The sequence below is a fragment of the Leptodactylus fuscus genome, chromosome 5 (genome assembly GCF_031893055.1).
Source record: "Leptodactylus fuscus isolate aLepFus1 chromosome 5, aLepFus1.hap2, whole genome shotgun sequence".
NCBI lineage: Eukaryota > Metazoa > Chordata > Amphibia > Anura > Leptodactylidae > Leptodactylus > Leptodactylus fuscus.
In genome coordinates this window covers 7,775,611-7,919,789 of record NC_134269.1, presented here as the reverse complement: position 1 = coordinate 7,919,789, position 144,179 = coordinate 7,775,611, and the positions used below count along the sequence as shown (strand labels likewise).

The 144,179-nt window shown below is 44.3% G+C and overlaps 6 protein-coding genes and 1 long non-coding RNA gene across 7 annotated transcripts in view; 5 read left to right on the top strand and 2 right to left on the bottom strand.

Moving 5' to 3' along the window:
* Window positions 1-36,458, top strand: part of LOC142204662 (uncharacterized) — a 96,078-nt gene extending 59,620 nt beyond the window's left edge. The window contains exons 2-3 of the long non-coding RNA XR_012716139.1: window positions 35,869-35,909; window positions 36,337-36,458. This is a non-coding gene — a long non-coding RNA (uncharacterized LOC142204662). The remainder of the gene's footprint in view (window positions 1-35,868; window positions 35,910-36,336) is intronic.
* Window positions 36,459-45,165: 8,707 nt separating this feature from the next.
* Window positions 45,166-46,110, bottom strand: LOC142204378 (olfactory receptor 11A1-like). Its single transcript, XM_075275691.1, has one exon. The coding sequence runs from the start codon at window positions 46,108-46,110 to the stop codon at window positions 45,166-45,168; it is 945 nt and encodes a 314-aa protein (XP_075131792.1).
* A 27,691-nt stretch (window positions 46,111-73,801) lies between these two features.
* LOC142204377 (olfactory receptor 11L1-like) lies at window positions 73,802-74,731 on the top strand. The gene has a single exon (XM_075275689.1). It carries the CDS (start codon window positions 73,802-73,804, stop codon window positions 74,729-74,731), a length of 930 nt encoding a protein of 309 aa, XP_075131790.1.
* Window positions 74,732-81,636: 6,905 nt separating this feature from the next.
* On the top strand, window positions 81,637-83,414 carry LOC142204376 (olfactory receptor 6J1-like). Its single transcript, XM_075275688.1, has 3 exons — window positions 81,637-81,657; window positions 81,811-81,829; window positions 82,642-83,414. The coding sequence occupies exons 1-3, from the start codon at window positions 81,637-81,639 to the stop codon at window positions 83,412-83,414; spliced, it is 813 nt and encodes a 270-aa protein (XP_075131789.1).
* Window positions 83,415-87,339: 3,925 nt separating this feature from the next.
* On the bottom strand, window positions 87,340-90,967 carry LOC142204375 (olfactory receptor 11L1-like). The gene is made up of 2 exons (XM_075275687.1): window positions 90,944-90,967; window positions 87,340-88,269 (listed from the first exon to the last, which is right to left on the bottom strand). Exons 1-2 carry the CDS (start codon window positions 90,965-90,967, stop codon window positions 87,340-87,342), a joined length of 954 nt encoding a protein of 317 aa, XP_075131788.1.
* Window positions 90,968-99,470: 8,503 nt separating this feature from the next.
* On the top strand, window positions 99,471-102,302 carry LOC142204373 (olfactory receptor 11L1-like). Its single transcript, XM_075275686.1, has 2 exons — window positions 99,471-99,518; window positions 101,385-102,302. Exons 1-2 carry the CDS (start codon window positions 99,471-99,473, stop codon window positions 102,300-102,302), a joined length of 966 nt encoding a protein of 321 aa, XP_075131787.1.
* Window positions 102,303-106,395: 4,093 nt separating this feature from the next.
* On the top strand, window positions 106,396-109,585 carry LOC142204372 (olfactory receptor 6B2-like). The gene is made up of 2 exons (XM_075275685.1): window positions 106,396-106,473; window positions 108,650-109,585. The coding sequence occupies exons 1-2, from the start codon at window positions 106,396-106,398 to the stop codon at window positions 109,583-109,585; spliced, it is 1,014 nt and encodes a 337-aa protein (XP_075131786.1).
* The last annotated feature ends 34,594 nt before the right edge of the window (window positions 109,586-144,179 follow it).

Genomic DNA, 144,179 nt, shown 5'->3' with positions numbered 1-144,179 from the left:
TTTGTGGTGTTACATAGGACTGCTGGTGACATCTACTACATTACCTGTATATAGAGAGTTATCACTGTGTTATCTGTGGTGTTACATAGGACTGCCGGTGACATCTACTACATTACCTGTATATAGAGAGTTATCACTGTGTTATCTGTGGTGTTACATAGGACTGCCGGTGACATCTACTACATTACCTGTATATAGAGAGTTATCACTGTGTTATCTGTGGTGTTACATAGGACTGCCGGTGACATCTACTACATTACCTGTATATAGAGAGTTATCACTGTGTTATTTGTGGTGTTACATAGGACTGCTGGTGACATCTACTACATTACCTGTATATAGAGAGTTATCACTGTGTTATCTGTGGTGTTACATAGGACTGCCGGTGACATCTACTACATTACCTGTACTCAGAGAGTTATCACTGTGTTATCTGTGGTGTTACATAGGACTGCCGGTGACATCTACTACATTACCTGAATATAGAGAGTTATCACTGTGTTATCTGTGGTGTTACATAGGACTGCCGGTGACATCTACTACATTACCTGAATATAGAGAGTTATCACTGTGTTATCTGTAGTGTTACATAGGACTGCCGGTGACATCTACTACATTACCTGTATATAGAGAGTTATCACTGTGTTATCTGTGGTGTTACATAGGACTGCCGGTGACATCTACTACATTACCTGTATATAGAGAGTTATCACTGTGTTATCTCTGTGTTACATAGGACTGCCGGTGACATCTACTACATTACCTGTATATAGAGAGTTATCACTGTGTTATCTGTGGTGTTACATAGGACTGCCAGTGACATCTACTACATTATCTGTACTCAGAGAGTTATCACTGTGTTATCTGTGGTGTTACATAGGACTGCAGGTGACATCTACTACATTACCTGTACTCAGAGAGTTATCACTGTGTTATCTGTGGTGTTACATAGGACTGCAGGTGACATCTACTACATTACCTGTACTCAGAGAGTTATCACTGTGTTATCTGTAGTGTTACATAGGACTGCCTGTGACATCTACTACATTACCTGTATATAGAGAGTTATCACTGTGTTATCTGTGGTGTTACATAGGACTGCCGGTGACATCTACTACATTACCTGTACTCAGAGAGTTATTACTGTGTTATCTGTGGTGTTACATAGGACTGCCGGTGACATCTACTACATTACCTGTATATAGAGAGTTATCACTGTGTTATCTGTAGTGTTACATAGGACTGCCGGTGACATCTACTACATTACCTGTACTCAGAGAGTTATCACTGTGTTATCTGTGGTGTTACATAGGACTGCAGGTGACATCTACTACATTACCTGTACTCAGAGAGTTATCACTGTGTTATCTGTGGTGTTACATAGGACTGCAGGTGACATCTACTACATTACCTGTACTCAGAGAGTTATCACTGTGTTATCTGTAGTGTTACATAGGACTGCCTGTGACATCTACTACATTACCTGTATATAGAGAGTTATCACTGTGTTATCTGTGGTGTTACATAGGACTGCCGGTGACATCTACTACATTACCTGTACTTAGAGAGTTATCACTGTGTTATCTGTGGTGTTACATAGGACTGCCGGTGACATCTACTACATTACCTGTATATAGAGAGTTATCACTGTGTTATCTGTGGTGTTACATAGGACTGTCGGTGACGTCTACTACATTACCTGTATATAGAGAGTTATCACTGTGTTATCTGTGGTGTTACATAGGACTGCCGGTGACATCTACTACATTACCTGTACTCAGAGAGTTATCACTGTGTTATCTGTAGTGTTACATAGGACTGCCTGTGACATCTACTACATTACCTGTATATAGAGAGTTATCACTGTGTTATCTGTGGTGTTACATAGGACTGCCGGTGACATCTACTACATTACCTGTACTTAGAGAGTTATCACTGTGTTATCTGTGGTGTTACATAGGACTGCCGGTGACATCTACTACATTACCTGTATATAGAGAGTTATCACTGTGTTATCTGTGGTGTTACATAGGACTGTCGGTGACGTCTACTACATTACCTGTATATAGAGAGTTATCACTGTGTTATCTGTGGTGTTACATAGGACTGCCGGTGACATCTACTACATTACCTGAATATAGAGAGTTATCACTGTGTTATCTGTAGTGTTACGTAGGACTGCCAGTGACATCTACTACATTACCAGTACTCAGAGAGTTATCACTGTGTTATCTGTAGTGTTACATAGGACTGCCGGTGACATCTACTACATTACCTGTATATAGAGAGTTATCACTGTGTTATCTGTGGTGTTACATAGGACTGCCGGTGACATCTACTACATTACCTGTACTCAGAGAGTTATCACTGTGTTATCTGTGGTGTTACATAGGACTGCAGGTGACATCTACTACATTACCTGTACTCAGAGAGTTATCACTGTGTTATCTGTGGTGTTACATAGGACTGCAGGTGACATCTACTACATTACCTGTATATAGAGTGTTATCACTGTGTTATCTGTGGTGTTACATAGGACTGCCGGTGACATCTACTACATTACCTGTACTCAGAGAGTTATCACTGTGTTATCTGTGGTGTTACATAGGACTGCCGGTGACATCTACTACATTACCTGTATATAGAGAGTTATCACTGTGTTATCTGTGGTGTTACATAGGACTGTCGGTGACGTCTACTACATTACCTGTATATAGAGAGTTATCACTGTGTTATCTGTGGTGTTACATAGGACTGCCGGTGACATCTACTACATTACCTGTACTCAGAGAGTTATCACTGTGTTATCTGTGGTGTTACATAGGACTGTCGGTGACGTCTACTACATTACCTGTATATAGAGAGTTATCACTGTGTTATCTGTGGTGTTACATAGGACTGCCGGTGACATCTACTACATTACCTGTAATCAGAGAGTTATCACTGTGTTATCTGTGGTGTTACATAGGACTGCCGGTGACATCTACTACATTACCTGTATATAGAGAGTTATCACTGTGTTATCTCTGTGTTACATAGGACTGCCGGTGACATCTACTACATTACCTGTATATAGAGAGATATCACTGTGTTATCTGTAGTGTTACATAGGACTGCCGGTGACATCTACTACATTACCTGTATATAGAGAGATATCACTGTGTTATCTGTGGTGTTACATAGGACTGCCAGTGACATCTACTACATTACCTGTATATAGAGAGTTATCACTGTGTTATCTGTAGTGTTACATAGGACTGCCGGTGACATCTACTACATTACCTGTATATAGAGAGATATCACTGTGTTATCTGTAGTGTTACATAGGACTGCCGGTGACATCTACTACATTACCTGTATATAGAGAGATATCACTGTGTTATCTGTGGTGTTACATAGGACTGCCGGTGACATCTACTACATTACCTGTATATAGAAAGTTATCACTGTGTTATCTGTGGTGTTACATAGGACTGCCGGTGACATCTACTACATTACCTGTATATAGAGAGTTATCACTGTGTTATCTGTAGTGTTACATAGGACTGCCGGTGACATCTACTACATTACCTGTATATAGAGAGATATCACTGTGTTATCTGTGGTGTTACATAGGACTGCCGGTGACATCTACTACATTACCTGTACTCAGGGAGTTATCACTGTGTTATCTGTGGTGTTACATAGGACTGCAGGTGACATCTACTACATTACCTGTACTCAGAGAGTTATCACTGTGTTATCGGTAGTGTTACATAGGACTGCCTGTGACATCTACTACATTACCCGTATATAGAGAGTTAGCACTGTGTTATCTGTGGTGTTACATAGGACTGCCGGTGACATCTACTACATTACCTGTATATAGAGAGATATCACTGTGTTATCTGTGGTGTTACATAGGACTGCCGGTGACATCTACTACATTACCTGTACTCAGAGAGTTATCACTGTGTTATCTGTGGTGTTACATAGGACTGCAGGTGACATCTACTACATTACCTGTACTCAGAGAGTTATCACTGTGTTATCTGTGGTGTTACATAGGACTGCCGGTGACATCTACTACATTACCTGTACTCAGAGAGTTATCACTGTGTTATCTGTGGTGTTACATAGGACTGCAGGTGACATCTACTACATTACCTGTACTCAGAGAGTTATCACTGTGCTATCTGTGGTGTTACATAGGACTGCCTGTGACATCTACTACATTACCTGTATATAGAGAGTTATCACTGTGTTATCTGTGGTGTTACATAGGACTGCCGGTGACATCTACTACATTACCTGTAGTCAGAGATTTATCACTGTGTTATCTGTGGTGTTACATAGGACTGCAGGTGACATCTACTACATTACCTGTATATAGAGAGTTATCACTGTGTTATCTGTGGTGTTACATAGGACTGCCGGTGACATCTACTACATTACCTGTATATAGAGAGTTATCACTGTGTTATCTGTGGTGTTACATAGGACTGCCGGTGACATTTACTACATTACCTGTATATAGAGAGTTATCACTGTGTTATCTGTGGTGTTACATAGGACTGCCGGTGACATCTACTACATTACCTGTATATAGAGAGTTATCACTGTGTTATCTGTGGTGTTACATAGGACTGTCGGTGACGTCTACTACATTACCTGTATATAGAGAGTTATCACTGTGTTATCTGTGGTGTTACATAGGACTGCCAGTGACATCTACTACATTACCTGTATATAGAGAGTTATCACTGTGTTATCTGTGGTGTTACATAGGACTGCCGGTGACATCTACTACATTACCTGTATATAGAGAGTTATCACTTTGTTATCTGTGGTGTTACATAGGACTGCCGGTGACATCTACTACATTACCTGTATATAGAGAGTTATCACTGTGTTATCTGTGGTGTTACATAGGACTGCCGGTGACATCTACTACATTACCTGTACTCAGAGAGTTATCACTGTGTTATCTGTGGTGTTACATAGGACTGCCAGTGACATCTACTACATTACCTGTATATAGAGAGTTATCACTGTGTTATCTGTGGTGTTACATAGGACTGCCGGTGACATCTACTACATTACCTGTATATAGAGAGTTATCACTGTGTTATCTGTGGTGTTACATAGGACTGCCGGTGACATCTACTACATTACCTGTATATAGAGAGTTATCACTGTGTTATCTGTGGTGTTACATAGGACTGCCGGTGACATCTACTACATTACCTGTATATAGAGAGTTATCACTGTGTTATCTGTGGTGTTACATAGGACTGCCGGTGACATCTACTACATTACCTGTATATAGAGAGTTATCACTGTGTTATCTGTGGTGTTACATAGGACTGCCGGTGACATCTACTACATTACCTGTATATAGAGAGTTATCACTGTGTTATTTGTGGTGTTACATAGGACTGCTGGTGACATCTACTACATTACCTGTATATAGAGAGTTATCACTGTGTTATCTGTGGTGTTACATAGGACTGCCGGTGACATCTACTACATTACCTGTATATAGAGAGTTATCACTGTGTTATCTGTGGTGTTACATAGGACTGCCAGTGACATCTACTACATTATCTGTACTCAGAGAGTTATCACTGTGTTATCTGTGGTGTTACATAGGACTGCTGGTGACATCTACTACATTACCTGTATATAGAGAGTTATCACTGTGTTATCTGTAGTGTTACATAGGACTGCCGTTGACATCTACTACATTACCTGTACTCAGAGAGTTATCACTGTGTTATCTGTAGTGTTACATAGGACTGCCGTTGACATCTACTACATTATCTGTACTCAGAGAGTTATCACTGTGTTATCTGTGGTGTTACATAGGACTGCCGGTGACATCTACTACATTACCTGTACTCAGAGAGTTATCACTGTGTTATCTGTGGTGTTACATAGGACTGCCGGTGACATCTACTACATTACCTGAATATAGAGAGTTATCACTGTGTTATCTGTAGTGTTACATAGGACTGCCGGTGACATCTACTACATTACCAGTACTCAGAGAGTTATCACTGTGTTATCTGTGGTGTTACATAGGACTGCCGGTGACATCTACTACATTACCTGTATATAGAGAGTTATCACTGTGTTATCTGTGGTGTTACATAGGACTGCCGGTGACATCTACTACATTACCTGTATATAGAGAGTTATCACTGTGTTATCTGTGGTGTTACATAGGACTGCCGGTGACATCTACTACATTACCTGTATATAGAGAGTTATCACTGTGTTATTTGTGGTGTTACATAGGACTGCTGGTGACATCTACTACATTACCTGTATATAGAGAGTTATCACTGTGTTATCTGTGGTGTTACATAGGACTGCCGGTGACATCTACTACATTACCTGTATATAGAGAGTTATCACTGTGTTATCTGTGGTGTTACATAGGACTGCCGGTGACATCTACTACATTACCTGTATATAGAGAGTTATCACTGTGTTATCTGTGGTGTTACATAGGACTGCCGGTGACATCTACTACATTACCTGTATATAGAGAGTTATCACTGTGTTATTTGTGGTGTTACATAGGACTGCTGGTGACATCTACTACATTACCTGTATATAGAGAGTTATCACTGTGTTATCTGTGGTGTTACATAGGACTGCCGGTGACATCTACTACATTACCTGTACTCAGAGAGTTATCACTGTGTTATCTGTGGTGTTACATAGGACTGCCGGTGACATCTACTACATTACCTGAATATAGAGAGTTATCACTGTGTTATCTGTGGTGTTACATAGGACTGCCGGTGACATCTACTACATTACCTGAATATAGAGAGTTATCACTGTGTTATCTGTAGTGTTACATAGGACTGCCGGTGACATCTACTACATTACCTGTATATAGAGAGTTATCACTGTGTTATCTGTGGTGTTACATAGGACTGCCGGTGACATCTACTACATTACCTGTATATAGAGAGTTATCACTGTGTTATCTCTGTGTTACATAGGACTGCCGGTGACATCTACTACATTACCTGTATATAGAGAGTTATCACTGTGTTATCTGTGGTGTTACATAGGACTGCCAGTGACATCTACTACATTATCTGTACTCAGAGAGTTATCACTGTGTTATCTGTGGTGTTACATAGGACTGCCGGTGACATCTACTACATTACCTGTATATAGAGAGTTATCACTGTGTTATCTGTGGTGTTACATAGGACTGCCGGTGACATCTACTTTATTACCTGTACTCAGAGAGTTATCACTGTGTTATCTGTGGTGTTACATAGGACTGCAGGTGACATCTACTACATTACCTGTACTCAGAGAGTTATCACTGTGTTATCTGTGGTGTTACATAGGACTGCAGGTGACATCTACTACATTACCTGTACTCAGAGAGTTATCACTGTGTTATCTGTAGTGTTACATAGGACTGCCTGTGACATCTACTACATTACCTGTATATAGAGAGTTATCACTGTGTTATCTGTGGTGTTACATAGGACTGCCGGTGACATCTACTACATTACCTGTACTCAGAGAGTTATTACTGTGTTATCTGTGGTGTTACATAGGACTGCCGGTGACATCTACTACATTACCTGTATATAGAGAGTTATCACTGTGTTATCTGTGGTGTTACATAGGACTGCCGGTGACATCTACTACATTACCTGTATATAGAGAGTTATCACTGTGTTATCTGTGGTGTTACATAGGACTGTCGGTGACGTCTACTACATTACCTGTATATAGAGAGTTATCACTGTGTTATCTGTGGTGTTACATAGGACTGCCGGTGACATCTACTACATTACCTGTACTCAGAGAGTTATCACTGTGTTATCTGTGGTGTTACATAGGACTGCCGGTGACATCTACTACATTACCTGAATATAGAGAGTTATCACTGTGTTATCTGTAGTGTTACATAGGACTGCCGGTGACATCTACTACATTACCAGTATTCAGAGAGTTATCACTGTGTTATCTGTAGTGTTACATAGGACTGCCGGTGACATCTACTACATTACCTGTATATAGAGAGTTATCACTGTGTTATCTCTGTGTTACATAGGACTGCCGGTGACATCTACTACATTACCTGTATATAGAGAGTTATCACTGTGTTATCTGTGGTGTTACATAGGACTGCCGGTGACATCTACTACATTACCTGTATATAGAGAGTTATCACTGTGTTATCTGTGGTGTTACATAGGACTGCCGGTGACATCTACTACATTACCTGTATATAGAGAGTTATCACTGTGTTATTTGTGCTGTTACATAGGACTGCTGGTGACATCTACTACATTACCTGTATATAGAGAGTTATCACTGTGTTATCTGTGGTGTTACATAGGACTGCCGGTGACATCTACTACATTACCTGTATATAGAGAGTTATCACTGTGTTATCTGTGGTGTTACATAGGACTGCCAGTGACATCTACTACATTATCTGTACTCAGAGAGTTATCACTGTGTTATCTGTGGTGTTACATAGGACTGCCGGTGACATCTACTACATTACCTGTATATAGAGAGTTATCACTGTGTTATCTGTAGTGTTACATAGGACTGCCGGTGACATCTACTACATTACCTGTACTCAGAGAGTTATCACTGTGTTATCTGTGGTGTTACATAGGACTGCAGGTGACATCTACTACATTACCTGTACTCAGAGAGTTATCACTGTGTTATCTGTGGTGTTACATAGGACTGCAGGTGACATCTACTACATTACCTGTACTCAGAGAGTTATCACTGTGTTATCTGTAGTGTTACATAGGACTGCCTGTGACATCTACTACATTACCTGTATATAGAGAGTTATCACTGTGTTATCTGTGGTGTTACATAGGACTGCCGGTGACATCTACTACATTACCTGTACTTAGAGAGTTATCACTGTGTTATCTGTGGTGTTACATAGGACTGCCGGTGACATCTACTACATTACCTGTATATAGAGAGTTATCACTGTGTTATCTGTGGTGTTACATAGGACTGTCGGTGACGTCTACTACATTACCTGTATATAGAGAGTTATCACTGTGTTATCTGTGGTGTTACATAGGACTGCCGGTGACATCTACTACATTACCTGTACTCAGAGAGTTATCACTGTGTTATCTGTAGTGTTACATAGGACTGCCTGTGACATCTACTACATTACCTGTATATAGAGAGTTATCACTGTGTTATCTGTGGTGTTACATAGGACTGCCGGTGACATCTACTACATTACCTGTACTTAGAGAGTTATCACTGTGTTATCTGTGGTGTTACATAGGACTGCCGGTGACATCTACTACATTACCTGTATATAGAGAGTTATCACTGTGTTATCTGTGGTGTTACATAGGACTGTCGGTGACGTCTACTACATTACCTGTATATAGAGAGTTATCACTGTGTTATCTGTGGTGTTACATAGGACTGCCGGTGACATCTACTACATTACCTGAATATAGAGAGTTATCACTGTGTTATCTGTAGTGTTACGTAGGACTGCCAGTGACATCTACTACATTACCAGTACTCAGAGAGTTATCACTGTGTTATCTGTAGTGTTACATAGGACTGCCGGTGACATCTACTACATTACCTGTATATAGAGAGTTATCACTGTGTTATCTGTGGTGTTACATAGGACTGCCGGTGACATCTACTACATTACCTGTACTCAGAGAGTTATCACTGTGTTATCTGTGGTGTTACATAGGACTGCAGGTGACATCTACTACATTACCTGTACTCAGAGAGTTATCACTGTGTTATCTGTGGTGTTACATAGGACTGCAGGTGACATCTACTACATTACCTGTATATAGAGTGTTATCACTGTGTTATCTGTGGTGTTACATAGGACTGCCGGTGACATCTACTACATTACCTGTACTCAGAGAGTTATCACTGTGTTATCTGTGGTGTTACATAGGACTGCCGGTGACATCTACTACATTACCTGTATATAGAGAGTTATCACTGTGTTATCTGTGGTGTTACATAGGACTGTCGGTGACGTCTACTACATTACCTGTATATAGAGAGTTATCACTGTGTTATCTGTGGTGTTACATAGGACTGCCGGTGACATCTACTACATTACCTGTAATCAGAGAGTTATCACTGTGTTATCTGTGGTGTTACATAGGACTGCCGGTGACATCTACTACATTACCTGTATATAGAGAGTTATCACTGTGTTATCTCTGTGTTACATAGGACTGCCGGTGACATCTACTACATTACCTGAATATAGAGAGTTATCACTGTGTTATCTGTAGTGTTACATAGGACTGCCGGTGACATCTACTACATTACCAGTATTCAGAGAGTTATCACTGTGTTATCTGTAGTGTTACATAGGACTGCCGGTGACATCTACTACATTACCTGTATATAGAGAGTTATCACTGTGTTATCTCTGTGTTACATAGGACTGCCGGTGACAACTACTACATTACCTGTATATAGAGAGTTATCACTGTGTTATCTGTGGTGTTACATAGGACTGCCGGTGACATCTACTACATTACCTGTATATAGAGAGTTATCACTGTGTTATCTGTGGTGTTACATAGGACTGCCAGTGACATCTACTACATTATCTGTACTCAGAGAGTTATCACTGTGTTATCTGTGGTGTTACATAGGACTGCCGGTGACATCTACTACATTACCTGTATATAGAGAGTTATCACTGTGTTATCTGTAGTGTTACATAGGACTGCCGGTGACATCTACTACATTACCTGTACTCAGAGAGTTATCACTGTGTTATCTGTGGTGTTACATAGGACTGCAGGTGACATCTACTACATTACCTGTACTCAGAGAGTTATCACTGTGTTATCTGTGGTGTTACATAGGACTGCAGGTGACATCTACTACATTACCTGTACTCAGAGAGTTATCACTGTGTTATCTGTAGTGTTACATAGGACTGCCTGTGACATCTACTACATTACCTGTATATAGAGAGTTATCACTGTGTTATCTGTGGTGTTACATAGGACTGCCGGTGACATCTACTACATTACCTGTACTCAGAGAGTTATCACTGTGTTATCTGTGGTGTTACATAGGACTGCCGGTGACATCTACTACATTACCTGTATATAGAGAGTTATCACTGTGTTATCTGTGGTGTTACATAGGACTGCCGGTGACATCTACTACATTACCTGTATATAGAGAGTTATCACTGTGTTATCTGTGGTGTTACATAGGACTGCCGGTGACGTCTACTACATTACCTGTATATAGAGAGTTATCACTGTGTTATCTGTGGTGTTACATAGGACTGCCGGTGACATCTACTACATTACCTGTATATAGAGAGTTATCACTGTGTTATCTGTGGTGTTACATAGGACTGCCGGTGACATCTACTACATTACCTTTACTCAGAGAGTTATCACTGTGTTATCTGTGGTGTTACATAGGACTGCCGGTGACATCTACTACATTACCTGTACTCAGAGAGTTATCACTGTGTTATCTGTGGTGTTACATAGGACTGCCAGTGACATCTACTACATTACCTGTATATAGAGAGTTATCACTGTGTTATCTGTGGTGTTACATAGGACTGCCGGTGACGTCTACTACATTACCTGTATATAGAGAGTTATCACTGTGTTATCTGTGGTGTTACATAGGACTGCCGGTGACATCTACTACATTACCTGTACTCAGAGAGTTATCACTGTGTTATCTGTGGTGTTACATAGGACTGCCGGTGACATCTACTACATTACCTGTACTCAGAGAGTTATCACTGTGTTATCTGTGGTGTTACATAGGACTGCCGGTGACATCTACTACATTACCTGTACTCAGAGAGTTATCACTGTGTTATCTGTGGTGTTACATAGGACTGCAGGTGACATCTACTACATTACCTGTACTCAGAGAGTTATCACTGTGTTATCTGTGGTGTTACATAGGACTGCAGGTGACATCTACTACATTACCTGTACTCAGAGAGTTATCACTGTGTTATCTGTAGTGTTACATAGGACTGCCTGTGACATCTACTACATTACCTGTATATAGAGAGTTATCACTGTGTTATCTGTAGTGTTACATAGGACTGCCGGTGACATCTACTACATTACCAGTATTCAGAGAGTTATCACTGTGTTATCTGTAGTGTTACATAGGACTGCCGGTGACATCTACTACATTACCTGTATATAGAGAGTTATCACTGTGTTATCTCTGTGTTACATAGGACTGCCGGTGACATCTACTACATTACCTGTATATAGAGAGTTATCACTGTGTTATTTGTGCTGTTACATAGGACTGCTGGTGACATCTACTACATTACCTGTACTCAGAGAGTTATCACTGTGTTATCTGTGGTGTTACATAGGACTGCCGGTGACGTCTACTACATTATCTGTACTCAGAGAGTTATCACTGTGTTATCTGTGGTGTTACATAGGACTGCCAGTGACATCTACTACATTATCTGTACTCAGAGAGTTATCACTGTGTTATCTGTGGTGTTACATAGGACTGCCGGTGACATCTACTACATTACCTGTATATAGAGAGTTATCACTGTGTTATGTGTAGTGTTACATAGGACTGCCGGTGACATCTACTACATTACCTGTACTCAGAGAGTTATCACTGTGTTATCTGTGGTGTTACATAGGACTGCAGGTGACATCTACTACATTACCTGTACTCAGAGAGTTATCACTGTGTTATCTGTGGTGTTACATAGGACTGCAGGTGACATCTACTACATTACCTGTACTCAGAGAGTTATCACTGTGTTATCTGTAGTGTTACATAGGACTGCCTGTGACATCTACTACATTACCTGTACTCAGAGAGTTATCACTGTGTTATCTGTGGTGTTACATAGGACTGCCGGTGACATCTACTACATTACCTGTATATAGAGAGTTATCACTGTGTTATCTGTGGTGTTACATAGGACTGTCGGTGACGTCTACTACATTACCTGTATATAGAGAGTTATCACTGTGTTATCTGTGGTGTTACATAGGACTGTCGGTGACGTCTACTACATTACCTGTATATAGAGAGTTATCACTGTGTTATCTGTGGTGTTACATAGGACTGCCGGTGACATCTACTACATTACCTGTACTCAGAGAGTTATCACTGTGTTATCTGTGGTGTTACATAGGACTGCCGGTGACATCTACTACATTACCTGTACTCAGAGAGTTATCACTGTGTTATCTGTGGTGTTACATAGGACTGCCGGTGACATCTACTACATTACCTGAATATAGAGAGTTATCACTGTGTTATCTGTAGTGTTACGTAGGACTGCCAGTGACATCTACTACATTACCAGTACTCAGAGAGTTATCACTGTGTTATCTGTAGTGTTACATAGGACTGCCGGTGACATCTACTACATTACCTGTATATAGAGAGTTATCACTGTGTTATCTGTGGTGTTACATAGGACTGCCGGTGACATCTACTACATTACCTGTACTCAGAGAGTTATCACTGTGTTATCTGTGGTGTTACATAGGACTGCAGGTGACATCTACTACATTACCTGTACTCAGAGAGTTATCACTGTGTTATCTGTGGTGTTACATAGGACTGCAGGTGACATCTACTACATTACCTGTACTCAGAGAGTTATCACTGTGTTATCTGTAGTGTTACATAGGACTGCCTGTGACATCTACTACATTACCTGTATATAGAGAGTTATCACTGTGTTATCTGTGGTGTTACATAGGACTGCCGGTGACATCTACTACATTACCTGTACTCAGAGAGTTATCACTGTGTTATCTGTGGTGTTACATAGGACTGCCGGTGACATCTACTACATTACCTGTATATAGAGAGTTATCACTGTGTTATCTGTGGTGTTACATAGGACTGTCGGTGACGTCTACTACATTACCTGTATATAGAGAGTTATCACTGTGTTATCTGTGGTGTTACATAGGACTGCCGGTGACATCTACTACATTACCTGTACTCAGAGAGTTATCACTGTGTTATCTGTGGTGTTACATAGGACTGTCGGTGACGTCTACTACATTACCTGTATATAGAGAGTTATCACTGTGTTATCTGTGGTGTTACATAGGACTGCCGGTGACATCTACTACATTACCTGTACTCAGAGAGTTATCACTGTGTTATCTGTGGTGTTACATAGGACTGCCGGTGACATCTACTACATTACCTGTATATAGAGAGTTATCACTTTGTTATCTGTGGTGTTACATAGGACTGCCGGTGACATCTACTACATTACCTGTAATCAGAGAGTTATCACTGTGTTATCTGTGGTGTTACATAGGACTGCCGGTGACATCTACTACATTACCTGTATATAGAGAGTTATCACTGTGTTATCTCTGTGTTACATAGGACTGCCGGTGACATCTACTACATTACCTGAATATAGAGAGTTATCACTGTGTTATCTGTAGTGTTACATAGGACTGCCGGTGACATCTACTACATTACCAGTATTCAGAGAGTTATCACTGTGTTATCTGTAGTGTTACATAGGACTGCCGGTGACATCTACTACATTACCTGTATATAGAGAGTTATCACTGTGTTATCTCTGTGTTACATAGGACTGCCGGTGACATCTACTACATTACCTGTATATAGAGAGTTATCACTGTGTTATCTTTGGTGTTACATAGGACTGCCGGTGACATCTACTACATTACCTGTATATAGAGAGTTATCACTGTGTTACCTGTGGTGTTACATAGGACTGCCGGTGACATCTACTACATTACCTGTATATAGAGAGTTATCACTGTGTTATCTGTAGTGTTACATAGGACTGCCGGTGACATCTACTACATTACCTGTACTCAGAGAGTTATCACTGTGTTATCTGTGGTGTTACATAGGACTGCAGGTGACATCTACTACATTACCTGTACTCAGAGAGTTATCACTGTGTTATCTGTGGTGTTACATAGGACTGCAGGTGACATCTACTACATTACCTGTACTCAGAGAGTTATCACTGTGTTATCTGTGGTGTTACATAGGACTGCCGGTGACATCTACTACATTACCTGTACTCAGAGAGTTATCACTGTGTTATCTGTGGTGTTACATAGGACTGCCAGTGACATCTACTACATTACCTGTATATAGAGAGTTATCACTGTGTTATCTGTAGTGTTACATAGGACTGCCGGTGACATCTACTACATTACCTGTATATAGAGAGTTATCACTGTGTTATCTGTGGTGTTACATAGGACTGCCGGTGACATCTACTACATTACCTGTATATAGAGAGTTATCACTGTGTTATCTGTGGTGTTACATAGGACTGCCGGTGACGTCTACTACATTACCTGTATATAGAGAGTTATCACTGTGTTATCTGTGGTGTTACATAGGACTGCCGGTGACATCTACTACATTACCTGTACTCAGAGAGTTATCACTTTGTTATCTGTGGTGTTACATAGGACTGCCGGTGACATCTACTACATTACCTGTACTCAGAGAGTTATCACTGTGTTATCTGTGGTGTTACATAGGACTGCCAGTGACATCTACTACATTACCTGTATATAGAGAGTTATCACTGTGTTATCTGTGGTGTTACATAGGACTGCCGGTGACATCTACTACATTACCTGTATATAGAGAGTTATCACTGTGTTATCTGTGGTGTTACATAGGACTGCCGGTGACGTCTACTACATTACCTGTATATAGAGTTATCACTGTGTTATCTGTGTGTTACATAGGACTGCCAGTGACATCTACTACATTACCTGTACTCAGAGAGTTATCACTGTGTTATCTGTGTGTTACATAGGACTGCCGGTGACATCTACTACATTACCTGTATATAGAGAGTTATCGCTGTGTTATCTGTGGTGTTACATAGGACTGCCGGTGACATCTACTACATTACCTGTACTCAGAGAGTTATCACTGTGTTATCTGTGGTGTTACATAGGACTGCCGGTGACATCTACTACATTACCTGTACTCAGAGAGTTATCACTGTGTTATCTGTGGTGTTACATAGGACTGCCGGTGACATCTACTACATTACCTGTACTCAGAGAGTTATCACTGTGTTATCTGTGGTGTTACATAGGACTGCCGGTGACATCTACTACATTACCTGTACTCAGAGAGTTATCACTGTGTTATCTGTGGTGTTACATAGGACTGCCAGTGACATCTACTACATTACCTGTATATAGAGAGTTATCACTGTGTTATCTGTGGTGTTACATAGGACTGCCGGTGACATCTACTACATTACCTGTACTCAGAGAGTTATCACTGTGTTATCTGTGTTGTTACATAGGACTGCCAGTGACATCTACTACATTACCTGTATATAGAGAGTTATCACTGTGTTATCTGTGGTGTTACATAGGACTGCCAGTGACATCTACTACATTACCTGTATATAGAGAGTTATCACTGTGTTATCTGTGGTGTTACATAGGACTGCCGGTGACATCTACTACATTACCTGTACTCAGAGAGTTATCACTGTGTTATCTGTGGTGTTACATAGGACAGCAGGTGACATCTGCTACATTACCTGTATATAGAGAGTTATCACTGTGTTATCTGTGGTGTTACATAGGACTGCAGGTGACATCTACTACATTACCTGTACTCAGAGAGTTATCACTGTGTTATCTGTGGTGTTACATAGGACTGCAGGTGACATCTACTACATTACCTGTACTCAGAGAGTTATCACTGTGTTATCTGTAGTGTTACATAGGACTGCCTGTGACATCTACTACATTACCTGTATATAGAGAGTTATCACTGTGTTATCTGTAGTGTTACATAGGACTGCCGGTGACATCTACTACATTACCAGTATTCAGAGAGTTATCACTGTGTTATCTGTAGTGTTACATAGGACTGCCGGTGACATCTACTACATTACCTGTATATAGAGAGTTATCACTGTGTTATCTCTGTGTTACATAGGACTGCCGGTGACATCTACTACATTACCTTTATATAGAGAGTTATCACTGTGTTATCTGTGGTGTTACATAGGACTGCCGGTGACGTCTACTACATTATCTGTACTCAGAGAGTTATCACTGTGTTATCTGTGGTGTTACATAGGACTGCCAGTGACATCTACTACATTATCTGTACTCAGAGAGTTATCACTGTGTTATCTGTGGTGTTACATAGGACTGCCGGTGACATCTACTACATTACCTGTATATAGAGAGTTATCACTGTGTTATGTGTAGTGTTACATAGGACTGCCGGTGACATCTACTACATTACCTGTACTCAGAGAGTTATCACTGTGTTATCTGTGGTGTTACATAGGACTGCAGGTGACATCTACTACATTACCTGTACTCAGAGAGTTATCACTGTGTTATCTGTGGTGTTACATAGGACTGCAGGTGACATCTACTACATTACCTGTACTCAGAGAGTTATCACTGTGTTATCTGTAGTGTTACATAGGACTGCCTGTGACATCTACTACATTACCTGTACTCAGAGAGTTATCACTGTGTTATCTGTGGTGTTACATAGGACTGCCGGTGACATCTACTACATTACCTGTATATAGAGAGTTATCACTGTGTTATCTGTGGTGTTACATAGGACTGTCGGTGACGTCTACTACATTACCTGTATATAGAGAGTTATCACTGTGTTATCTGTGGTGTTACATAGGACTGCCGGTGACATCTACTACATTACCTGTACTCAGAGAGTTATCACTGTGTTATCTGTGGTGTTACATAGGACTGCCGGTGACATCTACTACATTACCTGTATATAGAGAGTTATCACTGTGTTATCTGTGGTGTTACATAGGACTGCCGGTGACATCTACTACATTACCTGTATATAGAGAGTTATCACTGTGTTATCTGTGGTGTTACATAGGACTGCCAGTGACATCTACTACATTACCAGTACTCAGAGAGTTATCACTGTGTTATCTGTAGTGTTACATAGGACTGCCGGTGACATCTACTACATTACCTGTATATAGAGAGTTATCACTGTGTTATCTGTGGTGTTACATAGGACTGCCGGTGACATCTACTACATTACCTGTACTCAGAGAGTTATCATTGTGTTATCTGTGGTGTTACATAGGACTGCAGGTGACATCTACTACATTACCTGTACTCAGAGAGTTATCACTGTGTTATCTGTGGTGTTACATAGGACTGCAGGTGACATCTACTACATTACCTGTACTCAGAGAGTTATCACTGTGTTATCTGTAGTGTTACATAGGACTGCCTGTGACATCTACTACATTACCTGTATATAGAGAGTTATCACTGTGTTATCTGTGGTGTTACATAGGACTGCCGGTGACATCTACTACATTACCTGTACTCAGAGAGTTATCACTGTGTTATCTGTGGTGTTACATAGGACTGCCGGTGACATCTACTACATTACCTGTATATAGAGAGTTATCACTGTGTTATCTGTGGTGTTACATAGGACTGTCGGTGACGTCTACTACATTACCTGTATATAGAGAGTTATCACTGTGTTATCTGTGGTGTTACATAGGACTGCCGGTGACATCTACTACATTACCTGTACTCAGAGAGTTATCACTGTGTTATCTGTGGTGTTACATAGGACTGTCGGTGACGTCTACTACATTACCTGTATATAGAGAGTTATCACTGTGTTATCTGTGGTGTTACATAGGACTGCCGGTGACATCTACTACATTACCTGTACTCAGAGAGTTATCACTGTGTTATCTGTGGTGTTACATAGGACTGCCGGTGACATCTACTACATTACCTGTATATAGAGAGTTATCACTTTGTTATCTGTGGTGTTACATAGGACTGCCGGTGACATCTACTACATTACCTGTAATCAGAGAGTTATCACTGTGTTATCTGTGGTGTTACATAGGACTGCCGGTGACATCTACTACATTACCTGTATATAGAGAGTTATCACTGTGTTATCTCTGTGTTACATAGGACTGCCGGTGACATCTACTACATTACCTGAATATAGAGAGTTATCACTGTGTTATCTGTAGTGTTACATAGGACTGCCGGTGACATCTACTACATTACCAGTATTCAGAGAGTTATCACTGTGTTATCTGTAGTGTTACATAGGACTGCCGGTGACATCTACTACATTACCTGTATATAGAGAGTTATCACTGTGTTATCTCTGTGTTACATAGGACTGCCGGTGACATCTACTACATTACCTGTATATAGAGAGTTATCACTGTGTTATCTTTGGTGTTACATAGGACTGCCGGTGACATCTACTACATTACCTGTATATAGAGAGTTATCACTGTGTTATCTGTGGTGTTACATAGGACTACCGGTGACATCTACTACATTACCTGTATATAGAGAGTTATCACTGTGTTATCTGTAGTGTTACATAGGACTGCCGGTGACATCTACTACATTACCTGTACTCAGAGAGTTATCACTGTGTTATCTGTGGTGTTACATAGGACTGCAGGTGACATCTACTACATTACCTGTACTCAGAGAGTTATCACTGTGTTATCTGTGGTGTTACATAGGACTGCAGGTGACATCTACTACATTACCTGTACTCAGAGAGTTATCACTGTGTTATCTGTGGTGTTACATAGGACTGCCGGTGACATCTACTACATTACCTGTACTCAGAGAGTTATCACTGTGTTATCTGTGGTGTTACATAGGACTGCCAGTGACATCTACTACATTACCTGTATATAGAGAGTTATCACTGTGTTATCTGTAGTGTTACATAGGACTGCCGGTGACATCTACTACATTACCTGTATATAGAGAGTTATCACTGTGTTATCTGTGGTGTTACATAGGACTGCCGGTGACATCTACTACATTACCTGTATATAGAGAGTTATCACTGTGTTATCTGTGGTGTTACATAGGACTGCCGGTGACGTCTACTACATTACCTGTATATAGAGAGTTATCACTGTGTTATCTGTGGTGTTACATAGGACTGCCGGTGACATCTACTACATTACCTGTACTCAGAGAGTTATCACTTTGTTATCTGTGGTGTTACATAGGACTGCCGGTGACATCTACTACATTACCTGTACTCAGAGAGTTATCACTGTGTTATCTGTGGTGTTACATAGGACTGCCAGTGACATCTACTACATTACCTGTATATAGAGAGTTATCACTGTGTTATCTGTGGTGTTACATAGGACTGCCGGTGACATCTACTACATTACCTGTATATAGAGAGTTATCACTGTGTTATCTGTGGTGTTACATAGGACTGCCGGTGACGTCTACTACATTACCTGTATATAGAGTTATCACTGTGTTATCTGTGTGTTACATAGGACTGCCAGTGACATCTACTACATTACCTGTACTCAGAGAGTTATCACTGTGTTATCTGTGTGTTACATAGGACTGCCGGTGACATCTACTACATTACCTGTATATAGAGAGTTATCGCTGTGTTATCTGTGGTGTTACATAGGACTGCCGGTGACATCTACTACATTACCTGTACTCAGAGAGTTATCACTGTGTTATCTGTGGTGTTACATAGGACTGCCGGTGACATCTACTACATTACCTGTACTCAGAGAGTTATCACTGTGTTATCTGTGTGTTACATAGGACTGCCAGTGACATCTACTACATTACCTGTACTCAGAGAGTTATCACTGTGTTATCTGTGGTGTTACATAGGACTGCCGGTGACATCTACTACATTACCTGTACTCAGAGAGTTATCACTGTGTTATCTGTGGTGTTACATAGGACTGCCGGTGACATCTACTACATTACCTGTACTCAGAGAGTTATCACTGTGTTATCTGTGGTGTTACATAGGACTGCCGGTGACATCTACTACATTACCTGTACTCAGAGAGTTATCACTGTGTTATCTGTGGTGTTACATAGGACTGCCAGTGACATCTACTACATTACCTGTATATAGAGAGTTATCACTGTGTTATCTGTGGTGTTACATAGGACTGCCGGTGACATCTACTACATTACCTGTACTCAGAGAGTTATCACTGTGTTATCTGTGTTGTTACATAGGACTGCCAGTGACATCTACTACATTACCTGTATATAGAGAGTTATCACTGTGTTATCTGTGGTGTTACATAGGACTGCCAGTGACATCTACTACATTACCTGTATATAGAGAGTTATCACTGTGTTATCTGTGGTGTTACATAGGACTGCCGGTGACATCTACTACATTACCTGTACTCAGAGAGTTATCACTGTGTTATCTGTGGTGTTACATAGGACTGCAGGTGACATCTGCTACATTACCTGTATATAGAGAGTTATCACTGTGTTATCTGTGGTGTTACATAGGACTGCCGGTGACATCTACTACATTACCTGTATATAGAGAGTTATCACTGTGTTATCTGTGGTGTTACATAGGACTGCCGGTGACATCTACTACATTATCTGTACTCAGAGAGTTATCACTGTGTTATCTGTGCTGTTACATAGGACTGCCAGTGACATCTACTACATTATCTGTACTCAGAGAGTTATCACTGTGTTATCTGTGGTGTTACATAGGACTGCCGGTGACATCTACTACATTACCTGTATATAGAGAGTTATCACTGTGTTATCTGTAGTGTTACATAGGACCGCCGGTGACATCTACTACATTACCTGTATATAGAGAGTTATCACTGTGTTATCTGTGTGTTACATAGGACTGCCAGTGACATCTACTACATTATCTGTACTCAGAGAGTTATCACTGTGTTATCTGTGGTGTTACATAGGACTGCCGGTGACATCTACTACATTACCTGTATATAGAGAGTTATCACTGTGTTATCTGTGTGTTACATAGGACTGCCAGTGACATCTACTACATTATCTGTACTCAGAGAGTTATCACTGTGTTATCTGTGGTGTTACATAGGACTGCCGGTGACATCTACTACATTACCTGTATATAGAGAGTTATCACTGTGTTATCTGTGGTGTTACATAGGACTGCCGGTGACATCTACTACATTACCTGTACTCAGAGAGTTATCACTGTGTTATCTGTGGTGTTACATAGGACTGCTGGTGACATCTACTACATTACCTGTATACAGAGAGTTATCACTGTGTTATCTGTGGTGTTACATAGGACTGCCGGTGACATCTACTACATTACCTGTATATAGAGAGTTATCACTGTGTTATATGTAGTGTTACATAGGACTGCCAGTGACATCTACTACATTATCTGTACTCAGAGAGTTATCACTGTGTTATCTGTGGTGTTACATAGGACTGCCGGTGACATCTACTACATTACCTGTATATAGAGAGTTATCCCTGTGTTATCTGTCGTGTTACTTAGGACTGCCGGTGACATCTACTACATTACCTGTATATAGAGAGTTATCACTGTGTTATCTGTGGTGTTACATAGGACTGCCGGTGACATCTACTACATTACCTGTATATAGAGAGTTATAACTGTGTTATCTGTGGTGTTACATAGGACTGCCGGTGACATCTACTACATTACCTGTATATAGAGAGTTATCACTGTGTTATCTGTGGTGTTACATAGGACTGCCGGTGACATCTACTACATTACCTGTACTCAGAGAGTTATCACTGTGTTATCTGTGGTGTTACATAGGACTGCCGGTGACATCTACTACATTACCTGTATATAGAGAGTTATCACTGTGATATCTGTAGTGTTACATAGGACTGCCGGTGACCTCTACTACATTACCTGTACTCAGAGAGTTATCACTGTGTTATCTGTGGTGTTACATAGGACTGCCGGTGACCTCTACTACATTACCTGTACTCAGAGAGTTATCACTGTGTTATCTGTGGTGTTACATAGGACTGCCAGTGACATCTACTACATTACCTGTATATAGAGAGTTATCACTGTGTTATCTGTGGTGTTACATAGGACTGCCGGTGACATTTACTACATTTCTTGTACTCAGAGAGTTATCACTGTGTTATCTGTGGTGTTACATAGGACTGCCGGTGACATCTACTACATTACCTGTACTCAGAGAGTTATCACTGTGTTATCTGTGGTGTTACATAGGACTGCCGGTGACATCTACTACATTACCTATACTCAGAGAGTTATCACTGTGTTATCTGTGGTGTTACATAGGACTGCCAGTGACATCTACTACATTACCTGTATATAGAGAGTTATCACTATGTTATCTGTGGTGTTACATAGGACTGCCGGTGACATCTACTACATTACCTGTACTCAGAGAGTTATCACTGTGTTATCTGTGGTGTTACATAGGACTGCCGGTGACATCTACTACATTACCTATACTCAGAGAGTTATCACTGTGTTATCTGTGGTGTTACATAGGACTGCCAGTGACATCTACTACATTACCTGTATATAGAGAGTTATCACTGTGTTATCTGTGGTGTTACATAGGACTGCCAGTGACATCTACTACATTACCTGTACTCAGAGAGTTATCACTGTGTTATCTGTGGTGTTACATAGGACTGCCGGTGACCTCTACTACATTACCTGTATATAGAGAGTTATCACTGTGTTATCTGTGGTGTTACATAGGACTGCCGGTGACATCTACTACATTACCTATACTCAGAGAGTTATCACTGTGTTATCTGTGGTGTTACATAGGACTGCCAGTGACATCTACTACATTACCTGTATATAGAGAGTTATCACTGTGTTATCTGTGGTGTTACATAGGACTGCCGGTGACATCTACTACATTACCTGTACTCAGAGAGTTATCACTGTGTTATCTGTGGTGTTACATAGGACTGCCGGTGACATCTACTACATTACCTGTATATAGAGAGTTATCACTGTGTTATCTGTGGTGTTACATAGGACTGCCAGTGACATCTACTACATTACCTGTATATAGAGAGTTATCACTGTGTTATCTGTGGTGTTACATAGGACTGCCAGTGACATCTACTACATTACCTGTACTCAGAGAGTTATCACTGTGTTATCTGTGGTGTTACATAGGACTGCCGGTGACATCTACTACATTACCTGTATATAGAGAGTTATCACTGTGTTATCTGTGGTGTTACATAGGACTGCTGGTGACATCTACTATATTACCTGTATATAGAGAGTTATCACTGTGTTATTTGTGGTGTTACATAGGACTGCCAGTGACATCTACTACATTACCTGTATATAGAGAGTTATCCCTGTGTTATCTGTGGTGTTACATAGGACTGCTGGTGACATGTACTACATTACCTGTATATAGAGAGTTATCACTGTGTTATCTGTGGTGTTACATAGGACTGCCTGTGACATCTACTACATTACCTGTATATAGAGAGTTATCACTGTGTTATCTGTGGTGTTACATAGGACTGCCGGTGACATCTACTACATTACCTGTATATAGAGAGTTATCACTGTGTTATCTGTGGTGTTACATAGGACTGCCAGTGACATCTACTACATTACCTGTATATAGAGAGTTATCACTGTGTTATCTGTGGTGTTACATAGGACTGCCGGTGACATCTACTACATTACCTGTATATAGAGAGTTATCACTGTGTTATCTGTGGTGTTACATAGGACTGCCAGTGACATCTACTACATTACCTGTATATAGAGAGTTATCACTGTGTTATCTGTGGTGTTACTTAGGACTGCCGGTGACATCTACTACATTACCTGTATATAGAGAGTTATCACTGTGTTATCTGTGGTGTTACATAGGACTGCTGGTGACATCTACTACATTACCTGTATATAGAGAGTTATCACTGTGTTATCTGTGGTGTTACATAGGACTGCCAGTGACATCTACTACATTACCTGTATATAGAGAGTTATCACTGTGTTATCTGTGGTGTTACATAGGACTGCTGGTGACATCTACTACATTACTTGTATATAGAGAGTTATCACTGTGTTATCTGTGGTGTTACATAGGACTGCCGGTGACATCTACTACATTACCTGTATATAGAGAGTTATCACTGTGTTATCTGTGGTGTTACATAGGACTGCCGGTGACATCTACTACATTACCTGTACTCAGAGAGTTATCACTGTGTTATCTGTGGTGTTACATAGGACTGCCGGTGACATCTACTACATTACCTGTATATAGAGAGTTATCACTGTGTTATCTGTAGTGTTACATAGGACTGCCGGTGACATCTACTGCATTACCTGTATATAGAGAGTTATCACTGTGTTATCTGTGGTGTTACATAGGACTGCCGGTGACATCTACTACATTACCTGTATATAGAGAGTTATCACTGTGTTATCTGTGGTGTTACATAGGACTGCAGGTGACATCTACTACATCACCTGTACTCAGAGAGTTATCACTGTGTTATCTGTGGTGTTACATAGGACTGCCGGTGACATCTACTACATTACCTGTATATAGAGAGTTATCCCTGTGTTATCTGTTGTGTTACATAGGACTGCCGGTGACATCTACTACATTACCTGTATATAGAGAGTTATCACTGTGTTATCTGTGGTGTTACATAGGACTGCCGGTGACATCTACTACATTACCTGTATATAGAGAGTTATCACTGTGTTATCTGTGGTGTTACATAGGACTGCCGGTGACCTCTACTACATTACCTGTATATAGAGAGTTATCACTGTGTTATCTGTGGTGTTACATAGGACTGCCGGTGACATCTACTACATTACCTGTATATAGAGAGTTATCACTGTGTTATCTCTGTGTTACATAGGACTGCCGGTGACGTCTACTACATTACCTATACTCAGAGAGTTATCACTGTGTTATCTGTGGTGTTACATAGGACTGCATATACAGCATTATTCATATGTCCCATACACCTCTGTAGATAGGACCAGGGCTCTTCTGCTCCACACCTTGTGTCCTAATGAGTACCTTGCACATAATCCGGTCTCCTTCCTCCCACTTCAGTCTGGATCACACAGGATTCGGAGGCGGTCGGCGCTGATCTTATGCTATTATAAGCAGGGATTGATTGAGTTGCTAGATAACAAGTCTTGTCTTTCCTGACTCTGTGTTTTGGTTGCTCCTCCGGCCTCTCCTTTGGTCCTGTAACTCTTTTAGCACATCTTATCTCTTGTGGTTGTTTTGTTTCTGTTAGTAGGGGTCATTGTACTCCTGCAGATTGTCTGCTGGGATTGAGTCCAGATTATTGATATAGAGACATGTCCGACATTGATGAAGTTTTATTTACAGTACATGGAAAGGTCATCACTACCATCAATGGTCACTGAGATTGTTCTGGAAACATAGAGTACAGCTCTGTATTGTCCATAATACTCCCTGGTCTACACCAGGTGATGATCCCACCTTTAATGTAGGCATGCCCATAGTTGGCTTATGGTGGACATCTGGGACAATGGTGGACAAGACTTCTGGGACAATGGTGGACTTGAGCTCTGGGACAATGGTGGAGAGGAGCTCTGGGACAATGGTGGAGAGGACCTCTAGGACGATTTTGGAAAGGAGCTCTGGGACAATGGTGGACAGAATCTCTGGGACAATGGTGGAGAGGAGCTCTGGGACAATGGTGGAAAGGAGCTCTGGGACAATGGTGGAGAGGAGCTCTGGGAAAATGGTGGAGAAGAGCTCTGGGACAATGGTGGAGAGGAACTCTGGGACAATGGTGGACAGGAGCTCTGGGACAATGGTGGACAGGAGCTCTGGGACAATGGTGGACAGGAGCTCTGGGACAATGGTGGAGAGGAGCTCTGGGACAATGGTGGACAGAAGCTCTGGGACAATGGTGGAGAGGAGCTCTGGGACAATGGTGGACAGGACCTCTAGGACGATTTTGGAAAGGAGCTCTGGGACAATGGTGGACAGAAGTTCTGGGACAATGGTGGAGAGGAGCTCTAGGACAATGGTGGAGAGGAGCTCTGGGACAATGGTGGAGAGGAGCTCTGGAACAATGGTGGAGAGGAGCTCTGGGACAATGGTGGAGAAGAGCTCTGGGACAATGGTGGAGAGGAGCTCTGGGACAATGGTGGAGAAGAGCTCTGGGACAATGGTGGAGAGGAGCTCTGGGACAATGGTGGAGAGGAGCTCTGGGACAATGGTGGAGAAGAGCTCTGGGACAATGGTGGAGAGGAGCTCTGGGACAATGGTGGAGAGGAGCTCTGGGACAATGGTGGAGAGGACGTCTGGGACAATGGTGGACAGGAGCTCTGGGACAATGGTGGACAGGAGCTCTGGGACAATATTGGAAAGGAGCTCTGGGACAATGGTGGAGAGGAGCTCTGGGACAATGGTGGACAGGAGCTCTGGGACAATGGTGGAGAGGAGCCCTGGGACAATGGTGTAGAGGAGCTCTGGGACAATGGTGGAGAGGAGCTCTGGGACAATATTGGAAAGGAGCTCTGAGACAATGGTGGACAGAAGCTCTGGGACAATATTGGAAAGGAGCTCTGGAACAATGGTAGACAACGGGGGGCAATGATGTGAAAACCTTCACAATTCTTTTACCTGATCTTCAGCTTTATCTGTGAATTTACACTTCACCCTACAGCAGATAATAATATAATGTCTGCTCACATGGCTGACGGGAGGTTTAACCCGCACGTCACACATTAAGCAGTCATACATGTTATAAGATTTGCTGTTTTATTGCACAGGTTTTATTTATTTATTTTGTCCTTGGAGGTTTGGGGGTATTTTCATACTTTATGGGGGGATTTATTAACACAGTCATTTTGTACCCCCTTCTTAACCCCTTCCCTCACTGGCACCACATCCCATCATGCGCTATCACAGTGCCAATCACTTCTTTGTCCAGGACTATTTGGCCACTGGCACAGAGGTCGGGATAGACACTTATTTTGTCTTAGGGGGCGTTCACCTTAACGTCAACAGCTACTGCCCGATGCTAATATCCGCACAAGATTTTAGCATCGGACACTTCCTGCATCCGTTACAATTTACAGTATTTTAAATGGGACATCATGTAGTGTCCTTTATTGTCCATGGGTGTCCTTAAGTGTCCGTTTACAAAGATGTCCGATTTTTCAAGTGGACAGCAAAAACCTACATGTAGGACACCCACGGACAATAAAGGACACTACATTTAAAATAATGCAAATTGTAACGGATGCAGCAAGTATCCGTTGCTAAAATCTTGCGCGGATATTAGCATCGGACTCCGTCGCTAGTGTGAACCCTGCTTTACACCTGTTACTATCCTTCTATAGAGCCCCCTACCGTCCTGACCACAGACATCACTCAGTCCACAGTAGTCTGATTTATTCTCGGGAGGGGGCGCTGCTTATTTACGGTCTTATAAAGGCTCATATTGATAGACATCAGTCTCAGCCAATCACAGCTCAGATCTAGTGTCCACCCCATTAACCCCTTGTTTTCCTTGCACTACATTGCTGATATTTTTCAATTATTGGCCCTTTATCACCTATTATTTCTTGCAGCACTCCCCTATTATTATAACAGACCTGTCGGAGCGGTGAATATAACAGATAACGGCGAGTTGCCCTGTAATAGAGAGAGGCGGATGTTGGGTCTGGATTCGCATTGCGAAGGCTAGACTGGTCTATGAGCGCGCACGCAGGGCCGGCGGCAGATCGCCGCTTGGCTTTGCATGTGACCCCGCCCACCAATGACGCTACAAAGCCGGAAGACAGAAGATTTTTCAACAACGAAGACTGGTGAGTATGCGACGTGCAAAACCCCTTTAAAGGTGCAAGTAGGTTAATAAAAAGTTTCCCACCAGGGTCCCGGGTGCGTCTGTAGCGTCCTCCAGTCCCCGACTTCCATTGCATTTAATTTGGGCTTGGTTTACATGATGCTTTTTTTTGCTGAATAACTGCAAACATTTTCATTATTGAGTAACACATGCTGTTATACATCTCACCTGCATGCTACCAACCTGTATTCTCCTTCACTAATATAAGTGAATGGAATCACATGACCCTCAGGGTGCCGCAACCTTTGCAAAAAAAAGTCGAGCAACCAGAAGTTGTGGCCGCGGCTCCTTTAGGGGTTGCAAGTTCACTCCAAACACTTACAGTAGTGAAGGGGGTCACAGGGTGACACGGCCATCTTTGGTCATGTGATGGGAGCCGTAGCCAAAATCGCTGTGTATGCTTAGCCTTAAACTAAAATTCTCTGCTGTACTACTGTTAGTATATCGCAAGGAAAAAGTGCGGCAGGCCCGACTGTTTCAGTTAAAAAAGTAAATAAAAACTAAAACCACTCGACAGGCTCCATTGGTGTCTGCTATATTTGTAGACCATTTTATGCACCTCCAATCCTGGTGCAAATCCGAGATCCCTGTTGATGAAATCCTGGGTCATGTGATCCAACCCGGAGCGCAGTCCCCTCCTCCCCCAATCTCACAGGTAATACCTGGGGTGGGCCTAATACTGCTTCAGATCACATGACTTTGGGGGTCATGACATGGATGGAACACCTGAGTCCATCATCAGCAATCCCAAGGCTTGGTAAGTAAATTTCACCTCCCCGGACAGCCAGAGACTGGAGGCAACTACAGCCATGATCAGGTACATAGAGAGCCCCCACAATATGGCTGCCAATGGGGAGCGGTGGATTGTCCTGTAGTCACCTCGTCGTAGCATAAGGTGACAGAGAAGATAGATAAGTCAGTGAGATCCCCCACTCTAATTTGGTCAGACACATCCGTATGTTGGTGACTTAGAAATAAAATAGTAAAAGGAGATATAGCAATAAAATAACAATGAGTATATATAGGTATATACATGCTGCCACTATCTTAAGAATAATAGTGGTGCACTTGAAGAAACATCATATGATAAAAAGTTAACAAAATGATTTGTGATCAATGAAGGCCCCATTCACATGACCGAGCGGGCTTCCGATGTGTTTGCAACAGAATACGCTTTGATGGCACTCAATGGCTTCTGATCGATTCTGTTCCTAGGGCTTGTAGCAGGATAAGACCTTCTCTATGGGCATCCGTGTCCTCAAAATGGATTCAAAGCACCAAAGAAGTGAATGCATCATGGAATGCACCTGTATGTCATTTTGAGTTGTCACCTGAGTGCATTTCACAGCAAACTTAGCCCCACAACGTTGCAAATTCGGCCATGTATATGAGGCTCCGGATAGCATGTATACTCGGTCATGTACATAAGGCCTAAGTAAACCTCAAAGCATCGGTGGTCTATAAATGGACTATGAACATTTTGGCAACAAAGGGTTGGTAGGGTGGGCACTAGCTCTCCGCTGGGATTGGCTGGGACTGATGTCTGTCAACCTTAGGCTGGGTTCACACGGGGATTTTTAGACCCGATTTTGATGTGGAATCCGCCTCAGAATCCAGTCTAAAAAAAACGCCTCTCATTGACTTCAATGGGAGCCATTCACTTCTTTTTTTCTGCCTGCGCTTTTGTGCCGCTCATCGGAAAAAAGAAGCAACCTGTCCTTTCTTGCTGTGGATTCTGAAACTACACCTCCCTCCCAACTAGGCCCATTCGTTTGGGCCTAATCCGGAGTTGAATGCCGCAAGTGGATGCTGGTGCACTGCACTGGCATCCAGTTGCGGCTAGCCGTTTTTTGGACCGGATTCTGAGGTGGACTCCAGATCAAAATCCAGTCTATAAATCCCCATGTGAACCCAGCCTGAGCCTATGTAAGGCAATAAATCAGTGGTGCCCCCTACCCGGAAGAAACCCAACTAGACTGGGTGATGTCTGGGTGTCTCATTCAAATCAAATCAAATCAAAAAAGCTTTATTGGCATGTCCGAATAGATATTTGGCATTGCCAAAGTTAGTAAAGTGTGTGTGTGGGGGGGGGGGAGTTGGGTTCGGGTGGGTGAGTGGTAGGTATGGGTGGGGGTTTGGGGTATAACAGTCCGTGGAGTCTCATCTTCCTCTTCGTTGGTGACCGCTATATGGGGAGGTTGGGTGTTGTGGGGCGGGTGTATTGGTATAAATATAACAGTCCGTGGAGTCTCATCTTCCTCTTGTTTGGTGACAGCTGGACACGTATTGGGCAGCGATCTCCACAGTGGCCTCTTCTTCTCCCAGTAGGATGTAGAGTTTCCTCTTCTCGTCTGGGATGTGGGCAGAGAGTCTTTGGTAGTAGATGGCCCTCACAGCTGAGTATTTGCTACAGTGTAGCAGGAAGTGGGTCTGGTCTTCTAGGGCCCCCTGGTCACAATGCTGGCACAGTCTGTTCTCCCATGGCTTGTACGTCTGCCTGTATCGCCCCGTCTCTATCTCTAGGTTGTGGGCGCTCAGTCTGTACCGACTCAGGGTCTGTCTGTGCTTGGGGTGGCGTATTCTCTCCAGGTAGGTGGCCATGGTGTAGTCCCTTTGTAGGGATTGGTACACGGTGAGTTTCTTGAAGTAATTTATTTCGTTTCTTCAATGTACCGCTCTCTGTTTGCCTCTGTGGTCGCCTTTATTTTGGCCTTGGTTATCATCTGTTGGTGTTTTTGGTTTGGTGGTTGGCTGCTGTTTGGTTGGTGAGTGTCTGGTTTGCTCAGGTGGCTTAGCCAGGCTTGGTGGTGGTAGAAGTCAGGCTTGCTCCCCTGGATGTGTGCCTGGAAAGCTAGCGCCCTCTTCTGTATGGTGAACCATAGGGGGAGTCTGCCTAGCTCTGCCCTGCAGGCCATGTTGGTGCTGTTGCGATGGACATGGAGCAGAAGAGTAGAGGGAGCCCAATAAAGTAATAGTAACAGGTGTAAAATCCAAAAAAAAAACCTATTCACACAAAAACTATGTCCACGGCTGCATGATTGCATTAAAATCACTGTGTGTGAATGGGGCTATTCACATGACTGTTGTCTTGTTGATTCATTTTAATGCCCCCTATAAAATTATCCAGGTTTTATATCTGACCAATTTAACAAATCTCAGTCTCAAATCTATGAAGGATTCCCAAAAACATGCGCCCCTTGGATGCAAACCAGCTATGACGGTTTCCCTTTTCACGTCCATACTGTCCATAGAGCTTTACTTTGTATCTTGGTGTGCAGCACCGGTGGCCACAACTCTAATAAATGGACTGGCGCTGCGATAGCGTGTGCAGGAAAATGGCGGATGTTACCCCATCAGTGTATCTTCTCATATGTGGGACACTGGACATGGTTTCCTGGCAGAAGAGTCCCCCACTGTGCCGAAAGCTATGACTACGGCTCCGGCACCTCACACAAAAGCCTCGGCAGTAAATCCCCATAGAGTGGGCGTTTGTAACGGAGGCTTCTGTCTGCACCCCCTGAATATCTGGTAATAGAAGCAAAGATGGTGGAAATAAAAGATCACACACACATGCAAATATCTCCAGACTTGAAAACGGTCAAGATTTTTGATCCCATTGGCACAATTTCTGTTTATACATATGTCATAGTATGGGGAACGCTTTCCATTTTAGTCTCTGCTTTCTCATGTGGTTGGGTCCTGATCAGAGGTATGGGGTCCCCCACAGATGTTCACACTGCAGCGGTAATATATGGACTCCTGGGCCTCACAGCGGACTCTGTATCCCATAATAACCACTGTAGACTCATTGCTTCTGCTCTAACTGGACAGTCCGCTCCTTGTATGACACGCTCTCTTCTCCTAGACTTGGGAAGAGACTTCCTTCCGCCATGCTTCTTCTTTCTGGTGATCCTCCTGACTGTGCCAAAAAGAAGTTGTAATGTTCAATCTACCCATTAATGATGTAGCGGGAGGCCAGCTCACACATGACCCACTACTGCTGACATTCAGGAAAAGCCCAAACAGTGTAAGTATCACTCCACAGTGATGGCAACCACTTGGGACACGCCAACATTCTGCACAAGGTTGGGCTGCACTTTGACCTGAATTCCGAACACAAACTGCCAAAAGGTGTGAGAGAATCCATATAATACAGGAACTTTTCTCACCACAGTATGGCAGTAAAGCATTGGGGCACAGGGTGCATTGGTGAACAAAATAGTGCTTTGCCTATTAGAGAACCATCGGGTCACCTCACATCCATACTGTCGAATGTACCAGAAATGGCACAATGACTCAGTAACACGATTAAAGTGACAGTAACATCCATAATATATATCGTAAATCATGCAATACAATACATAGAATATAAATAAATACATATAAACCGTACACGCCCATCTTGAGTGAAGAGTGGCTATCACGTTTCCATCCTTTAGGGTCCGGTTGGGGACCCAAAAGATGGAAATCCTATCTGCTTAAAAAGTGGTTACACGCAGAAATCCTATTAATATTATAAATGTGAAAGTTTGTGGGTTTGTGAGTTTGGATGTTTGGATGTTTGTTCCTCAATCACGGAAAAACCGCTCCACCTATTTGGCTGAAAGTTTCCACAAATATAGTTAATACACCCGATTGCGCAATAGGCTACTTTTCGTCACAATAGCGCACATACGTTTGTGCCAGGAACCCCACAAAACCCAAACTCACACCACCATTTCTGCAATCTCACACACTTTGGACCATAGCAAGCCCCAAAATTCATATTGCCCTCTACAGCCTCGCCCCTAACCCCCACACAATCTCATATACATATACTTTACCACTTTGCCCCTCACCTTACCGATACTCCAGGAGGCGCTCTATAACGCTCCGGAGCAGCCATGTTTGCCGACCCCCACCGCTCTGACAATCCGCGACACCGCCCACCCATGTCAATACCCCTAGGAGGTCTAATAAATGCAATAAAAAAGTGTAAAAAAAAGTAAAAAAAATATAAAAACAAATAAAAAGGATTAAAAATTCAAATCACCCCCCTTTCCCTAGAACACATATAAAAGTAGTTAAAAACTGTGAAACACCTACATGTTAGGTATCCCCGCGTCCAAAATCGCCCGCTCTACAAAGCTATACAAATATTTTTCCTGTTCGGTAAACGCCGTAGCGGGAAAAATGGTCAAAAGTGCCAAACCGCCATTTTTTCACTGTTTTGATTCTGATAAAAATTTGAATAAAAAGTGATCAAAGCAATAACATTTCCCGAAAATGGTAGAACTACAAAGTACACCCAGTCCCGCAAAAAAAGACGCCCTATGCATCCCCGTACACGCAGGTATAAAAAAGTTACGGCTGTCGGAATATGGCGACTTTTCAAAAAAAAAAAAATTTTAACATAGTTTGGTATTTTTTTAAGGGGTCAAAATGTAAATAAAACCATATAAATTTAGTATCCTTGGAATCGTACCGAAACACAGAATACAGGGGACAGGTCATTTTGGTTGCACAGTGAACGCCGTAAAACCAAAGCCTGTAAGAAAGTCGCAGAAATGCATTTTTTTCTTCAAATCCATCCCAGTCTGCATTTTTTCCCTGCTTCCCAGTACATTATATAGAATAAATAATGGCGGCATCATGAAGAAAAATTAGTCCCAGAACAATTAAGACCTCATATGGCTCTGGGAGCGGAGAAATAAAAAAGTTATGGGGTTTAGAAGGAGGGGAGTCAAAAACGAAAATCAAAAAATGCCATCGGCGGGAAAGGGTTAACTTCAAATACCTCTGTCCCAAAGTCACTATGTAAAAGTTTCTCACAACACCGTATATATAGCAGCTCTAATACAAAGTAACTTCAACACAAAAGTCTCACGTATTCTCTGAATTACAGCAAAACAAGATACAAAATTACATTTCATATCCCATACCTTATACACAGTACGAAAACCTTACCCGCGCCTGTATATACCCACTGCTACAATCACCGCAGACGAAGTCACGGGTACCAGCTAGTAGACTATAATGGTGTCCACCAGGTTTCCCCAAAAGCATCTTAGCAGACCTTGTAGACCAGGGGTAGGGAATAGAGATGAGCGAACTCTAAAATGTCCGAGGTTCGAAATCCGATTCGAACAGGCGCACACTGTTCGGGTGTTTGAACGGATTTCGAACCCCATTATAGACTATGGGGGGAAATGCTCGTTTCAGGGGTAGGCAAAATTCGATACAATTATACTTACCAACTCCACGAGTGACGGTTGGGCTGGATCCTCTGAGACGTCTTCTCCCCGGCGCAGGGTCCCCGCGTCGTCTTCCGCCTCGAATTCACTCTGCCTAGGCATCCGGCCTAGGCAGAGCCAACTGCACATGTGCGGGCATGCACGCGCATGCCCGCACATGCGCAGTTGGCTCTGCCTAGGCCGGATGCCTAGGCAGAGTGAATTCCAGGCGGAAGAAGACGCGGTGACGCAGCACGGAGAAGACTTCGGAAAGGTAAGAGAAGAACCAGCGTTGATTGGCAGAATGTTTAGCATTCTGCCAATCAACGCTGGTTCTGCATCGAACCTTAAACTTCGAACAGATAGTAGTGTTCGATCGAGTAGTGTTCGATCGAATACCATAGTATTCAATCGAACACCTACTCGATCGAACACTACTTGCTCATCTCTAGTAGGGAACCTTCGGCTCTCCAGCTGCTGTGAAACTACAATGCCCACCATGCTCCATTCACTTGTATGGGAGTTCCAAGAACAGCGGAGCAAGTATGCATGCTGGGATATGTAGTTTTGCAACAGCTGGAGAGCCGAAGGTTCCCCACCCCTGTTGTAGACGTTATCTTTTTTGCACCAAAGCCACCTTTTTGGTTTTGTGCCCTAATTGCCACAAAAATGAGCAGAACAGATTGGAGACCAAAGTGGATCAGAAAATATAGGCCATTCCATGCCTGCCAGAGACTTACATTCTAGTGCACAGGAGGGGCCATGGAGGAAATTCATCAGGACTGGTGTACAAAAGAACAGTCTTAATAAATTCTCCCCATTATATACCCAGCTCAAAGATACTGTATATACCTGTGATGTTCTGTATAATAGACCTATCCCTCTAAAGCAGGTTTGTTTTACAGGTTGGATCTAACCCAGCACTGACAAGTGGCCATGACATCTAGTAAGTTCTTTTCATCATGTTTTTGTGTTTTTTTCATCATGTTTTTTCTGGTGGACCCTTGTCCAGTACATAGAAGATGATCTATTAGCCCATGTCATAGAGGGCGATATTTGTTTTAGATATTCCAGAAGAAGACTGGACATTCTGAAGAACATTCTTCTACATGTACTTACATTAACGTGAAGTTACTTGGCCCCAGTGCAGAATCTGTAACTGGAACCACAACAACACTGATGTCTTATTATGCGGCAGAAGCTCCTGTTGGCCTTGTAGACCCATTTGTGACTGTTCTCTCTGTCCCTGTAGCTATGTATGACCCTGTTCTTCTAATGATCATCTGGAAATAAATCTAGCTTAGTGGAATGGTGATAGAGCATAAAAAATGTGGCCTTTCTCTGGACTAAGAAACTTTTTGCTGTTTTTGCAGATGATGACGATAGTCCTATCCAAACCCAACCTCAGAGACCAAGGCAACCTGCTAATGGATACCAGGACAGGTTGAGTCCAACCTCGACCACAGCTGTTGTCCCCTGTGAACTGGACAGCCTTATGAAGGTTAGACATGTCTGCTCTTATGGGTCTACCTGTTGTCATACTCGAGAACTCCGTACAAGGAGCCGCTGTTGTGCCCGAACCTCAACCCTTCTTTCTCATTACAGGTAGAAGAGATTATATTTAAAGAAAAAGGTAAAATAATGGTAGAACATTGTAGTTGCTTCTAATAATTAACCATTGTCTAGGGTTGAGCGATGGTGTTTGGAAAAGATCGGATGTCGATCGGCGATCAAGAAAATTTCACGATCGCGATCGGAATTCCGAACACAATCTTTTTAGGTGGGATCGAGATCGGTGATTATTTCCCACAATGCTTTGCTTAGCCTTCACACTGAGTATACGCTCCGCTCATTTTTTATTTTTCATTTTGAGCAGAGTGTATACTCAGTGTGAAGGCTCCGTTGCGGTTCCATAGGAATGAATGGAAGCAGCCGGCACACAGCCTTAACCCCCTACGCGCCGGCTGCCTCCATTCATTCGAATGGGAGACTAAACTAACATCTCTAGTAGCTACTTACCTGCAGAGATGGCTGCTCCGGTGCCCAGTGTTCTCCTTCTTCTTCGCCTCGCTGCCCCCGCCTCCCAGGTTAGTGTTTAAGGAGATAGGAAGGTGGGGATTGTGGCTTAGGAGAGTGTGCACGTGTACAGGGCGGGGAGATGTGACGTCTTCCCTCTCAGTACCCGCCCACACTCTCCTAACCTGGGAGGCAGGGGGCAGCGAGGCGAAGAGGAGCGAGAACACCGGGCACCGGAGCAGCCATCTCTGCAGGTAAGTGGACACCAGGGGGACTAAGTAGCCAGAAGATTAAAACAAAATCCTCTGACTACTTAGTGATTAAAAAAAATTACTATACAGCATGGATTCTAACAATTAAAGCGTTCAATTGCTAGATTCCATGCTGTATAGCGAATAGGATTGTTTTTAAAATCCAATGTCCGATTAATAAAAAAATCTCATTGACTTGCATTGGGATCGGAATTGGGATCGAGATCGGGTTCGAATGAAAAATGATCGGAAATTGGATTTCAAAATCGATCCTGAAAAGTCAAGATCGGCTCAACCCTACCATTGTCCTGTCCAAAACTAGAGGTCACTCATTATAAGTAGTGTGGTCCGCTGTTGATATCTCAACAGGCCTGGGATGTCGGACCTATTCATTTTAGGAGAGTATACCCCGTTGAAGGATGGATGGGTATCTTGCACTTGTTTTTTTTTGCAATTGGAAGCAATGTGAATTCTCGCTGAAATTACTATATATTGGAGCAATTTATATTGTGCTGATAGTGGACGGTTTCAGGCCAAGTAGGAAAACTGGGGCCGTTAGAGGACTTGATACCACAAGATTTGTTGCACCATCCTATGGATGGATGTCCAAACATGGCAAACTAGAAGGCAGGTCCACCAGATATGGAAGGTACGCAACAGCCACGAAAACAGAGAGGTGAAACCATAGGCTAAAAACTATGTAAGCTAGAGGGAACCAAATAGGTTTTTGGGAGAAGTTTTAAGGAGGCCTCCAACCTGCCCTTGCTAATGAATATGCAACACTCCATCCATTAGGTTGTGGTCAGGGAGGTCTCCAAGTCCCATTCACAGGCTGTCGTAGAGTCAAGCTTCATGTCTGAGGGCTGAGCATTCAGCAAACTATAAAAGGAGCCCTATAGAAATCATTGCTTTAATAGTTGGCTCTGTATTCTTTGTCACCTCAAAAAGGGAGAAATGATATTTCTGGTGACATCTAATAGGGGATTAAAAGGTCAGAAAGTAACTCATAACCCAGCCATTGGGTGGTCACACATGTAGATGCATATAGGATATATTGTGCTATCAGATCTTCTGACCATACCGTTACCCATCTTTTAGTCTTTCAGACCCGTGATGGGAGTTTCCTCTTCTCCGTACATCAGGAAATGGAGCAACCGGGATCCACCCTAAACCTCTATCTCCGAGACGGTAACAAGAAGGACGTGGTTCGGCTTCATTTGATCTCAGATGATGGAGGTCGTGGTCAGGACCCTTATGTAAGTTTTATTTTACAAGTGTTCTTAGGTTTCTTTGAAAACCAGATATTAATCTATGGAGAGCTCCTTCCAAAAGGTGGCCCTGAGAGCAAAAATGTCCCTGGTATCTCAGAGGCCCCATAGAAGTCCCCAGTATTATACAGTACATGGTAAGTTGGATCCTTCACCAAAGTCTGCATTAGGTTCCAGGAGTTTCTAAGTTACACCCCTGCTTATACCCTTCCACTGTAGAGTTGGTAGAATCCATTCACTAGGGTGAAAATTCTCAATAAATAAGATCCTCACTACTCATCTCTTTTTTATATATATTTAGTACATAGGACTGTATTTTATAGAACAATTCCACACAGGCCATAGAGATGTATCCATCTGTTAGTTGCCCCAAATTTGAGTAAGGGCTCCAATTTCTCAGGTAACCAATTCAATACAAAATTGCAACATGTTAACGAAAACCTTGACAAGCTGCAAATCACTCCACAGCCACTGGGTGGCCGCAGACATACTGTAGCATATCACTTTGTGATACAATATCATGATACCATATTGCCTTGAAAATCTGGTTATCATGTAACACATACATCTGGGTATACACATCTGTATGCTGAGGAATAATGAACTTCAGCTCCTGGTTATTAGAGAGACAAACTTTGCTCTTGAAATACTGAAGGCTTTTATGAAAGGATCCATCAAAAGCAGATAAGACATTTGTGGGGGCCATTAAAGAGTATGCTGGGGGTATACTGTATATTAGATAGAGGGAAATTAATCACTCCATAAATACTGCCATTGTTGCTAGTTCATGGGTCCATCATATAAAATTATTCTCCATCAACCCCCTATGAAACAGACCATATAACCCTAGGATGTCTTCTGCTGGACTCATATTGGGCTCAGTCATGGGCCAACTTAAGGATTGTGTTATAGGACCGTCATACCTTGCATACTGCCATATTGTGCCCACATTATACTGCCATAAGGTGCTAGAAGTGATGACATGACGTAGCTTCAGTACACCTCGGTCACCTCCTACCTTTCTCTTAGTTGCAGATTGTTGCTCTTCCGATGCATCCTCTGGGTTGTGTCAAAATTGATTCTGTATCTGGAAATCTGACCCTGTGTATTCAGATGGCAAAGAAGACGTCTATGTTTATTGCAAGTCTTCCAATGTTCCTAAACACACAACGGAGCACGTCAATAGAGGTGAGCGGATCCATCAGTATCGGTACAGCACTAAGGTCCATTGGTGAAAGGGTCGAGGGGGTATTTGCCATCTAAACAATATCCATTTAGTAAACTCCTCTTGATAGAGGAGACACTGGGTGTTCTGTGGTGTAAAGGGATGATAATGAGGCTCCTGTTTGGGGAATGGCCCTTTCTTGTGACACAAGCCCCGATCTACCCCTCACTAGCCACATTTTCTATCATGAATTAGAATGGAAGCCTATGCCAGTTCCTGCCTAATGAACATTTCGATCCTGGGTCTGGGCCGTCTGACCGATTGATGACGAAGCCGCAGCCAGTCTTAAAACATGTTCCCCTGTATATTCCAACATTCACCAATACCTTGTATCTCATACTGGTATAGCATACTTGAACTTGACACTTAGCACAGTGAGTGACAGGCTTGAACTTGTTAAGTTAATATTTGCTTAGGATAGACAGTCAATATGAGATTGGTAAGGTTCAATACCCAGCACCGTGCCGATCTTACTTGGATGAGGTCCACTTCCTTTTCTAATGCCAGTGACACAATTTCCACTTGTTACATGGCCATCCTGCAGCTCAGTCTCATACAAATTAATAGGGCTGAGCTGCAATACCAAGAGTATCCTCTATATAATGTATGGCACTTGTCCAAATGTTGCAGCCCATTCAATCAGCTGATCTTTGAGGATTATAGTGATATATTTGCATTACTTATCCTAAGGACACTATGTATTCAGTATCCATCACACTCTCCATCCATGGTACATGTTTGGACAGATTGGGCTCAAGAGAGACTGGCAGAAACGTCACCATTTATTGATACGAAATCTCTTATATTGCGATTTGTCTACTGGTGGATGGATCTACATGCGATCTCTGCCGTTCTGTACATTTGGATGAATAGATATACTGGTGTTTTCGACTATTTCGGATTGAAAAATCCTTCCATAGAGAACCTTGAATTTTAAGAGATTTTTGCACTTTTGCCTACTCAAAATCAGGGTTGTAGCTATAGGGACTGCAGAGGCCCTATCACTACAAGGCCCTGGAGCCTGAGGGGGGCCGAAAGGCCCCAGTCCAATATAAGACAACACCGGTATCATAGGTGGCACTTAGTAAGTGGGGACGTTAAAGTTTGCTACTAGGGTTGAGCGATCGGGATCGGAAAAGATCGGATTCCGATCGGTGATCAAATAAATTTCACAATCGTGATCGGAATTCCGTTCCCAATCTTTTCCGGTGGGATCGAGGTCAGAGGTTATCTCAAGATCAGCTCAACCTAATTCATGTATATATCATTAGTAGGGTTGAGTGATCGGGAAAGATCGGATCCCGATCGGCAATCGAGCAAATTTCGGGATCGGCTGAAAAATGATCGGAAATCGGATTTTAAAATTGATTCTGAAATCTCAATATCAATATTTTCTACCTTTGTATATTCCAATAATAAGAATTGTCCTCTTATCATTTCAAAGATACTGAACATGACTGGGTCACCTCAAAAAGCCAAAATAATGAGTGAAAAGGAGGCGAAATCCAGCCAAGTCCTTTTCCAGTTCTCTAAAGACATGGAGTCCTGCATAAGAATTGTAATCCTTGGGGCTTTCCTCTACTTGGTGAGTCTAGAGGAATAACTGCTATAGGGCCCATGGAGCAGGGGGGCCCGGGGCTGTGCGGATTCTCCTTTCTCGAATCCCAAATGTATAATAGCCAGTCTATGAGTTATGGAGCATAGGACACTGCCAGACCCAAGAGGAAGCAGTGAGGACTGTAGGGGGCGATAATGCCCACTGTTATGTATAGAGGAGAGGGGTTTATGTGTATGCTATGGTGGGGGGCGGGGATTTTATGAACATATAATGTCTGAGGGATATTTACAGGTTTTTTTTCTTGGGGAGAGCTTGTCTTAAAATCAGTTTGGGGAGAGTTATTTTGAGGATTGGGGCTTCTTTATAGATCAGATGATTGGGAGATGGGGCATTTCTATATGTGGTGGGGGATCCGACACAGATATTTGTGTGGGGAGAGAACTTAGCAACAAGTATTATGTTTAGGGATAGGATAAATAATTGTGCGGGCGATCTAGGACACCAGGGCAAGCATTCAGAGTTGGATCCACCAGGGGCCCATTCAAAAGTTTGCTATGGGGCCCAGTATTTTCTTTGCATCGAACACTTATTGTTTTTTATCCTGAGCCTAATGTTTTCATATTCTAGAATTCTCACCTTCACGAGATCCGAAGACTGGATAATTCTTCTACAAATTTCCAAGATTTATGGATTATTGACTGTGTGGACTGGGAGAACAGGACGGAAACGAGTAGCCGACCTTGTGATAATCATAGGAGGGGGGAGGTTTCGGCCAGTAAGGGAGGAGACTGCTGCGGTCCGTGCCTCGCTGAATGCCGGAACGGTCTATGCTGTATCTGGGACTGTTTGCGTTGCTGCTCTGAATGCTGCGGTTGCTGCCTCTGTTATTGCCTCTTCTTGCCATGTTGGGTATAGTGCTGGTCATATTTATCTGAAATATATGTATATACTTACAAAATAATGATATTTTCACTTTTTCATGGGGAATTAAGGTGCCAAATGTTTTTGTCCTTTTTGGCCTTTATCACACTTGATGATCAAATTGTCTAACATCGGAGGGTGACTGCGCACATTTGTACATTTGTATTTTCTTGATGTGGGTGAGTGTTGTCTCTATTGATAGATGTCAGGTGTTATTTTTAGGGTTTCAGGACAACTCCTCTAAGGGTCCATTCACACAGAGTATTTTGGCACGGAGTCCGCATCAAAATCAGCGTGGAAAAAAAGCCTCCCGTTGGAGTCAATGGGAGGCTGTTTTTTTTTTTTTTCACGCTGATTCTGACGCGGATTCCGTGCCAGAATCAGCGCCAAAATACTCAGTGTGAATGGACCCTTAAAGGAAAGCACCGTGATTTATCTGACTGGTTTTAGTCAATACTAGAGATGAGCGAACACTAAAGTGTCCGAAGTTCGAAATCCGATTTGAACAGCAGCACACTGTTCGACTGTTCGAACGGATTTCGAACCCCATTATAGTCTATGGGGGGAAATGCTTGTTTCAGGAGTAGGCAACATTCGATAAAATCATACTTACCAAATCCACGAGTGGCGGTCGGGCTGGATTCTGCTTGAAGTCTTCTCCCGGCGCAGGGTCCCCGCATCCTCTTCCGGGTGAAATTCACTCTGCTTAGGCATCCGGCCTAGGCAGAGCCGACTGCACGTGCGGCTCTGCCCAGGCCCAGGCTGCATGCGCAGTCGGCTCTGCCTAGCAGAGTGAATTCCAGGCGGAAGAAGACGCGGGGACGCAGCGCGGAAAAGACATCGGAAAGGTAAGAGAAGAACCAGCGTTGATTGGCAATGTATAGCATTCTGTCAATCAACGCTGGTTCTGCATCGAACATTAAACTTCGAACAGCTAGTAGTGTTCGATCGAGTATTTCGAATACCGTAGTATTCGATCGAAAACCTACTCGATTGAACACTACTCGCTCATCTCTAGTCAATACCATTGAGTTACAACAGTTCACCCACTTGTGCTGCCTATCTTTCCTTCTATTGATTGAAAAACACATATGAGAGTTTTTTTTGTTTGTTTTTTTTCGATTTTCCAATTTTTTATTTTCTTGACCTAGACATTTTGGTCTTTTTGTAACTTTCAAAGCATTTTTTTTTTTTTAAATAAAGCGGTGATTTCAGTACAGGCTACTAGTCATACATCACTGTACAATTATTTATATTTCAATTAAAATGATTATTCAAATTTGTGCGTAAATTAATGTTTGTTTTTTTTAATGTCGTGTCCTAGAATTATTCTATATCTTCAAAAGTGCACGCTTGTATTATTTACTTACAGACTATAAAGAAATATGATCATAAACCTCATATACAAATTTCCCTCTATACCTATTTCTGGCATGTTTTATTCTATATTATAATATGGCACCAACTTAGACAAGTGTCCCTCGTTTGCAGCAGCATTATGGTCTCAATGGCGCGATCTATCAGATATAGTTAAATAAATTATTATTTTAATGTACACACTTTGACCACTGGTGAGATGCAAATTTCACCATGCTCTGGAGGTTTGGGATGCCCTGACATAGAAAAGGTACAATGATATACGTCCATCTGTAGCTGCTAAAGGAAGAACGAGATATTGAATTTTAAAAAAGGGGGCTCGTCCGGGATTAGAAAAACAACAGGTCCTAGGCTAAGGTTCCACGTCGCAGAAATGCAACTTTTTTTGTTGTTGTTGGCTAAAATGGCTAGAAAAGGAATGGAAAATATAAAGAAAGTTCTTATATTTCTATATTTTGCCCAATCCACTCCTGGGTTTGGCTAAAAAAAAAAAACTGCAGCAAAATCTGCAACAAAAAAGTTGTGTTTCCAGGATGTGGAGCCTCAGCCTTAGACATGTTGTAGACCTTATTTATGCAGATAACTAAACAGTTTTTGCAACGACCATCACACGGTTGATTTTAGAATACCCCGATTACAATGTTGCTATCCACATATCTGTTATTTTTGTTGGTCTGTATTGATGGATCGAAAAAAATTTGGACGTTGTGCTATGTTTGCCTGTTTTCACAGATCCGTCAATAAATTCAGGTCTATGTGGGATAGATGGAAATGTCCCCTGATAAATGCAAGGCCACCACAGAGGGATGGACTGGTTCATCAGGTTTCAAGTGTGTTAAACGTGTGGTCTTCATATGGCATCTTCATATTCCTGACCCGAGACAATAATTTTTGCTCTCTGTATAAATTTTTGGATTTCATCTCTCGGTACTGTCACTGACTTTTTTCTGTAGGCTACACTTACGTTGGGTGACCGTTTGGGGATTCCATCCCCCATTCCAAAAAAAAAATTCAAGCAGGACTTTTCTCTCCATATTTTTCTCCATTATAGTCTATGGGGTCCTTGGATTTCCGCAGGTAACTGGTTTTAGGCCCCACGTTGCGAAAACACAGCTATTTTTTTGTTGTTGCAGGTTTTGTTAAAAAAAAATTTGAGCCAAAGCCAAGAATGGCTACAAAAGGATTGGGAGATATATAGGAAGTAGAGATGAACGAACACTGTTTGGATCAGCCGTTCCGAACAGCATGCTCCCATAGAAATGAATGGAAGCACTTGGCACGTACACTTTACTGCCGGCCGGTCGCCGTGCCAGGTGCTTCCATTCATTTCTATGGGAGCGTGCTGTTCGGAACGGCTGATCCGAACAGTGTTCGCTTATCTCTAATAGGAAGTGCTTACACTTTCACCTTCACCTGGCTTTAGCTAAAATAAAAAACGCAACAAACTCTGCAACAAAAAAATCTGCTTTCCTGCAACATGGGGCCTTAGCCTTAAAGCAGATTGAATTTCCCCAATGCAGGTGTCAACCTAGTGTTATTAAGTCAATTGAGGATTGTCCCTGTTTTTATTATTAGATATGTGTGCATTATTTTTTACTGTTCGGAAACAAAAAAATTTTGTAGGTTGAGAAACAAGCTTGTATTTCTTGGTTCCTTAGGCTGTATATTATTGGATTGAACAATGGAGTTAATACGGTATAAAAAAGTGAAAGAATTTTGTTGATTTCTAATGAACGTTGGTGGGAAGGAACCAGGTAAATGATGAGTATTGTCCCAAAGTATGTACAGACAGAGGCCAGATGGGAGCTACAAGTAGAAAAAGCCTTCCTTCTCCCAGTCTCCGAGGGTATCCGAACAATGGTACAACTTATGGCCACGTAACTTAAGATGATAAGCATAAATGGAAGAAAACCCATTAACATGGCATAGACCAGAACTTCCATTTCAACCAGTGAGGTGTTTGACGAAGACAAATGTAAAATGGGCTTTAAGTCACAAAAAAAGTGATCCACTATTTGAGGGCCACAGAAACTTAAGTTAGATATGGCTATGATTATTGTGATCATTCCAATGCAGCCAGAAATCCACGCCCAGACCACCAGATGGATGCAGGGCTTGTAATTCATGACTGCGGAGTATCTCAAGGGGTTGCAGATGGCTAAGTAGCGATCAAACGCCATTACAGTAAGAAGAAGGCATTCGGCACTCCCAGATGCTGAGTAAATATAAAACTGGGCGATGCAACCGCTCAAGGAGATTGTCCCACCTTCACTCCACATGACATAGATCATGTTGGGCATGATATTGGCCGTGAATATAACTTCACAAGTAGAAAGGTTGCAGAGGAAAAAGAACATGGGAGAGTTGAGTCTTGGGCTTGTAGAAATCAAAGCAATGATCAAAAAGTTCCCAATCAGAATCATCAAATAGGTTAGAAGACAAGTGAGGAGAGTGATGGGCTTGACCGGGTGGAGATCTCCAAATCCTAGAAGGACCAGTTCAGTCACTGCGGTTTGGTTTTCTCTGCACATTTTCTGTTATAGTTAGGATTGAGCTATCGTGATCGGCGATCGAGCAAATTTCACGATCGGGCTCGGGATCAGCTGAAAAATGATCGGAAATTGGATTTTGAGATCTGAAGATCGGTCAACCCTAAAAGTGACTTTTCCCATAGAGAAGCATTGACGGGTTGAGCGATTGGAAAAGATCGGCTTACGATCGGTTGGAAAATGATCGGAAATTGAATTTTAAAATCGATCCTGAAATCTCAAGATCGGCTCAACCCTAGTTATAGTCCAATAAATCATTATTCAGCTCCTTGTTATATAAGATTCGTAGCTACAAAAAGGAAATCCTAATCCTTGGAAATTTGTGACCCTTCCCGAGGGCTAGAAATGACCAAATAGACACTGAGGGGATGGAAGAAGCCATTATTGAGTCACCTCCTTCATGTAGTGTTCTCCTGTATGCAGAAGGTTATACAAACAGTGAGGATTCTGTAGCCTGAAATCGATCTTGAATCATCTCATTTATCCAAATACCAATATTGAGTAAATACACAAATATTGTTGGTGAGCTATTCTGACACCCTGAACCTGAAAATCAATCCTAGATCTTAGCTTCTTTATAAAGAGGTAAGGGTTGCGACTGTCCACATTCCTGATAAAAGCTGTAGAAGCCAGTGGAGATACGATCATACCTTCAGGTAGAGCCAAAGACTGATGGAGGTGACCAAAAGAGGTTCAGATGTCTCCACTCTTACCTTTCCTCTTGATTGGAAATGTCCAGATGAACAACTTTTTGCGATATGACATCACAGGATGATATGCTATTATAATGTGAAATGTACTTTGTCCTATACGTGTGGCTGAGATGGGAGTTGTAATGCCAAAGATTTTTTGGAATAAGGTAATATTGGTTTAGTGAGACATTGGAGTCTATAAAAAAATTATAGCAAAGTTAATGGAGGACACATCTGTACAACCTTACTGGAAATAACTATTATCGGGCAATAATATTGAGTAAGGTTGAGGGATAGGAATAGATCGGATCCCAATCGATGATCGAGCAAATTTCACGATCGGGATCGAATATCGGATTTTGAAATCTCAAGATCGACTCAACCCTAAAAGTGACTTTTCCCATAGAGAAGCATTGACTAGGGTTGAGCGATCGGGATCGGAAAAGTTTGGATTCTGATTGCCGATTGAGCAAATTTCACAATCGGGATCGACTGGAAAATGATCAGAAATCAGATTTTAAAATCGATCCTGAAATCTCAAGATCAGCTGAACCCTAATATTGAGCTTTACTCTTGGACTTTGACCATAGGCTTAGAGCTAGGATTATCTAGGAATGTTCTGCTGCAATATTTTATCTGTTCAATTCCTATTAAAACACGGACCATCCATTTATATCCATTTTGTTGCGTCATCTTGGGTGGAAAGAGGAGGATCAAAATGTGATTGCAATTAGCAACAGAGATAATAGGAGTCATCGGCATAATCCTTGACCATAAAATGTTCAGGGCAAGATCCTAACTTTTTTAGAATTTTGAATGTAAAGGAACAGGAAAGATCATGTGCACGGAGAACTCGGCTCAGGAACCTGGATACATGACCCAGTGACTAAGCTTGCGGTTAAAGGCATTTGCTCAACCATATAACTCCCTTTTAGAATACATTGTCTTCATTGGTTACCACTGTGGGTATTCATGGATCTGCATGGAAAGACAATACCCCAATACTAACAATATACTGCATTAGAGGACCTTGGACTGTCAAGGCTATCGGTGCAACAGCATTCTTGTTCTTTGGCTTATACCATCAAGAACCACCTTTATCCTGTAGCCCGGGTACCCGACGTCCTTCCAGTGGACTGATATTATATCCATATATATCCAATGAGACAAATCATAATATCAATGTAGACGTATAACAAGCATATAAAGACGATAAAGCACACAATGGCTGACAGTAACATAACCTCGTGTATGCCGCACCTCCCCAGACATTATTGAAGGATCTACACATTGTATCCTCAACGGCTATTTATACGTGATTGTGACTATCGGGGATTAAACATTACAATAACCTCAGGAGAAAAGTCATTAACTTAATTGGATGAAGTAGACGATATTTTATGGTTTCTTGAAAATTGCTTTATCTTATTACAAGAATAAAAATAATTGATCTGAGGATTGGAGTTTATAAGATTGCAATAGACTAAAAACTTGTAGACTTGTTTTAATGTATTATATGTAGAGATGAGCGAGTAGTGTAAGATTGAGTAGTTGTTCGATCAAATACTACGGTATTCGAAATACTTGTACTCGATCGAACACTACTAGCTGTTCGAAGTTTAAGGTCTGATGCAGAACCAGCGTTGATTGGCAGAATGCTATACATTGCCAATCAACGCTGGTTCTTCTCTTACCTTTCCGAAGTCTTCTCCGCGCTGCGTCCCCGCGTCTTCTTCCGGGTGGAATTCACTCTGCCTAGGCATCCGGCCTAGGCAGAGCCGACTGCGCATGCGGGACCCTGCGCTTGGAGAAGACTTCAAGGGGAATCCAGCCCGACCATCACTCGTGGACTTGGTAAGTATAATTTTATTGAATGCTGCGTACCCCTGAAACGAGCATTTCCCCCATAGACTATAATGGGGTTCAAAATCCGTTCGAACAGTCGTACAGTGTGCGGCTGTTCGAATTGGATTTCGAACCTTAGACATTTTAGTGTTCGCTCATCTCTAATTAGATGGTCTGAGAGGCCACTGGGGAGACACGATAATGTGTGATAAGCCACTGAGGGGAATTATATTGAATGGGGCCACTAAGGTGGCATTATACTGTGTGGAGGCCACTGAAAGTGCATTTATAATTTGGTGCATTTATTCTTTAAAGTCGTGGTGATGGAGGTGCCCACTTATGAAATTTTTTCACTGGGTGCACCAATGTTTCCAAACCGTCCTCTAAATGGGTGCAAAGGGTGGAATACTCCATGGAGCAAGGGAGCATGAGTAATGTTAGGAAAGCTAGGTAGCTACACCAGCATCACTAATGTATTGACAATAAAGAATATTTGGGATGGTACATTTCTTCTAAATGTTGTACTCATACCCAGCAATATGGAGGAGGGCTGCTCTGCAGATAGATAGGTTACTGTCACCAGACTCAGCATATCACCTCAGCCCTGCAGATAGATAGGTTACTGTCACCAGACCCAGCATATCACCCCAGCCCTGCAGATAGATAGGTTACTGTCACCAGACTCAGCATATCACCTCAGCCCTGCAGATAGATAGGTTACTGTCACCAGAACCAGCATATCACCCCAGCCCTGCAGATAGATAGGTTACTGTCACCAGAACCAGCATATCACCCCAGCCCTGCAGATAGATAGGTTACTGTCACCAGAACCAGCATATCACCCCAGCCCTGCAGATAGATAGGTTACTGTCACCAGAACCAGTATATCACCCCAGCCCTGCAGATAGTTTACTGTCACCAGAACCAGCATATCACCCCAGCCCTGCAGATAGATAGGTTAGTGTCACCAGTACCAGCATATCACCCCAGCCCTGCAGATAGATAGGTTACTGTCACCAGACAAAGCATATCTCCCCAGCCCTGCAGATGGATAGGTTACTGTCACCATAACCAGCATATCACCCCAGCCCTGCAGATAGATAGGTTACTGTCACCAGACCCAACATATCACCCCAGCCCTGCAGATAGATAGGTTAGTGTCACCAGACTCAGCATATCTCCCCAGCCCTGCAGATAGATAGGTTACTGTCACCAGACCCAGTATATCACCCCAGCCCTGCAGATAGATAGGTTACTGTCACCAGACCCAGAATATCACCCCAGCCCTGCAGATAGATAGGTTACTGTCACCAGACCCAGTATATCACCCCAGCCCTGCAGATACATAGGTTAGTGTCACCAGAACCAGCATATCACCCTAGCACTGCAGATAGGTTATTGTCACCACAACCAGCATATCACCCCAGTCCTGCAGATAGATAGGTTACTGTCACCAGAACCAGCATATCACCCCAGCCCTGCAGATAGATAGGTTACTGTCACCAGAACCAGCGTATCACCCCAGCCCTGCAGATAGATAGGTTACTGTCACCAGAACCAGTATATCACCCCAGCCCTGCAGATAGTTTACTGTCACCAGAACCAGCATATCACACCAGCCCTGCAGATAGATAGGTTAGTGTCACCCCAACCAGCATATCACCCCAGCCCTGCAAATAGATAGGTTAGTGTCACCAGACCCAGCGTATCACCCCAGCCCTGCAGATAGATAGGTTACTGTCAGCAGTACCAGCATATCACCCTAGCCCTGCAGATAGATAGGTTACTGTCACCAGACCCAGCATATCTCCCCAGCCCTGCAGATGGATAGGTTACTGTCACCATAACCAGCATATCACCCCAGCCCTGCAGATAGATAGGTTACTGTCACCAGACCCAACATATCACCCCAGCCCTGCAGATAGATAGGTTAGTGTCACCAGACTCAGCATATCTCCCCAGCCCTGCAGATGGATAGGTTACTGTCACCAGACCCAGTATATCACCCCAGCCCTGCAGATAGATAGGTTACTGTCACCAGACCCAGTATATCACCCCAGCCCTGCAGATACATAGGTTAGTGTCACCAGAACCAACATATCACCCCAGTCTGCAGATAGATAGGTTATTGTCACCAGAACCAGCATATCACCCTAGCACTGCAAATAGGTTATTGTCACCACAACCAGCATATCACCCCAGTCCTGCAGATAGATAGGTTACTGTCACCAGAACCAGCATATCACCCCAGCCCTGCAGATAGATAGGTTACTGTCACCAGAACCAGCGTATCACCCCAGCCCTGCAGATAGATAGGTTACTGTCACCAGAACCAGTATATCACCCCAGCCCTGCAGATAGTTTACTGTCACCAGAACCAGCATATCACCCAGCCCTGCAGATAGATAGGTTAGTGTCACCAGACCCAGCATATCACCCCAGCCCTGCAGATAGATAGGTTACAGTCACCAGAACCAGCATATCACCCCAGCCCTGCAGATAGATAGGTTACTGTCACCAGACCCAACATATCACCCCAGCCCTGCAGATAGATAGGTTAGTGTCACCAGACTCAGCATATCTCCCCAGCCCTGCAGATAGATAGGTTACTGTCACCAGACCCAGTATATCACCCCAGCCCTGCAGATAGATAGGTTACTGTCACCAGACCCAGAATATCACCCCAGCCCTGCAGATAGATAGGTTACTGTCACCAGACCCAGTATATCACCCCAGCCCTGCAGATACATAGGTTAGTGTCACCAGAACCAGCATATCACCCTAGCACTGCAGATAGGTTATTGTCACCACAACCAGCATATCACCCCAGTCCTGCAGATAGATAGGTTACTGTCACCAGAACCAGCATATCACCCCAGCCCTGCAGATAGATAGGTTACTGTCACCAGAACCAGCGTATCACCCCAGCCCTGCAGATAGATAGGTTACTGTCACCAGAACCAGTATATCACCCCAGCCCTGCAGATAGTTTACTGTCACCAGAACCAGCATATCACACCAGCCCTGCAGATAGATAGGTTAGTGTCACCCCAACCAGCATATCACCCCAGCCCTGCAAATAGATAGGTTAGTGTCACCAGACCCAGCGTATCACCCCAGCCCTGCAGATAGATAGGTTACTGTCAGCAGTACCAGCATATCACCCTAGCCCTGCAGATAGATAGGTTACTGTCACCAGACCCAGCATATCTCCCCAGCCCTGCAGATGGATAGGTTACTGTCACCATAACCAGCATATCACCCCAGCCCTGCAGATAGATAGGTTACTGTCACCAGACCCAACATATCACCCCAGCCCTGCAGATAGATAGGTTAGTGTCACCAGACTCAGCATATCTCCCCAGCCCTGCAGATGGATAGGTTACTGTCACCAGACCCAGTATATCACCCCAGCCCTGCAGATAGATAGGTTACTGTCACCAGACCCAGTATATCACCCCAGCCCTGCAGATAGATAGGTTACTGTCACCAGACCCAGTATATCACCCCAGCCCTGCAGATACATAGGTTAGTGTCACCAGAACCAACATATCACCCCAGTCTGCAGATAGATAGGTTATTGTCACCAGAACCAGCATATCACCCTAGCACTGCAAATAGGTTATTGTCACCACAACCAGCATATCACCCCAGTCCTGCAGATAGATAGGTTACTGTCACCAGAACCAGCGTATCACCCCAGCCCTGCAGATAGATAGGTTACTGTCACCAGAACCAGTATATCACCCCAGCCCTGCAGATAGTTTACTGTCACCAGAACCAGCATATCACCCCAGCCCTGCAGATAGATAGGTTAGTGTCACCAGACCCAGCATATCACCCCAGCCCTGCAGATAGATAGGTTACTGTCACCAGTACCAGCATATCACCCCAGCCCTGCAGATAGTTTACTGTCACCAGAACCAGCATATCACACCAGCCCTGCAGATAGATAGGTTAGTGTCACCCCAACCAGCATATCACCCCAGCCCTGCAAATAGATAGGTTAGTGTCACCAGACCCAGCATATCACCCCAGCCCTGCAGATAGATAGGATACTGTCACCAGTACCAGCATATCACCCCAGCCCTGCAGATAGATTGGTTACTGTCACCAGACCCAGCATATATCCCCAGCCCTGCAGATGGATAGGTTACTGTCACCATAACCAGCATATCACCCCAGCCCTGCAGATAGATAGGTTACTGTCACCAGACCCAACATATCACCCCAGCCCTGCAGATAGATAGGTTAGTGTCACCAGACTCAGCATATCTCCCCAGCCCTGCAGATGGATAGGTTACTGTCACCAGACCCAGTATATCACCCCAGTCCTGCAGATAGATAGGTTACTGTCACCAGAACCAGCATATCACCCCAGCCCTGCAGATAGATAGGTTACTGTCACCAGAACCAGCGTATCACCCCAGCCCTGCAGATAGATAGGTTACTGTCACCAGAACCAGTATATCACCCCAGCCCTGCAGATAGTTTACTGTCACCAGAACCAGCATATCACCCCAGCCCTGCAGATAGATAGGTTAGTGTCACCCCAACCAGCATATCACCCCAGCCCTGCAGATAGATAGGTTAGTGTCACCAGACCCAGCATATCACCCCAGCCCTGCAGATAGATAGGTTACTGTCACCAGTACCAGCATATCACCCCAGCCCTGCAGATAGATAGGTTACTTTCACCAGACCCAGCATATATCCCCAGCCCTGCAGATGGATAGGTTACTGTCACCATAACCAGCATATCACCCCAGCCCTGCAGATAGATAGGTTACTGTCACCAGACCCAACATATCACCCCAGCCCTGCAGATAGATAGGTTAGTGTCACCAGACTCAGCATATCTCCCCAGCCCTGCAGATGGATAGGTTACTGTCACCATAACCAGCATATCACCCCAGCCCTGCAGATAGATAGGTTACTGTCAACAGACCCAACATATCACCCCAGCCCTGCAGATAGATAGGTTAGTGTCACCAGACTCAGCATATCTCCCCAGCCCTGCAGATAGATAGGTTACTGTCACCAGACCCAGTATATCACCCCAGCCCTGCAGATAGATAGGTTACTGTCACCGGAACCAGCATATCACCCCAGTCCTGCAGATAGATAGGTTACTGTCACCAGAACCAGCATATCACCCCAGCCCTGCAGATAGATAGGTTACTGTCACCAGAACCAGCATATCACCCCAGCCCTGCAGATAGATAGGTTAATGTCACCAGAACCAGCATATCACCCCAGCCCTGCAGATAGCTAGGTTAGTGTCACCAGACCCAGCATATCACCCCAGCCCTGCAGATAGATAGAATACTGTCACCAGAACCAGCATATCACCCCAGCCCTGTGGATACATAGGTTAGTGTCACCAGAACCAGCATATCACCCTAGCCCTGCAGATGGATAGGTTACTGTCACCATAACCAGTATATCACCCCAGCCCTGCAGATAGATAGGTTACTGTCACAAGAACCAGTATATCACCCCAGCCCTGCAGATAGATAGGTTACTGTCAGCAGAACCAGCATATCACCCCAGCCCTGCAGATAGATAGGTTACTGTCACAAGAACCAGTATATCACCCCAGCCCTCAGGATAGATAGGTTACTGTCAGCAGAACCAGCATATCACCCCAGCCCTGCAAATAGATAGGTTAGTGTCACCAGACCCAGCGTATCACCCCAGCCCTGCAGATAGATAGGTTACTGTCACCAGTACCAGCATATCACCCCAGCCCTGCAGATAGATAGGTTACTGTCACCAGACCCAGCATATCTCCCCAGCCCTGCAGATGGATAGGTTACTGTCACCATAACCAGCATATCACCCCAGCCCTGCAGATAGGTTACTGTCACCAGACCCAACATATCACCCCAGCCCTGCAGATAGATAGGTTAGTGTCACCAGTCTCAGCATATCTCCCCAGCCCTGCAGATGGATAGGTTACTGTCACCAGACCCAGTATATCACCCCAGCCCTGCAGATAGATAGGTTACTGTCACCAGACCCAGCATATCACCCCAGCCCTGCAGATAGTTTGGTTACTGTCACCAGACCCAGCATATCTCCCCAGCCCTGCAGATGGATAGGTTAGTGTCACCAGAACCAGCATATCACCCCAGTCTTGAAGATAGATAGGTTACTGTCACCAGAACCAGCATATCTCCCCAGCCCTGCAGATGGATAGGTTACTGTCACCATAACCAGTATATCACCCCAGCCCTGCAAATACATTGGTTACTGTCACTAGAACCAGCATATCACCCCAGCTCTGCAGATAGATAGTTTACTGTCACCAGACCCAGTATATCACCCCAGCCCTGCAGATAGATAGGTTACTGTCACCAGACCCAGCATATCACCCCAGCCCTGCATATAGATAGGTTAGTGTCACCAGACCCAGCATATCACCCCAGCCCTGCAGATAGAGAGGTTGCTGTCACCAGTACCAGCATATCACCCCAGCCCTGCAGATAGATGGATTACTGTCACCAGAACCAGCATATCACCCCAGCCCTGCAGATAGATAGGTTACTGTCACCAGAACCAGCATATCACCACAGCCCTGCAGATAGATAGGTTACTGTCAGCAGAACCAGCATATCACCCCAGCCCTGCAGATAGATGGGTTACTGTCACCAGACCCAGCATATCACCCCAGCCCTGCAGATACATAGGTTAGTGTCACCAGACCCAGTATATCACCCCAGCCCTGCAGATAGATAGGTTTTTGTCACCAGACCAGCATATCACCCCAGCCCTACAGATAGATAGGTTAGTGTCACCAGACCAGCATATCACCCCAGCCCTACAGATAGATAGGTTAGTGTCACCAGAACCAGCATATCACCCCAGTCTGCAGATAGATTGGTTAGTATCACCAGAAACAGCATATCACCCCAGCCCTGCAGATAGATAGGTTACTGTCACCAGAACCAGCGTATCACCCCAGCCCTGCAGATAGATAGGTTAGTATCACCAGAAACAGCATATCACTCCAACCCTGCAGATCGATAGGTTACTATCACCAGACCCAGCATATCACCCCAGCCCTGCAGATAGATAGGCTACTATCACCAGATCCAGCATATCACCCTAGCCCTGCAGATAGATAGGTTACTGTCACCAGACCCAGCATATCACCCCAGCCCTGCAGATAGATAGGCTACTATCACCAGACCCAGCATATCACCCTAGCCCTGCAGATAGATAGGTTAGTGTCACCAGAACCAGCATATCACCCCAGTCCGGAGATAGATTGATTAGTATCACCAGAAACAGCATATCACCCCAGCCCTGCAGATAGATAGGTTACTATCACCAGACCCAGCATATCACCCCAGCCCTGCAGATAGATAGGTTACTGTCACCAGAACCAGCATATCACCCCAGCCCTGCAGATAGATAGGTTACTGTCACCAGAACCAGCATATCACCCCAGCCCTGCAGATAGATAGGTTACTGTCACCAGAACCAGTATATCACCCCAGCCCTGCAGATAGTTTACTGTCACCAGAACCAGTATATCACCCCAGCCCTGCAGATAGATAGGTTAGTGTCACCCCAACCAGCATATCACCCCAGCCCTGCAAATAGATAGGTTAGTGTCACCAGACCCAGCATATCACCCCAGCCCTGCAGATAGATAGGTTACTGTCACCAGTACCAGCATATCACCCCAGCCCTGCAGATAGATAGGTTACTGTCACCAGACCCAGCATATCTCCCCAGCCCTGCAGATGGATAGGTTACTGTCACCATAACCAGCATATCAGCCCAGCCCTGCAGATAGATAGGTTAGTGTCACCAGACCCAACATATCACCCCAGCCCTGCAGATAGATAGGTTAGTGTCACAAGACTCAGCATATCTCCCCAGCCCTGCAGATGGATAGGTTACTGTCACCAGACCCAGTATATCACCCCAGCCCTGCAGATAGATAGGTTACTGTCACCAGACCCAGTATATCACCCCAGCCCTGCAGATACATAGGTTAGTGTCACCAGAACCAGCATATCACCCCAGTCTGCAGATAGATAGGTTACTGTCACCAGAACCAGCATATCACCCCAGTCTGCAGATAGATAGGTTACTGTCACCAGAACCAGCATATCACCCCAGTCCTGCAGATAGATAGGTTAGTGTCACCAGAACCAGCATATCACCCCAGCCCTGCAGATAGATAGGTTATTGTCACCAGAACCAGCATATCACCCCAGCCCTGCAGATAGCTAGGTTACTGTCACCAGACCCAGCATATCACCCCAGCCCTGTGGATAGATAGGTTAGTGTCACCAGAACCAGCATATCACCCCAGCCCTGCAGATGGATAGGTTACTGTCACCGTAACCAGTATATCACCCTAGCCCTGCAGATAGATTGGTTACTGTCACTAGAACCAGCATATCACCCCAGCCCTGCAGATAGATACGTTACTGTCACAAGAACCAGTATATCACCCCAGCCCTGCAGATAGATAGGTTACTGTCAGCAGAACCAGCATATCACCCCAGCCCTGCAGGTAGATAGGTTACTGTCACAAGAACCATTATATCACCCCAGCCCTGCAGATAGATAGGCTACTATCATTAGAACCAGCATATCACCCCAGCCCTGCAGATAGATAGGCTACTATCATTAGACCCAGCATATCACCCTAGCCCTGCAGATAGATAGGTTACTGTCACAAGAACCAGCATATCACCCCAGCCCTGCAGATAGATAGGTTACTGTCACAAGAACCATTATATCACCCCAGCCCTGCAGATAGATAGGTTACTGTCACCAGACCCAGCATATCACCCCAGCCCTGCAGATAGTTAGGTTACTGTCACCAGACCCAGCATATCTCCCCAGCCCTGCAGATGGATAGGTTAGTGTCACCAGAACCAGCATATCACCCCAGTCTTGAAGATAGATAGGTTACTGTCACCAGAACCAGCATATCTCCCCAGCCCTGCAGATGGATAGGTTACTGTCACCAGAACCAGTATATCACCCCAGCCCTGCAAATAGATTGGTTACTGTCACTAGAACCAGCATATCTCCCCAGCTCTGCAGATAGATAGGTTACTGTCACCAGACCCAGTATATCACCCCAGCCCTGCAGATAGATAGGTTACTGTCACCAGTACCAGCATATCACCCCAGCCCTGCAGATAGATGGATTACTGTCACCAGAACCAGTATATCACCCCAGCCCTGCAGATAGATAGGTTACTGTCACCAGAACCAGCATATCACCCCAGCCCTGCAGATAGATAGGTTACTGTCAGCAGAACCAGCATATCACCCCAGCCCTGCAGATAGATAAATAAACACAAATGTGTCAGCTCACTCACGTGTTCTCTGATGAAAAAATCTCTGCGGGTGCCATAACATGCAATATCCGTGGGAAATCCTGATAAAGAAGGAAGGTGCACGGAGATCCAGCCTCCCAGCCCGAGGCACAAATGCAAAACCCCCGAATAGAAAACTCCAGCATCCAAATTCCTCCCGATCAAAACCTAACCCCTATTGTGAAAGTTTTTCATGAACATAAAATGTTCAAATAAAATTGTATATCTCAACAAATATCCATGATGGCAGAGTTGAATGAGCAAAACGTCCGACTGACGCGTTTCGGGGCACCTATATTCGCCCCTTCCTCATAGTCTTTGAGGAAGGGGCGAATATAGGTGCCCCGAAACGCGTCAGTCGGACGTTTTGCTCATTCAACTCTGCCATCATGGATATTTGTTGAGATATACAATTTTATTTGAACATTTTATGTTCATGAAAAACTTTCACAATAGGGGTTAGGTTTTGATCGGGAGGAATTTGGATGCTGGAGTTTTCTATTCGGGGGTTCTGCAGATAGATAGGTTACTGTCACCAGACCAGCATATCACCCCAGCCCTACAGATAGATAGGTTAGTGTCACCAGACCAGCATATCACCTCAGCCCTACAGATAGATAGGTTACTGTCACCAGAACCAGCATATCACCCCAGTCCGGAGATAGATTGGTTAGTATCACCAGAAACAGCATATCACCCCAGCCCTGCAGATAGATAGGTTAGTATCACCAGAAACAGCATATCACCCCAGCCCTACAGATAGATAGGTTAGTATCACCAGAAACAGCATATCACCCCAGCCCTGCAGATCGATAGGTTACTATTAGAGATGAGCGAACACTAAAATGTTCGAGGTTCGAAATTCGATTCGAACAGCCGCTCAATGTTCGTGTGTTCGAACGGGTTTCGAACCCCATTATAGTCTATGGGGAACAGATACTCGTTAAGGGGGAAACCCAAATCCGTGTCTGGAGGGTCACCAAGTCCACTATGACACCCCAGGAAATGATGCCAACACCTCTGGAATGACACTGGGACAGCAGGGGAAGCATGTCTGGGGGCATCTAACACACCAAAGACCCTCTATTACCCCAACATCACAGCCTAACAACTACACACTTTACACACTCAATACCACCTCTCTGACAGTAGGAAAACACCTTGAAACATGTGTATTTGGCACTTGCAGTGAGGAGAGCTTGTCACCAGCAGTGAATTTGGCCCTTGTAGTAAGTTGAGGTTGGCACCAACATTTGTTTTGAAAATCAGGGTGGATTGAGCCTCTAACCAGCAGAGTTTGGGCAAATTCATGGTGGAGGGAGCCTCTAAAAACCCCAGTTTGGACCAATTCATGGTGGAGGGAGCCTCTAACCAGCCCAGTTTGGGCAAATTCATGGTGGAGGGAGCCTCTAAAAAACCCAGTTTGGACCAATTCATGGTGGAGGGAGCCTCTAACCAGCCCAGTTTGGGCAAATTCATGGTGGAGGGAGCCTCTAACCAGCCCAGTTTGGACCAATTAATGGTGGAGGGAGCCTCTAACCAGCCCAGTTTGGACCAATTAATGGTGGAGGGAGCCTCTAACCACCCCAGTTTGGACCAATTCATGGTGGAGGGAGCCTCTAAACAGCCCAGTTTGGGCAAATTCATGGTGGAGGGAGCCTCTAAAAAACCCAGTTTGGACCAATTCATGGTGGAGGGAGCCTCTAACCAGCCCAGTTTGGACCAATTCATGGTGGAGGGAGCCTCTAAAAACCCCAGTTTGGACCAATTCATGGTGGAGGGAGCCTCTAACCAGCCCAGTTTGGGCAAATTCATGGTGGAGGGAGCCTCTAAACAGCCCAGTTTGGGCAAATTCATGGTGGAGGGAGCCTCTAACCAGCCCAGTTTGGACCAATTAATGGTGGAGGGAGCCTCTAACCAGCCCAGTTTGGACCAATTAATGGTGGAGGGAGCCTCTAACCAGCCCAGTTTGGACCAATTAATGGTGGAGGGAGCCTCTAACCAGCCCAGTTTGGACCAATTAATGGTGGAGGGATCCTCTAACCAGCCCAGTTTGGACCAATTAATGGTGGAGGGAGCCTCTAACCACCCCAGTTTGGACCAATTCATGGTGGAGGGAGCCTCTAACCAGCCCAGTTTGGACCAATTCATGGTGGAGGGAGCCTCTAAAAAACCCAGTTTGGACCAATTCATGGTGGAGGGAGCCTCTAACCAGCCCAGTTTGGACCAATTAATGGTGGAGGGAGCCTCTAAACAGCCAAGTTTGGACCAATTCATGGTGGAGGGAGCCTCTAAAAACCCCAGTTTGGACCAATTCATGGTGGAGGGAGCCTCTAACCAGCCCAGTTTGGACCAATTAATGGTGGAGGGAGCCTCTAACCAGCCCAGTTTGGACCAATTAATGGTGGAGGGAGCCTCTAACCACCCCAGTTTGGACCAATTCATGGTGGAGGGAGCCTCTAAACAGCCAAGTTTGGACCAATTCATGGTGAAGGGAGCCTCTAAAAACCCGTTTGGACCAATTCATGGTGGAGGGAGCCTCTAACCAGCCCAGTTTGGGCAAATTCATGGTGGAGGGAGCCTCTAAACAGCCCAGTTTGGGCAAATTCATGGTGGAGGGAGCCTCTAACCAGCCCAGTTTGGACCAATTAATGGTGGAGGGAGCCTCTAACCAGCCCAGTTTGGACCAATTCATGGTGGAGGGAGCCTCTAAACAGCCAAGTTTAGACCAATTCATGGTGGAGGGAGCCTCTAAAAACCCCAGTTTGGACCAATTCATGGTGGAGGGAGCCTCTAACCAGCCCAGTTTGGACCAATTAATGGTGGAGGGAGCCTCTAAACAGCCAAGTTTTGGGAAATTCATGGTGGAGGGAGCCTCTAACCAGCCCAGTTTGGACCAATTCATGGTGGAGGGAGCCTCTAAACAGCCCAGTTTGGGCAAATTCATGGTGGAGGGAGCCTCTAAAAAACCCAGTTTGGACCAATTCATGGTGGAGGGAGCCTCTAACCAGCCCAGTTTGGACCAATTAATGGTGGAGGGAGCCTCTAACCAGCCCAGTTTGGACCAATTAATGGTGGAGGGAGCCTCTAACCACCCCAGTTTGGACCAATTCATGGTGGAGGGAGCCTCTAAACAGCCAAGTTTGGACCAATTCATGGTGGAGGGAGCCTCTAAAAACCCCAGTTTGGACCAATTCATGGTGGAGGGAGCCTCTAAACAGCCCAGTTTGGGCAAATTCATGGTGGAGGGAGCCTCTAACCAGCCCAGTTTGGACCAATTAATGGTGGAGGGAGCCTCTAACCAGCCCAGTTTGGACCAATTAATGGTGGAGGGAGCCTCTAACCAGCCCAGTTTGGACCAATTAATGGTGGAGGGAGCCTCTAACCAGCCCAGTTTGGACCAATTAATGGTGGAGGGAGCCTCTAACCAGCCCAGTTTGGACCAATTAATGGTGGAGGGAGCCTCTAACCACCCCAGTTTGGACCAATTCATGGTGGAGGGAGCCTCTAACCAGCCCAGTTTGGACCAATTCATGGTGGAGGGAGCCTCTAAAAAACCCAGTTTGGACCAATTCATGGTGGAGGGAGCCTCTAACCAGCCCAGTTTGGACCAATTAATGGTGGAGGGAGCCTCTAAACAGCCAAGTTTGGACCAATTCATGGTGGAGGGAGCCTCTAAAAACCCCAGTTTGGACCAATTCATGGTGGAGGGAGCCTCTAACCAGCCCAGTTTGGACCAATTAATGGTGGAGGGAGCCTCTAACCAGCCCAGTTTGGACCAATTAATGGTGGAGGGAGCCTCTAACCACCCCAGTTTGGACCAATTCATGGTGGAGGGAGCCTCTAAACAGCCAAGTTTGGACCAATTCATGGTGAAGGGAGCCTCTAAAAACCCGTTTGGACCAATTCATGGTGGAGGGAGCCTCTAACCAGCCCAGTTTGGGCAAATTCATGGTGGAGGGAGCCTCTAAACAGCCCAGTTTGGGCAAATTCATGGTGGAGGGAGCCTCTAACCAGCCCAGTTTGGACCAATTAATGGTGGAGGGAGCCTCTAACCAGCCCAGTTTGGACCAATTCATGGTGGAGGGAGCCTCTAAACAGCCAAGTTTAGACCAATTCATGGTGGAGGGAGCCTCTAAAAACCCCAGTTTGGACCAATTCATGGTGGAGGGAGCTTCTAACCAGCCCAGTTTGGACCAATTAATGGTGGAGGGAGCCTCTAAACAGCCAAGTTTTGGGAAATTCATGGTGGAGGGAGCCTCTAACCAGCCCAGTTTGGACCAATTCATGGTGGAGGGAGCCTCTAAACAGCCCAGTTTGGGCAAATTCATGGTGGAGGGAGCCTCTAAAAAACCCAGTTTGGACCAATTCATGGTGGAGGGAGCCTCTAACCAGCCCAGTTTGGACCAATTAATGGTGGAGGGAGCCTCTAACCAGCCCAGTTTGGACCAATTAATGGTGGAGGGAGCCTCTAACCACCCCAGTTTGGACCAATTCATGGTGGAGGGAGCCTCTAAACAGCCAAGTTTGGACCAATTCATGGTGGAGGGAGCCTCTAAAAAACCCAGTTTGGACCAATTCATGGTGGAGGGAGCCTCTAAACAGCCCAGTTTGGGCAAATTCATGGTGGAGGGAGCCTCTAAACAGCCCAGTTTGGGCAAATTCATGGTGGAGGGAGCCTCTAACCAGCCCAGTTTGGACCAATTAATGGTGGAGGGAGCCTCTAACCAGCCCAGTTTGGACCAATTAATGGTGGAGGGAGCCTCTAACCAGCCCAGTTTGGACCAATTAATGGTGGAGGGAGCCTCTAATTAGCCCAGTTTGGACCAATTAATGGTGGAGGGAGCCTCTAACCACCCCAGTTTGGACCAATTCATGGTGGAGGGAGCCTCTAACCAGCCCAGTTTGGACCAATTCATGGTGGAGGGAGCCTCTAAAAAACCCAGTTTGGACCAATTCATGGTGGAGGGAGCCTCTAACCAGCCCAGTTTGGACCAATTAATGGTGGAGGGAGCCTCTAAACAGCCAAGTTTGGACCAATTCATGGTGGAGGGAGCCTCTAAAAACCCCAGTTTGGACCAATTCATGGTGGAGGGAGCCTCTAACCAGCCCAGTTTGGACCAATTAATGGTGGAGGGAGCCTCTAACCAGCCCAGTTTGGACCAATTAATGGTGGAGGGAGCCTCTAACCACCCCAGTTTGGACCAATTCATGGTGGAGGGAGCCTCTAAACAGCCAAGTTTGGACCAATTCATGGTGAAGGGAGCCTCTAAAAACCCGTTTGGACCAATTCATGGTGGAGGGAGCCTCTAACCAGCCCAGTTTGGGCAAATTCATGGTGGAGGGAGCCTCTAAACAGCCCAGTTTGGGCAAATTCATGGTGGAGGGAGCCTCTAACCAGCCCAGTTTGGACCAATTAATGGTGGAGGGAGCCTCTAACCAGCCCAGTTTGGACCAATTAATGGTGGAGGGAGCCTCTAACCACCCCAGTTTGGACCAATTCATGGTGGAGGGAGCCTCTAAACAGCCAAGTTTAGACCAATTCATGGTGGAGGGAGCCTCTAACCAGCCCAGTTTGGACCAATTAATGGTGGAGGGAGCCTCTAAACAGCCAAGTTTTGGGAAATTCATGGTGGAGGGAGCCTCTAACCAGCCCAGTTTGGACCAATTCATGGTGGAGGGAGCCTCTAAACAGCCCAGTTTGGGCAAATTCATGGTGGAGGGAGCCTCTAAAAAACCCAGTTTGGACCAATTCATGGTGGAGGGAGCCTCTAACCAGCCCAGTTTGGACCAATTAATGGTGGAGGGAGCCTCTAACCAGCCCAGTTTGGACCAATTAATGGTGGAGGGAGCCTCTAACCACCCCAGTTTGGACCAATTCATGGTGGAGGGAGCCTCTAAACAGCCAAGTTTGGACCAATTCATGGTGGAGGGAGCCTCTAAAAACCCCAGTTTGGACCAATTCATGGTGGAGGGAGCCTCTAACCAGCCCAGTTTGGACCAATTCATGGTGGAGGGAGCCTCTAACCAGCCCAGTTTGGACCAATTCATGGTGGAGGGAGCCTCTAAAAAACCCAGTTTGGACCAATTCATGGTGGAGGGAGCCTCTAAACAGCCCAGTTTGGGCAAATTCATGGTGGAGGGAGCCTCTAAACAGCCCAGTTTGGGCAAATTCATGGTGGAGGGAGCCTCTAACCAGCCCAGTTTGGACCAATTAATGGTGGAGGGAGCCTCTAACCAGCCCAGTTTGGACCAATTCATGGTGGAGGGAGCCTCTAAACAGCCCAGTTTGGGCAAATTCATGGTGGAAGGAGCCTCTAACCAGCAGAGTTGTGGGAAAGCAGGGTGGAGGGAGCCTCTAACCAGCAGAGTTGGTGGAAATCAGGGTGGAGGGAGCCTCTAACCAGCAGAGTTGGGGGAAATCATGTTGGAGGGAGCCTAGTATTAGCAGAATTGTGCAACGCTTATGGTGGATGAGTATGAGGATGCGGAGGAATTGGAGAGGTTGAGTACAGACATGGAGTTTCATGTTGGGGTGCTTTACACAGGTGGGCACAAAAATGAAGGCTCTATCCAGTGGTGGTTCATTTTTATCAAAGTGAGCCGGTCGGCACTCTCAGCTGACAGACGGGTGCGCTTGTCAGTGATGATGCCACCGGCTGCACTGAACACCCTCTCAGATAGGACGCTGGCGGCAGGACAGGACAGCACCTCCAAGGCATATAGGGCAAGTTCAAGCCACAGGTCCAACTTCAACACCCAATACGTGTAGGGCGCAGAGGGGTCGGAGAGGACAGGGCTGTGGTCGGAAAGGTATTCCCGCAACATGCGCCTATACTTCTCACGCCTGGTGACACTAGGACCCTCCGTGGCGGCACTTTGGCGAGGGGGTGCCATCAAGGTGTCCCAGACCTTAGACAGTGTGCCCCTCGTTTGTGTGGACCGGTGAGAACTTGGTTGCCTACTGGAGGAACTGCCCTCCCTGCCGCCAACGTCACATGCTGGAAACATCTCCATCATATTCTGCACCAATTGCCTGTGGCAAGCATTGATGCGATTGGCCCTCCCCTCTACCGGAATAAAAGACGAGATGTTGTTTTTATACCGGGGGTCAAGGATAGCAAAGATCCAGTACTGGTTGTCCTCCATGATTTTGACAATACGCTTGTCGGTTGTAAAGCACCCCAACATGAACTCAGCCATGTCTGCCACAGTGTTAGTTGGCATGACTCCTCTGGCCCCACCGGAAAGTTCAATCTCCATTTCCTCCTCATCCTCCATGTCTACCCATCCGCGCTGCAACAATGGGACGATTCGAAGTTGCCCGGAAGCCTCCTGTATCACCATCACATCATCGGACAACTCTTCTTCCTCCTCCTCCTCCTCCTCCTCCTCCATTAAATGCAGTGAAGCGGACAGATGTGTGGACCTACTCTCCAGCTGTGACGGATCGGATGCTATCCCTAACTCCTCTGTGTGATCTGAGTTATCCCTGATGTCAATCAGGGATTCTCTCAGAACACACAAGAGCGGGATTGTAAGGCTCACCATCGCATCCTCAGAGCTCACCCTCCTTGTGGACTCCTCAAAGACCCGTAGGATGTCACAAAGGTCTCTCATCCATGGCCACTCATGGATGTGAAACTGAGGCAGCTGACTTTGTGGCACCCTAGGGTTTTGTAGCTGGTATTCCATCAAAGGTTTCTGCTGCTCAACCACTCTATTCAACATCTGAAACGTTGAGTTCCAGCGTGTGGGGACGTCGCACAAAAGCCGGTGTTGTGGCACATGCAGTCGTTGCTGGAGAGATTTTAAGCTAGCAGCGGCTACTGTCGACTTGCGAAAGTGGGCGCACATGCGCCGCACTTTCACCAGTAGCTCTGGAACATTGGGGTAGCTCTTTAGGAAACGTTGCACCACTAGGTTGAAGACGTGGGCCAGGCATGGAACATGTTGGAGTCCGGCAAGCTCCAGAGCTGCTACCAGGTTCCGGCCGTTATCACAAACGACCATGCCTGGGCCCAGGTGCAGCGGCTCAAACCATATTGCCGTCTCATCGAGGAGGGCATCCCTCACCTCGGAGGCAGTGTGCTGTCTGTCCCCCAAGCTGATCAGCTTCAGCACAGCCTGCTGACGTCTACCAACGCCAGTGCTGCAACGTTTCCAACTCGTAGCTGGGGTCAATCTAACAGCGGAGGAGGAGGCGGTGGCGGAGGAGGAGGCGGTGGCGGAGGAGGAGGCGGTAGAGGAGGAGGAGGAGGGGGGTGTTCTTCTTGTGTCCCTGCCAGGAATGTTAGGCGGGGAGACGAGGTACACCGGGCCAGTTTGGGAAGCAGTCCCAGCCTCAACTACATTCACCCAGTGTGCCGTCAGTGAAATGTAGCGTCCCTGTCCGCATGCACTTGTCCACGCGTCGGTGGTCAAGTGGACCTTTGTGCAAAGCGCGGAACTAAGGGCCCGCCTGATGTTGAGTGACACGTGCTGGTGCAAGGCGGGGACGGCACACCGGGAGAAGTAGTGACGGCTAGGGACGGCATAGCGAGGTGCCGCAGTTGCCATCAGGTCCAGGAAGGCGGGAGTTTCAACAAGCCGGAACGCCAACATCTCCTGGGCCAGCAGTTTAGCGATGTTGGCGTTCAAGGCTTGCGCGTGTGGGTGGTTAGCAGTGTATTTCTGCCGCCGCTCCAATGTCTGAGAGATGGTGGGTTGTTGTAAAGAAACGCCTGATGGTGCCTTTGATGGTGCAGGAGAAGGAGATAAGACAGGACCAGGGGAGGATGAGGTAGAAGTCAACAAAGTGGCGGAGGCAGATGAAGTGGTGTCCTGGCTCGTCCTCTGGAGTGCATCGCCAGCACAGTCAGCAGTGGCAGTGGCAGAGGCAGAGGCAGTGGCAGAGGCAGTGGCAGTGGCGTGAACGGCAGGCGGCCTTTGTCCTGCCGTTGCTGCCTGCCACTGATTCCAGTGCTTGGATTCCAAATGACGGCGCATTGAAGTGGTGGACAGGTTGCTCTTCTCAGAGCCCCTAATCAATTTCGAGAGGCAAATTGTGCAGACAACACTATATCTGTCCTCGGCGCATTCCTTGAAAAAACTCCACACCTTCGAGAAACGTGCCCTCGAGGTGGGAGTTTTTCGGGGCTGGGTACGAACTGGAACATCTTGGGAGATTCCGGGTGTGGCCTGGCTTCGCCTAAGCTGCTGACCTCTGCCTCTGCCTCTAGCTACCCTTTTTGGTGCTGCACCTGCCTCAACATCCACACTACTTTCCCCGCTTGACATCCCCCCTGTCCAGGTCGGGTCAGTGTCCTCATCATCCACCACTTCCTCTTCCAACTCCTGTCTCATCTCCTCCTCCCGCACAATGCGCCGGTCAACTGGATGCCCTGACGGCAACTGCGTCACATCATCGTCGATGAGGGTGGGTTGCTGGTCATCCACCACCAAATCGAACGGAGATGGAGGAGACTCTAGTGTTTGAGCATCTGGACACAGATGCTCCTCTGCTAGGTTCGTGGAATCGTGACGTGGAGAGGCAGGTTGAGGGACAATGAAAGGAGCGGAGAACAGCTCTGGGGAGCAGGGACAGTTTGGGTTATTGTTCTGTAAAGCTTCGGAATTTTGGGAGGAAGGAAGACAAGACTGTTGGGTAATAGGAGGAGAGGAGGCAGAGTCTGACTGGCTGCTGGACAATGTGCTGTAAGCGTTCTCTGACAGCCATTGCAAGACCTGTTCCTGGTTCTCGGGCCTACTAAGGTTTGTACCCTGCAGTTTAGTTAATGTGGCAAGCAACCCTGGCAGTGTGGAGTGGCGCAATGCTTGCTGCCCCACAGGAGTAGGCACGGGACGCCCTGTGGCTTCACTGCTACCTTGCTCCCCAGAACCATTCCCCCGACCTCGCCCACGGCCTCGTCCACGTCCCTTTCCGGGAGCCTTGCGCATTTTGAATTCCTAGTTAGAAATTGGCACTGTATACCAGTAGTAAAAATTGTGGGTGCACGTAACCCCAATATATTCTTTGAATTCCGAGTCAGACACTGGCACTATATGGCAGTAGCAAGAAATGAGGGTATTTGTATTCCCAATATACTCTTTGAATTCCCAGTCAGACAATGGCACTGTATACCAGTAGTAAAAATTGTGGGTGCACGTAACCCCAATATATTCTTTGAATTACCAGTCAGAAACTGGCACTATATGGCAGTAGCAAGAAATGAGGGTATTTGTATTCCCAATATACTCTTTGAATTCCCAGTCAGACAATGGCACTGTATACCAGTAGTAAAAATTGTGGGTGCACGTAACCCCAATATATTCTTTGAATTACCAGTCAGAAACTGGCACTATATGGCAGTAGCAAGAAATGAGGGTATTTATAACCCCAATATATTCTTTGAATTCCCAGTCAGACAATGGCACTGTATACCAGTAGTAAAAATTGTGGGTGCACGTAACCCCAATATATTCTTTGAATTACCAGTCAGAAACTGGCACTATATGGCAGTAGCAAGAAATGAGGGTATTTGTATTCCCAATATACTCTTTGAATTCCCAGTCAGACAATGGCACTGTATACCAGTAGTAAAAATTGTGGGTGCACGTAACCCCAATATATTCTTTGAATTACCAGTCAGAAACTGGCACTATATGGCAGTAGCAAGAAATGAGGGTATTTATAACCCCAATATATTCTTTGAATTCCCAGTCAGACAATGGCACTGTATACCAGTAGTAAAAATTGTGGGTGCACGTAACCCCAATATATTCTTTGAATTCCCAGTCAGACACTGGCACTATATGGCAGTAGCAAGAAATGAGGGTATTTGTATTCCCAATATATTCTTTGAATTCCCAGTCAGACAATGGCACTGTATACCAGTAGTAAAAATTGTGGGTGCACGTAACCCCAATATATTCTTTGAATTCCCAGTCAGACACTGGCACTATATGGCAGTAGCAAGAAATGAGGGTATTTGTATTCCCAATATATTCTTTGAATTCCCAGTCAGACAATGGCACTGTATACCAGTAGTAAAAATTGTGGGTGCACGTAACCCCAATATATTCTTTGAATTACCAGTCAGAAACTGGCACTATATGGCAGTAGCAAGAAATGAGGGTATTTGTATTCCCAATATATTCTTTGAATTCCCAGTCAGACAATGGCACTGTATACCAGTAGTAAAAATTGTGGGTGCACGTAACCCCAATATATTCTTTGAATTCCCAGTCAGACACTGGCACTATATGGCAGTAGCAAGAAATGAGGGTATTTGTATTCCCAATATATTCTTTGAATTCCCAGTCAGACAATGGCACTGTATACCAGTAGTAAAAATTGTGGGTGTATATAGCCCCAATTCTATTGCTAGGGGACTTGCAGGGTATTTCTGGGGTGAAGGTGGGGGGGCACACCGTTGGAACGGGTATCGGGGTATATATCGGGTATACGGGAATACACTGACAGTGTATTCCATTCAGGATCCTGGGAAAGCTGGGTTGCGGCGATTGAGCCCGTCAGTGCCACGTTACACTGACAAGCTTCTCCCTGGAATTTAGCTCTTATAAGAGCTGTTGGTTGTCTTCTCCTTCCTATCCTAGCCTGTCCCTGCCTACCCAGAATCTAAGCCCTAGCTAGCTGGACGGAAACCTCCGTCCTCGGTGAATTGCAAGCTCAGAATGACGCGAAGCTGGGCGGCGCTGTTCTTTTAAATTAGAGGTCACATGTTTTCGGCAGCCAATGGGTTTTGCCTACTTTTTTCAACGTCACCGGTGTCGTAGTTCCTGTCCCACCTACCCTGCGCTGTTATTGGAGCAAAAAAGGCGCCAGGGAAGGTGGGAGGGGAATCGAGTAATGGCGCACTTTACCACGCGGTGTTCGATTCGATTCGAACATGCCGAACAGCCTAATATCCGATCGAACATGAGTTCGATAGAACACTGTTCGCTCATCTCTAGTTACTATCACCAGTCCCAGCATATCACCCTAGCCCTGCAGATAGATAGGCTACTATCACCAGTCCCAGCATATCACCCCAGCCCTGCAGATAGATAGGCTACTATCACCAGACCCAACATTTTATGTATCACCCCAGCCCTGCAGATAAATAAGTTAGTGTCATACACCAGAGGGTCAGGCACAAGTAGTCAGGTAGAGTAGTCAGCTATGGTCTGAAAGTCTATGCCAAGCAGCAGAACAGCAACATCAGGATAGCTCAGGTTCAATGGTTGAAGACAAGGAGATGTCATGTAGAGGAGGACAGTAGAACAGAAACAAGTCAAAGTTAATACCTGAGAATCCATCAGAATCTATAAAACTAAGATATCCTTGCAGGAACCAGAGAGCCCAAATTCTATATTGCTCAGACACTGTACTGATGGATAATAGGAAATGAATAGGCCAGGGCTTCAAGGGAGTGTCTAGAAAGGCCCACATATGTATTTGTTAGGCCACAAATTTTCCATCGACTTAACTCAGATCAGTACAATAGTACACTGGCTGTGCAGGAGCTCAATGAAAATGCATTGAAAGGTGATGGACATTCTGGGAAATATAGTGAATAGAGATGAGCGAACAGTAAAATATTCAATATTCGATATTCGTTTTGAATAGCCCCTCAATATTCGTCTATTCAAACGAATATCGAATCCCATTATAGTCTATGGGGAAAAATGTTTTGTTTCAGGAGATCCCACCATTCGACTCAGGAGAGTCACCAAGTCCACTATCACACCTCAGCAAATGAGGACAACACCTCTGGAATGCAACTGGGACAGCAGGGGAAGCATGTCTGGGGGCATCTAACAAGCCCAAGTCCCTATATTACGCCACTAATAATGTGGGAGCTGACTTTTTCCCATAGGAATGCATTGACCAGCGTTGATTGGCCGAATGCCATACAGTGTACAGCATTCGGCCAATCAACGCTAGTTCTGCGGGAGACTCTTCTGTGAGGAGCTGGAGTCTAAGATCGGTCCACAGCAGTCTCCATTGTGGTCCGATCTCAGGTATAGCAGAGCTGTGCTACTTTTTTTTTTCGATGCCTCCGTTGTCGTAGTTCCTGTCCCACCTCCCCTGCACAGTTATTGGTGGGGAAAAAAAAGCGCCAGGGAAGGTGGGAGGGGATACAACTTTTTAGTGCGTTTGCCGCTTGGTATTCGATTGGAATAGAATATCTCGAACAGCCTGATATTCGATCGACAGGCTTTGTGTCATAGACAGAACCAGACAATGTGAATAAGGACTTAAAGGGTTAAGTAAACGATAGCCTAAATGGGTTTGTCTTACATTTTGTAATGCAAAGAAGTGGGTCTAGATTACTTGAGACCATTTTTGTTCTTTGTGTAATGATCACATATTCAACATTTGGCAACTTTTTTTTTTTTTTGGTTAAAAAAAATGCTCACAAAATTCAATAATTTCTAGAATTTCTAGCTTGAAATTTCATTCCTATAATTTGTGCACATATTATATTTTTTCTCCTGTGAATAATCTCTTGTTCTCACTTGGCCTCTAATTAACCTCTAATTCCCTGAGCAATTAGCGATACATTTAGATACATACAACATAAATAGGGGGGATAATGAGCACCTGCCGGGAAATCTACCTCATTGTATCTGCCGCTGCTGCCGTCTCCGCAACAAAAGGTAAACTTTATATTACAGGAATTTCATATCAATAGCCAGGGATGTTCATAAAGTAGGAAATGTCCTAAAAAAGGAAAGGTGCCGCACTGCTGGTGTCCTCATATCCCACTAGTCCATGAGACTACAGACTAGCCCTTAGGCCCCTCTGCCCCTATTCCCTTACTGTAGTTTATTAGTTTAGTGTCATTATACATTGTGTCATAGCTAGGGTTGAGCTGATCTTGGGATTTCAGGATCGATTTTAAAATCCAATTTCCGACCATTTTCCAGCCGATCCCAATCGTGAAATTTGCTCAATCACCGATCGGGATCCGATCTTTCCTAATCCCGATTTCTCAATCCTAATTGTATATTATATACACAGTAGGGTTGATCCGATCTTGAGATTTCAAAATCCGATTTCGATCATTTTCCAGCCGATCCCAATCGTGAAATTTGCATCCGATCTTACCTGATCCCGGTCACTCAACCCAGTCATAGTGTCATTATACATAGCATCTTCCATCGGTGTTAACATTGCTGATTGCAGATACAGAAATTGTGGGTAAAACGCATAAGAAAGAATAAATGGCACAGTTTGGGTTATCCCCCTTCTCTTATACAATAAAAACATACACATTTCTCCTTATTTACTTCGTCAACATATTACGAAATGTGGTGTGAGATGAGCAGGCTTTGGAAACAACATGATTTTGCAATACACACAATATGTCTTATTTCTATGTGTATCATGTGACCCATGTAAATTGCAGGCTGTCCAGGGTTTTGCTAACATGTTGCAGTATTGTTTTTCATTTCTTGCATGAGAACTTGGAGTCCTTGAAGTTTTTAGATCGACACAATTGTAGGCGTTTCCGGGACCAGTATCAACAATATCATCCAGTGGGGGAGCGGGATTTCAACCTAGTTAGCATGTCATGATATTGTGTTGAATTGGTTTCATCCGAAAATAGAATCCATAACCAAAGTAGAGGTCTGGTAAGTGTGGACACATCCGTGCGATTGGTAAATTCAACAATTGTCAAATCATGAAATTTTTTGCACTTTGCTAATTTTTAGTTGCAAAATACAATCCTCACAGATAGAGCACTGAGCTGCCACACCGAACAACCCCTACTCTCATAATCCACGTATTGTATTGTAACTCATTGATTACAATAGGTTTTGTATAATATTATGATTCTAATGCAGCAACCAAGAAAAGTTAGGATGTTGTTGAACATGAATGACCTTGATCATCTTAATATTTGCAATAATTCAGCCCCAGTAGATTCTGAAACAATATCTGTTTTGGTAACATCTGCAAATTATACGACTGGTTTTCCTTGGGAAGTCGAATCCAGAAATCCACTTACAAACTTCCATGCTCTGAATATTTTTGCTTGGACTCGATTCAGCTATAATTATAACGTATCGATTTAATGGATATAATGTTTTTATTAGATGGGGAATGTATCAAATTATTGGCAAGATTAAATTATTGTACAGTCAGTAGGAAAACATGTCGGCTTTGTTCCAGATCCAGGGCTACACCTGCCCACACCTGTTATTGTTTAGCTCCACTGATGTAACATCACACTAAACTGGTGTAATTTTCAGCAGGGACCATAAGTAGGGTTGACCATATTTTGGAAAACATGTAAGGCCTTGGTCACATCTGCATTGGTAATCCATTCGGGGGAGTCCGCATGGGGATTCCCCCGAACGGACTATGGAATGCATTGGCAAATGGTGTGCAGTGAAAGCACACCGACCCCATAGACTATGATGGGTCCATGTTCTTTCTGCAAGAGCTCCGCACGGAACATGCGGACAGGAAAGTAATTCACGATCTACTTCCCTGTCTGCATGACTTACATGGAGACCGTGCGGAAAACACATGGACCCCATTATAGTCTATGGGGTCTGTGTGCTTTCACTGCACACCGCTTGCCAATGCTTTCTGTAGTCCGTTCGGGATGATCCCCATGTGGACGCCATGAACAGATTACCGACCCAGATGTGAACGAGGCCTAAGACACAAAAACAAAATAACTGCGCTTTTCCTAAAAAAAAAAATCATATTTTGGTTTTCCAGCTATAGCTTCACAAACCGGTGGACATCTAAGTGAACCTTCACCTCAACCTTCTGTTTGAACAATGGCTGTAAATCAGACAAGGGTCACAGAATTCTTTCTACTTGGTTTCCAGATTCGTGAACCCTTTCAGCTCTTACTCTTCCTCTTATTCCTGCTGACATACGCGATAACTCTAACCGGTGATTTCCTCATAGTGATTCTAGTGACAAAAAGTCACCAGCTCCAGAATCCAATGTTCTACTTTCTCAAACACCTCTCCATTTCGGAACTATTGTTTACTTCTAATATTACTCCAAACATGTTGCATGTGATATTGAGACGTGGCGGCTCTATGTCCTTCGTGGGTTGTATGCTTCAGTTCTACCTTTACATAGCTTCGGGCAGTTTGGAGTCCTTTCTTCTTACTATAATGTCATATGACCGGTATCTGGCCATCTGTAACCCCTTACGCTATGCTGATATGATGAACCTCCAGTTGTGTCGGACGCTCGTCTTAGTCTCCTGGTTCCTGAGCTTCTCACTCGTGGTCATAACTGTTACTCTTCTATGTCAGCTCAACTTCTGTGGCCCAAACATCATTGACCATTTCTTCTGTGACTTTGCCCCTCTTGTGGACCTCTCCTGTTCCGACACTTCTGTTATCAGGATAGAAGTTGTCATCCTCTCCGTCCCTGTAGTTGCCTCCACATTTTCTTTTATTCTCTGGTCATATATTTGTATTTCCATCACCATCCTCAAGATTCGATCCACCACAGGAAGACGGAAGGTCTTCTCCACCTGCAGCTCTCATTTGGCTTCGGTGTGCTCGTATTATGGTCCTCTCATTGTGATCTACATGGTACCATATAGAAGGGATTCCCTTAATGTGAACAAGTTCTTATCGATACTGTACACTGTGTTTACTCCATTCTTTAACCCCTTAATATACAGTTTACGGAATGAAGAGCTTCAGCGTGTTCTCTGGAGGCTCCTGAACCTTCCACGTACATGAGCAAACGCTTGTTGTATCATTTCTTATTGTTTGGACTCTCCTTCCATGTCAACTATTTGGGTAAAAAAAAAAATTGTTTCTCTATGGTCGTTTTTTTTTTTTTCTTTTTCAAAAACATCATCACTCTTATCCTCGTCCTGTGTTCGCTATTCAAAGAAATAAGGTTACAGTGATACGCTAAGGCCAAGGAGAAGAACAAGACTGCTTCATTAATCTTACCTCGCTTCTATTCTGATAGGTATTTAATTAATGAAAAGTCCAATAAAACCAACATTAAAAATTTCACTCTGATAAATTTCCCTAAAATAATTCATTCTCTATTTTTGAGGGAATCAGGTTTTACAAGCACACTGAATAAATGTGTAAGGCCTCGTTCACATCTGCATTGGTATTCTGTCCGAGAGAGTCCGCATGAGGACCCCCCTGAACGCAATGCAAGCGGTGTGCCAGTGAAAGCACATGGACCCCATAGACTATAATGGGGTCCATGTGCTTGCCGACAGATCTCTGCAGGAATCATGCGGACAGGAAAGTACTTCACAATCCACTTTCCTGTCCACATGATTCATGCGGGCAGCGCAGCCAGCTCACGGACCCCATTATAGTCTATGGGGTCCGTGTGCTTTTATTACACACCGCTTGCAATTGCGATTGGTATTCCATTTGGGGGTACCTATGCGGACTCCCCCAGATGGAGTACCAATGCAGATGTGAACGAGGGGTCAGGCTAAAGCCTCACATAATGGAACGCAGCAAAAACAAGTGCATTGTGTTTTTCCAACAGCTCTGAAAGCGTAAAGAATAGAGATGAGCAAACAGTGAAATATTCGATATTCGTTTCGAGTAGCCCCTCAATATTTGACTACTCAAATCAAATATCGAACCCTATTATAGTCTATGGGGGGAAAATGCTCGTTTCAGGGGTAGGCAACATTGGATCAAATTATACTTACCAAGTCCACGAGTGAGGGTCGGGCTGGATCCTCCGAGAAGTCTTCTCCATGCAGCGTCCCGGCGGCGTCTTCCGGCTCTGAATTCACTCTGCCAGGCATTGGGCCTGGGCAGAGCCGACTGCGCATGCCCGCACTACAAGAAAATGTAGTGCGGGCATGCGCAGTCGGCTCTGCCCAGGCACGATGCCTAGCAGAGTGAATGAAGAGCCGGAAGATGCCGCGGGGACGCTGCACGGAGAAGACTTCTAAAGGTAGGAGAAGAACCAGCGTTGATTGGCCGACTGTATAGCATTCGGCCAATCAATGTTGGTTCTGCATCAAACTTTTCCATTCAAATAGCGAGTGGTACTCGATCGAGTACGAGTATTTCGAATACCTACTCAATCGAATACTAATCGCTCATCTCTAGTAAAGAAACCACTGCAACGGTTCTGGAAATCACAGCGTGTCCGTTGCAGATATTTTTCCTGCTATGTGTAGATGGGATTCGTTCATAATATAAAGTGTACATGCACCATTATGTTCTTCATACTTTTTAGTCACGTACGCCCCATTTTGTCTTTCTGATGGCGAGACCTCACAGATCACTAATACTAGATAACTTTACTCATGTCATTGTTTTACCTGTGCTAATAAAGTTTTTCATGACATCAGATGTATTTTCAGATTCTGTATAGTTGGTCAATCTCTTTCTGTCTCTTGTATATGTACAGTGCTATTTATCACTACTATTAGTTGCAGTGGACCTTCGTCTAAGTTCATTTCTAATAGTTTTTAATTTTGGAACGTTATTTTTTATCCAATAAATACGCTATCAATTCCTGTCTTGCTGGTGTGTAGAATTTCCTATTAAAGAGGACCTTTCACCTCCTGGGGCACATGTGGTTTTATATACCGCTAGGAAGCCGACAGTGCGCTGAATTCAGCACATGGGTAGCTTTCTAATGGTGTATTACATCACATGTGCCCCAGGAGGTGAAAGGCCGACTATAATATGTTCCTTTTTGTCCCCCATTTGCAATGCCATGATGTGCAGTATACCACCATCAAAGGACTATCATTAGTTAGCATCATCCTCCTTATTTTATTTATATAGCACCAACACTGTCCTAAGTTGGGCACAAAATCTCAATAACCGGTCAAGCTAAGGCCCCATGCTGCAAAAACGGGCGTTTTAAGACACGGGAATACCTAATGTGTTTCACTGTCATTTTGTACTTTTAGATGTTTTCCAAAGAAAGGGGATGATTCTTATTGATCATTTCTCTATTATACTTTAATTATTATACCCCTTAGAACCCTTTTTTTTCTTTTTTTAACCCTTGGGTGTCTGATCACTAAGGTAATTCATTACAGTGTGTGTAATAGAAGTTAATGTCAGACAAGCCTGGGAGCCTTCAATAATCTCCCAGCTGTCATGGCTATGGGTTGCCAGCCCCAGATCTCATTTTAGGCACCAAAGATCCACCCCAAAATGGTCAACTTTGACCAAGACACTGGGGGCCCTAATGCCCCAAATCAGTGTAGGCACTGATCACATGTATTAGCATTATGAATAATACAGCAAAGAGCTCAAGGCTGTGGTGGTCACCTTATTTAAATACCCGACATCCAACGTAATAGCACGGTGGATCTCAGGAAGGGGATAAGCACTATATTCCAGTTGCTGCTTAAGTGATTACCATTGCAGCTACTTCTGTTTATGGACTTTTTATAGATAGGTTCCTAGGAGCCCTAAGAGTATTCCACACTATGTTTTATAGATAGGTTCCTAAGAGCCCTAAGAGTATTCTACACTATGTTTTATAGATAGGCTCCTAGGAGTCCTAAGAGTATTCCACACTATGTTTTATAGATAGGTTCCTAGGAGCCCTAAGAGTATTCTACACTATGTTTTATAGATAGGTTCCTAGGAGCCCTAAGAGTATTCCACACTATGTTTTATAGATAGGTTCCTAAGAGCCCTAAGAGTATTCTACACTATGTTTTATAGATAGGTTCCTAGGAGCCCTAAGAGTATTCCACACTATGTTTTATAGATAGGTTCCTAGGAGCCCTAAGAGTATTCTACACTATGTTTTATAGATAGGTCCCTAGGCTTTCTAAGAGTATTCTACACTATGTATTATAGATAGGTTCCTTGGAGGCCTAAGAGTATTCTACACTATGTGTTATAGATAGGATCCTAGGAGCCCTAAGAGTATTCTACACTATGTTTTATAGATAGGTTCCTAGGAGCCCTAAGAGTATTCTACACTATGTTTTATAGATAGGTCCCTAGGCTTTCTAAGAGTATTCTACACTATGTTTTATAGATAGGTTCCTAGGAGTCCTAAGAGTATTCTACACTATGTTTTATAGATAGGTTCCTAGGAGCCCTAAGAGTATTCTAAACTATGTTTTATAGATAGGTTCCTAGGAGCCCTAAGAGTATTCTACACTATGTTTTATAGATAGGTTCCTAGGAGCCCTAAGAGTATTCTACACTATGTTTTATAGATAGGTTCCTAGGAGCCCTAAGAGTATTCTACACTATGTTTTATAGATAGGTCCCTAGGCTTTCTAAGAGTATTCTACACTATGTTTTATAGATAGGTTCCTAGGAGCCCTAAGAGTATTCTACACTATGTTTTATAGATAGGTCCCTAGGCTTTCTAAGAGTATTCTACACTATGTATTATAGATAGGTTCCTAGGAGGCCTAAGAGTATTCTACACTATGTGTTATAGATAGGATCCTAGGAGCCCTAAGAGTATTCTACACTATGTTTTATAGATAGGTCCCTAGGCTTTCTAAGAGTATTCTACACTATGTATTATAGATAGGTTCCTAGGAGGCCTAAGAGTATTCTACACTATGTGTTATAGATAGGATCCTAGGAGCCCTAAGAGTATTCCACACTATGTTTTATAGATAGGTTCCTAGGAGCCCTAAGAGTATTCTACACTATGTTTTATAGATAGGTTCCTAGGAGCCCTAAGAGTATTCCACACTATGTTTTATAGATAGGTTCCTAAGAGCCCTAAGAGTATTCTACACTATGTTTTATAGATAGGTTCCTAGGAGCCCTAAGAGTATTCCACACTATGTTTTATAGATAGGTTCCTAGGAGCCCTAAGAGTATTCTACACTATGTTTTATAGATAGGTCCCTAGGCTTTCTAAGAGTATTCTACACTATGTATTATAGATAGGTTCCTTGGAGGCCTAAGAGTATTCTACACTATGTTTTATAGATAGGTCCCTAGGCTTTCTAAGAGTATTCTACACTATGTTTTATAGATAGGTTCCTAGGAGTCCTAAGAGTATTCTACACTATGTTTTATAGATTGGTTCCTAGGAGCCCTAAGAGTGTTCTACACTATGCATTATAGATAGGTTCCTAGGAGCCCTAAGAGTGTTCTACACTATGTTTTATAGATAGGTTCCTAGGAGCTCTAAGAGTATTCTACACTATGTATTATAGATAGGTTCCTAGGAGCCCTAAGAGTATTCTACACTGTGCGCTGAACTCTGCTACATCTGAGATTGGACGACAATGGAGACTGATCTTAGACTCCGCTGCTTGGCCATAAAATGCTGCAGAGTCTGCACTTCAGCGTAGATCCTGGGAGTGAGAGGAGGCGCCTGGGTCTAGCCTGAAGAAGCTGAGTTTTGGTGAGATCAAACTAGGACTTGTTGTGCTTTGTTTGATCGTGTGTCCAGAAGTAAGCCACTTGTACAGTTAGCCTTTTTCTCTATTAGTTAGAGCTTGGACGAGCAGGAGTTTTGTTTTCCTTTTTGCCTGAAGTTAAGGCTGTATTTTTTTTCTAAATAAACCTGTTTGCACCACATATTCTGCCCCTGTCTTGACTTTTTTGGTCAACTTTTTGTTGCATTCATGTCTATGTCCAGACCCAGAATCCAGACTGCAGACTGCACCGCTAAGGGAACAGGGGAAGGAGACTTTCCCTGACGCTATGCTGGCTAGCTAGGCCCTGCCTGCGGGTGGTGGTCAGATGTTCCCAAGCTAGCCTTGGCCCCACAACTCCTGGCTCTCTAACACGAAGACCTAGCTGACAGATAGGCGAGAGCTACAAGAGAGTTAGGGACTGGGGATACTAAGGTGGTCACCCCTGCAGATACCAAGGTGCAGCTGCAGACAAAACAAACAGGATGGGATGTGCTGGACAACAGACACGCAGCACAACACAATACGCAACAAGAGAATGAGGAGAGGAATAGTGGAGAGGTGAGGAAAGGGTTACAGAGGACTGGAGCAAAACAAACTGGAACCCAAACCTCACAAATAACCAGATAGTGCCAGGCAACCAGAACTGAAGGACAGGGTAGAGTGGAAGTGTGGAGGGACAAACCAGACTCACACACAAGGCAACACTCACACCACTTCCAAGTCAGCTATAGTTCCAAAAACACTCCTCCTCCCTGAGCCACGAATTCCAGTTGGTAACAACGAAAACTGGCAACTAGTGAAGCCAGCCCTCCGCCGTATACAGGCCCCAGAATCGTCCCATAGGATAATGACAACGACCAACACCTGAGGTTCCATCCAAAGAACCTCAAGTAAATTCAGAAGTCCAATACTCATTGCCCAAACAGATGGCCTAATGGCAAGAAAACCACCAGAAGATCCCAGACCACTGGATCCAAACCCCAAGCAAACCCCACCAGAAAAACACAATTTTTATACAAGTCTTCAGGTCGTGTCACTTTCTTCATTCTGATAAAAATGGTTAGAAAGAAATATTAGTCAATAATTTCAACAAATCTTATTTTTCATTTCAGCTCTATACATCATACTCATATCTCTAATTGTTTTTCTCTCCTGAATACATTGTTGTTCTCCTTTGGCCTCTAATTACAATTACCAAGACACTTGGATACAAACAACAGGCCTATAAATAGGGGGGATGGAGCACCTGCTTTACTGTAACATCTACCTCATTGTAACACATAAGGTAAGCGTCATAGGACAGGTAGGACATTTTATAAAACCAAATAGAAATGTTCCCCACTGTTGGTCTAGTGAATCTCATCCTATGGCTTCCAGGAGAGGACAGACTGGAACTTGTTTCCATATTCCATTACTATTGGTTATAAGATTATTATTATTATTATTATTATTATTATTATTATTATTATTATTATTATTATTATTATTATTATTATTATTATTATTATTATTTATTCATTTATATAGCACCATTAATTCCATGGTGCTTTAATGTCATTATTCATTCTGATCTTCCATTGTTGGTAATTCTGGTGGTGGATTCGGGGCCCCTTATAGGAAAGAAGAAGTAGGAGAGTTTGGGTATTCCCCTTATCATTACTTACCTTGTCTCTTGGCTGAACATGTGACAAGATGTGTGAGATGAGCAGCTTTTCAAAGCAACATCATTTTTCAATGCTCATAATATGTATATGTTATATGTGTTTCTCTGTGACCAATGTGAATAGAAGGCTGTCAAGGGTTTTATTTAAGTATTGTTCTAAATTTTCACTCCTTCGCCAAATTTGGATGGGTACATCTGTGGCTGCATTCAGGATCAGCATCAAATAATATCGAACCATATATCTAACATGAAGCAATTCAACAAAACCATGTCTAAGCCTGATAATGGGGAAGATGTATAGGTGCCCCACCTCATATGTCCAGATATGTGTATGATAAGCAGCTTTTTTTAAGCACTTGGTTTTGTGATAAGTTATCACAAAATAATTCAGATCAGAGGGTCCAAAAAGTTTGAATACAGAGCTCGGCTAACTCCAGTGCTCCCATTGAAATGAATGGAGCAATAGGTGCTATGCCAGATCACCACTCTACTCAGGAGCTAAAAACAAAACGAGACACTGAGTGCTCTGAGTGCAGTATTGGGATAACACCTAAAGAACAATGAAATAACCAGTTGGCCTCTCACCTGATAGGGCTGGAGTAGTCACAACCCCCATGATGGCTTTGTGTAGAGTCAAGGTGAGAGTGGCAGCGGATCTGATGGTAACCGGAAGAAGAATGCGTAGAGAACAAGAACCAAAAGTCTGTAGTAGGGAGGAAACCCATCGGGCCAGATATGACCTGCGAGCTTGAGTCTCCTCCCTACTATGGACTTTTGGTTATTGTTCTCAGGTTGGTGAGGTTCTGAGTGGTGAGACCCCCACCAATCTGCAAGTCATCCACTATCCTATGAAAAACAATAATTCAACCCCAGTCCATACTGCAAAATCTGTTTCTGTCCTATATGTAAATCATATGGCCTTAAGTGATGTTGTCTTTGTGATATCACATGTATAGATCACCACTTGGTACATTATCCGTGGCCTTCCAGCTATGCTGAGGAGCCTTAAAGAGTGTAAACTAAATCATGGCAACTTGGTTCTCAGTTTTTGGACTATTAAAATACCCAAGTAAACGTAAAACCTTGAAATGTTGAATGTTTTTGGCCAGACATTGTCCTACCACATTACATTGGCTTACTGGATACAATGTTTCCATTAGGAAATGTATGAGATCAAGCAATTTTAGAGTGGGGGAAAAACATGTCGGTCTTGTTCCAGACCAGTGCCACTCCTGTCCATGGTTAGGTATGGTATTATAGCTCATTGATGGAACATCACATGAACGATACTCAACAGGGACCATCAAGCAGAGTTGACCACATTTTGGGATAAGAGTAAGACATGAATGCTTACTGTATTACTATAAAGTCCTATTTTGATATTCTTTTCCAGCCATGCCTGCATAAATCGGAAGACAACTAAGTAAACCTTCACACCAACCTCCTTTTTTTCTTTTCTTGGTTAAAACGATGGATGGAAATCAGACAAGGGTGACAGATTTTTTTCTACTTGGTTTCCAAATCTGTGAACCCTTTAAGATATTACTCTTCCTTTTATTCCTGTTGACATATGTGATAACTCTAACCGGTAACTTCCTTATAGTTGTTCTGGTAACAAAAAGTCACCCAGAATCCAATGTTCTACTTTCTCAAGCACCTCTCCATTTCGGAAATCTTGTTTACCTCTAATATCATTCCCAACATGTTGTATGTACTACTGAAACGTGGCGGCTCCATGTCATTCGTTGGTTGTGTCATTCAATTCTATTTTTACGTGGCTTCGGGCAGCTTAGAATCTCTACTCCTTACTATAATGTCATACGATCGATACTTGGCCATCTGTAACCCCTTACGCTACGCTGATATCATGAACTTCCAGTTTTGCCAGAGACTTGTTTTAGCCTCCTGGTTCCTGAGCTTCACTTTCGTTGTAATAACTGTTACTCTTCTATGTCAGTTGAGGTTCTGTGGCTCAAACATCATTGACCATTACTTCTGTGACTTCGCCCCTCTTCTGGAGTTCTCTTGCTCTGACACTTCTATTATCAAGGTGGAGGTTGTTATTTACTCAGTTCCTTCAGTTGTTTTTACATTTTCTTTTATTCTCTGGTCATATATTTGTATCTCCATCACCATCCTCAAGATTCGATCCACCAAGAGAAGACAGAAAGTCTTCTCCACCTGCAGCTCTCATTTGGCTTTGGTGTGCTCGTGTTATGGTCCTCTCATTGTGATCTACATGGTACCATATAGAAAGGAATCCATCAATGTGAACAAGTTCTTATCGATACTGTACACTGTGTTTACTCCATTTTTAAATCCCTTAATATACAGTTTACGGAATGAAGAGCTTCAGCGTGTTCTCTGGAGGCTTCTGAGCCCTGCACGTAAATGAGAAAGCAATACTTGTATCACTTGATAAAGTGTGGGCTATCATTCCTTGTCAACTAGGGTTGAGCAATCAGGATCGGAAAAGATCGCATCCCGATCGGCGATTGAGTAAATTTCACGATCACGATCAGGTTTCCGATCCCGCCTAAAAAAGATCGGAAATGGAATTATGATCCCGATTGCTCAACCCTAGTTACCTGCACAGAACCACTGCCGCTCCCCGGAGCTCTAGACCATTGTTCTCTGTCCTCTCCTCTATCATTCAGACGCCAGTAGAGCGCTGTGCGAGCCCCTGCCTCCCTGGGCTAGTGGTACTGATGCTGAGAGTAGGCACAACAAGACCTGCCTACTCCCAGCATCAGTAACACTAGCCTAGGGAGGCGCGGGGCGTGCACAGCGCTCTGCCAGCATCTGAATGAGAGAGGAGAGGACAGAGAACAACAACCTGGAGCTCCGGGATGCGGCAGCGATTCTGTGCAGGTAACTGTACAGCAGGGGAGACTAAGTAGCTGGCAGATTTTTTAATCACTACACAGCATGGAGTCCAAAAATGGAAGCCTTCAATTTTTGGACTCCACGCTGTGTAGTGAATAGTATCGTTTTTAAAATCCGATTTTCGATCATTAAAAAATCCCATTGACTTGCATTAGGGTCGGAATTGGGATTGGGATCGAGCTCAGATGGAAAATGATCAGAAATAGGATTTTAAAAACGATCCTGAAATCTCAAGATCGGCTCAACCCTAGTGTCAACTATTTATAGAAAGAAATTAAAGCGGTTTCCACAGCTAATGTTAGTTTTTGTGTTGTTTTTGTGTTGTTCTTATCCTTGATTTGTGTCTGAGATCCAAGGCAATAAGGCTCCAATAATAGAGAAAGGACAAGGACAAGCATGGTGCCCTTACTACAGCTTGTGGTTACAATAACAGGATGGGTGCGGAAATGTCCCTCACGTGGACATGGAGCTCCTAATATCATAACTATTAAGAGTCCCGCTCTCACCATGATGTTCAGTGGACACACAGAACAAGTTTACTCAGAGTATAATAATGATTTCTATCTGGTGAATCTCCAAAATGTGTGTTTGGTCAAATCGTAAATAGTTTTGAAAATTTGCAATGATCTTGACCGATTAGTGTCTGGTTTGCTCATCTCTACTTGTAAAGTTACATACCCTGTGTAAAGCTCAGTCCCATTCAAGTGATCTGTAATACCATGCACAGACGCTTTACTATATACAGGGCAGTGCCTCATTTAGTGTGAAGAGGACGATGTGGTCTCATCAAAAGCTGATCGGTGTCCGACAATCAATTTTCAATGAATGACCTATGCTAATAAGAGGCAATCAATCAACAAACCCAAAAAACGCCTTTAAATTGATTTACTGACATTGTTACATTTGTTTCTGCTTCTACCGTGTTACAAGACAACAGTCTACTCTTCTTCCTGAACTCAAGGTTTCTTTAGCATGACTGACATAAGCTTGTATATAAGTCTCCCTTACCATTACATATAATAACACGAGTCACATTGTATCTAGCTATAATAATCATGTACGGCTATGCATGGACTACTGAATATTTGTGAGATCTGACTGTTGTTTCAACAATTCTAGTCCAAACTGGAAGGGATTTTATTATACTCGGGGGTTTCTTTGGACCTGGGAGGGGTACAGAAAGTCATAAAGACTTATCCTCACCTCACCTGGGCTTCTACATGGTATCCAATGGTCCTGAGTGAAAAGTTCATGAATTTGATGTAGTCACAGACCTTAGTGATTCTCCAAGGTCCATGACATAACCCACAATCCTGGAAAAGGAGCAAAGAAGAGACCCTCCGGATGCCGTGAGTGAATCTCAGTGAGATTCATCGAAAGCCAATTTTTTTAGTAAGTTTTTAACAAAACTGGCTCCATACAATCCAATTCACTCTTCTGTAGTAAAGACATACTGAGGCTGTGCTGGGGGTTTGTCTTCACCAGGATTTTACATTGAGGCAGATTTACTGATACTACCAAAGGTTACTATTACTACTCACTGAGCGCTGTATACACAGTGATTGAGAAGGCAGGAAAGGTAATAAACCTTCCCTGCCTTCTCTCTGGGAGCTCTGCCTGAAGTTACAGCCGGCTCCCCGTTTCAGCAGTTGCACGATCTTGTGTTCTTCTTGGACGTACCGGTACATCCTTGCAGAACAAGGCAATCACCTCCCCATTGGGTGTGTGGAAGTGGTTAAAGAAGGCCGGTCAGTAAGGATATAACAGAAGTTTATTTCAAATAGTATAATGACAACTCAATTATGGTAAAATGATATTAGTACATAGGTGATATAATACAATGATTACAATAAATAGTGAGACATTGTGTACAATTTTGTACACCATGAGTTTACTATCATGGAAACAACCAGCGATGGTAGAGAACCCTTGGGAAACAACATCGGGAAGAGCAACCTCTACACAGGGGTACGGGGCTTCTGACTTCTGCCCCCTCGTCTTCTTATACCCAGTGTACAATATGGCTGACTCAACCTACTGTTACATAAAATTGAAATGCTGCGGTGTTTGTGCTCCTCATCCTGTACCATGGAGTGGTCAGTTCCAAAACCGCAGATAAAGTGACGAAACAACCTCCAAAAAAGATAATAGGCTCCAGCTATAATAAACTGTGTGATGCCGGTTGCATAATACAATCATCACCCACTGCTAATAGCTTCAATCAGTGCTGACACATATCATGGCAAAATGTGCCCAGGTGCCATGGACGCCCCCATTTCACAAAACACAACATTACAAATACTGTGTACATTTGGCATCATCGGGATCGTACTGACCCACAGAATACAGGTAACATGGCATATATACCACATAGTGAATGCCGTAAAATTAATCTCATAAGAAATTGGCACAGATGCGTTTTTTTTCCAATTCCACCTGATTCACATTTTTTTTTCCAGCTTCCCACTTCATTGCCATTACAAAATACAATTTGTTCTACAAACAATAAGCCACAATTTAAAAAAAAAAACAAAACAAGAACTTATGGCTTGGAATGTAGGAAGAAAAAAACGGATATGTAAAAACAAAAACTGGCTCGGTGCTTAAGGCCTCTTTCAATCTGTGTCGATAATCGGTTTGTGAGAGTCCACATGGGGACCCCCCCCCCCCCCGAACGGACTAATGAACACATTTGAAAGCGGTGTGCAGGGAAAGCACACAGGCCCTATAGACTAGAATGGAGTCCATGTACTTGCCGGGAGATCTCTGCAGGGAACATGCGGACAGGAAAGTACTTAATCTAATTTCCTGTCCGCATGACTCATGCAGAGATCTCGCAGCAAGCACATGGACCCCATTATAGTCTATGGGGTCCGTGTGCTTTCACTGCACACCACTTGCCAATGCATTTGTTAGTCCGTTTGGGGGGTTCCCGAATGGACTACCAAATGCAGATGTGAACCAAGGGTAAGGAGTTCACCTATCTTTGTGATTAGGTTACTCAGCTTTCTCATCAGGATGGTGGCGTAGAACATTGAGCAGTGGGTCTTCCTGGTGAAAACCTATTGGGTCACTGATATTTTAAGCCATGTCAGAGGGTGTTTGTCCCATTACAGAGTATTATTCAGAAGATGGTGCAGAGACTGGGAATGTTGGGATCATTGATCTCATCTCATGGTGGAGACCATCTGACAATGCCATAGGACAGAATTGAAGATGTGCCACATCATCTAGAACATTTGCGTAAGAAACATCTGAAGAGCCAAGTTCAGGAGATTTTTTTCAACATGTCTAAGAGCTTCAAACAGGGTAAGATTGCACATATATGTTGTCATCCTTCAGGATCTCAACTTGTTCAAAGCTTCATATACCGAGGAGCACATTGCACCTTGTTTCATTCACAGGATAGTTGGGGTCTCATTCAAGTGAATACATTACCAGATGACGCACTTAATAATTGCAACTTGTATGACTTTCTTAATGTGTTTGTTCCTCAGACTGTATATAAGGGGGTTGATCAAAGGAGTAAACACAGTATATAGCAGGGAGAGGAATTTGTTCATACTAAGATTTCTCCCTTTTGTTGGAAAAACATAAATACTGAATAGAGTCCAGAAGAATATGGAGACCACAATGAGGTGGGAGCTACAGGTGGAGAAGGCTTTCTGTCTACCAGTACTGGATGGGATCCTTAAGACTGCCCGGACTATATAAGTATAAGACACTACAATGATGGTGAACGGGATTACTACAATAGGAATGCTGAGTAAATAACCATTTAACAGAACAATGAAAGTATCAGAACAAGAAAGTGCTAGTAAGTGAGGAAGATCACAGAAGAAGTGGTCAATGATATTTAGGCCACAAAAACGTAACCTTCCTATTTTAATGACAGGGCTCAATGGAAAAGCAAATCCAAGAAACCAAGAGAAGAAAGTCAATCTGACACAAACACCATCGGTCATAATAGAGGTGTAACGGAGAGGACTACAGATGGCCACATATCTGTCATAGGACATCACCGTGAGAAGGAAACACTCAAATATTTCTGAGACTGCAAAACCATATATCTGAGTGATACAACCAATAAACATGATGGTCTCCCCATTATTGAGAAGGATGTAGAGCATGTTGGGGACGATAATTGTGGTTACCAAGATGTCACTGATGGACAATTGTGAGATGAAGAAGTACATTGGGGTGTGGAGAATCTTGCTGGTGGACACCAGGGTGATGATCAGGAGGTTTCCATATATTGTCCCACAGTAAACCACAAGAAGGAGACAGAAGAGAGAAAGTCTTAGACAAAGGTCTACTTGGAATCCTAAGAGGGAAAATTCAGTGACGAAAGTCAGATTCCTTTCCTGCAAGAATGTAGCTGTGTAGTATTAAAAGTGGGAACATTTCAGAGCTAGAACGGTCCAAATTAATACAATATTCTATATACATTATATAATTCTAATATACACTATGTGATCAAAAGTATCCAGTCACCCCCAAAACCATACGTTTTTCGTATTAGGTGCATTGTGCTACCCCCTACTGCAGGTACTCCATATCAGCGACCTCAGTAGACATTAGACATCATTAGAGAGCAGAATGGGGCACTCTGCGGTGATTGGGTGCCGCACATCACGCAGGTCAATGCCAAATGACACCGTGCTTGGTGTAAGGAGCATAGACATTGGATGATTGAACAGTGGAAAACCGTTGTGTGGAGTGACGAATCACGTTACACAATGTGGCGATCCGATGGCAGGGTGTGGGTATGGCGAATGCCCGGTGAACGTCATCTGCCAGTCTGTGTAGTGCCAACAGTAAAATTCGGAGGCGGTGGTGTTATGGTGTGGTGGTGTTCTTCATGGAGGGGGCTTGCACCCCTTGTTGTTTTGCGTGGCACTATCACAGCACAGGCCTACATTGATGTATTAAACACCTTCTTGCTTCGCACTGTTGAAGAGCAATTCGGGGATGGCGATTGCATCTTACAACACGATGGAGCACCTGTTCATACTGCACGGCCTGTGGCGGAGTGGTTACACCACAATAACATCTCTGTAATGGACTGGCCTGCACACAGTCCTGACCTGAATCCTATAGAACACCTTTGGGATGTTTTGGAACGCCAACTTGGTGCCAGGCCTCACCGACCTACATCGCTACCTCTCCTCAGTGCAGCACTCCGTGAAGAATGGGCTGCCATTCCCCAAGAAACCTTCTAGCACCTGATTGAACGTCTGCCTGCGAGAGTAGAAGCTGTCATCAAGGCGAAGGGTGGGCCAACGCCATATTGTATCCAGCATTACCCATGGAGGGCGCCACCAACTTGTAAGTCATTTTCAGCCGGGTGTCCAGATACTTTTGATCACATAGTGTATATCATGTACTATAATCATATTGTGAGTCAGGATCGTGATTCCTACTCTATTCACAGGGTTGTCCTGTCCATAAGTTTTACTGTTAGTTCACTTTTTTCATCTGGAATTACTAATAGATAAATGGATTACTTTATTTAGAATTTTAAGGTTATGCAATTATTACATCAACTTATCAAATTGGTCAAATATTCTAGTTTACTAAAAAATAAAAAATAGCACCGAGCCATGCATAGCGTAATACTGTCGTAATATGGGGAGCACTGTGCATTGAATCTAGATCTTCTTTGTCCATACGTGTGATTGGTTCAGTGATCTGGATCTGCTTTTCTTATTCCAATTTGTCTTGAAACCAATTTAACACACTATCGCAATATTGTAACAAAAGCCTTAGACGTCTATAATCCCCCTCCCGAATGGGTGGTCCCACATAGGATAGTGATATCCCTTTGTGATAATTTATCACAAGATCACGTTGGATTGAGTAAAGCAACTTGTGATCCACATATCTGGATATGTCCAATGGATGGGAGGCCAAATCTCTATGTAACAACATCTAGATACAAACAGTCTTTTAATAATTTCCAATGGAAATCTGTCATGTTTGCTAAGATCTAGTAGAGGAAAATGGGGTCGACCAAATTACATGAATATTTTGCACTTTTTAAATTCTATATTTGCACTTTTTAAATTCTATATTTGGAATAAAAAAAAAAAAAAAAAAAAAACTAAATTGAATTAAATTAAAAAACTTTAAAAAGGAGAAAATCAATGTTATACTTCATTCCTATGTCATAACTAACAGATTGTTAATATGTATACAGTTTACAATTATATAAACATTAAAAAAAAATTCATGTTGCAAAATACAGAATCAGAAATTGCAAATTTTGAGACATTCTATTTAGTTTCCAAGTTATGCAAGACACAATAAAATTATATTTAAAAAAATACAAAAAAAAAAAGGTGTCGCAGAGTGAGAACATTGGGAAGGATCCGTGGGAAATATTTAGATCCAATTCTAATATAAAGCACAAACTCATCATCCACTAAACATAAAAATACCTGAATGTTACAAATAGGCAAAACCAATAGAAATATGGAAAAAAATACCACTATAGATCCCACAGATATTCTAAAAATTGCATTTATACAATCACGCGCCCTTTTTGCATTTGGTTTGGCCACAATGGACCTACATCGCTATATACATGGACAGCAACAACAAAAAATGGACATTTACTGACTGTTTTTTCATGAACAAAAATATACACGGACATGTGAATAATGCCGAAATCATAACATGTACCTATTTGTTCTCTACATTATTGAATTTCATTTTATTCTTTATATGCCCACAGCATATAAAACAATTGAATTATATAAATAAAAAATATAAAAATTGCAAGAAAAAAAATCACGTAGATGGTTTTGGCTCTACATTGTGTTATTATCACTAGTAATATTGTATCAGCCTAATAGACAAGAAAATCAGATATCAGTTGTATATTAAAAGTGAGTTAGCAAAATTTTCCTTTGGAAAGTAAAATTGTGAATTAAACAACAAAAACATTTAGCTATTTTTGGAATGAAAAGATATCAGATATGTTGTGAGAAAACTTCACTTTCTATTGTGAGACAGAAATTTCCCAGCAATACTCACATTGAATATTTCTTTGTTCTTCATATTCAACTATTTTTTTTTCTTTCTTTTCCATAGAATTTTCCCAGTTTTCTAGAATAGCACAGTCTGGTTGTGTGGTCGTCAGACACGAGATTATGAGCCGTGATGATATTTATAGACAAGGACACAGTGACATCGAGCACAAATCTAGGGAGCAATTGTGTCTCCTGTGTTCCAATTAGCTGACATTGTTAACTTACAACTAAGAAATTAAATCAATTTAAAACTTACAACTAAGAAATTATATCAATTTATAACTTACAACTAAGAAATGATATCAATTTATAACTTACAACTAAGAAATTAAATCAATTTATAACTTACAACTAAAAAATTTAATCAATTTAAAACTTACAACTAAGAAATTAATAAATTAATAACTTACAACTAAGAAATTATATCAATGTATAACTTACAACTAAAAAATAACAATGTATAACTAACAAATAAGAAATTATAACAATATAGAACTTCTAACTAAGGAATTATATCAATTTATAACTTACAACTAAGAAATTAAATCAATTTATAACTTACAACTAAGAAATTAAATCAATTTATAAATTACAACTAAGAAATTATATCAATTTAAAACTTACAACTAAGAAATTATATCAATTTATAACTTACAACTAAAAAATAACAATGTATAACTAACAAATAAGAAATTATAACAATATAGAACTTCTAACTAAGGAATTATATCACTTTATAATTTACAACTAAGAAATTAAATCAATTTAAAACTTACAACTAAGAAATTAAATCAATTTATAAATTACAACTAAGAAATTATATCAATTTATAACTTACAACTAAAAAATAACAATGTATAACTAACAAATAAGCAATTATAACATTATAGAACTTCTAACTAAGGAATTATAACAATCTATAAGTTGCAACTGAGAAATACCAATTTAGTATGTAAAACAGAATTTAGAATTTTGAACAATTTATAGCTTAGCCATAACAATTTGTAACTTTTAATTAATAAATTGTAACAACTTCTAAGTTGTAATTTATACCTCAAAAACTAGAGCAATCTATAACTTAGAAATTATAAAATTATAGTTTAAAACTTCTTATAATATCCGACTCATTTATGTCCTTTGCATTATATCTACATACAGAACAGTTTCATACCAAAAATGCAGAAATAACACTAAGACCATGAGCTGCTTTAGGATTTGTGCACTGTGCAGGGAATCAATGATTAGGGACGATCCTAGTTGTCAAATTTCCATGGATCTGAAGTGAATAATCAAATCACATGATGTCAGATCACATATAACTTGACTTGAAAATGGTGTAGTAAAACAATGTACAGAATAGGGAGAACCCTTGCTGACTGATATGGAGTCTGACTACTGGTACCTCCAATGATCACAAGACTGGAGGAGTTTCTTGCTCTGGATAAAATGGTGGTGATGGTCTGCAGTGCATGTCCATACTGTATCTGGCCCCTGTGGATAAAGGCTCTTTTGTGACACGAATACCCCTTTAACTCAAATAATGTCAATGTTTTTTTGTAATAGTCATGGCAGGGGGAGCAGATGTGCTATATGCCATTGCACATATAGAAGGGAGGAAAGTTGGTGACACCAAGCATGGGGGAAGTTCAGAATTTTTTATATCATTGCTGCTGCTGCCTGAGCACCGTAGTGGCAATACACAGAGTGTCCACTGTGGGCAAGGGAGAAGAACAGTACAGTATTGTTGTCTGCTGCTATAACCTTACCACAGGAACTAAGATATGCAGAGCACCCTCTTCCAGAAGCTGTGCTCGGTGACAAAGCAGCTTTCCAGCACAAAGAGCAGTTCTGTCATGTAGATAAAACAGCTGCTTGCAGGGGGCATTCTGTGTGTCTGGATTCCAATGCAAAATCCACAGCAGCTAGTGTACTGTTGTTTTACTTGTTTTTTTCTGCTAAAATATAGGGAAATCATCAGCTGTTCTGCTGTGTAGCAGGCCTGTCAAAGTGATGCTACATGCTGGGGTCAGACTGGGCTGCTGCTGCTCTGTCTACTGGGAAAGATATCACTAAATGTAAGCCAGCATAGGGTTAAATGCTTTGTCTTAGTTTATGGAGGGGGGATTGGCCGAGGTGTACAGCCATGTCCTGTCCATCTACAGGACAGGAGTCATACTGGTAACAGGAGTATGTAGTGAAAGCCTTACAGCCTCCTAAGGCTGCTGCAACCTCCACACTCTGCCACTGGATCACTGTAAGGCCTCCTAAAACTGGTGCCACATCAACACTATCACAATAGGTCACTGTATGGCCTCCTCACGCTGCAGTCACCTCCACACTCTGCTACATGGTCACTGTATGGCTTCCTAAGATTACTGCCACCTCCACAGTCTGCCACTGGGAGACTGTATGGCCTCCTCACGCTGCTGCCATCTGCTCACTGTACCACTGGGTGACTGTATGGCCTCCTCATGCTGCTGCCGTCTGCTCACTGTACCACTGGGTCACTGTATGTCCTCCTTACACTGCTGTCATCTGCTCACTCTGCCATTGGGCCACTGTATGGTCTCCTAAGGCTGCTGCAACCTGCACATTCTGCCACTGGGTTACTGTATGGCCTCTGTACGCTGATGCCTATTCCTCACACTGCCATTGGGTTACTGTATAGTCTTTTAAGGCTTCTGAATTCTCAACATTCTGCCACTGGGTCACTATTTGGCCTTCCCATTGCTGCAACCTCCACACTCTGTCACTGGGTTACTGTATGGCCTACTAAGGCTGCTGAAATCTCCACACTGCAACTGGGTCACTGTATGTCCTTTTAACACTGTTGCTTCCTGCTTGCTCTGCCACTGGGTCACTGTATTGCCTTCTCACGAATATCCTGCCTGCTCACTCTTCTGTTTCACTGTATGGCCTCCTAAACTGTCTGCAACCTCCACACTCTTCCAATAGGTTACTTTATGGCCTCCTGATGCTGCTGCCCTCTCCCCACTCTTCCATTGGGTCACTATATGGCCTCCAAAGGCCTCTGCAACCTCCCCACTCTTGTACTGGGTCATTGTATGGTCTCCTCACACAGCTGCTGCCAACTAACTCTTCCACTGAGTAACTGTATGGCTTCCTAAGGCTGCTACAACCTACATACTCTTCCACTAGGATACTATATGGACGCTGTATGCTCCTGCTCCCTCCTCACTCTGCCACTGGGTCACTTTATGAGCTTTTAATGTTGCTGCATCCTTAATGCTCTTTCCCTGGCTAACTGTAAGGCCTTCTCATTGCTGTTGCAACCTCCTAAATCTGCCATTGGGCCACTGTATGGCCTCTTAAGGCTGGTGCTGCCTCCCCCCTCTGCCACTGGGTCACTATATGGCCTACAAAGGCTGATGCCACCTCTCCACTTGGCCACTGGGTCACTGTATGTCCTCCCAAGGCAGCTACAAGCTCCACACCCTGCCATTGGGTACTTTTTTGGCCTCCTAAGGCTGCTGCCACCTTCACACTCTGCCACTGGGTTACTGTATGACCTCTACATGCTGCTGTCGCTTGCTCAATCTACGACTGGGTCACTGTATGGCCTTCTCACGCTGCGCCAATCTCTATACTCTGCCACTGGGTCATTTTATGGCCCCCTAAGGTTGTTACTACCTCTACACTCTGTCACTGGCTCATTATATGGCCTCCTAAAGCTGATGCAACCTCCATACTCCACAATGGGTCACTGTATGACCTTTTTGCGCTGCTGCCGCGTCACATTGTCACTTTATGGTCTTTTATAACTGCTGCCGCCTCCACACTGCCACTGAGTCACAATATGGCCTCCTCAGGCTGCTGCCATCTGCTCATTCTGCCACTGGGTCATTGTATGGTCTGCTAAGGCTGCTGAAAACTCCACACTCTGCCACTGGGTTACTGCATGGTATTCTCATTGCTGCTGCTGCCTCCTCACTCTGCCACTGGATCGCTGTATGGCCTCCTAAAATTGCCACCTCCATACTTTGTCACTGGGTCACTGTAAGGACTTTTCACGCTTCTGCCACCTGCTTGCTCTGCCACTGAGTCACTTTATGGCCTTTTATGGCTGCTGCAACCACTGGGTCTCTGTATGGCGTTCTCAAAAATCTCATACCTTCTCACTCTTCCACTGGTTTACTGTATGGCCTCCTAAAACTTCAGAAACCTCCACACTCTTCCACTGGATTACTTTATGGCCTACTTATGCTGCTGCTGTCTATCCACTCTTCCATTGTCTCACTGTATGGCCTCCTAAGGATGTTGCAATTTTCACACTCTTCTACTGAGTCACTGTATGGTTTACTCCACACAGCTCCTGTCTCCTAACTTGTCCAGTGGGTCAATATATGGTCTCCTAAGGCTGCTGTAACCTCCATAGTTTGCCACTAGGTTACTGAATGGGTTACTGTATGGCCTCTCTGCGCTGCTGCCACCTCCCCACTCTGCCACTGGGTCAATGAATGGCGACATAAGGCTGCTGCAACCTCCACACTCTGCCACTTGGTCACTTTATGTCCTTCCTATTGCTTCTGCCACCAAGTCACTGTATTTTCTCCTAAGACTGCACTCTATCAAAATATTAACTCTTTATGTTGCTGAAACTTCCACACTCTGCCACTGGATCACTGAATGACCTTCCATTGCTGTTTCACCTCCTCACTCTACCACTGGGTCACTGTATGGCCTTCCAAGGCTGCTGTCCCTCCACACTCTTCCACTCGGTCACTGTAGGGCCTCCTAAAATTGCTGCCACCTCCACTCTCTTCCAATAGGTCACTGTATGGCCTTCTCACCTGCCAACCTCCACACTCTTCCACTGGGGCACTGTATGGCCTTCTTATTGCTGCTGCCAACTGCTCACTCTGCCACTGGGTTACTGTATGGTCTTCAAAATCTGCTGCAACCTCCACACTCTGCCACTGGGTCTCCTTATGGCCTCCTCATGCTTCTGATGTCTTCTCACTCTTCCACGGGGTCACTGTATGGCCTTCTAACACTGCTGCAACCTCTGCACTCCGCCACTGGGTTACTGTATGGCTTCCCTGTGCTGCTGAAAACTTCCCATTCTTCCACTGGCCTCCTCATGCTGCTGTTGTCTCCCCACTCTTCCATTGGGTCACTGTATGACTTCCTAAGACTGCTTCAACTTCCACTCACTGGGTTGCTGAATGGCCTCTCTGCGCTGCTGCCGCCTTCTCAATCTGCCACTGGGTCACTGTATGGCCTCGTAAGGCTGCTGCAACCTCAATACTCTTCTGCTGGGTCACTGTATGGCTTTTTCATGCTGCTGCCACCTGCACACTTTGGAACTGCGTCACTGTATGGCCTTTTATGGCTGCTGCAACCTCCACACTCTGCCACATTTCTGCTGCTTTCACAATGTATGGCCTTCTCATGCTGCTTCTAATTGCCCACTCTGTCATTGGGTTACTGTATGATCTCCTAAGGCTGCTGCAACCTCCATACTCTTCCACTGGGTCTCTTTAGGCCCTCCTCATGCTTCTGCCGCTTGCTCACTCTTCCACTGGGTCACTGTATGGCCTTCTAAGGCTGCTGCCACTTATGCACTCTGCCACTGGGTTACTGTATGGTCACCTCGAGCTGCTGTCACCTCCCCACTCTGCTACTAGGTCACTGTATGGCTTCATAAGGCTGTTGCATCCTTCCTGATCTTCTATTGGGTAACTCTATGGTCTGCTAAGGCTGTTGCAACCTCAACACTCAGCCACTGGATCACTGTATGGCCTTCTCATGCTGCTGCCACCTCCCCACTTTTTCATTGGGTCACTGTATGGCCTCCTAAGGCTGCTACAACCTCCAGACTCTTCCACTGGGTCACTGTATGGCCTTCTTATTGTTGCTGCCAACTGCTCACTCTGCCACTGGGTTACTGTATAGTTGTCAGGATCTAAGTTGTTTTATAAAACGGTCATATATTTTCTGGCGGTGTTTGTCTGGGGATTTGAGCTGGTATCCTGTGACTCTCTGGTCATTCTCTTTGCCAAATTTTTCAAAACTTTGCTCAACTCCAATCTTAATTTAAAAGAAAACACCCCCCATCCCCACCGATTTGTCCAACTTATAAAGAGCAGGTAGGATTATACGGAATATATTTCTTTGGCAGGCCATATGTATTGTTATGGGCAAGGGAAATACTTCATAGTTACTAAAGTATCAGTGAAGATGAAGATGAAGACAGGGCTGACAGAGCAGAAAGGCCTGCAGTAACGTAAGTGTTACAACATTAGAGGAGGAGGAACACATAGAGGTACGGCTCAAAGTCATATCATCACTGTCATATGTAATATCCGACTGTGACTGAGATGAGCAAGCTAAGGTTGGGTCCCTCCTTGTACTCCCCCCCCCCCCCCATTACTAATCCACAACCTTCTTTTTTCTCTCTTCCTTGTTGAGTCTTGTTTTCTATACAGATCTTGTGTTCTATTATCAGTTACTGTGTTGTTTTATCTGCCCTGCTATGCCTGGTGTATTACATCTGTAACCAATGTTGGATGCCTATAGCATTACCATTGTCTTAAACAAAGAATATTATAAAATAAATGTGGATGTTGTACAAAAAAAAACAAACAAAAAAAACCACTTAATTTTATTCTGTCTTCATTAATTGTAACACAGGAGGCCGCATATCTCTCAGGACGTCTCCTACCTGGCACCTTGCCCTCAGTATTCCTATAAATATCAATGTTCTCCATAACGTAGTGTCTGACGACCGCAGAACATGTCTATGATGTTGCAAATTTGGAACGTTTCTAAGGTAGTAACATTTTTCTAAGATTTCTCTTGATTTGTCTGTAATGTCTTGACAAAGTTATTGTTTAATTCACAATTTCACCTTCCAAAAAAATCTCTACAACTGACTGCTGGTTGTTCTTGTTTATTAGCTCAGGTGGAGGTCACACATTGTGTAACAGCTGCTTCTTTTTCATAGTTTTTTTTTTTTTTTTTTGGGGGGGGAGGTTTGAGCCAAAGCCAAGAGTGTTTTCAACAGAAGTAGGAAATATAAAGGGAAAGCTTCTACTTCTCTCTTGTGTTAAATTCATGCCTGGCTTTGGCTCAAAAAACTCCCAGAAAAATCGTCAAACAAACAAAATCTTTTCCACATTGTTTTATAGGTTGTCTCAAAAAAATGCAAATTAAAAAAAAAAAAAAAAATATATATATATATATATATATATATATATATATATATATATATATTTTTTAAAATGGTCTCAAGGTTCTGATCCATTTCTGATATAGATACTTTTTGTATAACACCCTGTGTATATGTCTATATAGCGTATAGGTTATACATTGTACTGATTGATTTGCTATACTGTGTGCTACATGAATTATTGACACTTTGTAACTATTTCATTCTTTATTTTTTGGTGTCATTATAAATCATTCGGATCTTATTATTTTAGGATACAAACCATTACTTAACACGTGGCGCGTTAATGGATCTGATCGTGTTGCGGACGGGACCTTCACCTTAAATATTGTTTTTAACATTTAGTGTTTGTGATTCATTAATAAAAATTTATTTCCTATGAATTGTTTACGTGTAATATCTTGATACGTTCGGGCGAGATCCATATAAGAAAAGTAAAGAAAAAAAAAATATTTTTATGATTGAGGAATTAGTTACTTGTCTATTTCTCACCATTTTCATGTCTTTATGTTGTGCCAGGGTGTAGAATATATTTTTATGATAACTATAGAAAATAAAGATGTGCATGTATAGTGGTTTGCAAAAGTGTTCACACCCCTTGAACTTTTTCACATTTTGTCACCTTACATCCAAAAACAAATGTATTTTATTGCAAATTTAATTGATATCCAACACAGAGTAGCAGATAATTGTGAAGTGGAAGGAAAATGATCCAAGGTTATCAACATTGTAATCAAATAAAAATGTGAAAGTGTCCCATTGCAGCCTCCAACAGGTCTTCTTCCAGGATTATCCTGTATTTAGCTCCATCCATCTTCCCATCACCTCTGACCAGCTTCCCCCCAGCATAATGCTGCCCCGCCATGTGTAACAGTGGGGATGATGGTGGGTTCACGGGGATGAGCAGGGTCACTTCTCCGCCACATATAGCGCTTTACATTTAGGTCAAAAAGTTCAACTTTGGTCTCATCTGACCAGAGCACCTTCTTCCACATGTTTGCTGTGTCCCCTGTATGGATAGTGGCAAACTGCAGATGCCGCTTCTTATGTCTTTCTTACAACAATGCCTATCTGCCTCCCACTCTTCCATATAGATTGTCAGATTTGTGGGGCACGCAGTGACTTCTAGTTCTCCTATGGACAGATTCTCCCTGTATGGCTGAGTTCATGTGAAGTATTTTCATCAGGGATCTGCCTCAAAATCAATCAGCCTTCAAAAAAAGCCTCCCAATAGAGCTCTACTGGGATGGTTTTTTTTTTAGGTGGATCTCTGACAAAATTCCAGACCAAAAAACTCTGTATGAACTCTGAGGTTATCTGCAGTTCCTTTAGACTGACCATGGGTCTCTTGGCTGCTTCTCTGACCAGCGGTCTCCTTGCTCCATCTGTTAGTTTAGGTGGACGGCCATGTCTTGGTAGGTTTGCAGCTGTAGAATACTTTCTATTTTTGGATATTGGATTGAACAGGGCTCCTTGGGATGCTCAAAGCTTGGGATATGTTTTAACCCCTTCCTGCCGATGGCATTTTTTGATTTTCGTTTTTCGTTTTTGACTCCCCTCCTTCTAAACCCCATAACTTTTTTATTTCTCCGCTCCCAGAGCCATATGAGGTCTTAATTTTTGCGGGACAAATTTTTCTTCATGATGCTACCATTAATTATTCTATATAATGTACTGGAAAGCAGGAAAAAAATTCAGAACGGGGTGGATTTGAAGAAAAAATGCATTTCTGCGACTTTCTTACGGGCTTTGGTTTTACGGCGTTCACTGTACAGACAAAATGACATGTCCCCTGTATTCTGTGTTTCGGTACGGTTCCAGAGATACCAAATTTATATGGTTTTATTTACATTTTGACCCCTTAAAAAAAATCCAAAACTGTGTTACATTTTTTTTTTCTAAAAGTCGCCATATTCCGACGGCCGTATCTTTTTTATACGTGCGTGTACGGGGATGTATAGGGCGTATTTTTTTGCGGGGCCGGGTGTACTTTTTAGTTCTACCATTTTTGGGAAATGTTATTGCTTTGATCACTTTTTATTCCAATTTTTATCAGAATCAAAACAGTGAAAAAACGGCGGTTTGGCACTTTGGACTATTTTTCCCGCTACGACGTTTACCGAACAGGAAAAATATTTGTATAACTTTGTAGAGCGGGCGATTTCGGACGCGGGGATACCTAACATGTATGTGTTTCACAGTTTTTAACTACTTTTATATGTGTTCTAGGGAAAGAGGGGTGATTTGAACTTTTAATACTTTTTATATTTTTTTATATTTAAAAAAAAAAAAAATTTTTGCATTTATTAGACCCCCTAGAGGTGTTGAACCCCAGGGGTCTGATCACTAATGCAATGCATTACAATACTAATGCATTGCAATGCATTGCAACAAATCATCTTCTCTTTTGCAGGCTGTCTAGACCAGCCTGCAAAAGAGAGAATTTGCAGACAAGCCTGGGAGCCTTGTACAGGCTCCCGGCTGTCATGGTAACATGATGTCAGCCCTGGAGCATGCTCCAGGAGCCGGCGATCACCGGCAAAATGGCGGCGCCCATGCGCCGCCGGGAAAATGGCGCCTCCGGCGCCTTTGACCGCGGCGCCAGAGGGGTTAATGCCTCCGATCGGTCCGGGGACCGATCGGAGGCATTAGAGCCGGTTGTCTACTGCTTAAAGCAGTAGACACCCGGCGGCTATGGCGGCTGCCCGGCTCCTGGGCGGTCGCCATAGTTACAGACCCGACATGCGCCGTACTATTACGGCGCATGTCGGGAAGGGGTTAATGACCTAACCCTGCTTTACACTTCTCCAGAACTTTATCCCTGACCTGTCTGGTGAGTTCCTCGGTCTCCATGATTCCGTCTGTTCACTAGTGTTCTCTAAAAAACCACTGAGGCCTTCACAGAACAGGTGTATTTATACTGAGACTACATTACACACAGCCGGACTCTATTAACTCATTAACTGACTTCTAATTGCAATTGTGTGCACTGGGTTTTATATAGGGTTATCAGAGTACAGGGGGATGAAGACTTTTGCATTCAGTTAAGTCAGTGACATCAAAATCTAGAGAAATAAATATTTTATGACATGTATTAGATAACTGAAACAATGTGAGCAATACTTCATAGAACTCATACTATAAGTTATATTACAATATAGGATGTATTTTGTTCCAAATTTTATTGCACTGAAATCTATTCTAGAACATTCTACTGTGATTCCTTTCATTCTACTGAACTATATTCTTGCAGGAAAGCAATGTGACGGCGGTCACCGAATTTTCCCTCTTAGGATTTCAAGTCAACTTTTGTCTAAGACTTTCCCTCTTCTGTCTATTTTTTGTGGTTTTCTGTGGGACAATATGTGGGAACCTCCTGATCATCACCCTGGTGTCCACCAGTAAGAACCTCCACACCCCAATGTACTTCTTCATCTCACAACTCTCCATCAGTGACATCTTGTTGACAACCACTATTGTCCCCAACATGCTCCACGTCCTCCTATATAACGGGGGGACCATTACTTTTATTGGTTGTATGTCTCAGTTATATTTTTTTGGTGTCTCAGAAATATTTGAATGCTTTCTCCTCACAGTTATGTCTTTTGATAGATATGTGGCCATCTGTCATCCGCTCCGTTACACCTCCATCATGACAAGTGTCTCATGTGTGAGGTTGACTTTCTTCTCATGGTTCCTTGGATTTTGCTCTCCATTGAGTGCTGTCATTCAAATCGGGATATTGAATTATTGTGGACACAATATCATTGACTATTTCTTCTGTGATCTTCCTGCCTTGCTAGATCTTTCCTGTTCTGATACCTTCATAATTCAGATAAATGGCGTTTTGTTAGGCATTCCTATTTTAATAATCCCAACCACCATCATTGTAGTGTCTTATACTTATATAGTTTGGGCAGTCTTAAGGATCCCATCCAGTACTGGTAGACAGAAAGCCTTCTCCACCTGTAGCTCCCACCTCATTGTGGTCTCCATCTTCTACTGGACTCTGTTCAGTGTTTATGTTCTCCCAACAAAAGGACAAAACCTCACTGTGAATAAATATCTATCCCCATTATATACTGTGTTTACTCCTTTGGTCAACCCCCTTATATACAGCCTGAGAAACAAAGACATTAAGAAAGCCGTAAGAGTATCAGTTCACAACTAGGAGTTATTATGGCTTGGATTCTTGGATATATAGTGATTAGAGATGAGCGAGTAGTACTTGACCGAGTAGGTGTTTGATTGAATACTACGGTATTCGAAATACTCGTACTCGATCGAGTACTACTAGCTGTTCAAAGTTAAGATTCGATGCAGAACCAGCATTGATTGGCCGAATGCTATACATTGCCAATCGACACTGGTTCTTTTCCTACCTTTAGAAGTCTTCTCCGTGCAGCTTCCCCGCGTCCTCTTCCGGCTCTGATTTCACTCTGCCAGGCATCGGGCCTGGGCAGAGCCGACTTCGCATGTCCGCTTGTAGTGCGGGCATGCACAGTCGGCTCTGCCCAGGCCCGATGCCTAGTAGAGTGAATTCAAGGCCGGAAGAGGACGCGAGGATGCTGCGCAGGGAAAAAAATCCAGCCCGACCCTCACTCATGGACTTGGTAAGTAGAATGTGATCAAATGTTGCCTACCCCTGAAACGAGCATTTCCTCCCACAGACTATAATGGGGTTCGAAACCCGTACGAACAGTCGAACAGTGTGCGACTGTTCGAATCGGATTTCGAACCCCGAACATTTTAGTGTTCGCTCATCTCTAATATTGATACTATTCACACAGTGGACACACCTCTTGCATGTTTAGTAGAGGGTCTTTCCTGATGTAAGAATGTCACTATATCCAATTTTCTAATATCAGCCTTTGGTTCTGACATATTGGATATCTGTAGGAAAACCAATCAGTGCCATTTATTTATGCAGCCTATACTGAAAGTGGTCAATAGAATAAAGTTCCCCTAAGTTACCCTTAGTTCAGATCTTCTTTTGGTAATCCATTTGGGGAGTCCACATGGGGACTAACGAACAGACTATAGAACCCACTGACACACAGACCCCATAGCCTATAACAGGGTCTGTGTGATTTCTGCACGCTTCCCGCATGAATCATGTGGACATGAAAGTCTACTTTTCTGTCCGCATGTTCCATGCAGACACCGTGTGGAGAGTACACAAACCCCATTATAGTCTATGGGGTCCATGTGCTTTCACTGCACACTGCTTGTCAATGCGTTTGGTATTCCATACCCCATGCAGACTCCCCCGAACGTATTACCAATACAGATGTGAATGAGGCCTTAGGCTAAAGCCCTACATTGTGGAAACACCGCTTTTTTGTTGCAGATTTTGCTGCAGTTTCTTGAGGCAAAGCCAAGAGTGGCTGGAATGGGAATGGGAAATATATAGGATGTTCTTATACTTCTCCCTTCTGCTCAATCCACTCCTGGATTTGGCTCAAAAAAACGCAACAAAACCTCCAACAACAAAAAAAAGCTGCATTTCTGCAATGTGGGGCCTCAGCCTAATAGCACCAAATCACTCTAAAAGACATCTGTTTGTGAGAATACAATATCACTTGTCAGGTCACCCCGTGGCCTACACTTTTGTGCACTAATCTGCAGGAGCTCAAAATTTGCTGATCATCGCTCGATAGTCATGACTGTGCCAATATTATATGTGATGATAAGGTAGGCAACATTCGATCAAATTGAATTTACCAAGTCCATGAGTGAGGGTCGGGCTGGATTCTCCGAGAAGTCTTCTCCGTGCAGCGTCCCCGTGGCATCTTCTGGCTCTGAATTCACTCTGCCAGGCATCGGGCCTGGGCATGCCCACACTACAAGAAAATGGCTGCTTACAGTCAAAGGCTAACTGTATAGCATTTGGCCAATCAACGCTGGTTCTGCATCAAATTTTTCCATTCGAATAGTGAGTGGTACTCGATCGAGTACGAGTATTTCGAATACCGTAGTGTTCGATCGAATACCTACTTGATTGAATACTATTCACTCATCTCTACTAGTTAGGTTTTAGATTCTGCTAGGCAGGAATGAAAGAAGAAGAACCACAGCAGCTCTTGTGAGAGCTACACTAAAGGGAGAAGCTGAAACAAGCTTGGCACAGTGTCTACCCACAAACGCCAAAGTGGGATTCACAGGAATTAAGCCAGGCTGTATCTGCGCAACCCAGCTTTCCGTGGTGGGGATTAAGCTAAGTAGGATACACTGAAATTGTATGCCCATATACCCTATAAACGCTTAATCCAGAGTTCAACAGTGTGTCCCCCCCACCTGAAACTAAGGGGTATACACTGAAATTCTCAGCCCATATACACTATACACACTTCATCCAGGTTGTCATGGTGTGTACCCCCAAAAAATCAGTGGGATATGCATTCTAATTATCAGGCTATAGATGCTTCATCCAAGTTGTCACAGTGTGTACCCACAAAAATGCAGTAGGGTAAAACTGTGACTTGGGTGTGTTAGATGCCCCCAGACATGCTTCCCCTGCTGTCCCAGTAGCATTCCAGAGGTGTTGTCATAATTTCCTGGGGTGTCATAGTGGACTTGGTGACCCTCCTCAGTCGAACATTGGTTTCCCCCTAAACGAGTATTTTTCCCCATAGACTATAATGGGGTTCGATGTTCGATCAAACAGTCGAGTATTGAGCGGCTACTCAAATCAAACTTTGAACTTCGAACATTTCACTGTTCGCTCATCTCTAGAAATGATCTATAGGAATCTTCCCAATGGTTCCACTTTTCCACCCAGGAGGTCTTTTTGTATCTATTAGGAATGCTAAAAAGTTCCTGAAACAGAGTGGACTATTGTATCAGCAATAAACACATCATTGTCATCAAAGAAGAGAAGAAAACTTTATCAATCCCCAAATAGAAATGTCATATTGTATACGCAACAAATTATATAAAATTTACAAAAAACATTAACTTTTAGATTACACAAAACTCAACACAATTTATTCTAATAGTCTTACCTCCTAAAGTTATATTAAAATATTCAATTCCTCGTAGTTTTGGTTACACCTTGTGAGATTTGTTTCACGAGTATTCAAGAGATTTGCCCACAAGTCCAGGAGTGTTATTATTGTCCTCTAAGTTCTTCATACCACAGAGAATACTAAAGGGAGACCTGGGAAAGATGTGGGAAAAAACAAGTCTCTCCAAGACTCCACACCTTGTCTTTTTTCCTTCAATTCCAGCCTCTTCCATCTTCCTGCACAAAGTCAATGGTCCTGGGTCACTATTGAGTTCTGTGATTCAGCCTCAGCACCCGAGTGGGGGGAGCGCAAAGTATAATAATGATTTATAGGCGGATTCATCCAAATACAAAATTTCCTATTTTGTCTTCCCCCATCCCACCATACAATGATCCATTATATATCATAATAGCACCGGGTACAAAAGATATTTTACATTTCTCTGTATTACATTCTAATTGATCTAAATATCCACTAAGACTCCTCTGCTATGACACAAATAGCCGATGGTACAGATGAGCGATATTCTGCAAAATGGACATAAACCTACCCAATCTGTACAGAACATGGCTCAGATCCAGAGACGACCCATTGGCTCTACAACATGTCCCTAATATCTTTATACTGATAGAAAATCTATACCATTTTATAACGAATGCCAAAAGAGAATATGTAGGGCTCAGATGTTCCCATTTCATCCACGTTCATGGAAATTGGGGAACTCGGCACAGACTGGGGAAGGGGATGTGTTGTATCTTTGGCACAAAAGGGTCTTTGTGACATAGATGTATCATATGTTGCTTCCTTTATACCAGAATAGTGTCGTAGAGCAGCTTATAAATTCCCCGCACCCGATATCAGAAACACTTGGACCTAATATTCAGCAGTCTGTCAAATAATCCAAAATCCCTTCACTCAGACCATCTGAAACCCCCATTTTCAGTATCTTCCATCTCATCAATGTTAACTATATGGTATTGGAAGCGTTCGATAGTCCGTTCAGGGGCCCCCATGCAGAATCCCCCGAAAGGATTACCGATGAAGATGTGAACGAGCCCTTACAGTGTATTTCTGTGATTTTGTTTCTTATTCTTGCATCAGATATGATAAGAAATAACATCTTCATTTAAGGTAAATTGTTATAATTGGAGCACCGGAGACAATTCCTCCCAGGACTCCGGCTACACGGCCCCCTGCTCTTCTCTAGCCTATAAATATCAATGTATTTCCTAATCTTGTGTCTGACGACCACAGAACATGTCTATGGGGTTACGTTACATTGGAATAGAACGGAAGAACAATAGGAAAAGGAATATGAGCAACAAAATATCCAATGTAAGTATTGATGGAAAATTCTGTCTTATAATTCAGAATATGTTTTTCCAAAAATTTCATGTTCACACAAGTGAAATGTCTTGATGGACTTTGAGGCCCCACATGGCAGAAAAGAAGATTTGTTTCATTGCAGATTTTGCTTGAGTTTTTTGAGCCACAAAAGGAATGGGAAACCTATAGGAAACGTCTTATACTTCTCCTTTCTGTTCAATTCACTCTTGACTTCGGCTCAAAAAAAAAATACAGGAAAATCTACAGCAAAAAAAGCTGCAACGCGGGGCTTCGGCCTGAAACTCTTATTCGTTGTTTAGTTCAGAAATGGATCTTCCATCTATAGACGGTTCTTTCAGACTTCTTTGACAGTCGACATCGGATTATAGAAGGCTATGGGTACCTCCCAATAGGACGGCTCTAGAAGAACAATTTTATACCTTGTTACCTATCCGAGAAATACAATATCTATTCATAACCAATTCCACTAAAATACATATAAAAAATGGTCTGGGTAAATAAAATATATGAAGTATGGCGACTTCTCTCTTCTTATTCTTCTGGACCTCTCTGCAGCTTTTGACACTGTTGACCATCATCTTCTCCTCACTATGCTCTGCTCAGTCGGCATATGGGACACTGCACTCTCCTGGTTCTCCTCTTATCTCTCAGACCGCACTTTCAGTGTATCATTTGCGGGCTCTGTTTCCTCCCCTCTTTTCCTTGCTGTTGGGGTTCCTCAGGGCTCGGTCCTAGGCCCCCTGCTCTTCTCTCTCTACACAGCCCCCATTGGACAAACCATTGCCAGATTTGGCTTCAGGTACCATCTTTATGCTGATGACACCCAATTATACACATCTTCCCGTGACATCACCCCTGCACTCATACAGAACACCAGTGACTGTCTCTCTGCTGTCTCTAATATCATGTCCTCGCTCTATCTGAAACTAAATCTCTCTAAGACTGAACTACTACTGTTTCCACCATCTAATAGATCTGTCCCTGATATATCCATTGCAGTTTCAGGTCTTACTATAACTCCTAGGCAGCATGCCCGCTGCCTCGGGGTCATGTTTGACTCAGACCTTTCCTTCACCCCTCATATTGAATCACTCGCACGTTCATGTCACCTCCACCTCAAAAACATCTCCAGAATACGCCCTTTCCTTACCAGAGATACACTAAAGACACTTATTGTCTCTCTGATTCATTCTCGCCTTGACTACTGTAACTCCTTACTAATCGGTCTTCCCCTCACTAAACTCTCCCCTCTACAATCTATTCTGAATGCAGCTGCCAGGCTCATCTATCAGGCTAGACGCTACAGCGATGCCTCTGGTCTGTGCCAGTCGTTACATTGGCTTCCTATTCATTATAGAATACAATATAAAGTTCTCCCCCTCCTCCACAAGGCTCTCCATAATGCCGCACCTCCCTACATCTCCTCCCTCATCTCTGTCTACCGCCCAACCCGTGTTCTCCGTTCACTCAATGACCTAACACTTACATCCTCTATTATCAGAACCTCCCCCGCTCGTATACAAGACTTCTCCCGAGCTGCACCACTTCTCTGGAATGCTCTACCCTGGACTATCAGATTAACTCCCAATTTCTACAGCTTCAAACGCAAACTAAAGACGCATCTTATCAGACAGGCTGATCATGTAAACCCTTCCGTACTATAATTAGAATCCCCAAAATTTAACCCTCCTCTGTCCCTGCTCCCACATTTCCCCACATGATATGAGGCCATCTCAGGATAACTTTATATGTCCAGGCTCCATCCACATGTTAAAAGTCACAACTGGTGACGGCTCATACAGTTTTATGTTTGTGTAATGGCAGTCACCTCTATTACAGAATTGTCTGACCTCTGTATAAGCAATGCCGCCCCTGCTACCTCTTGTGTCACCCCCTCTACCTCATAGATTGTAAGCTCTTGCGAGCAGGGCCCTCAGTCCCATTGTGTGAAATGACTTTCTATGTAATGTATCTTTCTGTCTGTATCTAAACCCTACAAATTGTACAGCAATGCGGAATATGTTGGTGCTATATAAATAAAATGTATTATTATTATTATTATTATTATTATTATTATTCTAAGTATAATGCTATACAGTATGTTGTGTGTTATACAGACATTCAATGTTATCCCTTCTATTATTACACATCTACCTTCTTGCAGGAGAACAATCTGACTGTGGTTACTGAGTTTTTCCTCGTAGGATTTCAAGTCAGCCAAGATTTAAGGATCCCTCTTTTCTGTCTTCTTTTTGTGGTTTTCTGTGGGACAATATGTGGGAACCTCCTGATAATATTATTGGTGTCCTCCAGTAAGATCCTCCACACTCCAATGTACTTCTTCATCTCACAACTCTCCATTACTGATACCTTGTTGACCATGGACATTGTCCCCAACATGCTCCACGTCCTCCTGAATAATGGCGGGACCATTACTTTTATTGGTTGTATGACTCAGTTATATTTTTTTAGCTCTTCAGAGATCTTTGAGTGTTTCCTCCTCACCATGATGTCTTATGATAGATACGTGGCCATCTGTAATCCCCTCCGATACACTTCTATCATGACCAATGCCTTCCGTTTGAGATTGACAGCCATATCTTGGTTGCTTGGATTTTCCTTTCCATTAAGTGACGTCATAACAACATCAAAGCTGAATTTTTATGGACCAAACGTCATTGACCATTTCTTCTGTGATCTTCCTCCCTTGCTAAAACTTTCCTGTTCTGATTCCTTCATTATTCATATAAGTGATTATTTATTGAGCTTTCCTATCGTAGTAATCCCAATCACCATCATTGTAGCGTCTTATACTTCTATAGTTCGGGCAGTCTTAAGGATCCCATCCAGTACTGGTAGACAGAAAGCCTTCTCCACCTGTAGCTCCCACCTCATTGTGGTCTCCATATTCTACTGGACTCTGTTCAGTGTTTATGTTCTACCAACAAAAGGACAAAGTCTTACGGCAAATAAATTCCTCTCCCTGCTATATACTGTGTTTACGCCTTTGGTCAACCCCCTTATATACAGTCTGAGGAATAAAGACATTAAGAAAGCCGTACAAGCAGCAGTTTACAAGTGCGACATCTGGTACCAGTGATATAAGATCAATGTCTAATAAACTACATGAACTATTATATCACTAAGAGTAGTTAAGGCTTGGATATAATTTGCAGCAGATGTAGTTGGAAAATCTACAGTAAGGCTCCCGGAAAAAAGAAGTGACATGCTCATTCTTCAGACCTCACAAATCCACCTGAAGACACTCCCTCCTCCCGACTAGGTCCATTCATTTGGGCTTAATCTGGATTGGAGTGCCGCGACTGGATGCCGGTTCACTGTACCAGCATCCAGTTGCGGCCACCCATATTTTGGACCAGAGCCTGAGGCGGCCTCCACGTCAAATTCCATCCCAAAATACCCCATGTGAACCCGGGCTAAGAGAACCCATCTGGGATAAGCACATGTCTATCCTAGAATAATAAGTAGATAATACTGTATAAGGGTAGACGAGATGGGTAGTGTGATCTTCATCTGCCATTGGTATTCAATATCTTTATTAGAGATGAGCGAACAGTGTTCTATGGAACACATGTTCGATCGGATATCAGGCTGTTCGATTCGAATCGAACATCACGTGGCAAACTCCAAAAAAATTTGATTCCCCTCCCACCTTCCCTGGCGCTTTTTTTGCACCAATAACAGCACAGGGGAGGTGGGACAGGAACTACGACACCGGAGGCATCGAAAAAAATCGGAAAAAGTCATTGGCTGCCGAAATCAGGTGACCTCCATTTTAGACAAATAGTGGATTTCAAATCTGGGTCATATGAGAATGTGAACTTTGTGACTATGAGACAGGGATAGCTGTACAGGCAGGGATAGCTAGGGATAACCTTTATTTAGGTAGGAATGTTATTAAAAATAACTTTTTGGGGCTCTATCGGGTGTATAATTGTGATTTTTGTGACATAAACTTTTTCCAATAGGAATGCATTGGACAGCGCTGATTGGCCAGAGTACGGAACTCAAACGTCCAAAATAGAATAATCCAGCATCGAAATTCCTTTTGAATAAAACTTAGCTTTTATTTGTGAAAAAACATATCACCTTCCATAAAATTCAATGCAACTCGGACGATGGCAGAGAAAAAATACAGAGAACGTCTGGCGACGCGTTTCGGGGCGTTAACGCTGCCCCTTCATCATAGCCTAACGCCACAGAGAAACTGACACACTTAAATATCCAAAGTAATCAACATTACACCTGTGGCACGGCGGACAGAACCTCTGCTAAATGTTAAATGAAATCGCAATGAAGAAAACCCGAAAAGTACGGAACTCGACCAATCAGCGCTGGCTCTGCTGGAGGAGGCGGAGTCTAAGATCGCTCCACACCAGTCTCCATTCAGGTCCGACCTTAGACTCCGCCTCCTCCGGCAGAGCCAGCGCTGATTGGCCGAAGGCTGGCCAATGCATTCCTATTGGTAGCAGTGCTGAGCCAGTTCTGCTGAACTACACCGTGTGCCGGTCAGCCCATCTGATGTAGCAGAGCCGAGTGCACATTCGGCTCTGCTATATCAGATGGGCTGACTGGCACACGGTGTAGTTCAGCAGAACTGGCTCAGCACTGCTAAGTCTCTGCATTCGCATAGGAATGCATTGGCCAGCCTTTGGCCAATCAGCGCTGGCTCTGCCGGAGGAGGTGGAGTCTAAGGTCAGACCTGAATGGAGACTGGTGTGGAGCGATCTTAGACTCCGCCTCCTCCAGCAGAGCCAGCGCTGATTGGCCAGGGTACGGAATTCGACCAATCAGCGCTGGCCAATGCATTCTATTAGCGTGAGCTGAGTTTGCACAGGGGTTCTAGTGCACCCTCGGCTCTGCTACATCTGATGTGCCGGTCAGCCCATCTGATGTAGCAGAGCCGAGTGTGAATATAGGAATCCATAGGAATGCATTGGCCAGCGCTGATTGGCCAGAGTACGGAATTCGACCAATCAGCGCTGGCTCTGCCGGAGGAGGCGGAGTCTATGGTCGGACCTGAATGGAGACTGGTGTGGAGCAATCTTAGACTCCGCCTCCTCCAGCAGAGCCAGCGCTGATTGGTCGAATTCCGTACTCTGGTCAATCAGCGCTGGCCAATGCATTTCTATGGGGAAAAGTTAGCTTGCGAAAATCGCAAACTGACAGGGATTTCCATGAAATAAAGTGACTTTTATGCCCCCAGACATGCTTCCCCTGCTGTCCCAGTGTCATTCCAGAGGTGTTGGCATCATTTCCTGGGGTGTCATAGTGGACTTGGTGACCCTCCAGACATGGATTTGGGTTTCCCCCTTAACGAGTATATGTTCCCCATAGACTATAATGGGGTTCGAAACCCGTTCGAACACTCGAACATTGAGCGGCTGTTCGAATCGAATTTCGAACCTCGAACATTTTAGTGTTCGCTCATCTCTAGTAATGATATGCTACGGAGACTTGTCTATATTTCAGAATTCTGCATCTATCTATGGTTACTCCTTTCCAGTGTATTCCTTTATATTGCTGTATAGACATGCTGATGTACCTCATGTTCTGATAAGTAAACTGAAGATTAACCCATATAATCTACTCTGAAGCTTTCTTCTGCGACTGCACTTTGCAACAGTCTTAAGGATCCCATCCAGTACTGGGAGACACAAAGCCTTCTCCACCTGTAGCTCCCACCTCATTGTGGTCTCCATATTCTACGGGACTCTGTTCAGTGTTTATGTTTTGCCAACAAAAGGACAAAGTCTTACAGCAAATAAATTCCTCTCCCTGCTATATACTGTGTTTACTCCCTTGGTCAACCCCCTTATATACAGTCTTGGGAATAAAGACATTAAGAAAGCCGTACAAGCAGCAGTTTACAAGTGCGACATCTGGTACCAGTGAGATAAGATCAATGTCTAATAAACTACATGAACTATTATATCACTAAAAGTAGTCAAGGCTTGGATATAATTTGCAGCAGATGTAGTTGGACAATCTACAGTAAGGCTCCTGGAAAAAAGAAGTGACATGCTCATTCTTCAGGTGGGTTCATGAGGCTCCCTCCTCCCGACTAGGCCCATTCATTTGGGTCTAATCTGGATTGGAGTGCCGCAACTGGATTCCGGTTCACTGCTCCAGCATCCAGTTGTGGCTACCCGTATTTTGTACCGGAACCTGAGGTGGCCTTCGCGTCAAATTCCGGCCCAAAATACCCCCTGTGAACCCGGCCTAAGAGAACCCATCTGGGATAAGCACATGTCTATCTTAGAATAATAAGTACATACTACTGCATAAGAGTAGATGAGATGGGTAGTGTGATCTTTATCTGCCATTGGTATTCAATATCTTTATATGGCTACAATATTTTTCTCTATGTTTTTACTAAACAATACTTACTTGTTAGCATTCATGTTTGATATAGATAGAGATTGAAGGAGAAAACACAAATTTCAAGTAATAGAAAATTAGACTTTTGTTACTTGTGTTTGTAAGGAATACTAAAGAGACCTTGAATTCTTAAAGAAGACTGGACTGTTTCCTTGTACCAGCACAGTCATAGCATTAACTAAAATCCTACTGTCAACTAGGGTTGGGAGAGATCGGATCCCGATCGGTGATCGAGCAAATTTCACAATCGGGATCGGCTGGAAAATGATCGGAAATCGGATTTTGAAATCTCAAGATCGGTTCAATCCTAAAAGTGACTTTTCCCATAGAGAAGCATTGACTGGGGTTGAGCGATCGGGATTGGGAAAGATCGGATTCCGATCGGCGATCGAGCAAATTTCACGATCGAGATCAGGGTCAGCTGGAAAATAAGAAATCGGATTTTAAAATCAATCCTGAAATCTCAAGATCGACTCTGAACTGGAGCTGAAGGAGTCAATTCTGCAAATGTCCTAATCTTCCAGGATTTGTTTCTTTAGGAGATTTACAACAAAAAATCACTTTGGTCTGAAATGGTTATTTCCAAATTAGAAGTGTGAAATGACCTTAAAAATTTTTGGTCGACACTTTCAGGGCTCCCAGCACTCAATCTAACACCCCTTTAGCTTTCTAATGCAAACATAGACTTAGTAATGTCAGAAGGACAATAACATGTAACCAGGGGTAACACGCAATTTTTTAAAATGTTTTTTTCAAATTTCACTGGATTTTTCGGCAAGGCCAAATTTTCCTGATCCACTTTGAAGCTTAGGCCCCCACATAGTCACCCTTGACCAAAAAAGCTGTGGTGGAGATACATTGCATTTTTTGCAGCATTTTTCACTTTCTGCACCTATTATACCTATATGGAAATGCAAGCGTTCCACCACCTGGCCTAAAAGTCGCTTTACCAAGGAGACCAAGAAGCAGCAGTCCAAGGGTCAGGTCCCCCAAACATGGAGAGCGTCTCCCCTTATTCTGCAACCTCAGAAGCACAGACACAAGACTGTAGGGTATATAGGGTGTAGCTTGATTGGGACCATATAGGGTCTATACAGGATTTTTAAAGAGGTTTCCATAAGGGTGATCTGCTAGATACCTTTGCTAATACATGTCTAGCAGTCAGGCCCTTGGTCAGGGTCAACGTGGTCTCCAGGTCTCTTTCCCAGGCTGTCATAAAGTCTAATATAACAGCTGAGGGTGGGAATCCAATCCATTATATATGAAAGAGCGGGGACCTCTGTCTGTAACCCTTGTAGAGGCACATTCTTTTGATGGGAAGAGGTGAAGTATTCCTTGGGCAAGACTTGTCTATCACAAAGAAAGTCATTAAGAAGTCTGAACCTTGTATGTTTCCACCATACAAAAAATATAGGGATAGACCAGGTTATTAAATAAAGGGAGTAGAGGTGATCTTGAATTTTGCAATTTATGCTAAAATTTGGGATTCCACCATAGCTGTAGTATGTGGCTGGTCATTGTAGAACGTACCAGTCACCGCTATATGGGAAGTTACCGGGGTCGGCAGGGTGTGGAACCACTAAAGGATTCTTGGTAGTGTCACTATTTTGGTTGTGTGTACCCTACTGAACCAGGAAAGGGTATTATGATGCCAAATAGTGAGATCCTTCAGCAACTTCAGGATCAGCACGGCATGATTCCATTTAAACTGTCTTACAAGCTGCCTAGTTGTGGGATATATTTTTTGGGGATATTTTGCGGGATATCCCACAATTATACCTAGTTGTGGTATATATTTGTCTGAACCTGGAAGCCACAGTTAAGAGATATAAGGGTGGGACTTTACAGTGTAATATTTTTTATTTGCAAATGTTAAGTTTAAGTCCAGAAAGCCGTGTGAATTATGATAGGCGCGGATTAAATTCCTGAGTGTTCTTACGGGTCTTTTGATGGTAAGTAACATGTCATCAGCAAAATGGTTAAATTTATACTCATGTTCCCCGATCTGCACATCAAAGATGTCAGGGTTGGAGCATATGGCTATAGCTAGGGGCTCAATAGCAAAAGCAAAAAGAGCAGGAGATAAGGGACAGTCTTGTTGGGCACCATGTTGGATCTTAATGGGAATTGGATATGCATATATGCAATAGGGTCTCAATATTGCACTCCGAGTGCCCATTGAAACTGACCAGTATTCCTCATGAATCGGAGAACCTGAGCAAAGATAACCCCACAATAGGCTATCAAAAGCCTTTTCAAAATCCAGGGCCAGAATTGAATGATATTACAAAGTTTTCTAAGATTAACCGGGGCTTGTCTGCCTGCGATAAATCCTTCTTCATCAGAGTGAACCGTGGAAGAAAGCAGAATGTTCAGGCAGGAGGCCATGATAGAGGAGTGATATGGGCTTGTAATTGTCAGCGGTTGTGCTATATATACCAAGTTTGAGGATTACTTTTATGGACATACTCAACATGACCTGAGGAAGTTTATCTCCCTACAAGACATTATTAGACATCTGCAGAAGTTGTGGGGAAAATATGGAACTATATTTGGATGAGAAATCAACAGGTCCTGGGGCTTTACCATTCTTAAGAGCATCAATTCCAAGATCTGGCTCTTCTGCAGTGGCCTGTGTCTTCAGAGAGCCATGATGGGGGATTGGGCATTCCTCACAGCATCATGGCGGGGCAGTAAGGAACGCCCATCTGACAGGACAGAGCTACGGACATTACTGTCAGGAGAGGCATTTCCAGCTACAGTGTCAAGAATGCCCTTCTGACGGTGAGGAGCTATCAGTGACTGCACCGATATCCAGGGTCGGACTGGCCCACCGGTGTACCGGTGAATCCCCCGGTGGGCCCCAGGCCCCGACTGTTAAATCCTCATTTTACTAATGCAGATACATTGGTCGGGGCCCCCAATCGAGCACCTGACCAATACATCTGCATTTGCCTCAGAACACAGGGGCCTCCATTAGCTGATGCTGCACATAGTGTCCTCCCGGTATATAGGGAAAGTATATACCGGAGGACACGTGTGCAGCTTCAGCCTCAGCTATAATGGCTGCTCGTACTCCTGTCACTGAGCTGCTGCTCTCCTGTGAGGACCTGCTGTGCTGCCCGGACTTCCTGCTTCCCTCCCCCTCCCCCTCACAGTGAGTCGTCTCTCACATCGGATCGTGTGGGGAAGACAGGAGCTGTCTCATGCAATGCTGTGCTCTTCTGGAAAATGTAAGTATATCCTTTTGGTAAAATCTGTCTATGTAATATGTATATATGTGTACATTTGTGTACTGTATGTGTGTTGTATATTGTGTGAGTACTGTGTCTTTGTATACAGGTATGTATACAGTAAACTACAATAATGTTTATGGGTGACTGTATGTATGTATATATGTGAGTATATATAGTATTCATACATTCATATAAGTATATATATGACATATATGGTATCAGGGGTGTAACTACCATAGAGGAAGCGGAGGCGGCTGCCACAGGGCCCGGGCCATTAGGGGGCCTGGTGACAGCTGATACCGCTGCGTTTTTTTTTTTTTTTTTAATAGGCTGTTACGGGCCCTATTCACTTGCCGATCCTGGCTTGGCCGGGATCGGTAAGTGACACTGCGGGTCCCACAAATACCATCATTATACTCGGGGGTCTTTGCAGACCCCCGAGTATAATGATTGGCGGACCAGGAGAGGTAAGGGAACATAACAAACAGTGTTACTTACCTCACCACGATCCTGCCAGGCATCCTTCCTGACATCTCTGACGTCACATGAACCCGGCCTGCGTCCCGGGTCATGTGACGTCTGATGTCATTTCAGAAGGACGACAGCGGAGAAGACAGCGTTGGAGTCGGGGACAGGTAAGAAACAGTAATTTTTTATGTTTTTATTCCCCCGGGTCTCCAATTATTATACTCTGGGGTCTGAAAAGACCCCAGAGTATAATAACTGTTTATGGGTGTCCACAGTGGGACATAATACTGTGTGCAGGGGCCACTATGGGGGATAATACTGTGTGCAGGGGCCACTATGGAGGATAATACTGTGTGCAGGGGCCACTATGGAGGATAATACTGTGTGCAGGGGCCACTATGGGGGATAATACTGTGTGCAGGGGCCACTATGGGGGATAATACTGTGTGCAGGGGCCACTATGGGGGATAATACTGTGTGCAGGGGCCACTATGGGGGATAATACTGTGTGCAGGGGCCACTATGGGGGATAATACTGTGTGCAGGGGCCACTATGGGGGATAATACTGTGTGCAGGGGCCACTATGGGGGATAATACTGTGTGCAGGGGCCACTATGGGGGATAATACTGTGTGCAGGGGCCACTATGGGGGATAATACTGTGTGCAGGGGCCACTATGGGGGATAATACTGTGTGCAGGGGCCACTATGGGGGATAATACTGTGTGCAGGGGCCACTATGGGGGATAATACTGTGTGCAGGGGCCACTATGGGGGATAATACTGTGTGCAGGGTACACTAATGGACATAATACTGTGTGCAGGGGCCATTATAGGGGAAAATACTGTGTGCAGGGGCCACTATGGGACATAATACTGTGTGCAGGGGCCACTATGGGGGGATAATACTGTGTGCAGGGGCCACTATGGGGTATAATACTGTGTGCAGGGGCCACTATGGGACATAATACTGTGTTCAGGGGTCACTATGGGGTATAATACTGTGTGCAGGGGCCACTATGGGACATAATACTGTGTTCAGGGGTCACTATGGGACATAATACTGTGTGCAGGGGCCACTATGGTGGATAATACTGTGTGCAGGGGCCACTATGGGACATAATACTGTGTGCAGGGGCCACTATGGGTTATAATACTGTGTGCAGGGGCCACTAAGGGTCATAATACTGTGTTCAGGGGTCACTATGGGGTATAATACTGTGTGCAGGGGCCACTATGGTGGATAATACTGTGTGCAGGAGCCACTATGGGACATAATACTGTGTGCAGGGGTCACTATGGGGTATAATACTGTGTGCAGGGGCCACTATGGGGTATAATACTGTGTGCAGGGGCCACTATGGGACATAATACTGTGTTCAGGGGTCACTATGGGACATAATACTGTGTGCAGGGGCCACTATGGTGGATAATACTGTGTGCAGGGGCCACTATGGGACATAATACTGTGTGCAGGGGCCATTATGGGTTATAATATTGTGTGCAGGGGCCACTAAGGGTCATAATACTGTGTGCAGGGGCCACTATGGGTTATAATACTGTGTGTAGGGGCCACTAAGGGTCATAATACTGTGTTCAGGGGTCACTATTGGGTATAATACTGTGTGCAGGGGCCACTATGGTGGATAATACTGTGTGCAGGGGCCACTATGGGACATAATACTGTGTGCAGGGGCCACTATGGGACATAATACTGTGTGCAGGGGCCACTATGGTGGATAATACTGTGTGCAGGAGCCACTATGGGACATAATACTGTGTGCAGGGGCCACTATGGGACATAATACTGTGTGCAGGGGCCACTATGGGGTATAATACTGTGTGCAGGGGCCACTATGGGACATAATACTGTGTTCAGGGGTCACTATGGGACATAATACTGTGTGCAGGGGCCACTATGGTGGATAATACTGTGTGCAGGGGCCACTATGGGACATAATACTGTGTGCAGGGGCCACTATGGGTTATAATACTGTGTGTAGGGGCCACTAAGGGTCATAATACTGTGTTCAGGGGTCACTATTGGGTATAATACTGTGTGCAGGGGCCACTATGGTGGATAATACTGTGTGCAGGGGCCACTATGGGACATAATACTGTGTGCAGGGGCCACTATGGGGGATAATACTGTGTGCAGGGGCCACTATGGGGGATAATACTGTGTGCAGGGGCCACTATGGGGGATAATACTGTGTGCAGGGGCCACTATGGGGGATAATACTGTGTGCAGGGGCCACTATGGGGGATAATACTGTGTGCAGGGGCCACTATGGGGGATAATACTGTGTGCAGGGGCCACTATGGGGGATAATACTGTGTGCAGGGTACACTAATGGACATAATACTGTGTGCAGGGGCCATTATAGGGGAAAATACTGTGTGCAGGGGCCACTATGGGACATAATACTGTGTGCAGGGGCCACTATGGGGGATAATACTGTGTGCAGGGGCCACTATGGGGTATAATACTGTGTGCAGGGGCCACTATGGGACATAATACTGTGTTCAGGGGTCACTATGGGGTATAATACTGTGTGCAGGGGCCACTATGGGACATAATACTGTGTTCAGGGGTCACTATGGGACATAATGCTGTGTGCAGGGGCCACTATGGGACATAATACTGTGTGCAGGGGCCACTATGGGACATAATACTGTGTGCAGGGGCCACTATGGGTTATAATACTGTGTGCAGGGGCCACTAAGGGTCATAATACTGTGTTCAGGGGTCACTATGGGGTATAATACTGTGTGCAGGGGCCACTATGGTGGATAATACTGTGTGCAGGGGCCACTATGGGACATAATACTGTGTGCAGGAGCCACTATGGGGGATAATACTGTGTGCAGGGGCCACTATGGGGTATAATACTGTGTGCAGGGGCCACTATGGGACATAATACTGTGTTCAGGGGTCACTATGGGACATAATACGTGTGCAGGGGCCACTATGGTGGATAATACTGTGTGCAGGGGCCACTATGGGACATAATACTGTGTGCAGGGGCCATTATGGGTTATAATACTGTGTGCAGGGGCCACTAAGGGTCATAATACTGTGTGCAGGGGCCACTATGGGTTATAATACTGTGTGTAGGGGCCACTAAGGGTCATAATACTGTGTTCAGGGGTCACTATTGGGTATAATACTGTGTGCAGGGGCCACTATGGTGGATAATACTGTGTGCAGGGGCCACTATGGGACATAATACTGTGTGCAGGGGCCACTATGGGGGATAATACTGTGTGCAGGGGCCACTATGGGGCATAATACTGTGTGCAGGGGCCACTATGGGACATAATACTGTGTGCAGGGGCCACTATGGGACATAATACTGTGTGCAGGGGCCATTATAGGGGAAAATACTGTGTGCAGGGGCCACTATGGGACATAATACTGTGTGCAGGGGCCACTATGGGGGATAATACTGTGTGCAGGGGCCACTATGGGGTATAATACTGTGTGCAGGGGCCACTATGGGGTATAATACTGTGTGCAGGGGCCACTATGGGTTATAATACTGTGTGCAGGGGCCACTATGGGGTATAATACTGTGTGCAGGGGCCACTATGGGACATAATACTGTGTGCAGGGGCCACTATGGGTTATAATACTGTGTGCAGGGGCCACTAAGGGTCATAATACTGTGTGCAGGGGCCACTATGGGGTATAATACTGTGTGCAGGGGCCACTAAGGGTCATAATACTGTGTGCAGGGGCCACTATGGGACATAATACTGTGTGCAGGGGCCACTATGGGACATAATACTGTGTGCAGGGGCCACTATGGTGGATAATACTGTGTGCAGGGGCCACTATGGGACATAATACTGTGTGCAGGGGCCACTATGGGTTATAATACTGTGTGCAGGGGCCACTAAGGGTCATAATACTGTGTGCAGGGGCCACTAATGGACATAATACTGTGTGCAGGGGCCACTATGGGACATAATACTGTGTGCAGGGGCCACTATGGGGTATAATACTGTGTGCAGGGGCCACTATGGGGTATAATACTGTGTGCAGGGGCCACTATGGGTTATAATACTGTGTGCAGGGGCCACTAAGGGTCATAATACTGTGTGCAGGGGCCATTATAGGGGAAAATACTGTGTGTCCCCATAGATTAGATTTCCGCGTGGTCTCTGTACGGAACATGTGGACAGGAAAGTAGATCATGAAGTACTTTTCTATCTGCATGTTCCGTGTGGACACCGCACGGAAAGCACATGGACTCCATTTTAATCTATGGGGTCCATGTGCTTTCACAGCACACCACTTGCTAATGCATTCAGTAGTCTGTTCGGGGGCCACCATGTGGACTCCCCAAATGGATTATTGAACGCAGATGTGAACCAGGCCTGAGTGTGTAGGTATATAGTGTGTGCAATCCCATCCACACATTGCAGAAAAATACATGCAGTAGAGGTGTAAAAATAAAAAAAAAATAAAAAAGTATACTCACCTGTTCACAACACCCCGTTGTCCCCGCCTGTGTCTGTTCGGTCTCACGGTCTCATTTCTCGAAATTCTTTACCTAACTAGTCTCAGCGATCACATGAGGTGCAGGACTCCCAGCAAGGAGGCGCCAGTACGAGACTGAATGGACACTGGCAGCGCACAACGGAGTAACGGAGACAGGTGAGTAGGCTTTTTTATTTATTTGTTTTTTATTTTACACTTCCCACCCGGAACATAAGTTGCTCCAATTCCTGGACAACCACTTTAAGGGCTAGTTCACACGGGGAAGTTGGCAGCGGATTTTGAGATGGAATCCGCCTCAAAATCCGCTGCCAAAAATGACTCTCAATGACTTCAATGGGAGCTGCTCGCTTCTTTTTTCCGCTAGCTAGTAGCGGAAAAAAGAAGCAAGCTGCCCTATCTTGCCGCAGATTCCGCGGCTGAATCAATCTCAGCATCCGCGGCGCGAGGCTCCGGTCCATTCATTTGGGTCTAATCCGGAGCGGAATGCCACGACGGGATGCCTGGCATCTGCGACAGAATGTTCACACGCAGAGTTCATGTATCTCTGTGTGAACTAGCTCTAAAGGATTTATTCATCTTTCTAATATTGATGGTCTGTCCTTAGGATAAGCCATCAATATTACATCTACGATGATACAACAGCCAGGACCTCTGCAGATCAGCCTTTTCCAGGACCGAGCAGCTACAGGGAATAGTAGCATTTCTAGGAGCCACGCTATTCACTTGCCATACAAGGTGTAGCAATACATTTAGGTAGTGCACATGGTATAGTGGGTGAGCAGCATGGCTCCCGACATGTTATTACCTTTAGATGTCGTGTTTTGGTACCGCTGATGTGCAGGGTCCTGGCGGTGGGCCCCTAGAAACAATTCCACTGGTGGGCCCTAGACACCCCAGTCCGACCCTGCTGATATCTATTCCCCAGGGGCACATAATGGGAAAGCCAACAGTGTGCTGAATTCAGTGCACTATCAGCTTTCTAGCAGTATATAACACCGCCTGTGCCTGAGCACCTGATAGGTCCTCTTCAACCCAATATTCATTCATGTAGTGCATCCTCCTTTGTGGGCTGCCATGCTCCCCCACCCCTTTAATTACCAAGCTGACAGTTCACCTATCTAGTTGAAAGGGCTCCCAAGTCACTAAAAATTTGGGTCCGGTATTATTCTCCCGTGTCAGTAACTCCGAAAACCTGAGTATCTTGCCTTCCTTCACAACTGTTCATGACTGGGTGATCTTTTGCAAACCATGAGGTTAGTTTCACAATGTTTCTGTTGTGATCACCTAGTTAGGGGGTCATGTCTCTTTCATGTGAAGGAGCGTGTTGGAGCCAAAAGGATCATCAGCTAAGTGTTGCTTCCTGGCCCACCCTATTACCATACCTGTGCTAACCTTGCTATCTCCACAGGGGTTTCCTGTGAAGCAAGGGCCTGTGGCAATCAAGATACAGACTACCCGCAGCCAGCCCCACTACAAAAAAATATGGTTTTATGATGATATTTGCCTAGGAGAATATGTTACAATCACCCCAATAAATTATTTGGCTGCACCAGGTGAAGGCGCGCATGTCTAGTCCAAACATTGTGTGGTTGAGAGCAAGGGAAAGGTCCAGACACTGAGCTCATTGCCCAAAGGGGATGGGGGTGTCATCCTGGGTGTCTACACGATGGGGACCTCACTACGAACCCCTTCGTATCATTGGTTTGGCCCTATGATCCTCTGGGAGGGAATTATGGCTGCTCATAGGTTTTTTGTTGCCAGATGGAGGGCTGAGCTTATCTCCCTGGATACCTTATTCTGGGAGGGGGCTGGGCAGGGATATATTGTCTCCCCTGAGTTTTCCATTGTCTCTACTGTCCTGGATACCATGGGAGCCACACCTGGTCTGTGATCTTTTGCTTGACTTGGACACAATGTGCTTAGACTGAGGAAGCCATGTGCTCTGGTCTGTTCTGGACTGTTCCATTGATGGGGGATGCCACGCCAGAAGTCTGAGGACTACTTAAGGACTCTAAGCAATGTGCCCTGGAATTTATGAGAAGAAACTCCAGAGACCCTCCTGGGTACTTAGATATCTTTTCTTTCTAAACTTTTAATCCTCTTTTCTTTTATTGTACTGTATCATGATTTGTAACTGTATTTGCTTGTCATCCGCTGATATATATCTCTGTATATGTTTGTGACTAGTACTGGCCCGCTTGGGGTTAATAAATATATAAAATTTATAAAGCTCATTTCGTATTATCCTATAAGACTTGGACATTCTTGGGCAAGAATGGAAAGTAAGGTAAGAGGGGTGACCGCAGGTGTGCCAAGCAGCTTGGTGAGGCGGGGCGATCCTTCACATTAGCATTTTGTGAATAGTTTGAAATAATTCTCCTGCCTCAAACACAAGTGGCAAAGCCATGAGAGAGTGTAAGGATGAAGGAGAGCGACTTATCTGTAAACTGGTTGACTAGTCCTGACTCAAAACTTCTGATGAATGCAGGTCTAGTAGGGGATACTATGTCTAGTAGGTGTTTGTATCTCCTAGAAAGAAGTTTGATGGACATTTTTGGAAGAAGGAGAAAGGCATCCAGACAGTTCCGTTCTCTCATTTGGAAGCAATAGTAACCTGCTCTAAGTTCAACAATGTAGCCAAAAGGATAATTTCTGGAGAAAGGAAATATTTTGTATAGTCTCATCATTACTTATGTTGGAGCAACCCTGGAAAGGAGATTTCAGCAATCCAGCCCACGAAAAGTGTCCAGGTCTGAGGGATTGCATTACAAGTATGCTGGGGACAGAGAAGGGGCAGTTTGGGCGAGTCAGTGGCCCATGAAGTCTGATTGTTGTAAGGGCAGAGATACTTTATTGGCTTCTTCTGTTTATGAGCTACCTGAAGTTCAGAGAACCTCCAACTGAGAGGGCTTCCAAAGACTTAGAAGGATCCTTGGACCCAATAACTCTAGGTCTTAAAGATAATTAAATCCATTGTAATCCTAAAGTAGCTCAAAGTGTTACAGTGTCATTGATGTATTTTTGGCACTTATTCTTTCTGTAAGAAGAGTTCATTTCAGGTTAATTTTGATCTATTTTAAAATAATTGGCCCTCAGGAGTCTCAGTTTCTCCCAGGACTTCTTCTACATGGCACCGTGCCTTTATTCTGTCTATAAATATACATGTATCCTATAATCTCGTGTCTGACGACCACAGAACACGGCCGTGATGTCTTGTTCAACTGGAGACCTCTCTATGGAATCGAAAGATTGAATCGAAGAAAACGAGAAAACGTCAGTCTAATAACAAATCAGAAATAAGTTTTCTAAAAATTCTTTTAACACAAAATGTCTGGATTTGAAAACTGAGTAAATGTCTTCTAAAAGGTTTTTAGATTTCATTTTAGAATTTTAACTTTTAAGGGAAATAATGTTTCTTAAATTCTGGCAATTTTTTTTAGCACATTAGACAAAATAAAAATCCTTTTGACAGTACGTAGAATAAAGATGTGCACATGCAATTTACCAAAAGTGGTTCATCTATGAAAGTAACACTTTAAAATTTGTAGAATATTAAAATTTAAGACATGTTTGAAAATATAAATAATTAAAAAAATGTTAAACATTTTCTCTAACCATCTATTGTCTTGATTGATTGCCAATGGATATGACAAGGAAAGCAGGAACTTTCTATGGGCGGACATTTGTCAGAAACCCAGTCATGATTTTGTTGCTGTGGTTGGGTTATCAGGAGGACACTTCATGTATGAGAAGATAACCTGACCACAATAAGGACATCATGGTTGGTTATCAGGAGGACACTACATGTATGAGAAGATAACCTGACCACAATAAGGACATCATGGCTGGTTATCAGGAGGACACTACATGTGCGAGAAGATAACCTGACCACAATAAGGACATCATGGCTGGTTATCAGGAGGACACTACATGTATGAGAAGATAACCTGACCACAATAAGGACATCATGGCTGGTTATCAGGAGGACACTACATGTATGAGAAGATAACCTGACCACAATAAGGACATCATGGCTGGTTATCAGGAGGACACTACATGTATGAGAAGATAACCTGACCACAATAAGGACATCATGGCTTTATCCTTCAGAAATCATGGGTTTCTGATAAGAAATTCACAGTTGTATCCAATGGCATCCTATCAAGAATGTTATCACTAAGATTAGGTTAAAAAAACAAATAACATAACTGCTAAATAACTTTTATTTGTCTACCAATTTAATTATTAGGATTTGAAAGGTTTAACCAGGTTACTGAGCAGGTGAGACCATCATCACTGACCTACGAGGAGGACATTCTGAGAACGAATCAAAGGAACATCAAGGAGAGTCATCGCACTATTTAATCCTATCTAGACACCAGCTAGATCTAGTAAAGTAACTCAGGGTACTAGACGTTCTAAAATCTTATATGTAGAATATTGAGGTATATAAGAAACATGAATTATATTACACTCTATGATGTACTTGTTGTATTATGTCGTACTGCACAGACAATTAATTTGTTCCCTTCTTACTCTGGAAGGTGAGAACATGTTATGACTTTTATTACTACACAGTCATGTTTTGGCAGGAGAGCAATCGGACTCTGGTCACTGAGTTTTTTCTCTTCGGATTTCGAGTAAGACAAGGTTTAAGAAATTCCCTCTTCTGTGGTCTCCTGGTGGTTTACTGTGGGACAATATGTGGGAACCTCCTGATCATCACCCTGGTGTCCACCAGCAAGAACCTCCACACCCCAATGTACTTCTTCATCTCACAACTCTCCATCAGTGACATCTTAGTGACCACAGATATTGTCCCCAACATGCTCTACATCCTACTGAATAATGGGGGGACTATTATTTTGATTGGTTGCATCACTCAGTTATATGTTTTTACCGCCTCAGAAGTATTTGAGTGTCTTCTCCTCACAGTGATGTCCTATGACAGATATGTGGCCATCTGTAGTCCCCTCCGTTACACCTCTATCATGACCGAGGCTTTATGTGTGAGATTGACTTTCTTCTTTTGGATTCTTGGATTTTCTGTTCCATTGAGCCCTGTCATTATAGTAGGAAGGTTTTATTTTTGTGGACAATATGCAATTGACCACTTTTTCTGTGATCTTCCTCAAATACTAGATCTTGCTTGTTCTGATACCTTCATTATTAAGTTAGCTATCTACTTACTGAGCATTCCTATAATCATAATCCCAATTACCATCATTGTATTGTCTTATACTTATATCATCTCTGCAGTCTTAAGGATCCCATCCAGTTCTGGTAGACAGAAAGCCTTCTCCACCTGTAGCTCCCACCTCATTGTGGTCTCCATATTCTACTGGACTCTGTTCGGCATTTATGTTTTACCAACAAAAGGACAAAATTTCACGGTGAATAAATTCCTCTCCCTGTTTTATACTGTCTTCACTCCTTTGGTCAACCCCATTATATACAGTCTGAGAAACAAAGACATTAAGAAAGTTGCAATCCTTAAGTGGTAAATTACACCTAGTACTATACAGGGAGATTCACTTGAAGAGACTCTGAATATACGTAATAATTCTCACTAGGATGAAGCAATTTTAACAAAACCACGTTCAATGTGCTCCTCGGTATATGGAGTGTCAAGCAATTTTTGAGCTCCCGATCAACAAAGACACCAAACTCTGCAATTTTGACCTTTTTGCAACTCTTAGGCCCCAAAAAGCACTGCGGGAACAACCGTGACGGGAATGCATTGCAGTTCTTCCCGAACAGACAGTTCACAGAGATTTGTTCCACGGACTTTCTCTTACCATTATATCTATGGGAACACTGCCGGCATTTCCGTAGATATAATTGACCTGCTGCGATTTCCAAGACCCCGTCGTTTTTGGAAATTGCAGCGTGTCCGTGCTGTGGTTTTAAATGCACAATGACCATGGGATTCTCACGAATCCCATTTACTTTCCTGTACTGTATAACACCATGATTTTTCCCATGGCATTTCCGCCACGGACAAATCATGGCGTTTCCGGCCCGTGGGGCCCCGACCTTAGACATGTTGAATAAGATCTCGTAGTCTCCTGTATTAGACATTTCAGAGGTTTGTAGGTGATTATTCCAGATGATGTTTCTTTGAATGTGTAATGTGACATTGTCAAATGGCCTCTTCCATGAGAAGGGATCAATGACCCATATTGGTTCCAGTTTATGGACCCTTTTCTCAATACCACTCCTTGAGGGTACAACATGAACACCATTTAACATGGTTTGAATGAATTGGTGACTAGAGATGACCGAATAGTATACAAAACTATAGTTTGAAACTATAGGAACGAATGGAAGCGGGCAGTGCTGGTGGACGGCGATTAACCTCTCGGTGTTTGGCCGCTTCCATTCATTCCTATGGGAGCAAGGTATTCGAAACTATAGTTTCGAATACTATTTGCTCATCTCTACTGGTGACCCAATAGACTCAATGGGTCTCCACCATGACAACACACTGTACCATGAAAACACACTTCTCAATACTGTACACCACCAACTTGTTCAGAAGATGGGTGACTGAGTGAAGGGGTCTGTGGTAAATGTTATGACAGCGTTCCAGCAACTGCCTCATCACTCTATCACAATGCAGCTTGTCCAAAGCTCCATATACTGAGGAACACGTTGTTTTGTTCAGATTGTTTCATCCTATAGTGAATTATTACATTATATTTGGAGCAGATTAATTATTGAAAATATGGCAAAATGATGTTGCAATTGGTGGGGCTTGAAAAAAATATTAGCTTTTTTTTTATATATTATTATTATGTTTTGATTTAATTTACTCCAACGAATATGTGGTGTGAAGTTCGGCCGGATATTCTAAACCTTAAGACAAATTTACCAATCAGCATTAGACACCCCTGTATGTGTCTACACTAAGTTAGAGCAAACCGGTTTGTAATGAACCATATTTGTTACAAACTTTCCCAAAAAAAATTTGAGTTAGGTCACACCTGAAACTTTTTCATGGATAAACCTCTAGTATTCTCTGGTCAGACCTCAGAGTATACAGGCCCTGGACATCCACTTAGACCTCGGATTGAATTTCAGTGGTCCTGTGCAATGCGCCAACATCATAACACTTTGACTCAAGTGGAACAAAGAGGACCACCAGATTCGGTGTTCAACTGTCAAGCAAACAAGCCATGTGACCGATGACATAACATCACACGTAGAGATGAGCGAACCGGTTTGTAACAAGCCGGGTTTATTAAAAAAAAAAAAAAAAAAAATCCAAAAATTTCAGATTTGGCCAATTCCCAATTTTTGGGGATTCAAAACATAAAAAAACCTTTGTAAAATATCCAAGAACAGAAAGAGACATAAACCTTAGATCTCAGTCTTATACATTGATCTTGGCTTCTCAGCAGACTCCACAATACTGCACATGTGACTCTTAGTATACATATTGATCAGGCGTGTAAGCCCATTGGCCACTTCACGGAGATCTCTTTATATTAGGTCCCTAAACTACTTGGTGCAGCAGAGAACAGCAAACGCCACCACAATACAGCACCTACAGGGAGAGCAATCGAGCAGTCCAGCCATACCTCTGCCGCCAGGCTCTGGGCCACATTGACCAAGTAGCAGCACCGCACCTCCCATGAGGCGACCTGAAGCGAGCGTTTCAGGCGGCGCTATGTCAAGGCCCCAGGGAGGGCGGCATTTTTGCTTCCCTAAGCCAGTCCAGGACAAGCTGTCCTGGACTGGCTTAGCGGTGGATTGAGGAGGCCACTGGAGCAGCGCTGCTCCAGCAGCCTCCCCTCACGCTCAGGCAGAGAGCAGGTCCTCTCCCTGCCTGCTCTCTGCCTGCAAACGGCGCTAAGCCCCGCCCCCTCCGCCCGGCCACGCCCCTCCGCTCGGCCACGTGACCTCCTCCTGGGGGGGGCAGCTTTCTGTAGTTCGCCTCGGGCGGCGAAAGGAGCAGGTTCACCCCTGCCAAGTAGGCACTGCACCACAGCAACGGCAGACAGCATGCAGCACTTTCTTCTTGGATATTTTATGCATAGTATTTGTCTTTGCCATTTTTTTCCCCCTATTTTCCGGAGTGATAAAGTGAATACAAATGTTCACAGAGGTGTCAGGACTCCTGGAGGACACATAAAACAAAATCCCATTTCTTCAGTTTCCCATATTTGCTATTCTACCACACCCTTGTTTTATTCCCCAGTCTTGTCCTCCATTTAATCCTTCCAGCCCAAGTCCAACTGCCATCCCCAGCCACAAAATGATATAACACGGTGGGGACTAACATCAGTCTATTTCTAACCGCTACTCCCACAAATGTCACCACTGACTGTGGCATCAGAAGCATCACATTAGTCTCTACAGAATGTCTATTTCTTGCCCCTTCCAAGGAAATCTTTACCCCATCACTTGACCAATATGGTCTCATGTAGACTGGTCGTACTGGACCAGCGGTGACCTGGAGCTGTTGACATTACAGAAGAGACCAGAAGACAATGAGAACTCATAGGGGAGAGCTGAAGAAGCTGGAGATGCCAAGGAGATACTGGACACCATGGCAGAACCACAAGTAGGTGAGGAAAAGCAGCAGAAAAGCAATGAAAAACTTAAGCTTTATTTTTGTTACATTTGTGCTGCATTTTCCTTCTGCAGTGGCCACAGCTTGATGATTATGATAGACACTGTTTCTTGAAAAATTGTCAACAACAACTTTGAGCCTTCAAAGGTAAATGTCACCCTAAATGTGAAATCAGATCATCCACAAAAAACAATGATTTTAATGTTGCCCATGGTAGTTGATATTAGGACTGTGCGGCAGGTGCGGCCAGGGGATCAGGGTCACACCCTGTTCCATTGTTACTGCTCAGTCCAGCATGGCTGGGGTTAATATCTAGAGATGAGCGAACAGTGTTCTATCGAACTTATGTTCGATCGGATATTAGGCTGTTCGGCATGTTCGAATCGAATCGAACACTGCGTGGTAAAGTGCGCCATTACTCGATTGGGACAGGAACTACGACACCGGTGACGTTGAAAAAAGTAGGAAAAACCCATTGGCTGCCGAAAACACCTCTAATTTAAAAGAACAGCGCCGCCCAGGTTCGCGTCATTCTGAGCTTGCAATTCACCGAGAACGGAGGATTCCGTCCATGTAGCTAGGCATTAGATTCTGGGTAGGCAGGGACAGGCTAGGATAGGAAGGAGAAGACAACCAACAGCTCTTCTCAAGGGAGAAGCTTGTCAGTGTAATGTGGCACTGATGGGCTCAATCGCCGCAACCCAGCTTTCCCCGGATCCTGAATGGAATACACTGACAGTGTATTCCCGTATATCCTATATATACCCCCGATCCCCGTTCCAACTGTGTGCCCCCCCACCTTCACCCCAGAAATACCCTGCAAGTCCCCTAGCAATAGGATTGGGGCTATATACACCCACTATTTTTGCTACTGCCATATAGTGCCATTGTCTGACTGGGAATTCCAATAATATATTGGGGTTACAAATACCCTCATTTCTTGCTACTGCCATATAGTGCCAGTTTCTGACTGGGAATTCAAAATGCGCAAGGCTCCCGGAAAGGGACGTGGACGAGGCCGTGGGCGAAGGTCGGGGGAATGGTTCTGGGTAGCAAGGTAGCAGTGAAGCCACAGGGCGTCCCGTGCCTACTCCTGTGGGGCAGCAAGCATTGCGCCACTCCACAGTGCCAGGGTTGCTTGCCACATTAACTAAACTGCAGGGTACAAACCTTAGTAGGCCCGAGAACCAGGAACAGGTCTTGCAATGGCTGTCGGATAACGCTTACAGCACATTGTCCAGCAGCCAGTCAGGCTCTGCCTCCTCTCCTCCTATTACCCAACAGTCTTGTCCTCCTTCCTCCCAAAATTCACAAGCTTCACAGAACAATAACCCCAACTGTCCCTGCTCCCCAGAGCTGTTCTCCGCTCCTTTCATTGTCCCTCAACCTGCCCCTCCATGTCGCGATTCCACGGACCTAACAGAGGAGCATCTGTGTCCAGATGCTCAAACACTAGAGTCTCCTCCATCTCCGTTCGATTTGGTGGTGGATGACCAGCAACCCACCCTCATCGATGACGATGTGACGCAGTTGCCGTCAGGGCATCCAGTTGACCTGCGCATTGTGCGGGAGGAGGAGATGAGACAGGAGTTGGAAGAGGAAGTGGTGGATGATGAGGACACTGACCCGACCTGGACAGGGGGGATGTCAAGCGGGGAAAGTAGTGTGGATGTTGAGGCAGGAGCAGCACCAAAAAGGGTAGCTAGAGGCAGAGGCAGAGGTCAGCAGCTTAGGCGAAGCCAGGCCACACCCGGAATCTCCCAAGATGTTCCAGTTCATACCCAGCCCCGAAAAACTCCCACCTCGAGGGCACGTTTCTCGAAGGTGTGGAGTTTTTTCAAGGAATGCGCCGAGGACAGATATAGTGTTGTCTGCACAATTTGCCTCTCGAAATTGAATAGGGGCTCTGAGAAGAGCAACCTGTCCACCACTTCAATGCGCCGTCATTTGGAATCCAAGCACTGGAATCAGTGGCAGGCAGCAACGGCAGGACAAAGGCCGCCTGCCGTTCACGCCACTGCCACTGCCTCTGCCACTGCCTCTGCCTCTGCCACTGCCACTGCTGACTGTGCTGGCGATGCACTCCATGTCTTATCTCCTTCTCCTGCACCATCAAAGGCACCATCAGGCGCTTCTTTACAACAACCCACCATCTCTCAGACATTGGAGCGGCGGCAGAAATACACTGCTAACCACCCACACGCGCAAGCCTTGAACGCCAACATCGCTAAACTGCTGGCCCAGGAAATGTTGGCGTTCCGGCTTGTTGAAACTCCCGCCTTCCTGGACCTGATGGCAACTGCGGCACCTCGCTATGCCGTCCCTAGCCGTCACTACTTCTCCCGGTGTGCCGTCCCCGCCTTGCACCAGCACGTGTCACTCAACATCAGGCGGGCCCTTAGTTCCGCGCTTTGCACAAAGGTCCACTTGACCACCGACGCGTGGACAAGTGCATGCGGACAGGGACGCTACATTTCACTGACGGCACACTGGGTGAATGTAGTTGAGGCTGGGACAGCTTCCCAAACTGGCCCGGTGTACCTCGTCTCCCCGCCTAACATTCCTGGCAGGGACACGAGAAGAACACCCCCCTCCTCCTCCTCCGCCACCGCCTCCTCCTCCGCCACCGCCTCCTCCTCCGCTGTTAGATTAACCCCAGCTACGAGTTGGAAACGTTGCACCACTGGCGTTGGTAGACGTCAACAGGCCGTGCTGAAGCTGATCAGCTTGGGGGACAGACAGCACACTGCCTCCGAGGTGAGGGATGCCCTCCTCGATGAGACGGCAATATGGTTTGAGCCGCTGCACCTGGGCCCAGGCATGGTCGTTTGTGATAACGGCCGGAACCTGGTAGCAGCTCTGGAGCTTGCCGGACTCCAACATGTTCCATGCCTGGCCCACGTCTTCAACCTAGTGGTGCAACGTTTCCTAAAGAGCTACCCCAATGTTCCAGAGCTACTGGTGAAAGTGCGGTGCATGTGCGCCCACTTTCGCAAGTCGACAGTAGCCACTGCTAGCTTAAAATCTCTCCAGCAACGCCTGCATGTGCCACAACACCGGCTTTTGTGCGACGTCCCCACACACTGGAACTCAACGTTTCAGATGTTGAATAGAGTGGTTGAGCAGCAGAGACCTTTGATGGAATACCAGCTACAAAACCCTAGGGTGCCACAAAGTCAGCTGCCTCAGTTTCTCATCCATGAGTGGCCATGGATGAGAGACCTTTGTGACATCCTACGGGTGTTTGAGGAGTCCACAAGGAGGGTGAGCTCTGAGGATGCGATGGTGAGCCTTACAATCCCGCTCTTGTGTGTTCTGAGAGAATCCCTGATTGACATCAGGGATAACTCAGATCACACAGAGGAGTCAGGGATAGAATCCGATCCGTCACAGCTGGAGAGTAGGTCCAAACATCTGTCCGCTTCATCACGTTTAATGGAGGAGGAGGAAGAAGAGTTGTCCGATGATGTGATGGTGATACAGGAGGCTTCCGGGCAACTTCGAATCGTCCCATTGTTGCAGCGCGGATGGGTAGACATGGACGATGAGGAGGAAATGGAGATTGAAATTTCCGGTGGGGCCAGAGGAGTCATGCCAACTAACACTGTGGCAGACATGGCTGAGTTCATGTTGGGGTGCTTTACAACCGACAAGCGTATTGTCAAAATCATGGAGGACAACCAGTACTGGATCTTTGCTATCCTTGACCCCCGGTATAAAAACAACATCTCCTCTTTTATTCCGGTAGAGGGGAGGGCCAATCGCATCAATGCTTGCCACAAGCAATTGGTGCAGAATATGATGGAGATGTTTCCAGCATGTGACATTGGTGGAAGGGAGGGCAGTTCCTCCAGTAGGCGACCAAGTTCTCACCGGTCCACACAAACGAGGGGCACACTGTCTAAGGTCTGGGACACCTTGATAGCACACCCTCGCCAAAGTGCCGCCACGGAGGGTCCTAGTGTCACCAGGCGTGAGAAGTATAGGCGCACGTTGCGGGAATACCTTTCCGACCACAGCCCTGTCCTCTCCGACCCCTCTGCGCCCTACACGTATTGGGTGTCGAAGTTGGACCTGTGGCTTGAACTTGCCCTATATGCCTTGGAGGTGCTGTCCTGTCCTGCCGCCAGCGTCCTATCTGAGAGGGTGTTCAGTGCAGCCAGTGGCATCATCACTGACAAGCGCACCCATCTGTCAGCTGAGAGTGCCGACCGGCTCACTTTGATAAAAATGAACCACCACTGGATAGAGCCTTCATTTTCGTGCCCACCTGTGTAAAGCACCCCAACATGAAACTCCATGTCTGTGCTCAACCTCTCCAATTCCTCCGCATCCTCATACTCATCCACCATAAGCGTTGCACAATTCTGCTAATACTAGGCTCCCTCCACCCTGATTTCCCCCAACTCTGCTGGTTAGAGGCTCCCTCCACCCTGATTTCCCCCAACTCTGCTGGTTAGAGTCTCCCTCCACCCTGATTTTCCCCAACTCTGCTGGTTAGAGGCTCCCTCCACCCTGATTTCCCCCAACTCTGCTGGTTAGAGGCTCCCTCCACCCTGATTTCCCACAACTCTGCTGGTTAGAGGCTCTCTCGACCATGAATTGGTCCAAACTGGGCTGGTTAGAGGCTCCCTCCACCATGAATTGGTCCAAACTGGGGTTTTTAGAGGCTCCCTCCACCATGAACTTCCCATAGCTTGGCTGTTTAGAGGCTCCCTCCACCATGAATTGGTCCAAACTGGGGGTTTTAGAGGCTCCCTCCACCATGAATTTCCCAAAACTTGGCTGTTTAGAGGCTCCCTCCACCTTGAATTGGTCCAAACTTGGCTGTTTAGAGGCTCCCTCCACCATGAATTGGTCCAAACTGGGCTGGTTAGAGGCTCCCTCCACAATGAACTTTCCATAGCTTGGCTGTTTAGAGGCTCCCTCCACCATGAATTGGTCCAAACTGGGGTTTTTAGAGGCTCCCTCCACCATGAACTTCCCATAGCTTGGCTGTTTAGAGGCTCCCTCCACCATGAATTTCCCAAAACTTGGCTGTTTAGAGGCTCCCTCCACCATGAATTGGTCCAAACTAGGCTGGTTAGAGGCTCCCTCCACCATGAACTTCCCATAGCTTGGCTGTTTCGAGGCTCCCTCCACCATGAATTGGTCCAAACTGGGGTTTTTAGAGGCTCCCTCCACCATGAATTTGCCCAAACTGTGGTTTTTAGAGGCTCCCTCCACCATGAATTTGGCCAAACTGGGGTTTTTAGAGGCTCCCTCCACCATGAATTTGGCCAAACTGTGGTTTTTAGAGGCTCCCTCCACCATGAATTTGGCCAAACTGGGGTTTTTAGAGGCTCCCTCCACCATGAATTGGTCCAAACTGGGGTTTTTAGAGGCTCCCTCCACCATGAATTTGCCCAAAATGGGCTGGTTAAAGGCTCCCTCCACCATGAATTTGCCCAAACTGGGCTGTTTAGAGGCTCCCTCCACCATGAATTGGTCCAAACTGGGGGTTTTAGAGGCTCCCTCCACCATGAATTTCCCAAAACTTGGCTGTTTAGAGGCTCCCTCCACCTTGAATTGGTCCAAACTTGGCTGTTTAGAGGCTCCCTCCACCATGAATTGGTCCAAACTGGGCTGGTTAGAGGCTCCTTCCACAATGAACTTTCCATAGCTTGGCTGTTTAGAGGCTCCCTCCACCATGAATTGGTCCAAACTGGGGTTTTTAGAGGCTCCCTCCACCATGAACTTCCCATAGCTTGGCTGTTTAGAGGCTCCCTCCACCATGAATTGGTCCAAACTGGGGTTTTGTAGAGGCTCCCTCCACCATGAACTTCCCATAGCTTGGCTGTTTCGAGGCTCCCTCCACCATGAATTGGTCCAAACTGGGGTTTTTAGAGGCTCCCTCCACCATGAATTTGGCCAAACTGGGGTTTTTAGAGGCTCCCTCCACCATGAATTTGGCCAAACTGTGGTTTTTAGAGGCTCCCTCCACCATGAATTTGGCCAAACTGGGGTTTTTAGAGGCTCCCTCCACCATGAATTGGTCCAAACTGGGGTTTTTAGAGGCTCCCTCCACCATGAATTTGCCCAAACTGGGCTGGTTAAAGGCTCCCTCCACCATGAATTTGCCCAAACTGGGCTGTTTAGAGGCTCCCTCCACCATGAATTTGCCCAAACTGGGGTTTTTAGAGGCTCCCTCCACCATGAATTGGTCCAAACTGGGTTTTTTAGAGGCTCCCTCCACCATGAATTGGTCCAAACTGGGGTTTTTAGAGGCTCCCTCCACCATGAACTTCCCATAGCTTGGCTGTTTAGAGGCTCCCTCCACCATGAATTGGTCCAAACTGGGGGTTTTAGAGGCTCCCTCCACCATGAATTTCCCAAAACTTGGCTGTTTAGAGGCTCCCTCCACCTTGAATTGGTCCAAACTTGGCTGTTTAGAGGCTCCCTCCACCATGAATTGGTCCAAACTGGGCTGGTTAGAGGCTCCCTCCACAATGAACTTTCCATAGCTTGGCTGTTTAGAGGCTCCCTCCACCATGAATTGGTCCAAACTGGGGTTTTTAGAGGCTCCCTCCACCATGAACTTCCCATAGCTTGGCTGTTTAGAGGCTCCCTCCACCATGAATTTCCCAAAACTTGGCTGTTTAGAGGCTCCCTCCACCATGAATTGGTCCAAACTGGGCTGGTTAGAGGCTCCCTCCACCATGAACTTCCCATAGCTTGGCTGTTTAGAGGCTCCCTCCACCATGAATTGGTCCAAACTGGGGTTTTGTAGAGGCTCCCTCCACCATGAACTTCCCATAGCTTGGCTGTTTCGAGGCTCCCTCCACCATGAATTGGTCCAAACTGGGGTTTTTAGAGGCTCCCTCCACCATGAATTTGCCCAAACTGTGGTTTTTAGAGGCTCCCTCCACCATGAATTTGGCCAAACTGGGGTTTTTAGAGGCTCCCTCCACCATGAATTTGGCCAAACTGTGGTTTTTAGAGGCTCCCTCCACCATGAATTTGGCCAAACTGGGGTTTTTAGAGGCTCCCTCCACCATGAATTGGTCCAAACTGGGGTTTTTAGAGGCTCCCTCCACCATGAATTTGCCCAAAATGGGCTGGTTAAAGGCTCCCTCCACCATGAATTTGCCCAAACTGGGCTGTTTAGAGGCTCCCTCCACCATGAATTGGTCCAAACTGGGGGTTTTAGAGGCTCCCTCCACCATGAATTTCCCAAAACTTGGCTGTTTAGAGGCTCCCTCCACCTTGAATTGGTCCAAACTTGGCTGTTTAGAGGCTCCCTCCACCATGAATTGGTCCAAACTGGGCTGGTTAGAGGCTCCTTCCACAATGAACTTTCCATAGCTTGGCTGTTTAGAGGCTCCCTCCACCATGAATTGGTCCAAACTGGGGTTTTTAGAGGCTCCCTCCACCATGAACTTCCCATAGCTTGGCTGTTTCGAGGCTCCCTCCACCATGAATTGGTCCAAACTGGGGTTTTTAGAGGCTCCCTCCACCATGAATTTGGCCAAACTGGGGTTTTTAGAGGCTCCCTCCACCATGAATTTGGCCAAACTGTGGTTTTTAGAGGCTCCCTCCACCATGAATTTGGCCAAACTGGGGTTTTTAGAGGCTCCCTCCACCATGAATTGGTCCAAACTGGGGTTTTTAGAGGCTCCCTCCACCATGAATTTGCCCAAACTGGGCTGGTTAAAGGCTCCCTCCACCATGAATTTGCCCAAACTGGGCTGTTTAGAGGCTCCCTCCACCATGAATTTGCCCAAACTGGGGTTTTTAGAGGCTCCCTCCACCATGAATTGGTCCAAACTGGGTTTTTTAGAGGCTCCCTCCACCATGAATTGGTCCAAACTGGGGTTTTTAGAGGCTCCCTCCACCATGAATTTGCCCAAACTCTGCTGGTTAGAGGCTCAATCATCCACCCTGATTTTCAAAACAAATGTTGGTGCCAACCTCAACTTACTACAAGGGCCAAATTCACTGCTGGTGACAAGCTCTCCTCACTCCAAGTGCCAAATACACATGTTTCAAGGTGTTTTCCTACTGTCAGAGAGGTGGTATTGAGTGTGTAAAGTGTGTAGTTGTTCGGCTGTGATGTTGGGGTAATAGAGGGTCTTTGGTGTGTTAGATGCCCCCAGACATGCTTCCCCTGCTGTCCCAGTTGTATTCCAGAGGTGTTGGTATCATTTCCTGGGGTGTCATAGTGGACTTGGTGACCCTCCAGACACGGATTTGGGTTTCCCCCTTAACGAGTATATGTTCCCCATAGACTATAATGGTGTTCGAAACCCGTTCGAACACACGAACAGTGAGCGGCTGTTCGAATCGAATTTCGAACCTCGAACATTTTAGTGTTCGCTCATCTCTATTAATATCCTTACAGCCGATAGGCGTGGACGGTCTTATGACTGACAGTGGTGCTAACCTATGAGCACCTGGCGTGGGTTCCTGGGCTTGGTGTTTAGACCCGCCTTTTCTCTATTTTAGGAGTCAGGACTGTTTGCCCCGTGCCTTAGCCATAACTCAGAATTGTGCAAGACATTAGTTTGGCTGCAAGCTGACTTAGTGAGGCAGGTAGTGAGAATCTCCCCCCTTTAGTTAAAATTGTGGGAATCTCTTCCCTTAGTTAGAATTGTGGGATTTTCCTCCATAGCTAGTTTTGTGGGAATCTCCTACCTTGGTCAGGCTGCTACCTGTAGTGCTGCAACGGCAGGTGGCTGTAGTGGGTGCAGCTCAGGAGCTTCACAATCTAAGTTTGTTTTTGTTTGTCTTGCAGTGGAGTAACTGCAAGACTTAGAATTCATTAGCGGCTGCACTGTACTGCAAGAGGCAGCTTCCCTGTGAAGTAAAAGGTTGCACTCAATTGGTGGTATAGCGTGGCAGTGAAGTTAACTGTCTGGCCTTGTTCACACCAGGGTCCCCTGTGGCTCAGAGTCTAGTTGGGCTCCACAGGCTTTTTTTTTAGTTTTTTTTTTTTTTTTTAAGTAAGCCTGCTGACCATAGCAGTTGGTATGCCATGAATAGACTTCAGTGATAAGGAATAAAAGGCTGGAGGAAAAGGGGCATCCCTGTCTAGCTCCATTAAAAATAAAATAAAAAATACAGGAAAGAGTGTACAAACATTGACTTTAATGCATGCTGAGTGGTGGGAATATAGTGAGAAAATGTCATCTTATTTTATCCCAAATTTTTAAATCTAAGTTTAATAAGAATTTTGGGCGATAACCTCCACAGTAAAATGGGTCTTTCCCCTCTTTAGGGTTTAGAGTGATGAGAGCTTCCTGGGTTTGAGGAGGTAAAGGCCGACCCAATAGGATTGCGTTACATAGTGAAGTGGGATGGGGGAGAAGAACAGGTAGAAACTTTTTATAATTGATTAGAGGAAGTCCGTCAGGGTCTTATCTTTTGCTTGGGAAACATATAAGTAGTTTTTATTATTTTGTCAGGGGTAATTGGGGCTATTAATTAACTTTTCTGCAGAATGAGAAACTAACAAAGGTAAGTACAAGGACTGTAAGAGCAAATGAGGAATAATTGTATCGAGGAAAAGTTGTGATTAGAGTCATCTTTTGAGTGTGTGAATCTGCTCTAATGTCCCAATATGTCTCAGGATCTCGTCCACTTTTCACTGTTCTGTCTCTTTCACTTTCAAGTCTAATGAGATAAAAAGACCTCTAACAAAGGCTTTGTGGGCCTCCCGGATTATTGGGTGGTTGTCATTACTCTGCAATTCTCCTGAAATTACATATTTAAGTTGGAATCTATTCATGCCCGGTGTGTCCCATCATCCAGTAAGGGTATTTAAAGGGATTGTCTCACATTGTAAAGTGAAAGAACCTTTCTGGTGCTCCACATTCAACCTGACCACAGCCAAGCTGAAAGTGGGTGAGACTAGGTGGGACTGGTGGCCGTCAGCGCTCCGGTTAATTTCAACGAGAGCAACAGAGATAGCTTACAGACAATTGGGGTTGCAGTTTTGGAAATCATAGTATGTTAATTATACCCATGGAAAGGCTGGTAATTTCCCTATAGGTATAATGGAGGCAGAAAATCTGCAAACGCCTTTGTGGACGTTCTGTGGAAAGCACTGCAACTAGAGATGAGCAAATTGATTCTGCAGAATCCTTATTTCAGAAAATTTTCAATTTGCCAAGAATCTGGAATTCTTTACTCTTCAATGCATCACATCGCATATTTTAATTAAATGGCAGCTGCACATGTTAAGACAAGGGGCAAGGAACTCTAGGAACGCGGGATTACCCATAATCCCAAGCATGCAGCTAATCAGCAGCCAGCCGCACCTGTGGTGTCACAGCCTATAAAAATCAGCAGCTACTTTAGAGAGCCTGCACAATAGTGTAGACTAATGTGCCTTGCAGTAACACACATGGGGAGTCTGCTGTGGTAGTGAAACAGTACAATGAGTCAGTATGACACGTATATGACAGGCTTCACTCTTAGAACCACTGAACATTTCACTTATTAGGGCACAGTTTTAGAGTGTGGAGGCTGCAGCAGCCGTATGAGGCCATGCAGTGACCCAGTGGCAAAGTGTGGAGGTTGCAGCAGCCTTATGAGTTCATATATTAACTCAGATATAGAGTGGAGAGGCTGGAGTAGCGTGAAGAGGCCAGTGGCAGAGTGTGGAGGTTACAAAAGCCTTATGAGGCCATACAGTGACCCAGAGGCAGAGAGAAAAGGAAGCAGCAGCATGAGTAGGCCCTACAGTGACCCAGTGGCAGAGTGTGGAGGTTGCAGCAGATTTATGAGACCATACAGTGACACAGTGGAAGAGTGCGGTGGTTTCAATAGCCTTATGAGGCCATACAGTAACCCAGATGCAGAGTGGGGAGGCAGCAGTAGTGTGAGGAGGCCTTACAATGACCCAGTGGCAGAGTGTGGAGGTTTCAATAGCCTTGTGAGACCATACAATGAACCAGTGGCAGTGGGGAGGTTTCAGCAGCCTTATGAGGCCATACAATGAACCAGTGGCAGTGGGGAGGTTTCAGCAGCCTTATGAGGCCATACAGTGCTTAACTTCTCTTGAAGAAAGCCAAGATTCCATTTTTTGATTGGGACAATGGATGAGAGTTACGGTCAGCAGGATATATTAAAAAAAAAACTAAAAGAAAATAAATAATATCCTTAGAATGAAATTGGCCCCCACAGATAAGTGTTGGAGATGCAAGATGGAGATAGGCTCCATGTATCATATTTGGTGGTCTTGCTCTGTTATAGCTAAATTTTGTCAAGAAGTCAAATCCTCAATCAGATCACTCACTTCCTGTTAGGGAATAGCCAGATGATAATTCCCCAGAAGCTGCTGGTGAACCCTGGAGGGAGGGGCACAAGAGACAGTGAGCCCTAAACTGAAGCCCCCCGCTTGCCCTTCCTATTGCCAGACCCTATCCTAGGTAATAGGCGACAACCACGACAACAATCCCTCCCTGAATACGTGAAACACAAAACGCAAACAAGACGTACAACAACAAAGGGAGGTCAGGTAGCCAGGGTTCGGTAACAAGAGAGCGATGCAGTGCCAAATCAGAGTCAAGAGAATAGTCAGTAGGAAAGCCAGAGGTCAAGGATTAGCATACAAGTAAATAACAGCAAGAGATACCAGAAAGCTAGAGGCAATAACTGGCACCAGTGTGACTGTGAGCCAAGACTAAATAGGGAAGGAAGAACCCACCCAGAACCTGACAGGAAGAAAAAGCTGTCAATCACAGGCAAGACAGATTAACCACTTAATGAACAGAGGCAACCTTGGCAGAAGACGGGTGTGGTGCAAATCCAATTAAGGACTAGAGCCGTGTTCACACAGTGCAACTAAAAATCTTAAGCAGATTGTCAAACTGCACACGCCTCCGGCGCCGCAGCATGCGAGCAGAGGGTGGCACAGAGGCCCGAACAGGCAGAGATGTTACAGTACCCCCCCTTTTATGAGGGGCCACCGGACCCTCACCAGACAAACCAGTTCTAGAGGGATTCTGAGTTTTCCCTGCCTTGTATTTTGGTTCTGCTTGAACCACAGACGCTTGAGAACCAGGCAAACATTTTTTATTCACCTGGCGCTTCTGATACCACCAGGTTTTAATACCAGAGGGGCGTTCCCAACTTTTAGTAGCTGAGACCTTCTCCTCACTGACACAGTCAACAGAATGTAAAGCAATACAGTGGGATGAGCACTGATCTCCCCACTTTACCAACTCCTTTTTACCCCAATCAAAAATAGGGTTATGGAGCTTCAGCCAGGGTGAACCCCAAAATAACATCAGCAGAGAGATTCTCCATAACAAAAAGGCTTATGACCTCTGAATGTGTAGAACCCACTTGCAAAGAGATCAAGGGGGTTTTAAAACTGACTTTACTCCTGGCCAGTGGAGTAGAATCCGCTCCAGCAACAGACATAGGTGTGTCAAGTGGCAAAAGCTCAATGCCCAAAGATGCAACAACTGAATATTTAATAAAGTTAGCTGCAGACCCAGAGTCAACTAGGGCCTTGCCAGAAACAGATCTGTCCCCAGAGGACAAAGACACAGATAACTTCATCTTATTATTATTTCCACCAAATACCTGGTTGCCTGAGTGGTTCTCCTGATTACCACTCAGGCACTGAAGTTTTTTCGCTGGTGTCAGGGCTCTGATTGAGCAGTCACAGATGATATGATCTGGAGAACCACAGTACAGGCACAGGTTATTCCTAAGACGATGCTCTCGTCGTGTCTTGGCGTCCACAGCTCCCAGTTGCATGGGTTCCTCACCAGAAGTCATGGGAGGAAAGGTGAGTTTTTCAGGAGAGAGAGAGGAAGAGACAGAAAATTTGGAGGAAACAAGCCCTACTCTCTCTTTCAAATTTTCCCGGATCTTACGGTCAATACGGATCGCCAAAGTCATGGCCTGCTGTAGAGTAGGGGGATCTGGGTGACCAACCCAGAGCTCCTTAACACGGTCACACAAGCCTTGCTTAAAGTGAGCCTTTAGAGCTGACTCACACCAACCTGCCGTTACACTGTACTTACGGAACTCAGAGCAATACTCCTCTGCAGAGCGTTTTCCCAGAAGCTGCTGGTGAACCCTGGAGGGAGGGGCACAAGGGACAGTGAGCCCTAAACTGAAGCCCCCCGCTTGCCCTTCCTATTGCCAGACCCTATCCTAGGTAATAGGCGACAACCACGACGACAATCCCTCCCTGGATACGTGAAACACAAAACGCAGACAAGACGTACAACAACAAAGGGAGGTCAGGTAGCCAGGGTTCGGTAACAAGAGAGCGATGCAGTGCCAAATCGGAGTCAAGAGAATAGTCAGTAGGAAAGCCAGAGGTCAAGGATTAGCATACAAGTAAATAACAGCAAGAGATACCAGAAAGCTAGAGGCAATAACCGGCACCAGTGTGACTGTGAGCCAAGACTAAATAGGGAAGGAAGAACCCGCCCAGAACCTGACAGGAAGAAAAAGCTGTCAATCACAGGCAAGACAGATTAACCACTTAATGAACAGAGGCAACCTTGGCAGAAGACGGGTGTGGTGCAAATCCAATTAAGGACTAGAGCCGTGTTCACACAGTGCAACTAAAAACCTTAAGCAGATTGTCAAACTGCACACGCCTCCGGCGCCGCAGCATGCGAGCAGAGGGTGGCGCAGAGGCCCGAACAGGCAGAGATGTTACACTTCCCCATCCTTTAAACTCTCTCCCCAAAAGGTCATATTGTCTTTCACTCCCCTGACTACCATCCCTCTAAATTGAATTTAGTCTCCTTCTTAATCTGTGCAGCTAACTCACTTATACCCACCAAATGGCTGAATCCTGAACCCCCACAAAACCAGAATGGATAGGAACAGTGAACCAAATTGCACGCTTTGAAGAACTGTCCAGCTGGAAATCTCCCACCCATGATAAATTTGCTAAGACGTGGGCTCCTTGTAGGAATATGCTCACTTAATTGCTCTCACCAGTAGACAGGGCATTGAGAGTTGTAAGCTCAGATGTCACTTACACTTCCCCCCCTTTTTACCTCATACCTAACCATACTCCTGAAACCCCCCCTCCCCTCACTCATCCCCCCTCCCTCATTCCACTCCTTACATCCATACCCCTTTTTTTCTCTCCAACTCACTTTCCTCTCTTCCCCCCTGCCCCCCTTATACCCGTTCTGCTGCCCAACTAACAGAGGCATTGCTATCATTGGGGGAATTTTGATAGCTAAGCCAACTAACATTTCTTGAGGCAGGAACACACACACACAATCTTAGACTTCGCCTCCTCCGGCAGAACCAGCGTAGATTGGCCGAGTGCTGTACTCTGTATGGCATTCGGCCAATCAATGCTGGTCAATGCATTCCTATGGGAAAATGTCAGCTCTTGCATATTGCATAGATCACCTGGAAATAAAAATACAATATTAAGGTTCACATTATCAAAAAGAGAGAGAAGAAGAAGAAACCCATAGGGAGCCCTAAGGAAAAATATCATGAAATAACTCAATATTAGTAAATATAACTT

Coding starts and splice junctions, on each gene's coding strand:
- LOC142204375 (XM_075275687.1), bottom strand. CDS start 90,967: ATGAAGAACAAAGAAATATTCAAT. Junction 88,270..90,943: donor AGAACAAAGAAATATTCAAT/GTGAGTATTGCT, acceptor ACATTCTTGCAG/GAAAGGAATCTGACTTTCGT.
- LOC142204373 (XM_075275686.1), top strand. CDS start 99,471: ATGGGTCTCTTGGCTGCTTCTCTGACCAGCGGTCTCCTTGCTCCATCT. Junction 99,519..101,384: donor GCGGTCTCCTTGCTCCATCT/GTTAGTTTAGGT, acceptor ATATTCTTGCAG/GAAAGCAATGTGACGGCGGT.
- LOC142204377 (XM_075275689.1), top strand. CDS start 73,802: ATGGCTGTAAATCAGACAAGGGTCACAGAATTCTTTCTACTTGGTTTC.
- LOC142204372 (XM_075275685.1), top strand. CDS start 106,396: ATGTCTATGGGGTTACGTTACATTGGAATAGAACGGAAGAACAATAGG. Junction 106,474..108,649: donor TGAGCAACAAAATATCCAAT/GTAAGTATTGAT, acceptor ACCTTCTTGCAG/GAGAACAATCTGACTGTGGT.
- LOC142204376 (XM_075275688.1), top strand. CDS start 81,637: ATGGCTTTGTGTAGAGTCAAG.
- LOC142204378 (XM_075275691.1), bottom strand. CDS start 46,110: ATGTGCAGAGAAAACCAAACCGCAGTGACTGAACTGGTCCTTCTAGGA.